General features: G+C 39.1%; 1 protein-coding gene across 2 annotated transcripts; it reads left to right on the top strand.

Annotated features, from left to right (window-relative positions):
- Positions 1–62,128: 62,128 nt before the first annotated feature.
- On the top strand, positions 62,129–143,849 carry STK38L (serine/threonine kinase 38 like). Of its 2 annotated transcripts, none has more exons than XM_032855204.1 (14): positions 62,129–62,242; positions 116,433–116,577; positions 120,541–120,592; positions 126,822–126,944; positions 127,194–127,277; positions 133,856–133,979; positions 135,451–135,605; positions 135,953–136,055; positions 136,235–136,296; positions 138,625–138,742; positions 139,211–139,334; positions 140,304–140,399; positions 142,601–142,692; positions 142,798–143,849. In XM_032855204.1, the coding sequence occupies exons 2-14, from the start codon at positions 116,444–116,446 to the stop codon at positions 142,923–142,925; spliced, it is 1,395 nt and encodes a 464-aa protein (XP_032711095.1). In that variant the 5' UTR covers positions 62,129–62,242; positions 116,433–116,443; the 3' UTR covers positions 142,926–143,849. The 2 variants fall into 2 exon arrangements, with proteins under 2 accessions (XP_032711095.1, XP_032711094.1); XM_032855203.1 differs by lacking the exon at positions 62,129–62,242 and adding an exon at positions 98,210–98,316.
- The last annotated feature ends 330 nt before the right edge of the window (positions 143,850–144,179 follow it).

Raw genomic sequence — 144,179 nt, 5'->3', positions numbered from 1 at the left:
AGAAGAGCGAGTTAGAAAGGTTTAAGGAGCATCAGGAAGGTACAGTGTCACCTAAGCCAAGGGTTGGGAATTTCAGGAAGGAAGAAGTAATCCATGGCATTACATTCAGCAGAAAGATTCACTAAAATAAGGACAAAAAGCCATCCCTAGATTTCTCAATAGAAGTGAACTGATCGCTCTGGTAAGCCATGTTTTAGTGGACTGGCTGGGATGGGAGCTTCGCTGTAACTGTGAACCGAGTGGGAGGTGTGGAAGGGAGGACTTCCGGCAGGTGTAGACGACTTTCAAACGTCTGGATGTGTAGAGGAGGAGAGAGATGGCAGAAGAGATAGGAAGGGGATAGGGCCAATGGAAGTTTTTGGAGTTTTAATGCATTTTTGATAGAAAAATAATGTTTTCCCCTCCATTTTGAGCAAAGAAGCTCAAGCTGCCCTACCTAAGACTGTCTCTCTTTGCTTTTTTTTTTTTTTTCTGTTAAAAATCTCATTTGGTGAACTAAACAAACAACAACAAACACACAAAATAGTCTCTCATTGGATCGCATTGGACACGTGAAAAAGGCAAATGTTCTGATTGTGCTCTATTATATTTTATTTGGAATGATGTGCAGAGATTGGAATACTAATTTAGCAAGACTTTATCTGTAGAACGCTGGAGTTAGATGCCTGTCTTCATGTTTCTAACTGAGAATTTATTTTCCTGTTTATAAATATTGAGGATGCTTATTGGAAACACACACGCACACACACACACACCAGAAAAGAAGTAAGGAGGAAAAAACTGCTTTTTAAGAATTGCCTATATATGTGAAACTCTACCAGAAATTCCTAGGCAGAAATCCCAGCTGTCTATTCAGGAAAGGTGGATTCCTTATGGTCCAGTATGCCTTTATAACTACTGGAGTCTTTCTCTTTGTTCCTGTGTCTTAGTTTTTAATTTAAGAAGATAATACTCAGAATGGGTTTAATTTTGGTGGGAATATAAACTGTTATAAGCTTTCTGTATTAGAACCTTCATTTGTTTATTTAAATAAACTCTACCCTCAACATGGGGCTCGAACTCATGGCCCCAAGATCAAGAGTCACATGCTCTACTGACTGAGCCAACTAAGCACCCCCACATCAGAACCTTTAAAATTGCTATCTTCTAATCCAGTAATTCTAATTCTAAGTATTTAGTGAAATAATTATAAGTTTTCACAGACATTTAAGTATACGACTCTTTACTGAATCTTGAAAAAACAATCTAAATATCCAAAAATGTAAAATCCTTAGTAAGTATGGTAAATCCATATGATACAGCCAATAAACTCAGATTTTTCAAGAATATTTTAATAGTTTGGGAGAATGTAATATAATAAAAATTCAGGCTGTAGTTTTTCAGAATTATCTGAATTTAAAAAAACATGTATTTGTGTGTGTGTGTGTGTGTGTGTGTGTAAATTGTCTGGAAATAAAGTACATTTAAAAAGGCAGTAAGGAGGTGCCTAGGTGGCTCAGTCATTAAACATCTGCTTTCAGCCCAGGTCATAATCCCAGAGTCCTATGGTCCTGGGATCAAGACCCACATCAGGCTCCCTGCTCAGTGGAGAGCCTGCTTCTCCCTCTCCCTCTGCTGCCTGTGTGTTCTCTCTCTCTGTCAAATGGATAAATAAAATCTTTATAAAAAATAAAAAGGTATTAAGATGCTAGTAGTTCTATATCCAGGTAGTTCTCTTATGGGTAATTTATATTTTCTTCTTATTCATTTTTCTACATTATTAAATTTTCTAAGATGACAAGGCAGTATTTTTAACAATCAGAAAAATTTAATAATAAAAATGACATTGTATCTCGTGTTTGATTTGTAAATTCTCTTGACTATGAGCCAAAACCCATTACATTCTGACTCAATGTCACTCAAAGGTTATCGAAACTCTCTAAAAACCCTCAGAGATCTGAAATGATACAATGTTGTTCTGTGAAGACTCTTTTCCTTGGGAAGAAATCAAGCACTATTCCTAGTTTTTGTTTTGTTTTGTTTGTTTGTTTTTTGACCAGCAGCCTTTACAAGGGATGACTCTTGGAATTTAGATTGTCCTGTTAGAAAATGGTAGGGTACTGGGGCGCCTGGGTGACACAGTTGGTTAAGCCAGGGGCTCTTGGTTTCAGTTCAGGTTGTGATCTCAGGGTCACAAGAGCCGGCCCAGTGTTGGGCTCCGCTCGGTGCGGAGTCTGCCTGAGATTTGCCCTCCCTCTCCCTGCCCCTCCCTCTTGTGTTCTCTCTCTCTCTCTCTAAAAGAAAGAAATATATCTTTAAAAAAAAAATGGTAGAGGGGCGCCTGGGTGGCTCAGTGGGTTAAGCCGCTGCCTTCGGCTCAGGTCATGATCTCGGAGTCCTGGGATCGAGCCCCGCATCGGGCTCTCTGCTCAGCAGGGAGCCTGCTTCCTCCTCTCTCTCTGCCTGCCTCTCTGCCTGCTTGTGATCTCTCTATCAAATAAATAAATTAAAAAAAATAAAATCTTTAAAAAAAAATGGTAGAGTACTGGTATTTCAACTAGTTATGCAATGGGTGACTAACACTGAATTATTATGGCATATGTTTGCATTTGCCCCAGAGCTGGTGATAAATCAGGTACAGTGGTAACTTGTTATTGCTAATGCTGGCATTTTTTCCTTTTGCAGGTGGACTGTTCATGAGTGTGGATATCTGCAAAAATGGCGTGACTTTCCTTAGAATCAGAGCCACACCCTATGTCTGATTCCTTTCTTTAATCCTTTAAATTTGGGTAGAAATTTTTTGTGCATGGCTTTATTTTATTTAGAAATCTAAAATGAGAAAGTGTTTGTCTCCATTCTGAGATATGGATGTATGTGGGAGGACAGGTGAATGTTTCTTGTTTCCGAGTCACACCATCTAGGGGGAAATAAGAGATGAACTTTGTTGGAGTGCCATTTTGCACTGGGCACTGTGCTGGCTGCCATTCCTTCGCCTGCAATGTGCCTGGGACCCCGTCTCCTTTGGCAGAAATGTGGCTGTCCTCACCCTTGAAGAATGCCAACTCAGAGCAGCGGAAGTCGCTTTGATTCAACCTGCCTTTTAATAGTGAGGTGTCAGGTCCTGACCTTCGGGAAGCACAGTCTTCTAGGAACTGTGTTAGAAAGTACAGTCAACCTCAGCCTGAGGCCATGTCTTAGCTTTTTCTCACAGATGATCCTACCTCTGAGGATGTCCGGGGTTTTCACCACCTCATCATTTCTAGATGTCCCCAGATCCTTGCCCAGTTGTGGCCACTCCTGCCACACCATCCTGTTTGCAGTCATGTCCTACTGCTGCTGTAACAAATGACCACAAATTTGACAGCTTAAAAATGAGACAGGATGGGGCGCCTGGGTGACTCAGTGGGTTAAAGCCTCTGCCTTCAGCTCAGGTTGTGATCCTAGGGTCCTGGGATCGAGCCCCGCATCGGGCTCTCTGCTCAGCGGGGAGCCTGCTTCCTCCTCTCTCTCTGCCTGCTTCTCTGCCTACTTGTGATCTCTGTCTGTCAAATAAATAAAATCTTTAAAAAAAAAATGAGACCGGACACCTGGGTGGCACAGTCAGTTAGGTGTCCAACTCTTATTTTCTGCTCAGGCTGTGATCTCAAGGTCGTGAGATCAAGTCCCAGGTCAGGCTCCACCCTCAATGTGGAATCTGCTTGTGACTCTTTCTCCCTCTTCGTCTTCTCCCTCTGTCCCTTCCCCTCATGCTGTCTCTCTCTCTCTCTAAAATAAAGAAATAAATATTAAAAGAGAGAGAGACAGATTTTTTTCTCTTACAGTTCTGAAGGTGAGAAATTCCAGAATTGCCTTTATTGGGCTAAGTCATGTTGTTTGCAGGGGGCTGCTTCCTTCTGAAGGCTGTAGGGGAGAATCTGTTTCCTTGCTTTTGCTAGCTTCTAACACTGTATTTCTTGCATTCTTGCTCCATGGACCTTTCTTTCATTTTCAAAGCCAGCAGCATAGCATGTTCAAATCTCACTCTCTACTTCCATCTTTTCATTACTTTCTCTCTTAGAAGAATCTTGGTCATTGCCTTGGGCCCACTTGGATAATCCAGGACCATCTTCCCATCTCAAGATGCCTAACTTAATCACATCAGCAAAATCCCTTTTGCCATCTACTATAATGGTCACAGGTTCCAGACATCAGGTCATGGACATCCTAATGTCCATGGGAGCGGGGAGCGGGGAGTGGGGAGCTGGAAGGCAGGGGCCAGCATCCAGCCTACCGTACCACTAGATGCTGGCCAGCTGCTACTATTATCAGGTGCCCTAAATTCAACACACCGGTGCTTCTCAAGAGGGCTTTGTACTATCTTAACACATACATGAGGTGGCATTTTTCTCTTACAGTCACAGGGCATGAGAGCTGGAAGTAGAACAGTCTAGCAGGATCTAAGTTCACACAGTCTGGATTTTGATCCTGATCTCTGTCCCTCAACCACTCACAAGCTATGTGATCCCAGGATAGTTTCTTGACCTCTCTAAATCTCAGTTACGTCATCTGTAAAATGACATCTATCTGCCAGAGTTGTTGTGAAGGGTAAATGAGACAATCCTTGTCAAGTGATTGGTGTGGTGCCTAGCATACAGAAAAATATTTGATAATTATTAGTTCTTATTGGTATTATTGGTCTATCCACCTTACTATACAGAGAAAAACCAGAGGCTTAGAAATATGAAGTGATTTATCTTTGCCTCACACTCTGGACCTCAGAATCTACAGACAAGGATAAAACAGTGAGATGCAGGAGTTATTTGGACCCCACTGAGAGCTCCCCTTCCTCTACTTGCCACTGTTACCTTGCTGGTGCCATCCTCTACACCATTCCAGAACATTCCACACATTCCACACGTGGTGCCCCCATTTTTCTTTCAATGCTTCCCTTCTGCAGAATGGCTAACATTGGTCTGTCCTCCTCTCCCTTACAGGCCCACAAACCTGTTTCAGAAACACTTGCTGCAGTTTTGATTAAAGTTCTATAAAATCTCATTTGCTACTGCTAACTGAATTGGAGTATCTAATTTGTATTTTTAAATTAACATGTTCAAGACCATGTGCACCCTCACCCCTTATCCTAATGGCTCCTTCCTGAATGATGCTCATCTCAGTGAATGGTGACAACCTATCTTCCAAGTTGCTCAGAACCAATGCTTGAGTGACTCCTCTCTCTCACACCTTGTGTCAACCCTGCCAACAAGACTTAGACCGTGTAACTTCTCCCTTCAAATCTGACTTCTTACCTCTAATGACATCAGCAGTCAGTCCTAGGTGCTGTCCTCTCACATCTGGAGCATTGCCATTGAACAAATCTTCTTGTCCCCTTTCTTACACCACAAACCTACAACATAAGTCAGATAATGTCACTTCATGGGTCAACCCGCTTCAATGGCTTACCACTATTCTTAAACCAAATCCAAAGTCTTTGTCACGCTCTGCAAGGTCTTATGTGATTTGCATACTTTTCTGATCTCATTTCCCTCCATTTCCCCATTACACCTCTTAAGTCACATCAGTCTTCTCACTGTCTTGGAAGCTCTCCAAGCGCATTCCCACCTCAGGACCTTTGTATGTGCTGTTTCTTTTGCCTAGAATACCCTTTCCTTCTAGATAGCCTCATGAGTTGTATCCTCTCTCCATTCAGATCTTTGTCAAATATCATGCCACACAATGTAAAAAAAACACTTTCATAACTTTATTTTCTTTAGAGTACTTGTTATTATATGCCATTGTATTTTACATTGGTTGTTTATTGTTTTATCATCTGCCATACCCACTAGAATAGAAGCTCCAAGTTCACCATTGTGTTTTCAGCACCTAAAACAGGATTTGATTTATAGTTGACACTCGATGCATGCTTTTTAATAAAAATTTTTTTAGAAATTCTTCCTTTGTGTTTAAGAGCATTCTGCATGCTTTATATGTATTGATTATCTTAATCTTCCTAATAGCCTTATGAGATAGGTATTATTATTATTATCCTTCCTTTAGAGATAAGAGACAGCTCCCCTTCCTAGCAACTTGATTTGAAAGCTGTCATCATTACACAGTTACCTTTTCCTGTAAGTATGCACCATATTGTATAGCAGTTCTTCTTGGGAATAGATCTGTTTAGTTTCAACCTAAGTATGCTTTCCTGGGAGGAAATAACTCAGGGCATGGTATGAGCTCTGCTCTCGGCTTCTTCTATGCTTATAAGGTTCCCCCAGTAAACTGTATTTGCATTTATATTGTATAGCACTATGGGGTGTGTGTTCTTATCCCCTTTGCACAGTAGTTAGATGTTTCTGTATTGGGCTACCTTTGTCATTCAAAAAAAAGCATGGTCCCAAACCAATAAAGTATGCCATGAGGACAATTATTGTATTTATGAGGTTCTTAAAATGTATTTCATCCCACTGATACCTTGCCTATCCTGTCTCATGCCCAAGCCTCCAACTAGCATTCTACTTCCTGGAAAAGTAGCCTAGTAACAGATCCTTGGGCTTGACTCCAAGACTACCTGTATCTCTGAGTAGAACTTGCTAGAAGCTCTGCTTTACTTCCCATTTGGGTCTCAGTGAATATTAGCTTAACCAGAAAAAGGCATTATGAGGAAAAATCAAAATCCCTTTCTTTCTTTTTTTAATTTTTAATTTAATTGTAAAAAATTTTGAGTTAGTATATAGTGTAGTATTAGCTTCAGGGGTAGACTTTAGTGATTCATTGCTTATAAATAACACCCCATGTTCATCCCAACAAGTGCCCTCCTTAATGCCCATCACCCCTTTAGCCCATCTGCCCACCCACCTTCCATCCTGCAACCCTTATTTTGTTTTCTGTGTTTAAGAGTGTCTTGTACTTTGCCTCCCTCTCTGTTTTTATCTTATTTTATTTTTCCTTCCCTTCCCCTATGTCAATTTATTTTGTTTCTTACATTCCATATATGAGTGAAATCAAAAGACATTTGTCTTTCTCTAACTGACTTATTTCACGTAGTATAATACTCTCTAGCTCCATCCATGCTGTTGCAAATGGTAGGATTTCATTCTTTTTGATCACCGAGTAATATTCCTTTGTATACTATGTCTTCTTTTTCCATTCATCAGTCGACGGACATTTGGGCTCTTTCCATAATTTGGCTACTGTGGACATCACTGCTATGAACATTGGGGTTCATGTGCCTCTTCAAAGCACTATGTTTAAATCCTTTGGATAAAAAACCTAGAAGTACATTTGCTAGGTTGTAGGGTAGTTCCATCTTTAACTCTGTGAGGAACCTCCAACTCTTTTGCAAAGTGGCTATACTGGTTTGTATTCCCACCAACAGTTAAAAACGGGTTCCCTTTTTTCTGCATCCTCACCAACATCTGTTGTTTTCTGAGTTCGTAATTTTAGCCATTCTGACAGGTGTGAGGTGGCATCTTATTGTGGTTTTGAAAATCCCTCCCTTTCTATGTCTGAATGAGATACTGATTTTTTTTTGGGGGGGAGGGGTAATCTCTATACCCAACGTGGGGCTCAAACTCACAACCCCACGGGAGGAGGGGTTGTGTGAGTTGGGAGTTGCGTGCTCTAACAACTGAGCCAGCCAGGCACCCCGGAATGAAATGCTGATATTCTTGATCCTTCCCGTGTGTTCTAGAGCCTCTCTTTCTGGAACTTACTTTTGCTAGTTCCAAACCATTTGGTTTATTTTTTTGTTTCTCCCCCACTCTTAGAATTATGCCTGAAACCCTTTACTCTTATTTGGTGTACAAATATGGGGCAAAGAATCACACATTCCAGATATGTTCCCATCATCTGTTTGCCTCTTGGGCCAGTTTATTTTTCTTCAGACACCAAGTCCTTGTAGAGGCAATGATATCATCTATTGGCCTTTCTGCAAACAGTTTACATTCCTTGGTATTCCTTAAAACATTTACAATTTCCTATTGGGTAGGATTTTGCCCTGTTGGAATTATATTTACAATACTTTTCTTATTCCTTTAAAAATAAACACATGTACCCAGAGAGTCTGTCTTTGTCTCGCCCCATCTGCCCTTCGTCCAGCTGTTAGTTTGGGCCTCAGAGGTGCTCTCAAGTACAAGACCTTCCAGCTCTGTGCCACTGAGAGAGATGATGGTATTACAAGGACCAAAGCACTAAGAGGTCAGCAACCACCACAGAGCTGAATTTAACATTCTGAAGCCCAGAGTAGCACGAGGGGGCTCCCTCTGTGTTTGGGATGGCTCTCAGGGCACTGTGGTTTGCTGTCATGTTGGGGAGAGTGGAGGGCAGGATGGGGACTGTGACCACGCAGTGGGGGCACTTAGCAGCCCAAATCCAGTCCGTGCAAGTGGTCATGGGATATTCTACGTTTGTTTCTTTCCTCTCCCTCTTTCCTTTCTCTCCTCCTCCCTTTTCTTCTCCTTGAACCTCATACAGTTTTACTAGCTCTCTTCCTTACCAGAGAAGAAAACACTGGCATGAAAATATGCTGTTCAAAGGTTATATGGATAATTTCAACAGAAAACCTGAGACTGCTCCGGGAAAAAGTAACAGTAGTGCAGAGATTTGCCACTGTGAGGTGGGTCATGACTCCGGTCTTTCTTTTCCTTGGTGCCAGTCCCAGCGGATGCAAGGAAATACAAGGCAGATGGGGGGGCGGGGTACTTCTGGGATGTAAGTCAGGTCAGCTCTACCTAGTCCATCTCTGCTTTCCTAAGCCTCTTCCATGGGGAGACCCTGATTCTTTCTTTTATTCATAGTATGTGCCTACTGTGTGCCAATATTGGTGTTGGGGATGAAGTGATAATGAACACGGATAATCCCTAGCTCCAGCAATGAACAAAAGTCTGGAAGCAATTGCGAGTGTGGTAAGTGGTTCCCCAGAAGCGTATTAAGGATGCTGTGGAGCACAAAGTGAGGGAATTAGTCTGAGTCCTTTTCCCTGTAGGCTCAGACTTACCTATTATATGAGCCTTCGCCCATCATTAGTGAACTCTTAGCATTAGATGTGCCAGTGAGGACCTAGAAAGCTGGATGCTTTGGGCCTCAGTGCAGACCCAGCATATCACAACCTTCCCCAGCCATTGAGCACGTTACCCCCATAAGCCTGGGCTGTTGTCCTGTACTCTAGTTCTCTGCTTGTATTTAGATCCTGTCACCCTGCTCAGTTCTTGCCAGGTCCCTCCCCTATAAGACCAAATCTTTCTCTTGAAGATTTAACCACTGACTGGGTTTTGCTCGGGCTGGGCCACGCTCTGTCCACCTGACTTTCAGTCTAGCCTGTCACTCAGACTCCCACCACTGAACCCGACCCTCCAGACTAGACCAACCTCCCCAAACCCACTGCAGGCTGGCCCTGGACCGTGGTCAGTTTCCAGAGCTGGTCTGATTGTCCCCTCTGTCCTTACTCTTCTGACTCCTGGTTTTTTTTTTTTTTAAACTTTTTATTTATTTGACAGACAGAGATCACAAGTAGGCAGAGAGGCAGGCAGAGAGAGAGAAGGGGAAGCAGGCTCCCTGCAGGACCCTGGGATCATGACCCGAGCCGAAGGCAGAGGCTTTAAACCACTGAGCCACCCAGGCGCCTGTCTTCTGACTCCTGGTTTCTCCTCCTCCTCTGTTTCACTTTGCTGTGATCCAGCAGGCTTTTTACCTAAGTCTGAGTTGTAACATTGCTACCCAATGTGCCCAGGGTTTGTTGGCAATTTAATACCTATTGATTTATTGATTTATTCTTTCTCCCTTGTGCACAGTATACATTTTGACTATTCAGGCATCATAAACTCTCTGAGAGCCCACCATGCACCAAGCATTATTCTGAGCTCTGAGGAAATACCCACGAACACAACAAAGATCCCTGTCCTTTTAACCATGACCATTCTGTGTGTGCTCTCTGCGATTCAGATCTTTAATATCAAACACACTCTGATGTGAGATCAAGTGTGTTCTCCAAACAATGTACAAGGCACGCTATGTTTCCAAACCCCCAAATTTCCCCAGTGGGGGGGCCCAGGTATTGCCTTAATTCCACGCCTCTCACTTCCGCCACTGAAAATGAATCCCCAGATGGACCATTTGCAAGCCACCCGGCTAGAAGCATGACATCAGCTCTCAAATTGCTGCACCAAGTTCATAAACTACAACTGATAAATGAGTTTGAAGCTTGGAAATCAAATAATTGCCCCTTGAGACTTTCTGACTAGACAACACAAATTGCTCATTGCTGACACAAAGATTCCAAGCTAGGGTTTTTTATCTCGGAAACTTAAAGCCATGCTATTTAAGGGAACACACATTTTACTTTTGCCCTGATTAAAACCTATTAGGATAAGACGGATCTTTGTTGGATAAACACTCCTTTATCTCTCCTTCTAATAGGAGTAGTAATTTGGTGGTTCACACACATACACACATTCTGTGTGTGGGGGGGGGGGGTGTAGCTATGAGTGTACTTCTAATTGTGCAGATTCTTAACTGTTTTTTTCCTTGCCAGCTTCAGATTTCTCCTTTTAACTATCATATTTACTAAGCAAAGAGAACTATTACCTCTCCGTCAAGATCAATTACAATTCAGCAGAATTTTGAAATCATGTCCTGGGATTGACCAGTTTCCTTGAGCCTTGTGACAAACGTGCCCCACCCACCCACTGAGTAGCAGAGAGGCTGAGGTCAGGACCGGCTCCCTGTTCTTCCAGGAAGAGCAGGGCAAACATCAGATAGGTGGAATGAGGAACTGGCCATGTGGGGTGATGTGAGAGATTCCTAAAAAAGGTGCTGGATTGAGACAGTCCTTCCTCCCTACTACAGATAGGGGCTGTGACGATTGGAACTCCTGGGAGACAAGCCTCACCACTCTGACTCTTCTCAAATCTGCCAACATCTCATTCAACGGGAGGTAAAAATCCAGGAAGGAGGCCTCTGTCCTCAGGTGCCTGGCTGTAGACATGGAGCTAGGCAGAACCAGAGTCTGTCCCAGATACTAGGCTGATGTCTCTTGCCTTCGCGGATGGAATGCCCTTCCTTTTTTCCATCCTTGCTTTCATAAACATTTAGCAGGGACTTCTAAAAGCAAGGCAGTCTGTGAGACTCTGAGAACTCAAAACCAAATAACACACATGTCCCTTCTCTCAAGGATGTGATGAGAATAAAAATTGAAAAAAAGAAATAGTTACAAAGAGACACAGATGACAGAGCTCTTTGTGGTGAGGGAATAGGTCTGTGTCTTGATTGCAGTGCTGGGTCCCAGATCTGCACAGGTGATTAAAGGGTGTGGAACTACCCATATTGTTACAATGTTGGTTTCCTGGTTTTAATATAGTACTATACTTATGTAAAATGCAACCTCCAGGAGAAAGAGGGTAAAGGGTACCAGGGTACTGTCTTTGCAACTTTCTGTGAAGCCATAGTTACTTCAAAATTTAAAATTTTTCTGAGGTGCTGGGTGGCTCAGATGGTTAAGCGTCTGCCTTCGTCTCAGGTTTTGCTCCTAGGATCCTGGGATCAAGCCCGGAGTCAAGCTCCCTATTCTGCTGGGAGCCTGATTCTCGCTCTCCCTCTGCCGCTCCCCCTGCTTGTGCTCTCTTGCTCATTCTCTCTTTCTCTCTCTCAAGTAAAGAAATAAAATCCTTTTTAAAATTTTAAAAATTTTGAAAATTTCATTTCTATTTTATACCCAGGAACAAAGGTTAAGGGAAGTTTAATAATTTGGCCAAAGTGACAGAATTGAGTATGAGCATTAAGCAAATGTATATTTAAATCTGGAGCAGAAAAACCTGGGCTGTTTCTGTGGATCTAGGAGACCTCCACCTAGGTAATTACAGGAGTTGACATGGATGTGACCACTGGTGGAGAATGCTGGATTGCTGAGGACAGCATAACTCAAGAGAGAAATAAGACACTGAGGGGAGGTGGCCAGAGAGAAAGGAGAAAACCAAGACTTAGATGCCATGAAAGCCCAGGAGAGAAAGTATTCTGTGCAATTAAATGTTGCTGAGCAGTCAAGAGAGAGAAGGATGAATTTTGCCACAAGAACGTCATTTATGATGCTGCTGAGAGCAGTTATTGTTGAGTAAGAGAAGTGAAATGAGAAGAGGGGAGCCTCAGTGGCTCAGTTGGTTAAGCATCTGACTCTCAGGTCATGATCTCAGTGTAGGGGGATGGAGCCCTGCGTTGGGTTCTGTGCTGGGCCTGAAGTCTTAAGATTCTCTCTCTCTCTCTCTGCCTCTGTCTCTACTACCCCTTCCCCCCGGTCTGTCTTTCTCTCAAAAAAGAAGAAGAAGAAGAAGAAGAAGAAGAAGAAGAAGAAGAAGAAGAAGAAGAAGAAGAAGAAGGAGGAGGGGGAGGGGGAGGGGGAGGGGGAGAAGTAGTGGTGGTGGTGGTGAATGGAAAGGGAGGTACTGGAAGCCACGTACATAAGATGTTCTTTTAATAAATCTGGTGTGAAGAGGAAGAGAGACAGAACAGTAGATGGAAGGGAAGGTGAACTCCAGGAAGGATTATTCATTTATTTTAGAATGGGAGAGAGAAGGCAAGAGACACAGAGAAGTTGAAGATGCAAGAGAGAGGAAGCAAAGAGAACAGTCACCAAGAGGACAAAAGGGACAAGGTCAAGAACAGGTGGAGATATTTGCCTTAGATGGGGGCTAGAAGCCCTTCTTCTGAAGAGGGGTGAAGGGAGAAATGATGAGTGTAGATATAGATGGGGTGCTAGAATTGTTGGTGGAAGTTGGGTGAGTTCCTTTCTGAGAACTTCACTGTTTTTTGTGAACTAGGAGGCAAGCTCATCTGCTGAGAGTGAAGGCAAAACCAGGAGCATCAGAGGTTTGAAGTGACAGGAGGATTTTTGAAATGGTTGTAGGGAAGAGAGATGAAGGTGACTAGGGTGACATGGAAAGGATGCTGGGCCACACCAAGGCTGCCGCATATGCTGTTGGTGGCTCACCAATATGGCCTGGGGACATGTGGTTCTGGTGTGAACATGCCTGTGGCTTTCTGATGGAAGCCTAAGGGGATTCACAGGCCAGGAGCCTGTAGGACCTGTGCATGGGGCAGCTTGGAATGAGGGGGAGTCAAAGTCCCTGATAGTATTTTTCAACCAACAACAGAGAAGAGTGGGGTGGGATGACTCGAAGGTGGGTTCTATGCAGTCTCTCTGAGGTCCCAGTGGGACTGAGCCCCAGTCACCTGCAGTGACAGTCTGCTCATTAACATGCTCTGTGTTGGTTCCTCTTTACCCCACCCCCTATTTTTCTCTCTCTTCCTTCCTCTTCTCCCCACCCCTTTATTTCTCTATTTGGGATTATCTCCAAATAAACCATTTATATTCCAATCTCCATCTCAGGCTCTGCCTCTGTGGGATCTGAACTCGAGAAAAGGGCCCAGATGAAATTAGGGAGTAGTTGAGATAAGAGAATGTGGTCAGAGAGAGAGCGACACCTGATTTAGTAAATTTAGAGATAGGGTTGTGCCTAATGTAGCCATGAAGATAAGTGACTACAGAGTATTAATTGACTGTATTTTATTGTAGATGAGGAATTTGAGAATTCGTGAGACTGGAAATGGGATGATTTATCTACATGGACATTCAATTCACCTTGGATGATAGTTGTTTGGAAGACTCTAAGCTAGGTGCCAAAGCCCATGGTTCACAGGGGGAGAATTAGAATTATGAAAACTTTGCTGATGAGGACAGGTGGCGGTTGATCCAGGTGAATAGTGGGGTCTCAAAGAATCAATAACCAAAGCCATCTTTCTGTGTCAATACAGATTTATATCATTTTTCAGGACTGTGTAGTGTTCCACGGATACTGTACCATAATTACTTAACCAGCTTTTACTGAGGGATCCTAAAGTTGTTTCCTATTTTTCAAAACTATAAACAAAGTATGACTATGTCTTTTCAGATTTGTGTATTTATCTCCTTGGAGTAAAGTTCTGCAAGTACTACTATTACCAAAGAGTGTATACATTTTATATTTTATTATTTCTTATTTCTCATCAGATTGCTCTCTGAAAACATGTACATTTTGCACGTCCACAGAAAAAGTGGGAAGTCCATGTTTCTCCCAACCTTGTCAATGTGTGAGTTTGAGAAATTTTAAAAAATCTTTGTCAAGTAATAGGTAAAAGACATCTCAATACTGTTTCAATTTGCCTCTGAGAATATTAGTGAAATTGAAGATTTTTTTCTCATGTATTTACTGACCATTTGAATTTTAATTACCTGTTTGTGATTTTTGCCCATTTTTTTTGAGTTTAAATTTTTCTTAATTTGTGCAAATTCTTTTATTGTTATGGATAGCAACCTGTTGTCTCACATTATTATTATTATTCCCACATAATAATTATTATTAGTTCATAATTTGTCTTTCAACCTTATATGTGATTTTTTTTTGCCACACAGAAAGATTTTAGTTGTTGTACTCAATGTTATTTGCCTTAGTTTTTTCTATTTTCTATTAATTTTATGTTAAAAAATGTTTATATTGAAATCTTTGACCTGTCTATAATTTATTAAGATGTAGTAAGGTAACAATCTAATATTTTCCCCCTAATTACAGGTCAATTTTCCCAAAAATTTTTCAATGATCCCTTATTTTCTTTGGTGATTTGAAGGTCGATTCTTATCCCATACTTAGCTAGCACCCGATTCTTGCCTGTGCCCTGCAGTCCAGGACTCCATCATGTTGTTAGACTCTGAGACCCAGCCTAGCTCCCAGTTCATGCACAGCTATGGGGACTGGGGAGCACTGCCTCAATCTGAGTCCCAGAAGGAGGGGAAAGGTGGGGAATGGAGGCCATATTTCAGCAGTTCTTGGGGAACAAGGCTCTGACTCATGCAGTGACTGGAATATTCATGGGCAGCTCCTTCAAAGAACAAAAATAAACAGGGATCTAAGAGCACAGTGGCAGATTGCCTGGACCTTCTTCCCTGGACTGGGGGCACTGGGATGATGCTTCTCTATTCTGACCATTGCTTTAGGTCCTGGCAGACTGTCCACTCACAGTAAGACTGTGATCTGATCCCCCAGGGTTCAGGGTGACGAAGGATAGCTTCCTTAAATCCTTATACAACCATCCCCTTCAAAAGGGAGTTATTTTTAGTGTTTCAGAGGTAAAAAGAAAGAGAACAAAAAAGTTTCATCTCCATCAAGGCATTTTGTTTAACATAAATTCTTGATTTAAAAAAAAAAACCAACAACCCTGTTTTTCATTGGGAGAGACAAGCATGCATGGACCCTCATCATTAGTGTGTCTTGACTCCTTCCAGGACCCTCCAAAGCTTCCTTAGTCATTGCTGGTCTCTCTACTCCCAGAGATGTCCCTTCTGCTCTGGTACCCAGAAGTGGGTTGTCCATCCCGAGATCCCTTTGAATTCAGTTGTTGCCATTCCTGTGATTGCCTTCTATTACCAAGCCCCAGCTACCTGAGCCTACTTTTGCAGATGTTGAAAGTCCTTACTTTGACAAGAGATAGTCTGTCTACCTTACCTTCCTCCGGGCAGGCCAGGGCTGCCATAGACACTTTGGATACTGGGCAAGGATGCCTGGCCAAGGGGTCAGTGGAGGCCGAAATTCAGCACTCAGCACGGGAGTCCTGACATGGTGCCAGGGAGGTGGGTGGGCTGGGTCTGCCTCAAGGAAGATGTGCCTTTCAGATTTGTACAAAACCACTGTCTGGGCTGGCAGCCATCCTGGGGTGGGGCTTGGAGGAACCCTAAGGTAGCCTGGGGTTATTATGGCCTTTTGCATTAAGAAAATTGACCAAACCCCTTAGGGTATTTAATGGGAGGGTCCATTTCAGGCGCTACATACTATAGGTCCTCCTTATCATTTTCTCTCCCTGCCCTTGATGGGAAGCCTATAGTTGCTGACTCTACTTCTATACTTTGAATGAATGTGAACATTTCACCTCTCCTCACCTTTAGCTGTACTGCTACGAGGAAAGTCTGTTCTCTGAGCTAAAGTATCCATGATTGTTCTTTATTAGCCCTCTTTTCTTCTTTAGCTTAAGGATTTATATAATTATATCATTCCATGCCGTGAAAAAGGACCAAGAACATCTCTGGAATTGTCAACCCCATACCCTTCTCCTGGGAACAGTCTCTCCTCCAACGTCCCTCCCTTCCTTCTTATCCTCATCGCTAAGTCGAATGTCATTTCCATGTATAAAACATCTGTTAGGTTTGACCCAACCTGGGCACAAAGGTTTTCCCTCTTAAAATTGAGAGGGACTATTCACTTCTAAGAATAAAACTGTAAGATTTTAAAAAGAAAAAAATAGACTTATGTATGGCCAGCTTTCCTCCTGGTAGAGATAGCTGATTTACATGGAGAATGACGGTAGCCTAGAAAGAGAAGCAGAGACTCCAAATTGAAAAGGATACAGTTCTGGCAGCTCTCAGCTCTGTGGTTCTCATTGTTCCAGAGGCTCCGCTGCCTCCCAATTTTCCCCATCATTTGGTTATTCACCTCCTTCTAGGATTTGGTGAACCAGCAACCCCTGTTCCCCATCCCCTTTGCTTAGGCTAATTCAAGTCATATTTCTGTCCACTTGACTGTGGAGAGTTTTACCTACACAAAGGCAAATAAAGTACCCCAGGGATTCTTTGTTTTTCTAGTTAGACTCCAAGGGGCCTGGACTATAAATACGACTTCACACAGAAGAAAACCAGAGGTTGATTGGGTCGTCTGTCATTTGGATTGCTAAATAAGATTCATTACCAGTGCTGAAGTTCAACAGCAAAGTGAATAGTGAAGGAAGTAAGGACCAGAGGGTTTTCCGGTTCACAATAATGCTGATTTCCTGAGAAAACTGCTGGACCCCAGACAAGGCATGTACTTTTTCAAGAGAATTGTTTTGTCTTGCCTTTTTTTTTTTTTTCTCAAACAACAGAGTGCTATTGTATACCAGGCATTCTTGAGATGATTTTCTTTCCATACACATATATGAGAAAAGTAAACAGGGGTATGAGTGGAATAAACAGGATTGAACATGTGTATGTGTGAAGCTCAGAACGAAGAATCTCTTTGGAAATTTTGCTCATGGTTTCATGAGATCGGTGTTACTATAAACCTATTTTTCATGATTGTATTAATAATACCCATTCAATCACCATTTATCTTGGGAAAACTCTATGGGGCCTACAAGGTTGGACCAAAGAGTTCCTTCCCACAGGGATTTTATAACCATAGTCTGTAAGTATACTCCTGCAAAGAAATGAAGGCAAGGCCAATTGAAATAGACACCATAACAAAGTTCTGGAAACATTGAGGGAAGAGAGAATGGTTCCAGCTGGGTTGGAACACAAATGGCAGATTTATATCACCTGTGCTCAGAGAAAACTACCTACGAATCTAAAATGTCAGTTCATTATTTTTCAATGATAATTATGTCTGACAAGTTTCTTGGTGCTTCTTTGGTTGTATGTGAGCTTATTACAGGGCCCTTAAGAAACCCCTGACACCTCCTTAACTGAGATTCTATTTTATGATAACTATTTCTCAAAATACTTCACAATTTCAATGCTTATAGATTTTATAAAGGGAGAGGGAACACGGTGAGTGGTTTGATGGATGAAGTTCAAAGGGAAATCTCTTTTCTTACTAAAAATGAGCAAGGGTTAGCAAGTTTTGTCTTTGTGTTTTTATTTTTTGGTAAAGGGCCAGATAATAAATATTTTTGGCCTTGCTGGCTGTGAGAATTCTGTCACAACTACTCAACACTGCTGTGTTAGAGCAAAATTAGCCATAGGCAATACATAAATGATGAACATGGTCATGTACCAATAAAACTTTATTTACAAAAACAGGAGGCTGTATTTAGCATGCAGGCTGTCATTTGCCCACACCTGAACAAAGAGAAAAGGGAAAGAAGAAAAGTTATGAGCATTTAATAAAAAGAACTAACTGATACTCTGCCATACATTGTGGGGAGACGTAAGGACACAAAACATGTGGTTCAAAGTCTAGTACAGTGGGGAAAACCTGTAAACAAATAATCAGAATATGATATAAAATGGAATGTCTTAAGAGAGGGCCAAATAGTTTTGGTTTAGAAAAGGCAGAAGACAGGATCTCCTCACCTGAAGAAAGATAAAGGGACTCAGAAGCCGCGTAAGAAAATGAACAAGGACTAAAGAACCCTAGGAGGGAACAAGGGACATTCAGAAGGAAAGTCTAAAGCATAGTTATGTGCCCCCACCTTTTCTGTCCTTGTCCTTCTCAGAGCCTCATGGCTGGATGTCCACTCTAGATTTAGTCTGGCCCTTAATGGGGACCTATCTCAGTAGCCGTAGCCTCACCAAAGTGGCTTGAAATAAAGTCATACTTATGGGGCCCAGAATCTGGTGGCACCCGTGCTGGTCACCTACCGTTGTGTCTCTGAGATTTCTTTGCCACAGCATTTCCCAAGCCTAGTATTTGCTCTTGTTTTTGACAGCCTTTCAGGTTTGCCTTAATTTTTCCTCCAAAGTTAACCTGGATAGGACCCAAATGCCACTTTAGGACTATGACTTTGGTACCTACACTGGCACCTACCAACTCGTCCTTCTTGGAGCTGGATCCGGCTACCCAAACTCTCTACTTGCAGGTGTAAGACTGCTGGATCAGGGCAAATGTCCAGATAATTGAGTCCCACCTGACTTCCAAATGATACTGGCTCAGTTTCTTCCTTCCCAGACTGAAAAAGCCATAGGGTTTACTCTTTTTCCCTGCTGGCTGTCTGTTGCAGGAACTTCACTACCTGTCCCTGAGCCCACCTGCATCAGTGCAGCATCACAAACCTCATGCCTGCTCAGCCTGAGATGGGCCAGGCTGAAATGAGCTTCCAAACCATCCTTTGACTCCTTTGTTGCCAGTTTGCCATCAAGTTTCCCATTTGTCAAGTTAAAACGAAAAGTATAAAGTCAACATTGATGGGATGCAGGCAGCTTTTACCTATAACTATAGGTAGAGGCCATCTGGAGTTGTTTTGAGGAGGGTAGTGGGGCCAAATCCAGGCTTGATGAGAAGTAACATTAATTAGTAATAAGTACAGTTTACCTCCCTGACATCCAGCCCTTGCCTAAAAACAACCTGGCTAGAGGCACCTGAGTGGCTCAGTCAGTTGAGCCTCCATCTCTTAATCTCAGCTCAGGTCTTGATCTCAGGGTCGTGAGTTCAAGCCCCATGTTGGGCTCCTCTGGAGCCCATTTGAAAAAAGAGAGAGAGAGAGAGAGAACAACTTAGTTAGAAACCTCAGAGTTACCAGCCTCTGCTTTGAGACCTTTATCACCAGATCTCATAATGTCAACAGGTATGGACACTTGAGTAGTTGCTCCTAGATGAAAAGGAAAATACCCATCTCTACTCATTTGGATTCTATCCATGGTCATGCTCTTGCCAATTCCAAATATCTGCTATCTATCTACTCTGTTAGATATTTGATAGATGGTGGATGTTTGGAGTACTGTTTTGGAGCATTTGGAGGCCACAGTTGGACTTTTCAGGAAAGGCCACAAGATGGATTAGCAATGTCCACCATGGGTTGGGAGGAAGGATGGGGAGAATAATGGCATGCAAACCACCTATTTTCCATCCATGCCCCAGACTAAGAGGGTGGTATCTTGAGTTATGTGTTTTGGGAGAGGGGCGAGGTACTGCAGCAGGGCCTCAAGGGGTAACAGCAACATCTGTACAGACTCAAGACCTTTGTGTGAATCATGAGTACCTCAACCAGCACCATAAGAACATTTACTTCCCAAGAGCCTACAGGAGGCCACTGGAATGGTCAGTTGAAATCATCTTGCTGTATAGTCTGTCAAGATCTGTTCAATTAACAAGACTGATCTTCCCCTCTCAGCACTTTTATTCCCACTGTTCCTAAATTCCTTTCGTAGCCTAGTATCACCAGACTGAAAAGACTCTGCATTAATGGTCTCCCAATGTCACCTACATCTCATAAGTATCCTTGCCTCAAGTAAGTACCCCGGAATGTCAAAAATATTAAAGCAAAGGGGTGGAATGTGAAATACCTAGTCATCAGTGGGTAAGGCTGTCTCTGAATTCCTTGGGCAAGATTCCCTGTGATGCTGAGAGTTTTTACTTCAATAATCTCGGAAGACATTATGAAGGAAAACTGAGGTTGGCTCTGTCTTATCATATATAATAATGAAATAAACGTAAATTGAAACAAAAGCGAAGTAATTTTTAACCACCAAGATCATCAAAGATAAAAAAATATTTAATGATTAGATCAGATATAGAAAGTATATAGTCTCATTTCCTGTTGTTGGGAACATTAATTAGAATGAACTTTTCCTACATTTTGCATTTGTATAGAATCTTAAATGTTCATACCTCTTAGTCCAGCATTTTTATTTTTAGACATTTATTCTAAGGAGAATAAATATGTATTTATTTGTATTTTTAAATATTTTATTTGTATTTATTAATAAATTTATACTTATTTGTATTTGTATAGACTTGTCTAAGGACGAGTTTATACAAATGAATGTGTAATGATGTTAACTGCAGTGTTTTAAATCAGGAATAACATAAATGTCCAGCAATAGACTTATTTAAATAAATTATGGTACATTCAGAAGATATGTATTATTCTAGCAATAAAGTTAATATTTTATTTATTTTTTATTTTTTATTTTTAAAGATTTTATTTATTTATTTGACAGGCAGAGATTACAAGTAGGCAGAGAGGCAGGCAGAGAGAGAGAGGAGGAAGCAGACTCCCTGCTGAGCAGAGAGCCTGATGCGGGGCTTCATCCCAGGATCCTGGCTTTAACCCACTGAGCCACCCAGGCGCCCCATAAAGTTAATATTTTAAAGAATATCATCAGAAATACAATGTCAAATGTAAAAATTGTTTACAAAGTGATGTGATGGTATGATTATAATTTTGTTATAAAATTGTATTGATGTAAATATTTATTTCAGAAAGACTGGAAATTTATATGTAACCCCGAGGGAGGAGAATACAAATCGTGTGACATCCATATAGTGAAGTATTACGTGTGTATTAAAGGATGAGGTTGACCTATATGCTGATGGGCAAAGATGTCCATGATATATTTTCAAGTTTTTATTTAAACTTGTTAGTTAACATACAGTGTTATATTAGTTTCAGGTGTACAATATAGTGATTCAATACTTCCATACATCAGTCAGTGCTCATCACAAGTGTGTGTCTTAATCCCCATAATATATATAGTATGAGCTCATTTGTACTTTTTAATCTTTAAAATTTATTTGTTTATTATTATTTTTTAAGATTTTATTTATTTATTTGACAAAGAGAAGAGAGAGAGAGAAAGCACACAAGCAGGGGGAGCAGCATAAGGAGAGGGAGAAGCAGGCTCTCCATTGATTAGAGAGCCTGAAAAGGGGTTTTCCCAGGACCCTGGGATCATGACCTGAGTCCAAGGCAGATGTTTAAATGACTGAGCCACACAGGCACCCCTAAAATTTATTTATTTTTTAAAAGATTTATTTATTTATTTGAGAGAGAGTAGAAAGAATGAGGGGGAGGGTCAGAGGGAGACAGAATCCTAAGCAGACTCCTTGATAAGCACGGAGCCAAATGCGGGGCTCAATTCCACAACCCCAAGATCATGATCCAAGCAGAAACCAAGAGTCAATGGCTCAACTGACTGAGCCACCCAGGCGCCCCTCCTTTGTATTTTTTTTTAAAGTTTGTTAGAAATTTCACAAAATAAACTCTAGGGATACACCTTCAACTAATAACTACAGTATTATCTTGGGTGAGAAATGAAGGGGCTGTTCTGTTTATCTTTTTTTTTTAAGATTTTATTTATTTTTTTTGACACACACAGAGAGAGAGGGAGAGAGAACAAGTTGGGGGAGCTGCAAAAGGATAGGGAGAAACAGGCTGCCCACTGAGCAAGGAACCCAACTCGGGACTCGATCCTAGGATCCTGTGATCATGACCTGAGCTAAAGGTAGATGCTTAACTGACTGAGCCACCCAGGTGTCTGGAATGCTACATGACAGCTCACCTTAAAATACGGTGGCTTGAAGCCATATACTCAAATGTTAGTTTTCCCTGTTTGTGTGGATCAGGAATTTGGGATCTACAGCTGGTGGTTCTCTCATATTCAGAATATAGCCAGACTGGGGTTGGGTCATCTTGAATGTTTGTTTATGTTTCTGGTGCTTGGACTGGAAAGGCTTGAACAGGTGGGTCTCCTAGAAACCTCTGGGTTTTCCATGTGGTCTCCCATTGGGGCAGCTTCGAGGTAGCTGGACTTCTTACCTGGCTTCTTGGGGCTCCAGAGGTACATGTCCAGAGAGAGTGAGAGCCAAGCAGAAGCCTGTTGCCTTTTATGACCAATCCTGAAAGTCACTTCTGATACATTCTTCTAGTCAAAGGCAGTTACAAAGGTCTGTTAGGTCCAAGGGGATGAATCCTGAACCCCCATCTCTTTGTTTCTCTTTCCTCCAGTTTTAATGAAATATAACTGGCATGTAACATTTTATTAGTTTAAGGTGTACAATGTAGTGATTTTATATGTGTACATATTACAAAATGATCACCATGATTAAAGTTAATTAACACATTCATTTCCTGACATAATTTGTGTGTGTGTGGTGAGAATTTTTAAAATCTACTCAAATATACAATACAGTGTTGTTAACTACAGTCAGCATACTATATATTACATCCTAAGAACTTACTCATCTTATTACTGGAAGTTTGTACCTTTTTTTTTTTTTCCCCTAAGAAATCTTTTGCCCGAATGAGGCTTGAACTCACAACCCTGAGATCAAGAGTCACATGTTCTGCCAACTAAGCCAGCCAGGTGCCACTGGAACTTTATTCTTTTTAACCACCTTTACCCATTCCCCCGGCCCCCACCTCCTGTCCCATCCTATTACAATGGATGATGAAATAGTTCACTTCCTCTCCTCAATTTCCCCTCAGTCCTCCTTTTGATATAATTACATCACCATCTTTGATACTATACTAGTTATCTTAAATTTAACTATTAAAACACAGCATAAAGTACTATTAAAACAGTTAAGCTAGGAAACATTTTACATAGGGAGGTGGACCCAATTATTTAGGCTATAAAGTTAATGTGACAAATTATATTAGAATTCAGTTATCTTTAACATCCAATTTAAGCTAAATGCCTCTCTTTTAGTTCACCTCTCAAGGGAAACTTCAAATGCACCATGGAGTTTATTGTGCTGCTAAAAATACAAGTATTTTAATACTTTATTAGAAATAGTAGTAGACGAGGAACCCTAGGAAAAACTAAAACTGGCATATTACCCTAGGGAAAGAAGGGAAGCATGGGTTAAAACTGGAAGACCAAGCAACAGAAGAAAACAGAAGGTTCCACATGGCAGAGACTGCTGGTGGACACTCAGCTTCCAATTAGACTGCCCCCCCAACCCATTCTATTGGGTATGGCAAGGTATGTGGTCCAATAAAAGCATTATGGTTGCAGCTTAGCAAATAAAAGCACAGGGCTTTCAGTTAAATTTGCATTAGTAGACGAATGTCCCATGCAATATTTTATCTGGCAACCCTGAAAAGTATATTTATCAACCTTCCTCACAGATGGGGGTGAACAATGAGATGTCAGAAGAATCAACCACAATGGACAGGACGACAGACTGAGGAAGGAGGCTACTGGATGCTGATGACATCACAGAGCCGCTCTAGAGCCTGGATGTATCTCACAGGCTTACTTGTGTAAGTTAGTTATTTCAGTTTTCTATTTTATGTCATTGAACTCAGAGCTAACACAAACACTTTGTGTGCTACTATCAAAAGAGCAGAACTGCGGTCAAAGCAATCATCTCTATCCAAGCAGTGTAGAAGAAGGTATCAGCAGAAAATTCAGTTGCAGTTATTTGGCAAAGACCCTTATGGATAAGTGATTACATCAGAGAGGTCTAGAAACAGGCATCAAAGACCAGGTCAAGAAGTATGGAATTTGGGGTGCCTGGGTAGCTCAGTTAGTTGGGTTCCTGCCTTTGGCTCAGGTCATGACCTCAGGGTCTGGGAATCAAGCCCCGCTTTGGGCTCCTTCCTCAGCAGGAAGCCTGCTTCTCCCTCTCCCTCTCCCCCACCCCCAACCTGTGCTCTCTTTCTCTCTCGAAAAAATTTTTAAAAAATCTTTAGAAATGGGGAGACAGGCAAAAGCTTCCTCCTAGAAGGATATAATTATGATGTAAGATCAATTTCCATTCAAGGAGGATCCTAGTGATAAAGCTACTTTGTTTTGTGCCAGTGGTAGTGAACATGAAATTCTATATGTGTGATAAAATTGCAAAGAACTGGGCACCTGGGTGGCTCAGTGGGTTAAGCCTCTGCCTTCAGCTCAGGTCATGATCTCAGTGTCCTGGGATCGAGCCCACATTGGGCTATCTGCTCAGCAAGAAGCCTGGATCCCCCTTTCTCTCTGCCTGCCTCTCTGCCTACTTGTGATCTCTGTCAAATAAAAAAATAAAAATAATTTAAAAAAATTGGTACCTTTGGGGGAAAACTATATGAAGAATATATATAATGTCTCTGTATTATTTCTTACAATTGCAGGTGAACCTACAGTGACCTCAAAATACAAAGTTTAGTTAACTTGGGCATGGAACATTTAGTATGGTGTTGAAGAAAGGAATCCAGCCCTGAGCAGGAGGTGGGACTAAGTAAATAAATGTCAAGACTTCTTCAAAGTCTTAGGATTCCCTTATTTCTCTTTTCTTTCATTTTTTCCTCTTCATTTTTTTGTTTTGAGAGAGAGAGAGTGAGCATGCACATGTCGGGGGGAGAGGCAGAGGGAGAGAGAATCTTAAGTAGGCTCCATGCCTAGCATGGAGCCCCATGCGGGGCTCGATCTTACCACCCTGAGATCACAATTAAGAGTTGGATACTTAACTGACTGAGCCACCCAGGTGTCCTTGCTCTTCCTTTTTTCTTTCTTCCTTCTTCACATTTCCTTCTATTTTCTACATACAAGATGAGTCTAAGACTTCCCACAGAATCCATTGTTGTTGCTTTATTGATGAAATCTGGACTTTCCATAATCTAGTCTCTGCCTACTTCTCAGCCTGAAAGTCCAACAGTTCTCCTTCATAGCCCAGAAGCACCAAAGAGTGGATGCTCTGCTGCCTTGAACCCACAAATCCCTCCCCACACCACCTGCAGTATTTTCTTTGACTTGTCTTTCTCTGGAAGACTCCATGGTGGTCCTTGATTTCACTCGATCCACTTTCAACCAACCCACTCTCAATGTTCGTCTGCCAGCCACCCAGGCATGAGTCTGTAAGTGGCATAAAACATACCCCTACCCCCCAATCTGAAAATTTGATGCTGGTAAACCTAGATTTTTAGGTGCATCTCCTTACATAAGTGCAGAAATTGAAATTAGTCCATTCTAATTTTAGTGCATAGAAGAAATCCATTGTTTGAATTTGAACATGTTAAGAAGAAAATTTATTATTAATAATCCTTCACTGACTTCTAAATAAAGTGGGTCCCAATTAGCTGGAGGATCAATCTAGGAGCTTTTGGCATGCTGCAGGACTGGAATAAGTAATCACAAACAGTTGTTGTGCAGGTTTGGAACAAGAGCTGGGCAAAGGGCAAGAGTCTGGCATAAGAGAGAGTTTGGGAGGGAGGAGGGGGGAACTCCACGAAGCAGGGATGGTTGTCAGGAAGGCATCCTGCTACAGGGAGGAAGAGGGGTTTGAAAGCCCAATATAGAGATTTGAATGAAGATACAGCTAAAGGACTCCCTTTCTTCCTTTGTTTCCTTTTTTTTTTTTTTTTTGAAAAGCTACGCACTATTCCCCAGTGTAATTAAAAAAAAAAAACAACAAAAAACTACTTGAATCGCTTATCGTATTTTTAAATGGAGTTGTTTTTTTTTTTTTTTTTAATTTTATTTATTTATTTGACAGGCAGAGAGGGAAGCAGAGAGAGAGAGGAGGAAGCAGGCTTCCCACCGAGCAGAGAGCCTGATGCGGGGCTCGATCCCAGATCGCGAGATCATGACCTGAGCCGAAGGCAGAGGTTTAACCCACTGAACCACCCAGGTGCCCCAAATGGAGTTTTGTTTTGAGGGAACTTAAGGATGAGTATTCTGTTGGCATAAGAGTTAGAGACATGAAAAAAAAAATAAATTTCAACTTGCAGAAAATTAGCTTATCCTTCAATCACACACATACATACACGTACACACAGTGCACGCATACACACGGTTAATGAGTTGCCTTAAAGATATTGGTTTGGAAAGATACCAAGTGAAGAGCTTATTGAGAGTTCACAGTGTCCTTAGTACAACATGGACTGCATTTATAACACATTGCTCTCTAATACTTCATCATCTTCCATACACCAGATATGCCCAAGGAGTGAAGGATTTTCATGCTGGTACTGCCTACTTATTATTGGTTGGCTCTCTCATTTCTGTTAAACAGGAGTTGTATAACTTTTAGAATATTTTAATTGCATCTGGTCTTTATTATTTGATAAAAATGAGTCAAAAACAAAAAAAAAATACTAGTGCTAATACTTGCAAAAAATACAAACCCATCAACTTAATACAAATGAGCAATGAGATCTGGAATCTAGAAATAAAGGATGCACCCTAAGAAAATGACAAATTGAGTCCCTGGAAGTCAGCCTGTGACTAAAGACCCATCAAGACTGGAGCAGGGGGATGGGGAACCAGAGTGGAGGGCTTCAGGGTAAGAAGGGATTTGATTAAGTAAATGATGTGTCTGGTATTCAGAAAAACTATTGCTACAAGCATAGTAGATTGACAGAAAAATATATGGATTATAAACATTGGAAATTAAGAAAAAGAAAAGAATGAGGCAGTGGTTAACTCTAAAAAAAAGATTTTAAATTTAGGGGTGCTTAGGTTACTCAGTTGGTTAAGTGTCTGCCTTCGGCTCAGGTCATAATCCCAGGGTCCTAGGATTGAGTCCCCCATCAGGCTCCCTGCTCATCAGGGAGTCTATCTCTCTCTCTGCCCCTCTCCCCTCATTCATTCTTTCTCTCCCTTTCTGTCTCTCTCAAATAAATAAATAAAATCTTTTAAAAATTAAAAAGATGGGGGCGCCTGGGTGGCTCAGTGGGTTAAGGCCTCTGCCTTCGGGTCAGGTCATGATCCTAGGGTCCTGGGATCGAGCCCCACATTGGGCTGTCTGCTCAGCAGGGAGCCTGCTTCCTCCTCTCTCTCTGCCTGCCCCTCCACCTACTTGTGATCTCTGCCTATCAAATAAATAAATAAAATCTTAAAAAAAAATTAAAAAGATGTAAAATTTTAAAAAATTACTTTTCTCAACAGTAAACAAGTACTTTATAATAATATTGTTGATTTGCCCCCAAATCATGACCTAAATCTTAAGTGAATGAGGATAGAGAACGTAGAGTTAGATCTTATCCTCCATAAGAAATCAATAGATTTCTAAAGTTAGTTAAGAATTAGCAGTGTAGGCATATTATTTAGAAATGTGTTTTGGGGGTGCCTGGGTGGCTCAGTTGGTTGAGCGACTGCCTTAGGCTCAGGTCATGATCCCAGACTTTCAGGATAGAGTCCCACATCGGGCTCCCAGCTCCTTGGGGAGTCTGCTTCTCCCTCTGACCTTCTCCTCTCTCATGCTCTCTCTCACTCATTCTCTCTCAAATAAATAAATAAAATCTTAAAAAAAAAAAAAAAAGAAATGTGTTTTGGGGTGCCTGGGTGGCTCAGTTGGTTAAGTGACCAATTTTTTTATATCAACTGAGGTTATGATCTCAGGGTTATGAGATCTACCTCAGGTTCAGAGGTGGGCATGGAACCTGTTTAAGATTCTTTCTCTTCCTCTGCTCCTTCCCTCCCCCCCCTTTCCTCTCTCCTTCTCTAACAAGAGCAACAACAAAATGCCAAAGAAATATCTAAAAAGTAAAGAGTCACCAATTATAACCATTGTTGGGGTTTAATGAACGGTGAAACAAGAAGTGCAAGGTTTTCTATTTTTAATTTTTTTTATTAACAGATAATGTATTATTTGTTTCAGGAGTACAGGTCTGTGATTCATCAGTCTTAACACAATTCACAGCACTCACCATAGCACATACCCTACCTTATGTCCATCACCCAGCCACCCCATCCCTCACACCCCTCTTCCCCTCTAGCAACCCTCAGTTTGTTTCCTGAGATTAAGAGTCCTTTATGGATTGTCTCCTTCTCTGGTTTCGTCTTGTTTCATCTTTCCCTCCCTTCCCTAATGATCCTCTGTCTTGTTTCTCAAATTCTTCCTATCAGTGAGATCATATGATAATTACCTTTCTCTGATTGACTTATTTAGTCTTAGGTTGACTTATTTAGACTTAGCATAATACCTTCTAGTTCCATCCATGTTATTGCAAATGGGAAGATTTCGGGGTTTTTGGTGGCTGCATAATATTCCATTACACACACACACACACACACACACACACACATACACACACATATATATACATATAGACACATACCACATCTATGTATATGTGTATATATGTGTGTGTATATATATATATATATACATATATATATATATACACACACATATATACGTGTGTGTGTGTGTGTGTGTGTATATATACACCACATCAAGAAGATGTGGTATATCCATTCATCTCTTAATGGACATTTAGGCTCTTTCCATAGTTCCATAGTTCGGCTATTGTAGACATTGCTGCTATAAACATTGGGGTTCACATGCCCTTTCAGATCACTACATTTGTATCTTTGGGGTAAATACCCAGTAGTGTGGTAATAGGGTAGCTCTAATTTCAACTTTTTGAGGAACCTCCATGCTGTGTTCCAGAGTGGCCACACCAGCTTGCATTCCCACCAACAGTGCAGGAGGGTTTCCCTTACTCTGCATCCTCACCAACACCTGTCGTTTCCTGACTTGTTAATTTTAGCCATTCTGACTGGTGTGAGGTAGTATCTCACTGTGGTTTTGATTTGTATTTCCCTGATGCCGAGTGATGTTGAGCACTTTTTCATGTGTTTCTTGGTCATTTGTATGTCTTCTTAGGAGAAATGTCTGTTCATGTCTTCTGCCTGTTTTTTTTTTTTTCCTGCCCATTTCTTGATTGGATTATTTGTTCTTTGGGTGTTGAGTCTGATAAGCTCTTTATAGATTTTGGATACAAGCCCTTTATCTGATATATCATTTGCAAATATCTTCTCCCATTCTGTTGGTTGTCTTTTTGGTTTTGTTGGCTGTTTTCCTTTGCTGTGCAACAGCTTTTTATTTAATGAAGTCCCAATAGTTGATTTTTGCCCTTGCTTTCCTTGCCTTTGGTAATGTTTCTAGGAAGGAAGTGTTGGTTTTTATTTCAAGCCTTTTTTCACTATTTGATTGTCTTAGCTACACATGTATTATTTCAATAAACAATTAATGAATTAATTAAACAATATGTATTTTTAAGTGGGAGGATTGCCCATATCATTTCTTTTATGCCTTTCATCTATTGTTTAAGAGGAAGTTTCTCACCTTTGATATGTAAAATACATGATATTGACAAATATCTTCATTGACCTTCTGAAGATGTTTTAACCACTGGGAGTCAGAGAGTGGATATTTCAAGACCTCCCTGTGGGGAGATGTGTCATAGAGCAGCCATCCTATTGACAGCTAATTGTTATCTCTGCTTCTGCCTGAGGGCTTTTATCCTTCTGTTCTGACTCTGGCCCTTTGGTTTGGATAGTTCTGTTAGCTCCAAAGTCAGACGTTTCAGTTCTAGGTAACTTTAGTTTGATTCTATGAAAGTCTATACCCTTCTTTGTTCCAGTCTAAGCCAAGTTTACATTCTCATCTTTCTGGAAACTTCTTCTCCTTTCCAAATTTTCTTTCAAACTCTACTTTTTCTTTCTTAGCACACTTTATTAATGCATCCAACAAGCATTTACTGAGCCACTATTCTGGGTCAAATCCTATGCCACAACCTGGACACATGGAAGAAGACTATATGGTTTCATCTAGCAGAGGAGATAAAGTTTCTTAAATTTCAATTTGGATTTATTTTAGGAGATTAGAATATCACTAACCCTCTTCTCTCTAGGAACATACATGAAAAGATCACTAGGCCAATGAAAAGGGTATGCACCACTTTCTTAATCTAGGCAGTAGCCACAAATCCCCTAAAATGCAAGGTTGAGATAGATGGCAGTGTTAGAGACAGCATTTTGAATCTGGCTGAACTGGGGGTCCCTATTTTGCACACTGATTAATAGACCTCTGTACCTGTGTATTCAGGCACACTATTGTGAGGACATAGGCAGACTTTCAGAATAGACCCTGAGTTCACTAATCCACACAGCAGACAAATGGCAAGGACCACAAGCCCCTTTTTAACACATGGGCTTCAGGCCCTGCCCACATGTACTTGTCACTCCAATAGGAAGTGGAGTCTGTTGGGCCTGGGCTCAGAAGTGAATGAGAGGGTAAGACAGTCATGAGCCCTGAGGTTTAGCTTTCAACACAGGTCTAGCCTGCCAGTGAAAGTGTTTCAATGATTGTGCCCAACTCTGACCAATCACTGCCCTCATTCCCATGAGAAGGAACCAAGAAAGGGTGAATCAAGAGAGGACGGAAATGTACTAGTGGTTCCCTTTTCTTGGGATTAAGACAGACAGGCAAGGAAAGGGTAAATGAAAGTCCCTGCCTCTTTAACAGTTTTCCTTACTCATATGGCTTCTTGCTTCTTTTCTTAAAAATGATTAGAAGTGCAAAAATATAGAAGCAGCTCAGTGTTCAACTAGATCATAACTGAACACGTTTCTTGTGTTAGTTAACATGTAAAAATACTAATAAAGCATATTTGTGAAATATATATATGGCCATACATAAAATGCCTACATCAGGGAGAATTGACTTCAGAATATTTGAGGGCCCAGTGTTCTGGGCCACATAATCACATCCCATGGTATCATTGGATTGTTGCAAGGACTGAATGAGTTAAGATATATAAGGTATTTAGAATAGTGCCTGCATGCAGAGAACATTATTTGTTGTTTTTACTATTATTATTATTACTAATTTATATTTGTGTAGCATCTTACAGTAATTATCTCATTTGATTCTCACAACTTCCTGTCAGGGAATAAGACAAGTCATATCACTGCCCTTACAGATGAAGTTTTTCAGTATACTAGGTCTACAATTCAGATTTTCTGATTCCTAGTTCAAAACTCCATGCATAGGTAGCTACCTGGTTTTCTTCATTCAGAAATTTAAAGGTTGGGTTTCTTGCTTTCTCATTGAGAACTCCCAGATGATGACAAGGTAGAAATCTGAAATGCTTCTACTCTACTAGGAAAAAAATTGGATTGGCTTGCATTACTTGTAGTGTTTGGCTTCCCAGTGTCCTGGGCACATCAATATGTTTAAGACAACTGAGAAACACCTGCTTTCTGTCTTGCACAAAAAAATATTTTATATGTTGACTGTTTTAATCCTCCATAAGTCCAGTTATTACAGAAAAAGAGAGAGGGGTTAACTAGATGTCATTGCCAATCCCCTTCCTGAAGGAGGTTGATTTAGTCCATTTGGCCAGACAGGTGAATATCATCATCCCCCTTTTGTCCTTAAACACATATTATAGCTTTATATAGATTAATTATATATAATATATATAATGCATATATAAAAGATATACATATATATGTATATATACATGCACATGTAAATAAATAATGAGACACATGTTATGCACATTGCTCTGTAACCTGCTGGTTTTGTTCAACAACATCATTAATACCAAGAACATTTTCCTACACGTTAGTTAGATTTGCATTCCACTGTAAAACCTGACATATCAAGGCTTAAACAACTAAGAGGGTTATTTGTTGCACAAAATAAGAAACCTAGAGATATGCAGTTCAAGGCAGGTATGATCTCTTCACAGTGCCTTCCAGGCTCTTTCCAGGTTTGTTTGTTTGTTTGTTTGTTTGTTTGTTTGTTTTAAGATTTTATATATTTATTTGGCAGACAGAGATCACAAGTAGGCAGAGAGGCAGGCAGAGAGAGAGAGAGAGAGGGAGGCAAGCTGCCCACTGAGCAGAGAGCCCAATATAGGCCTTGATCCCAGGACCCTGGGATCATGACCTGAGCCGAAGGCAGAGGCTTTAACCCATTGAGGCACCCAGGTACCCCAGATGATGCAAAATCTTATTCAAAAAAGGAATTATCCAGGGAACACTGAAATAAGGGGAGTAGGCAATTTAGGAGTTAGAGATTTGTTCATTTAGGATTTTTATTGCTCTCCACTATAGTTTCCTCTAATCTAAATATTTTTAATGCTACCAAGAAAAATTTCTTGTCCCTTGCAGCAGGAAATATATTTCCCATTCTTTTTTTTTTCTTTTTTTTGAAGATTTTATTTATTTGACAGAGAGAGATCACAAGGAGGCAGAGAGAGAGAGAGGGAGAAGCAGGATCCCCACTGAGCAGAGAACCTGATGCGGGACTTGATCTTGGCACCCTGAGATCATAACCTGAGCTGAAGGTAGAGGCTTAACCCACTGAGACACCCTGGCGCCCCTGTTTCCCATTCTTGATACACTGAAGAGTAATTATGAAGCTTAGAAAGGATATCCCGACTCTCTGTCTGTGCAGGTATCTGGGCCCCATGCTTAGGCACAAATCTAGCTGTTTGATTAATTCGGAAAGACTTAGCTATGTGCAAATACACAAAGCCTCAAAACAAGGAAATGTGACATACTAGAGGACACTTTCAGGTCTTAGCTAATCTTAGAAAACTGGTGAATAATTTATTCTCCTAAGTAGTTTCCTAAGTCTAACCAAAGTTTGCAATTTACCAGTAGTTAGGATTTCCATTTCAGTGCCTTCTTTCACAGAGAGATTTAGTATGATTAATTTTAAATTGACAGTGAGTAATTAAAAGGTTTTCAATGTTTTTATTTTTAAAAATATATATTTACTGTAGAAAATAGAGAGAAGTACCAGAATGACTAAAATTACTCCTAATTATAGCAAGTAGAAGTAAGAAGCATTATATATTCTTTCAATCTTTCATAATATTTACACATTGTTTTATATAGACAAAATGTATGTATGTATAAAAATGCATATAAATTGGGACCATGCTCTGCATGCTGTTATGCTAAATGTGTCATGACGATTTTTTCATGTTATTAAGTTTTCTTCTACAGCATACTTTTCAAAGGCTGCATGGTGCTCTATTGAACACATGTAACATTTTTTTCAGCTAATCTGTTATTATTGAATATTTCAATCTTTCTGATTTTACAGTATTATAAATAATTCTCTGATGAATAACCTTGTAACTCTTTCATACCCTTGATTATTTCCCAAGGGCAAATTCATAGAAGAGGATGAACATTGAATATAGATAGCTCTTGTTTCTGCCTGCCTAGAATTCCTCCCCCTCTCCCCTACCTCCTCCTCCTTCTTCTTATGAAGAACTGACCTCTTATTTCACTTATCCACTTCCCTTCAGGAATTTCTTCTCCCCTCGTCTGGTGGAACTTTTTGTCACATGGCTTGGATTAATCACAGTGTCCTGTTTCCTATTACCCCCCACACAGTGACTGGTCCAAGAGTGGGCATATGATCTAAGCAGAGCCAGTAAGAGGGAACTATTCTAAGTCTGATAATGATACTGGGATAAAAACATCTCTTTTCTTCTGAAATTATGGGCACCTAGGACAATTTAAGATTGGAACTGATATGGGCCATCTTAGCCATAATGATACCAACAAAGGAAAAAGCAGAGCTGAGAGATGGAGAGAGAAGGGAGATTTTTGATGACATCATTTGAGTTTCTGGTTCCCCTAGACTTATCCAAATACCTGACCTAATACATTCCTCTTTTTACTTAAAATAATTTGAGCTGGCTTTCTGACTTTAGGCAACTTGACTGGTGTAGATATTCTTTTTTTTTATGATTTTTAAAAATTTATTTGACAGACAGAGATCACAAGCAGGCAGAGAGAGAGAGGAAGGGAAGCAGGTTCCCAGCTGAGCAGAGAGCCCGATGAGGGGCTCGATCCCAGGACCCCAGGATCATGACCTGAGCTGAAGGCAGAGGTTTTAACCCACTGAGCCACCCAGATGTCCCTGGTGTAGATATTCTTAAGGTTTTGATACATAGTTCCAAATTACTTCCCAGAGCAACATTGCCCAATATACTTGTGGAATATGGAATTTTATTTTTGTTTTAATTTTTTACTTTTAAAAATATTCTATTATGTAATCTCTACACCCAACATGGTGCTCAAACCCATAACCCTGAGATGAAGAGTTGCATGCTCCACTGACTGAGCCAGCCAGATGCTCCTGAAATATGGAATTTTATTTTTTTTAAGATTTTATTTGATTTTTATTTGACAGACAGAGATCACAAGTAGGCAGAGAGGCAGGCAGAGAGAGGGGGAAGCAGGCTCCCCACTGACCAGAGAACCCGATGTGGTGCTCGATCCCAGGACCCTGGGATCATGACCTGAGCCGAAAGCAGAGGCTTTAACCCACTGAGCCACCCAGGTGCCCCCGAAATATGGAATTTTAAATAGAAGTTGATATTCCTCCAATTGGTCAGTGTAGAATTACAGTATGAATCAAACTTACCTCTTCTTTCCATGTGCCCATCCCTTCCTGACTAAAAAAAAAAAAAAAAGAAAGAAAAAACACCCCAGCCAAATTATCACACTCAAGTGTTAGTAAAGGTGGGAATGTGAGGAATATAGATCAAGCTGGGGTTATATTATGCCCTTACATCAGGCTGAGTGAAAGCCTTTGCTGTTAGGGAGGGTGGGGGTAAAAGATTTATGTATTCCTTAGCCAATTATGTAGTGAGTCTCTAACACCTTTATTTTCCTCCCACTTTTAGAAGTGAAAGTTAAGAGAGGTCTTAAGAAGAGGCAATTCAAGAAAAGAGTTAAATTATTCAGGAGTAAGTTGTCAACTTCAAGTTAGTGAGCCAACGAAGAGTATTTTAGAAAGAAGCTATGTGATTGAACTAGATGGGACCAATGTTTTGGAGCCAATTAAAGAGGCAAGCCAGTGGACAGCTGTGGGAGGAGGTGGATGGGGGAAGGTGATTTTAAAAGGATGCTAAAATAACACTGGTAAAAACAAATCAACTCCAACATTTCCCTGGAATGAACTGGAAAGCAGTGACTAACTCTGGTTTTTCTATCTATTGCTTATGTACTAAGGAAATGAAAATTGGTTCCAGTCTCACTGAGGTAGGCACTGCCCTCAAAAGGAAATGAAACAACACTCTATTAGCAGCAGTCCACCTAATTTGGATACGTTTGAGATGCACGTGTTTACTAGTGATCAGCTGAAATTTCCTGAATCTATTAGTATGTATCCTAGTGCTGTTTCTTGAGAAACAACAAATGGTTTGTTTTACTCACCCATTCATATACCCCCCAAATCCTTTCTGGTTCATAAAATTACAAGTGAACAAAACTGAAGAAAAGAAGAAAACTTCAGAAAAATGGGAACTTATTGTTAAATGCTTTTAGAACATTTCCTGTAGGTCAGTAGTAGAAGTGAGTTAGCAAGTAAACATTTTTAAATATGCTTTTAATTGATTAAAAAATTAGTTTATCCATATCCTTACCAAATCAATGTTGAATACACATTTGTAGAATATTTGCTTGTAAGGGGTACTTGACTTGACCTGGGAGTTCTTGGAAGTTGGGGTGAGGGATAGGATACAGCACCAAAAGTATCTTTTATTTTATTTTTTTAAGTTCCTTGATTGCCCCATTGAGAAGATATCTTTCTGGAGATCAGCTGGGCAGCCATTGTTGCAAAAGGACAAACTCAAAGACTGGCCAGTTACATATTTTAAATTTTATACCAGGTCTGAGAATGAGAAAGCATCTCTAGCCATCCATGGTTGTTTGGGTAAAGAAAACACTTGGGGGAAACAGTAGCCAAAAATCAGCCAAAAGATCTGAAAAATTGGTGAAGTAATTATTATTTACCCACTATCTCATTCCTTCACCATCATTCCAAGTGCTTTGACCTAAACACAAATGAGCTGATTCCAGCTCTGCTCGGTTCAGTATGGGGAATCAGAAGTGAAATTGTGTCTGCCTACCAACTCCTCTCAACTCTGCTGTTCCAATGGAGGTAACTGAAATAAAACACAGGCAGAACAAAACTTAAAAAAAGTATAAGTTGTCTATAGAAAATCTGAAGGAATAGATGAAAGAAACCTCTGGAACTAATAAGCTACTAGAGCAAGGCTGCAGGATACATGGTTGATACACAAAAGCCAGCTGCGTTCCTATATACCAGCAATGAACAAGTAAAATTTGAAATAAAATGCATAATGTCCTTTCCACTGGCACCCACGGAAAGAACTACATAGCTATAAACCCGACAAAATATATACAAGATCTATATGAAAAAAAATTTTAAGATTCTGATGAAATAAATCAAAGAACTAAATAAATGGAAAGATATTCCATGTTCCTGGATAGAAAGACACAGTATTGTCAAGATGTCACTTCTTCCCAACTTGATCTAGAGATTCAATGCAATCTCAATCGAAACCCAATGAGTTACCCTGACAAAGATGCAAAGGCAATACAATGGAGAAAAGATACTTTTTTAGCAAATGGTGCTGAAACAACTAGACATCTGCATATAGAAAAAAAAATCTAGACACAGACCTTACTTACATCCTTCACAAAAATTAACTCAAAATGTATCATAGACTCAATTATAAAATGCAAAACTATTAAACTTCTAGAAGATAACATGGGAGGAAATCTAGATGACCTGGGGTATGATAATGATTTTTTAAATAAAATACCAAAATCATGATCTATGAAAGAAATAATTGAAAAACAAGACTTCATTAAAGTTAAAAACTTCTGCTCTGTGAAAAACACTGTCAAGAGGATGAGAGAACACATGGTGGGAGAAAATATTTGCAAAAGATATATCTGATAAAGGACTGTTATCCAGGGTGCCTGGGTGCCTCAGTCATTAAGCATCTGCCTTTGACTTGGGTCACGACCCCAGGGTCCTGGAATGGAGCCCTGCATCGGGTTCTCTGCTCAGCAGAAAACCTGCTTTCCCTCTCCCACTCCCCCTGTTTGTGCTCCTGCTCCTGCTGTCTCTCTCTTTCATTGTCAAATAAATAAATAAAATCTTTTAAAAAGGGGGGGGACTGTTATCCAAAATATACAAAGAACTCAAGAAAAAATCAACAATAAAATAATAATCTGATTAAAAATGAGTAAAACTTGAACAGATACTTCACCAAAGAATATATGCAGATGGCAATAAGCATATGAAAAGATATTCAACAACCTATGTCATCAGGGAATTGCAAATCAAAACAACAATGTGATACCACTACGCACCTATTAGAATGTCTAAAATCCAAAACAGTGACAACACCAAATGCTGGTGAAGATGTCCAGCAGCAGGAACTCTCATTCATTGTTGGGAGAAATACAGAATGGTACAGTCACTTTGGAAGACAGTCTGACAGTTTCTTAAAACACTAAACATATTCTCACCATATAACCTAGCAATTACATCTCTTGATATTTACCAAAAAAAGCTGAAAAGTTATGTCTACACAGAAACCTACCCACAGATATTTATAGCACCTTTATTCATATTACCAAGATTTAGAAGCAACCAAGATGTCTTTCAGTAGGTGAATGGATAAATAAACTATGGTACATCCAAATGCTAGAATATTATTCAGAGCTTAAAAAAAAAAAAAAGTAACCTATCAAGCTAAAAAAGATGTGGAGAAACCCCAAATGCCTATCACTAAGCAAAGAAGCCCATCTGAGAAGACTATGTATTATATGATTGCTACTAGATGACATTCTGGAAATAAAAGAGATCAGTGGTTGCCAGGGGTTACAGGATAGGGAAGGACAAAGAAGCAAAGCATAAAAGATTTTTAGGGGAGTGAAAATTTTGTACAATACTATAATGGTGGATTGCGTTCATCATGCATTTTTTAAAAAATCTCTTATTATGCATTTTTCAAAACCTAGAGAATGTACAACACCAAGCGTGAAACCCAATGTCAGCTATAGACTGTGGGTGATAATGATGTGTCAATATACATAAACTCATCAGTTGTAACCAATGCATCGCTTTGGAACTGCATGTGGATAGTGGGGCATGCTGTGCTTGTGTGGGGATAGGGAATATATGAGAACTCCGTACTTTTCATTCAACTTTGCTGTGAACCTAAAACTGCTCTACAAAATGAAGTTCATTAAATAAAAGGGATGGGGGACAGAAGCGATAAGTCAGAGAGAGAGGGGGATAAGTGGTGAGCAAATAGGCTACCCTATTTTCACTGATACTACCCTAAGGAAGTTTGCTTTCTACCCTGACATCCAGCATTCCCAATTCTAACCCTGTCTCCACCTTTTTAAGCATACAGTCATTTTAATTTTCTCCATATGCTCATTTTATCAGTCTGATGTCATACTAGTATTCCCATATTTCAGGGTGGACACACTTCATAGCCTAGACCATGGGCACATCTTCCTGAGAGTTCCAGAGTGATTGGCTAGTCCCCAGCTGAACATAATCCTAAGTGTCTGACTTTTAGCTGTTTCCTCCCGAACTTTCTGTCCTCTCCTGTTTCCTTCATGTCTCCAGTTCCCAAGTGCTTTGGATTCAGGACCCGTGGGCCCACAGTACAGTGGACATGTGGAGCTGGACTGACCTGGTCATTGTTACTCCCAAGCTTCTGAGTTTCTTTTGCATTCACAAACAACCAGACATCTAAACCTGGCCATTTGAGTGGGAGTGGAGCTGCAAGGGAGATATCGCCTACTTCTTTCTTTCCAATAATTACATTCTAGGGGCGTCTGGGTGACTCAGTTGGTTAAGCATTTGCTTTTCGCTCAGGTCGTGATCCCAGGATCGAGCCCTGCAATGATCCCAGGGTCCTGGGATGGAGCCCCGCATCAGGCTCGCTGCTCAGTCGGGAGTCTGCTTCTCCCTCTCCCTCTGTTGTTCCCCCTGCTTGTGCTCTCTCTCTGACAAATAAATAACTAATAAAATTTTTTTTTAAAAAGTTATATTCCACTTTGGAGTGCTTTACCAGCTCCTAAGTTGAGTTGATTTGTAACATCACTCAGTGGGCATGCCACAGGTTACAGGCATCTTTAAATTTTTGCGGTCTTACAAAATTTGTAAACCATTTAAGAACTATTAAAAATTTTACAGAATTTGAAATTATTTTTTCATATTTGTAGATAATAGTTCTATCGTACAAGGAAAATAAATGTTTTCACCAAGCCCCATATAGTCTTTCCCCAGTCCTCTCCAGGTTACAAATGGTGTCTGATGAACTGAATTTCTATTCTGTAAGTCAATACACCTGAGTTTAATCCCAGTCACTTGGTTATTTCATCTCTCAGTTTCCTCATATACAAAAAGAAGGCAGGGGATTAGATGACAATAAGTCTCTTCCAGCTTTAAAATGTCATGATTTCTATACTTTAGATGCAAATCCGGATGGTGACTGTTTAAGCCAGCATGGTTTCCTCCTGCATCACGTTTCTCTCAAAGTGAAACCTAAAAGCCAGGAAGGGCTTACTGGAAATGTCACATTTTGGAGTTCATCAACTTCCAAAGCAGACTGCCTATGGATCAGAAATTCTCATCTTGCAAAGGGGCAGGTCCTAACTTGTACAGACGTTCTTTCCACTCAAATGCAGACACTGTTTTTTGTGGAAATAGAAGAGTTGAGCCAGCCAGAGGCCCCAGTCCGAGGGGATTGAAAGGTCTCCCAAGGCAACCACTCCCAAAGGCGGGTGGAGTTTCTGTGAGCTGTTTCCTGCCCGAACAAACAGCCCATCCCAAGGCCTCAAGGCTGACCTCGTTCAGGGACCACCCTTTGGGATCAAGCTCACTGTAGGGGCCACTGAGCCTTGGGCAAAAAGAAATGTGAGGAAAGAGGTCCCTGGGGTTTGGCTCCATGGCACCCCCAGAAATAACATGACTTTTTCCATCTGCTAGTAAATAGCTTGAGCCTGCGGCAAACCTGGCACTCATTCCCTGGTCTGTCCTGGTTTAAACATGTCAACGTGACACAGACAGGACTGGCCACAGGGAAACAGGAGCCAAGACTCTATTGGTTGAAGTCTGGTTCTTGGCCAGCTTGGGAGGTTGTTTGTCTTGGAGTTCTAGTTAGTTCCTTCTTGAACTATCCTCCCCTATCCCTTTTTGAAGCTGTCTACTCAACTCTCCTCCCCTATCCCTTTTTGAAGCTGTCTGCTGTCCTGGAGCATGAGCCGCTCTCCCTATCTCAGTGAACCATCCCGCCGCCTGTGTACTCAGACAAGGATCAAGGTTGGAAAGGACTTGATTAATTCAAATGACTTTGGAGCAAATGAGAATTTAAGATGTCATCCTTCTCAAGAGAACTTTTACTTCACAGGGGCTCTAAAAGATTGTGAAGCCTTCAACAGAATCTCTAATAATGTAATTTCACACCAGAGAGATTTGGGTAGAGCACTTTTCTCTTGCTCTCTCATCATACCATACTTTACAATTCAAAGAAACAATTTAATGCCAACCATGTGCTAAGATGGAACCACTGTTCCATCTACATTACAAATATCAACTCATTTATGCCTTATGGCCATATGAGGTAGATACCTTTTATTATTCCTATTTTATAGGTAAGGAAAATGAAGAACACAGAGTCACTTTCCCAATGTCACCTTGTTAAATGCCAAGGCTGGGATTCAAATTCAGACAGTCTGGTTCTAGAAGCCGTGCTCATAATGATGGTGCTCTTCTACTTACTCTGTTTAATGCTAACTCCAATCCCATCCTAAAAGATGAAAGTCAATAAAATTATTTATATTATTGTGTTGAATTAAATTTTTTGAAGTGGGAATCTCCATAATGTCCTCAAATTATATTTATTTATTGTACCACCCATTTTCCCTAGAGTTGCAAATTACCTTCTATTTTTTCTTTCATTCTTTGCCATGATCCTTAATATTTTTCATTTCAATTACATATTCCAGCCCATGAAATCCTTCTTTCCCTGTATTCCTCTGTGGGGCTGTGCATTTCATCCTCCCTCTCAAAGCCCTCCAATGATTTTATCATCATAGCTGACACTGCAGAAAGGCCTTGTGATCTGGGCCTGTTAATTCTCTGACATCACCTCCTATGACTCCCAATATTCCAACCTCAGAGGCCTCCTTCCCACTCTTCCAACACTCAAAGCTCGTGTCTACCCCTAGGCCCTTGCACTTGCTTTCTTCTCCCTGAAATACTCTTCCCCCAGTGTTGCATATGGCCCCGTTCCTCATTTCATTCAAGCCTCACCTCAAGTGTCACTCCTCAGAGAAGATTTCCTTGTCCACCCTATCTGAGCAGGCACACCTCTCTTTCCCCTGCTTTGTTTTCCTTCATAGCATTTGTCACTTTGTACACTTAGATGACATACACATTTGCTTACTTCTTTCCTACCTCCTTCATTGGGATGTAAGTAGTATGATGATGACTTGTTTGTCCACTGCTGAATCTCCATCCCCTAGGAGAGGGCCTAGCATGTAGTAGGCGCACAGTAAATACTTGCTGGCTAAATGAAGGAGTTTCTCTCTTAAACCTGCTGAATAGATACCATCTGAGTACTTCCCTTCATTGTTCTCCTTGTTTATGAATTTCTATTTCCATTTTGCTGGAGACTGTACTCAAGTAACTTGCTAAGAAAGGATGCATTTTTTAAAGTAAATTTTTAAAAAATATTTATTTAAGAGAGAGAGAGTGTGAGTGCACAGGGGGAGGGCAGAAGGAGAGGGAGACAAGCAGACTCCTCACTGCGCAGGAAGCCTGATGTAGGGTTCGATTCCATGATCCTGAGATCATGACCTGAACAGAACCCAAGAGTCTGACACCCAACCAACTGAGCCACCCACATGCCCCAAATTTCCAAGTTTCTATATACTTGTAAATGTCTGTATTCTGCCTTCAACCTAATCAATACGCTGGATGTAGAGTTCTAGGTTGAAACTTGTTTTTTTTAGAATTTCGACAGCACTACCACTGATAAGTTTTGAGGCATGCCTGCCTTTTATCTCTTTCATGATAATGTGTGTGTGCACACACACATGTGTGTATGTGTGTAAACTTTTTCTAGAAGCTGTTAGTTAGGATTTTATCTTTATATATTTCTGTGACATATCCGGGTTTTTTCTTTCAGTTTTGGTTTTTCCCCCACTTATGCTGTTCTGCAATCAATGGGCTCGTGCAATACAAAGACAGTTTGTTTGTCCATTTAGCTTTTCTATTCTGTTGCTGTTCTTTTTTTTTTTTTTTTTTTTTCTGAAATGCTTTTTAGCCAGTTTGGGTTTTCTGGAATGATCCCTCATTTCTTAACTTTCCTTCCTCTCTTTTATCTTAATGTCTTTTTATCTATGTGTTGCCAAATCTCCTTATTTTATCTTCCAAGCTTTTTAATATTTTGTTTTGGCAGCTGTATTTTCAAATTCCAAGAATGAGGTTTGTTCTCTGAATTTTCCTTCTCCATACCATTTTATTCTTGTTTTAGGAATACAGTATCACCTCAATTTCTCTAGGGATTTTATTTCCATTTTTAAAAAGGTCTGTCCTATTGGGGAGGGTATGTGCTATGGTAGTTGCTGTGAAGTGTGTAAGCCTGATGATTCACAGACCTGTATCTCTGGGGCAAATAATACATTATATGTTAGTTAAAAAAAAAAAAGACTGTAATAATAAAAGGTATTCTCCTAAAAGGAGAAGAAGAAGAAGAAGAAGAAGAAGAAGGAGAAGGAGAAGGAGAAGGAGAAGGAGAAGAAGAAGAAGAAGAAGAAGAAGAAGAAGAAGAAGAAGAAGAAGAAGAAGAAGAAAAAGAAGAAGTAGTAGTAGTAGTAGTTCTGTCCTATTCCCTGTATTAGTTGTTTTGGTCTAGGACCACTTTTTCTATTTATCTCTCCTGATCTTTCTTTTTAACATTGTAGGCTTCATGGACTAGCTGGCTGCCTATTTATATGTAAGAATGAAATGCTAGAAAGTTTAACTGTGTATCTGAGTGGGATTTGTGGACTGGCTGAACTCACTTCAGGAACCAGCCATTACACTATTGGGCCTCCAAACTTCTGAATGCAGTGGGAAACACTGGAAGCCCAGACCCACAGTGGCTGTTCTTGTTCTCCTTTTAGGAAAGAACTCTCCATTCTGTGGCAGATGATAAGATTGCCAGATTTAGCAAAAACAGAAACCAGGGTACCTAGTTAAATTTGGATTTCAGACAGATGATGAATTGTTTTCTAGTATAAGTATGTTCCATGCAATCCTTGGGGGCACAATTATACTAAAAATAATTCATTGTTATCTGAAATTCAAATTAAATGGACCTCCTGTATTGTACCTGCAATCCTACTACAGGGTTGATGTGATGGGAAGTCAATGCCTGGCTACCCGACACTCTGCCTAATGCATGGGAGACGAGAATAAGGAGAGATTGATGGTTAAATTTACGGGCCTTCAAAATAATTGTGGATTTCCATCTTCTTAGGACCATGGCAAAGAATGATGAATTCTGGCCAGCTGGTCTACTCTTTCTCAGGCCACAGCCCCTCTGCATGTGCCCCAGTCTTGCAACTTAGCTTTATCTTCTGCTGCTATACTTTTTAACTTGAATATACTGTAATTATATTAGAAGCAACCATTGTAATCAGCCATTGCTGCCGAACACACCATCGCAAGTTAGTGGCTTAAAATGTCCACCATTTTTATTATAAGTCATGATTCCATGGGTTGACTTGGATAGCTCAGCTGGGTAGTTCTGTAAGTCTCACTTGGAGTCTCTCAGGCAGTTGCGGTCAGATAGCAGTTGGGCCTAGACATCTGGTATCTTGATGATTCTCCATGCGTCATCTTATTCCCGTGACCTATCTCTCTTCAGCAGGGTATCCTAGACCTCTTCCCTGAGGGCTCCAAGCTCCAAGAGGGAGGAAGTGGAAGCTGCCAGTCCTTCCTGATGCCTGAGTTCAGAAGTACCAGAAGAGTACTCCCTCTGTATTCTATTGGTGAAAACAGTCTAGGTCCAGCCAGATTCAGGAAGAGAGGTCATAAGTTCTAACTCTTGATGGGAGAAGCAGCTTGAACATACAGGGAGTGATGGAATTATTTGGATCCTCTTCAAGCTGAGCTATCATAGCAACATTTCAAAACCAAATTAGTTTCCCTACTTTTTTCTTTCTTTCTTTCTTCTCTCCTTCTTTCTTTCTTTCTTTCTTTCTTTCTTTCTTTCTTTCTTTCTTTCTTTCTTTCTGTTATGTAGTTATAATTTTTATTCAGTCATTTATCCAGGTTCAAAATGTAATTCTTTATTTCTTTCTTGCCCTTGCCCAAAGCCAATCTACTATAGAGATCATTTCTTCAAAGTCTCTCCTGAATGTATCTGTTTTATGATGGGATCACTAGCAAAATATCTCTGTCATCTGTCTTTTCTTTTCTCTTTTCAAGGCCACCCTCAAAGTTCTTGTCTTTTTAACTTGAGCCCTTCCCTGGCCTTTCAGCTACAGTCTGTGTCTTCTTGTCCCTCATTCAATAGTGCATCCGTTCCTATGCAACCAGACTAAAGGATTCCTTTGATTTTATCATCTCCCAATTCAAATTTTTTATTGCCTTACTTATGCCTAGAACATAAAGTTAAAATTCTTATTCCTAGGTATTTACTCAAGGAATTCAAAAATATGTGAAGAGATACATGTACCCCGATGTTTATAGCAGCATTATCTACAATAGCCAAATTATGTACACTGACTGATGAATGGATAAAGAAGATATATATTGCACTACTAGGTATTTATCCAAAGGATACAAACATAGTGATTCGAAGGGGCACATGCAACCCAATGTTTATAGTGGCAATGTCCACAACAGCAAAACTATGGAAAGAGCCCACGTGCCCACCAACAGATGAATGCATAAAGAAGACATGGTATATATTTGTACACACACACACACACACACACACAATGGATTATTAATTAGCCATCAAAAAAGAATGAAATCTTGCCTCTTTTAATAACATAGATGGAACTAGAGGGTATTTTGCTAGGCCAAGTAAGTCAATCAGAGAAAGACAAATACCCTATCATTTTATTCATATGTGGAATTTAAGGAAGAAAACAAAAGAACATAGGGGAAGGAAAGGAAAAATAATATTAGATAAAAACAGAGATGGAGCAAATGAAAACCAGGCAAAGACCCATCAAAAAGGAGAATTAGAGACCAATATCCCTGATGAATATGGATGCCAAAACAAGATCCTAGCTAATAGGATCCAACAATAATTAAAAGGATTACCACCACAACCAGGTGGAATTTATTCCGGGCTGCAAGGATCCTTCAACATCACAAATCAATCAATGTAATAGAATGCATTAATTAGAGAAGAGACAACAACCATATGATCCTCTCAAGTGATTCAGAAATAGCATTTACAAAATACATTCTTCCCTGATTAAAACTCTTCAGACTGTAGGGATAGAAGGAACCTTACTCAATTTCATAAAAACCATCTATGAAAAACCTACAGCAAATACCATTCTCAGTGTGGAAAAGCTGAGAGTCTTTCCCTCAAACCCAGGAACAGGACAAGGATGCCCAATCTCGCCACTCTTGTTCAACATAGTACTAGAAGTCCTAGCATCAGCAATCAGACAACAAAAAGAAATAAAGGTATTCATATTGGCAAAGAACAGGTCAAACTCTCTCTCCACAGATGACATGATACTTTATGGGAAAAACCCCAAAGACTCCACCCCCAAATTCCTAGAACTCATATAGCAATTCAGTAATGTGGCAGGATACAAAATCAATGTACAGAAATCAGTTGCTTTCCTATACACTAACAATGTAACAATAGAAAGAGAAATTAGGGAATAAATTTCATTTACAATAGTGCCAAAACCCATAAGATACCTTAGAATAAACTTAACGAAAGAGGTAAAGGATCTATACTCTAGAAACTACAAAACACTTATGAAAGAAATCAAAGAAGACACAAAGAGATGGAAAAATATTCCATGCTCACGGATTGGAAGAATAAACATTCTTAAAATGTCTATGCTGCCCAGAGCAATCTATACTTTCAAAGCTATCTTTTTTTTTTTTTTAAAGATTTTATTTATTTATTTGACAGAGAGAGATCACAAGTAGGCAGAGAGGCAGGCAGAGAGAGAGGAAGGGAAGCAGGTTCTCTGCTGAGCAGAGAGCCCGATGTGGGACTCGATCCCAGGACCCTGAGATCATGACCTGAGCCGAAGGCAGTGGCTTAACCCACTGAGCCACCCAGGCGCCCCTTTTCAAAGCTATCTTGACCAAAACACCAATGGCATTTTTTAAACTACTGGAACAAACAATTCTAAAATTTGTATGGAACCAGAAAAGACCCCAGATAACCAAGGAAATGTTGACAAAGAAAAACAAAGCTGAGGGCATCACATTGCTTGATTTCAAGCTGTATTACAAAGCTGTGATCACCAAAACAGCATGGTACTATCACAAAAACAGACACATAGATCAACGGAACAGCATAGAGAATCCAGATATGTTTCCTCAACTCTATGGTCAACTAATCTTCAACAAAGCAGGAAAAAATATCCAATGGAAAAATGACATTCTCTTTAATAAATTGTGCTGGGAAAATTGGACACCTATATGCAGAAAAAATGAAACACAACCATTCTCTTAGACCATACACAAAGACAAACTCTAAATGGATGAAAGACCTCAATGTGAGACAGGAATCCATTAAAATCCTAGAGGAGAACATAGGCAGCAACCTCTTTAACACTGGCCACAGCAACTTCTTTCAAGACACATCTACTAAGGCAAGGGAAACAAAAGCGAAAATGAACTTTTGGGACTTCATCAAGATAAAAAGCTCCTGCACAGCAAAGGAAACAGTCAACAAAACAAGGAGGTAACCCACAGAATGGAAGGAGATATTTGCAAATGACACTACAGATAAAGGGCTTATATCCACCATTTATAAAGAATTTCTCAAATTCAACACCCAAAAAACAAATAATCAAGTAAAAAAAACCGCAGAGACATGAACAGACACTTCTACAAAGAAGACATCCAAACAGCTAACAGACACATGAAAAAATGTTCAATATCATTGGCAATCGGGGAAATTCAAATCAAAACCATGTTGAGATACCGCCTTACACCAGTTAGAATGGCCAAAATTGACAAAGCAGGAAACAACAAGTATTGGAGAGGATGTGGAGAAAGAGGAACCCCCTTACACTGTTGGTGGGAATGCAAGTTGGTACAGCCACTTTGGAAAAAGGCAGAATTATGTTAATGAACGGCTTCACACAGGAACACTGGATCTTGACCCTAGCAGCAACAGCAGCAGCCCTGTAAGGATCAGCAATGATCCTCATCATCAGCAATCATACACTATAAATTAGGACTGTAGAGATTTTCAAACTATTCATATTTCATACCATATTTCATTAATATTTCATACCATATTCATATTTCTTATATAAAGAAAGATGAGGTTAAACGGTGAATAAAACAGCTTTTATGTATAGCTATGTGCATGGCTATTATGTACAGCAATTAAACTACCTTTTCTTAAGTTCTATAATAGTTCCTTAAAAATGAAAACTGGAACAGAAAGAAAACAAGAATAAATCATTCCTCCCTTTATTCTGTTTGTATCCTGTACACATTTTCTCATAGCACTTGAACATTCTGTGTACCTAGAGTGATTATTGATATATCACAGGTATTCAATAAATACTTTTTGAAGGAAAAATTGAGAGAATAAAAAAGATTCAAGCAGGTGCACTGAAGAGTCTACTGGAAATGAGTTCTTCTAGGCACCTGGGTGCTAATTATAAAATACACAAGACATTGTTCTAAGTTGGGAGGAGGGGTAGGACAACAAAGAAAGAAAAGATCACGCCCTCTGTCACTAAGAGTAGTTTTAAAGCTGCATCAGGGAGCTATGACTATAAGTTTAAAAATGCCTGTGTTGTCGAGCTCCACATAATTAAAAGTGGAGTGAACGATAAGAACAGTGACCTCAGAGGAGACAGCAGGATCCCTGTGACGTATGTTAGACTAGGCGAGGTCCTAGCTTAGATTCAGCTTCCTGGTCACCCCAAACTGAGTTAAATGTTCCTCTTACAGCTTCCCACTCACAGAATGGAGATCCTGAAAATCCTATGTGCTTCTTTGTTTCCACCACTAGGGAAAAATCTTGAAGAACTCTAATTCACTCACCACTGCTTCTCCAGAAGCTGCCACCATGCCTGGCAGATAGAAGAGAAATAAATAAATAAATAAATAAATAAATAAATAAATAAATAAATGGTTTTAGAAAGACTAACTGAATAGATGAGTGAATAAGAAAATATTTGGGATGAATCTTAAAGGATCTGAGAAATTAAAGGATTTGACATTCAGGGACAGGGAGAACAACATGGACAAAAGTGCAGAAGCAGGACAGTGTGTTCACTGAACACTGACTAGACTACAAGTTCCAGGAAAGTGAATTTAGCGTATAAAGCTAGAAAAGTAGGTTGGGTTTGAACACTGGGTTAAGAATTTTTTGGTGTGTGTGTGTGTGTGTTCTAGGAATTACAATATGCATATTTTAAGTTTTTATTTAAAGTTCAGTTAGTTAAGAGTGTAATATTAGTTTCAACAATTTAGTGATTCAACACTTACTTACAATGCCCAGTGCTCATCACAGCAAATGCCCTCCTTACTCCCCATCACCTATTTCACCCATCCCCCCACCTACCTCCCCTCTGGTAACCGTCAGTTCGTTCTCTATAGTTAAGAGTCTGCTTCTTGGTTTGCCTCTCTTTTTTTTCCCCCCTACAATCATTTGTTTTGTTTCTTAAATTCCATATGAAGTAAAATCATAGAGTATTTGCTTTTTCTGACTCATTTTGCTTAGCAAAATACCCTCTAGTTCCATCCATGTCATTGTAAAGGACAAGAGTTCATCCTTTTTTGATGGCTGAGTAATATTCCATTGTGTGTATGTATATGTGTACTTTATCCATTCATCTGTCAATGGGCATCTGGACTCTTTCCATAGTTTGGCTATTGTGAACATTGCTGCTATGAACATTGGGGTGCATGTGCCCCTTTGAATCACTATGTTTGTATCCTTTGAATAAATACCTAGTAGTGCAGTTGCTGGGCCATAGGGTAGCTCTACATAGTCACTTCTTAAAAAAAAAGACAAAACACTCAGTGGAGAGTGCAAAAACCTGTGTAAGTTGACCCAAGTTTCACTTTTATTATGGAACAGAGTGAGCATTTAAGATCAGAGGTCCACAAGACCAGTCCATAATTTATTAACTAGTGGAGTCTCTGACATTTATAATCAATTTTAATTCATTTACCTTGAAAGACAAACAGAAGGTATAGTTAGAATCACTAACTGTTCTGTTTTGCCTGATACTGCAAGAGTTCCCAGGACGCAGGATTTTTAGTGCTAAACCAAGACAGTCCTGGGCAAACTGAGATGGCTTGGTCACCCCATAAATTCACGTTAGAGGCATAAAGATAAGTAAATAAAGGGGATTAGGCTTATCTTACAGATATTGTTTTCTGTTGATTTTATATTACATATAATAACTTTAATACATAATGTGTGTATGTATACATGTAACTATCTCCTTTTAATGTTTCCTTAGTGGAATCATTTTTTCAGAAGATTTTATTTATTTATTTGACAGAGAGAGAGAAAGCACAGCAGGGGAGCAGCAGAGGGAGAGAAAGAAGCAGGCTCCCCGCTAAGCAGGGAGCCCGTTGCAGGGCTTGATCCCAAGTCCTCAGAATCATAACCTGAGCTGAAGGCAGATGCTTAACCAACTGAGCCACCCAGGTGCCCTGAATCACCTTTAAAAGGAGAATAATATGCAGTGTGCTCACAGGAGTATTCATTCCTTAATTAAATGCCTGTAAATTACTTTGGGATCCTTTACAGAAAGCATTAAGTAACTATAAAAGTTTATAACAATGTTATTCTTTCTTTATTCAGACTCAGCAGCATTCAAAGCTCCTGACTGTTCGAACAAACCAGATGACTTCAGCATTTTTAAAGGGACTGTAATTCCCATGGAGGTTCAACAATAATATTTATGTAAAATGGAACTAATTCACAACAAATTGTTACTTATTTTTATTTATTTATTTGTTTTTACAAATCATTGTTTAAAAAATATCAAAGAAGGTAAATCATACAGGACCTTTGGACCTAAAGATCAAAATACATAGGCAGGAAGGATTTAGTTGCACAAGTCTGAAATAAATGAAGCCACCTGGCTTTTGTAAAGAACCATAAGAAAGGGATCTTTGTTTTATTTACTTATTTATTGTAAAGATTTATTTATTTATTTGAGAGACAGTGCACACACGAGTTGGGGATTAGGCAGAGGAAGAGCAGAGAGGATCTTAGGCAGACTTCCTGCTGACCGCAGAGCCTGATGTGGGGCTTGATTTCACGACCCTGAGTCATGACCTGAGCTGAAATCAAGAGTTAGATGCTCAACTGACTGACTCACCCAGGTGCCCCAGAAAGAGCCCTTTCAGAAAACAGAATCTATTCTTCTTGCATGCATTTTAGATAAACACATTTGTATGAGATGCAATTAGTCCTAGGTACTGAAAATGTCATGTTCTCCATTGACAGATACTGTGGTTTTTCTGAGGGAAGAATTGGGAATATTTGAGATAAAAATAAATGGTACTGTTCAAATGGAACATTTACCCTCTTATGCTTAAGTATTGCTATGTGTATTTCTTAGGAAAAAGGATATTCTGTTATGTAACCATGGAACAATGATCAGAATCAAAAAATCTAATTTATTTTTGCCAATTGTCCCAATAATGTCTTTAATAGCAAATAATAACAAAATTCTAGTCAAGAAGCAATTGGGGAGTAAGTCTTTCATTTAGCTGTCTTATTTCTCTAGTCTTTTAAAATCTGGAACAAATTCTGAGCCTCTCTGTTTTAAATGACATTTACTTTTGTTTTCTTTTTTTAAGGGAGAGAGTGTGCATGCATGATGTATGCGGTGGGGCAGAAGGAGAGAGAGAGAGAGAGAGAGAGAATCTTAAGTGGACTCCATGCTTGGTGCAGAGCCCAACCTGGGGCTTGATCTTATGACCTTGAGACCACTACCTGAGCCGAAACCAAGAGTCAGATGCTTAACTGACTGAGCCACCCAGGCACCCTGACACATATTTTGAAGAGGATAGGCCAGTTATTTTGTGTAATATCTCTCACTTTTTGTTTGTCTGATGTTCTTTATGATTAGATTGAGAGTAAGCAGAATAATACAGAAGTGCTCTGACCCCAGTATATCATATCAGGAGGCAAAATGGGGCATTTTTGAAGAGCAGTATTTTATTGGTGTATGTAATACACAAGCCTGGGCCTGAGGACAAAGCCTTCAGTGGGCTCGTAGTGGATGCTGCCAGCATCACTCAAACTCGCAGCTGCTGGGGGCATTGGCTTCTGAGCACCCACAGCCGAGTCCCCCCCGCCCCCCCAGCTATTCCCTCAGCTTACTGAGCTGCCATTCAACGGCTGGTTGAGGTTGGGGTATAAAGGACCTGGCCCTTTGCCTCAACTGGGACAACTCTGAAGGGTCATCCCAACTCCAGAGCTCCCTGTGGGATAGGCTGAGGCCTCTGCTGGACCTGCATCTGACTTCAAGGTCTCCCTCTGCCTACCCCTGGGGCTTTTTCTCTCTCACCTGAGTAGTTCTGGAGATCACTCCCTAATAAATCTCCCACACAGTTTAACCTGAGAGTTTCAGAGTTTTCTTCCCAGGAAACCCAACCTAAAACTGGGCCATTATATATGTGAGATGTAATGTAATGTAATGTAATGTAATGTAATGTAATGTAATGTAATGTAATGTAATGTAATATATAATGTAATATTTCAAGCATTACAACTGGCCTATTTTAAGTATTAAAATGATTAAAGTTAATATGTGTACTAATCCTCCTATAAGAATTTTACTCCAGCATGATTCTATCATAGGAAATACTGTAACCAGAGAACCACACAAAGATGTTAATGAGAAACTTTGTCTAGATTGCTTAGGACAGAGCTTGATCCTTAGCTTTGCATGTCTAGAAATTTAACCCTGTCAGAGAAAATCAAATTCAGAGAAATTAATAGAGTAAAGTTAATGTAAGTCAGAAAAAAATGTTAGCAATTCATAATGAAAAATGTAATTGCACAGCAAACCATTTCTGTTGGCTAATTAGCACACCCTTAATCCATAAGAAAATTTTAAATGGAAGTGAAATAAAAAATTAGCTTGAGTAAGATAATTGATCTGATTTTAATTGATCTGGTTTTTAATATCTGACCATCTTTGCACCATTCAGCCATGGTGGAAATTATGCAGAGGTAGACCACATACTCATTTCTGCTTACCATGGTATTATTCCCCCAGGGCATTTATGATATACAACTTAGTGCTTATAAATATAAAACTCAGCTTCCTGGGGTGCCTGGATGGCTCAGTGGGTTAAAGCCTCTGCCTTCGGCTCAGGTCATGATCTCAGGGTCCTGGGATCGAGCCCCACATCGGGCTCTCTGCTCAGCAGGGAGCCTGCTTCCTCCTCTCTCTCTGCCTGCCTCTCTGTCTACTTATGATCTCTGTCTGTCAAGTGAATAAATAAAATCTTTAAAAAAAAAAAAAACTCAGCCTCCTAATGGTCCACTACTATCCGTTCTGGTTCCCCTCAAATTAATTCTTCATACTATTGTCAGACTGTTTTTAAAATTAAAATGTGACACGTCATTCCTCTGCCTAAAACCCTTCAAGAGCTTCCTATTGCTATTCCACAAAGATAATCTCCTTAACTTTGTCCACAAGGCCCTGACTGTGTGGCCTAGTCAGAAAAAAAAAAAAAAATCATTTTTTTGAAAGCCCTATTTGGGTTACTTCCTCCAGGAAACCAAATCAGCATAAAATGTGTGCGGTAACCTTCTGAAAGCAACAACCTGACTCACAGGGTGGTTGGAGAGTGTAGCAGAATGAGAGGCGGATCCAGTAATTTCTCCTCCACAATCCCTATCTCTAGATTTATAGAACTACTCAGCAAAAAGAAAATGATCAGCAGAGCTTCAACCAACACTAGTTATGATCTTGTCTGCTCCAGACCGTATGTGAATTCTCTATGTTAAACAAGCCACAGGATCTGTGACTTACTTCCCTACCCTCTTGACCTCATTCATAGCCTCAGCGATGAAGGAAGAAGAGGAGCTCAGATGGTGCCCGTATGTAGTAGCTGTCATTTTAGGTACCTTTACCTACTTCAGCTTTCACAACTCTCTCAGATGGAGAAAGAGGGCCTTTCTCATCCGGGTACTCATTCCCTGAATCCCCGTAGTTGTAAGATTGTCCAAAGATGCAGAAATCATTAAAACATGAAAATATTTACAAGCCAGTTGACCTATCACAAAATGAGCCTCCACACAAAGCTTTTTTCTGTTTAACACCAGGGTCTCTCTCTAATAGTGTGCCAAGGTCTTTGTCTTTCTTGGGCAAGATTAAAAATATGGATAAAGTCTAGCATGAAAAAGCATGTGGGGAAGTGGGAATTTGCTTGTGTTGTGTGCTGGTTATAGTGGAAATTAGTATACTTTCTGGAGAGTGGTTTGACAATAAGTGTAGAAGTATAAAATGTGCATTCCCTTTCACCCAGTTGACATCCTCTAGTGGGAAGAGATAACTGAGAAGGAAGTTCAATTATTTTAATTGTTTCAACGTAGTGGAAACTGTTGAAAACAAAGGTTTAAAATAGAAGAATGTGGACATCAAAAGATCTCAGCAAACAGGTATTTTTTTTCAAGAGTGACCCCCTCTGTATGATTGTGATGTAATGTCTAATGTCAGCTGAAGGGATGTCAATCCATTAAATCATATAATTGTGTCAGAAAAATTATGCTAAAAAATTCCTAACGTGATTCAGACTTTGCCCAGTCTAAGTACTACATAGTTGTAATTGTACTCTAAATAACAAAAATTTTTATTGTAAAATACATGTAACATAATTTTTTCTATATTTACTCAAAAATACTGTCTCTTCTTCAAATATCTTAATTTTTGTTTCCTAGTAACAATTTTCCTCTGATAATGAAGACCTCCTAAATTATCCCTATTATGGATGAGTTAAGTGAGGTTTAGAAAGTTTAAGAAATGTGCCCAAGACCACAAGGCTAAGGAATCAGCCCTTGGTCCAGATGTGGACCCCAATGTGGTCCTCTTTCCAACATTCAGTGTGACCAGGTAGAGACCCTCTGTCCTGCTTGCCCACTTGGTCTGTCCCATTCTCTGCCTCTGAGCATGGACAATTGGCTTCCAACCATGGAAAACAGATCTGCTAGTTGCCCCATGTCTGACTCTCCCTGCAGGCTCAGAATACAATAGAAACACCTACTTGAACCCACACCACTAGGAGGGTTTGATTTAGAGACAGTCTCTATCTGGACTATTGGTTCACTCCCAGGAGAGTCAACATTAAAAAAAAAAAACAAATTGAGGGGCGCCTGGGTGGCTCAGTGGGTTAAAGCCTCTGCCTTCGGCTCGGATCATGGTCCCAGTGTCCTGGGATCGAGCCCCACATCGGGCTCTCTGCTCGGCAGGGAGCCTGCCTCCTCCTCTCTCTCTCTGCCTGCCTCTCTGCCTACTTGTGATCTCTATCTGTCAGATAAATAAATAAAATCTTAAAAAAATTTTTTTGAAAAAAAATACATAAATAAATATATAAATAAAAATTTAAAAATAAAGCAGATAACTGAAGGAATAGGTGGCTAGAAGAAAAGGAAAGAAATCCTCACCCCAAAAGATGGAAAGTATAAAAAAGAAAGCCCAACTAAAACCTCTTGGTTTACGATTTTCGGAGACCTCACATCATCTCCAAAGAGCTAATTCTAACAATTCAGACTTTGAAGTAGAGTCATTATTACTTTTAAGGAAATCAACTTTGTTTTATATATTCCATATTAATTGGCTAATATAGAGGAAAAGCCAAATAAAGGATAGGAATTCTAGAGCAAATCCAAAACCAAGCTATACACACATGACTGACTGTTAAAAATAGGAGTGCTAGCGTTAAAATTCCTTTTAAAACTGGAAAGTATTTGATTTTTAAAGTATAATAATTTTAAGTGCTAGAATCACAGAGTATGAATACGTACTCTACAACAACGTGACTTTAATAATTTTCTAGAATGGATTCAAATTATTTCAGCTTTTCTTGGGCTGCCTACATTAAACATCAATGGGTTTTTTATAAGTCAAATTCAACTATTGGGATGAAAAACAGTCTTTGGTGGAGGCTTCTTTCTCTTACTTGAGAAAATGAAATTCTTGTACTCAACCCCAAAATTAGGAATGGAGAAGATAGCAAAATTTAAGTTAAAACTGCATCTCAGCTTTAAGAAGAAAAGGTCTTTTAAAAATTTTTAATTGTAATGTTAGTGAATTTCTAAGGTTAATGAAGATCATTTTTAGGCAACCAAAGACACCAAACAAATTTCTTTTTCCTTTTTTAACTTGATGTTAAAAATTTTAAACTATAATATAGCACGTATCATCACAAAATATCATAGTATCTTGCAGTTTTCCTTCTAAGAAACTAAAACTGTCAGCTTTTCTTTAGGATGTGGAGGTAAGGGAATAATAACAGTTAGCATTTGGACAGTGGTTTTCACATATCCAGGACCATTTCACATGCCCAATGTGCAATGTGTGGTAGTCATTGGTACAAGTGCCAAATATTTCTGGTTTTCTCTCCTTCCTGGAGAATCAGATGATTCTATCTCCTGGCTCCCTTTTATTTGTATAGGGTCATGCAACTACTTCTGGCCAATGTATTGTAAGCAGAAATCTCTAACTGAGACCTTCTAATCTTCTTTTCCTTCTGGTATGAGGTCTAGCAATGTCCAAGGTGATGGTTGCTGCACTGGCCTTGAAGCCTGAGTGCCTCTGATGAGCAAGGCCTTACTGATGACCTACAAAGGGCATAAAGCATCAACAATGAATAAATCCTCATCATTTGAAGCCACTAAAATTCCGTGACAGTCTGTGACTACAGCATCACTTAGCCTCGTCTTACTTATGCAGTAGATTTCCTATTTCACAGACAGAATATCCACTATATCTGTATCTCTGTTAGTATCAGGAATTTCTAAGCATCAATGAAAAGCAGACAAGAATCAAAGCCGGAAAGGTCTGACAGGGACTTTTTTCTCTTCATGGATGTTAACATCATCAAAAATGTTCCTTAAATGCAGAGAATCCATTTGACTTGTAGTTGACAGGAGACAGGGGGTTCCATTCTGAAACGTGTGTTTTTGTTGTATCGCTCAATATTATTATTAGCAGACATGATAATTAACTTGAACTGAATGTGAATACGTTCTGGGCCCTACACTAGGTGCTTAATTTATCTCAGTTAATTTTATTTAATTCTCACAGTGATCCTAGGAGGTAGCTATTGATGCTGAGGTCTTTCTCTCTTCAATCTAATATTATTTCCATTATGGCAATGGGGTCTTATAGGTCTCAAAGTGCTTTTACCATACATAATCATATTTCATCTTTGCAGCAACTGTTGTGTTGATATTCTTCATTTTACAGAAGTAGAAATAAGACCTCAGATAACTCTTCTTGATCTGTCCTAGGTCATAGAGCTAGTAATGGAATCAAGTCCTTGGAATTAAAATCCCATTTGGTTCTTTATTACCCTTTGCAGAGCAATAAACATAACACAAAGAGATAGTTCGACATAATGTATTTTTCACTTTTCCTTAATGCTTCTCTTCAGGCATCTGATTTACGTAGGTGCTTTTCACTTTGGGGGAGAAAGAGCCCAAATCTGTGAATGCTTCAGACCTTCAGTGATAAATAGTTTGCCATTTAGTCAAGCAAGTTAAAAATTAAAGCAGAGATCAATTAAAAGTCATTGTTTCCAGGTTTATAAAGTGCTTTGCAGAAAGCAGTCTGGTGAGAGTTCTGAATGGACTGTCATGTGTTTGATCAAATGGTCCAGTGAAAGGCCCCGGAAGCTTACAGAACAGAGCCCTTATTTTAAAAGAAGCTCAATTGCACTTAGCCTGTCTGATCTAGAGCCCCCTTGAAAGTCAGAACTATGAGGAGAGGAGCCAGGAATCAAACACGCTCAGGGGCAAACTGGAAAGACATTATTCCATAACTTTTCATTTTTTTTCCATAGTAAGAAAATTAATTAATTCCATTAATTTCCATCAGGACAGCCTTTATGGAAAACTGAAAAGCACCTATTCTTTCTCTCTCGCGTTTAAAAAAAATTTAAAAATCTACTGGCATAACATCGTACATCATGATTTCTTTTCATAATCACATTGAGAGAAAACTTTTATTTTAGTGACTTTCTTTTCGGTCTTGAAATATGCATATGAACATGCATATTATGAATGTCTGCATATATACACATGTGATTTTTTAAATAATTTTCATACAAAGGATATTACACTCTTGGCAACCTGCTTTAAAAGAATTCTCAAACCTAACACTATATTCTGAACATCTTCCCATGTCAATAATTGGTCTACTTATGATTTCTAATACATATTTTCTATTATACTATGTGGATCCACCATAATTTATTGCACTGACCCCTACCTTTAGGCATCTGGGTTGATTCCAACTTTTCACAGTTGTGAATAAATAATGCTGGGATAAACATCCTTGAAAGTGAATTTCTGCCCTTCTCTCTTGCATGTTTGAGGTGGTATCGTAAACCCATTTAAAGTAGGGGGATTGTCGTAACAGTAATAACTAACATTTACTGTGCATGCTGTAAGTGGGTAAAACAAGATTTCTTGTTCTTGCTTTTGCTCTGTTGTGCTTCTTTTGTCTACTGTTGGGAATCTGAGTGGTTGCCTTGGTCATTTGCTATCTGGCGTGACCTGAGGTAAGTCACCATAGCTCCCTGAGCCTCAGTTCCATTATCTGAAAACCGGGGATAATAATACCTATCTCACAGGTGTATTGTAAAGATTAAATGAGATAGTACAAGTAAAGAACACAATGCTTGACACACAGACGCCATAAATACTAGTTGCTCTTTAGTCTAAACATGGAGTGAATCAGGAATTAACATTACTCCTTCATTCACACAGAGGGGAGTGGTCAACCAGCCTGTCTTAATAGTCTCTCTTTTTAAATCATAATTTCTTATCCTTTAAAAAAAATTCTCCATACAATTTATATCTCCATTATTGTTCTTACTATTTGTATCTTTTCTTTTTGGTTCTAAATTAGTCTTGCCAAATTTTTTCCTACATCCTTGATTTTTCAAAGAATCACCTTTCTGTTGTTATAGGTCGATTTCACTCTTTAAAAAAAATTTCCTCTTGCATTAGTTTCTGCCTTTATATTTTAGAACTGTATTTGAATTTGTTAATCATAATAGAATTTACAACCATTTGAAAAACAGAGTTATAGCTAGGATGGATTATTATTTTTTTAAGACTTTATTTATTTATATGATGGAGAGATCAGAGTAGGCAGAGGCAGGAGGAGAGAGAGGAGGAAGCAGCCTCCCTGCTGAGCAGAGAGCCCTACATGGGGGTCGATCCCAAGATCCTGAGATCATGACCTGAGCCAAAGGCAGAGGCTTACCCCACTGAGCCACCCAGGCGCCCCTAGGATGGATTATGTTTTGATCTGTAATACATGGTGCACATAAGGGCTGTGAACCCCTGGAAGAGGTTTTGCACTAATCTTTACATCCCACTTTCTTTAGATCTCTTTTCTTTTTCAAGTTTCCTGAGTTAAGAACTTGGTTTATCTGTTTTTACATTTTGTGTATTCTGTTAAATGCATTTAAAGCCTGCTTTGGCCATATCCCACAACTGCAAAGCTACATATATAGAAAAGCAGCTCTACTCACCCAGTGGAAAGATTTTATTAATAGTTTCCTTTTATTATTATTTACTGCCATCATTTGGCATTCATTGGCTACTTACTATGAGGCACGCCTAGAAGAGTAAGAGTAATAGTAAAGAGTCACTTTGAGGGTGCCTGGGTGGCTCAGATGGTTAAGCATCTGCCTTCAGCTCAGGTCATGATCCCAGGGTCCCGGGATTGATCCCCCCATCAGACTCCCTGCTCAGTGGGGATTCTACTTCTGCCTCTCCCCCTGCTCATGCTCTCTTTCTTTATCTCTCTGTCTCAAATGAATAAATAAATCTTTAAAAAAAAAAGAGTCACTTTGGTCAGGGAGCTTAAGATTTCAGCTTACATGCTGAAAACAAAAACCAGGTGAATTCTGAGAGCTGTAGAGGTTTTCATCCACAATTTTTCTCACATTCCAGCCCAAGATTTTAGCCTATCTATGTTTAACATAGATCTGGAGAAGAGGGAATAAGCGAAAGCTAAGGGATAAAAATTCATGTTTAAATGTAGTTAGCAGTGGCCATGGTCTATATCTGTTAACTGAGTTTATTACCTGAACGTTGATCTAATGTCTGAGTGAGTTGATAGTAAGAGTTTTGGAAGAAACTACAAATAATTTGTTATTTAGGCCATGGGTTCTTACTCTGGGTCTATGAAATTTGATGAAGTAAACCTATCCATAATATACATACTTATATTTAACATATATGTATATTTACATATTTTTTCCACTAAAGCCCAACTGTAAGTGAGTATTTCTTCCATTATGCATGTACTCAGCAAACCACAGTAATACTAGCAACTTGTGACTTCATACCCAAGAGAAATCATACATATTTTCTATCACATTAGAGTTGTTGCAGACATCCAAAATACGGTTTATGTTCTTTGCTACTGCAAAATTACTGTAGGTCTTGATCTTGTTATTTAATGCATTAATAAAGACACAAATGTGTAACTGTTATCTTTGACTGTGTAATAAATTAACCCCCAACTTAGGGGCTTAAATAACAATTACTTATTATTTCACGGTCTCTGTGGGCCAGGAAACTGACATGGTTTAGCTGGGTCTGTGGCTCAGGGTCCCTTCCTAAGCTGCAATCAAGGTGTCTGCTAGGGCTGCGTCACCTTGAGGCTCACCTGGGAAAGAATCTGCTTTCAAGCTCACTCGGGTTGTTGGCAGTTCTTCATGGGTTGCTGGACTGAGTGCCTCAATTCTTTGGTGGCTTCTGACCAGAGGCCTCTCTCAGTTTCCTGCCAAGTGAGCCTTTCCATAAGATAGGTCACAGCGTGGCAAGCTGGTTTCTACCAGAGTGAACAAGGGAGAGATCAAGAGAGGATAGCAAAGAAGGAAGCCAGATTCTTTTTGTAACTTACTTATGAGATGTGACATCCCATGTATTTTTTCCTCAGAACAAAGTCACTAGACCCACACTCAAGTGGAGGGCATTGCACACGACAGGAATACCAGAATTGAGGATTATTGGGAATCATCTTAGAAACTGCCTATCACATAACTATATGACAAATTCGCTTTTTAGTATTTTGATAACTATATGCCAATAAAATCAATTTCCTTTGTAGCTCTAGAAAATTTATCTTATGCATTTAAGAAGAATATTCTGAGAAAGGTCCCCAGATTTCACCATGTTTCCTGAAGGGCATATGACTTTAATTTATATCAGTTTAGGCACTTCAACAACTTCCTGTGGGAATTTGTTTAGAATAGCCTCAGTTTAGAAACTGAAGGTCAAAGCTTTAGCCTCCATATTATCCTACTCTGATACCCTAGACTAGCCCATATTACTCCACTGCTATGAAAAATGTATAGCATAGTTGAAAGTGTAAATTTGGTATAGAACACTCCATAAACTGTTCTCCATTCTACTCATTTGAATTAATATACGTATGTGTATAGTGAAAAGAGAGAGGTGTACAGGCCTTTGTCAAGCATGTTTGATCACAATTAAACCTCCTTATACTCATATATGGCATTTGTTACTTGAGTCTCAAAAGGACCATACGATATCGGTGGAACTGATATCCTCAAGAATGCACTAATTACAAAAGTAGTGCTTTTTCTGTTACCAAGTTATATGTGAGAAAGCACAGGGCATAAAAAAAGAGAGAGAGAAGAGAGAAGTGATGTCATGATGCTTCCCTATGTCCTTTGCATCTATCACTTCCTCTTGGTGAAACTAAAGATAATTATGCTTTTTGCAAGTATAACACCAGTTTCACATACTGTCTTAGTAGTCTCTAAAGTCAAGGGTATTTTGTAACACTTCCAATATTCAGATCAAAGATAAATTTGTTGACAATAACTGAGAATGATTCTCTTATTTGGTTTGCCCAGTAAGTGTTTTCTCCAAAGTAAAGTGCATCATCTTCACAAAGCCATCCTTTTTGAGTTATACTGCAGGGACTTTTCCCTCCTAGTTCTCAGATCCTAAAGCAGCCCAGTACTGTCAGTTATTTTAGATATCCCAAGACAATCTAAGCAAGTTTTTCGTGAATGCCTCCAAGTTTTTTGTGGCTTTTCCAAATTTGAATCCCTTTCAAGCCCTTGCAGTGGAGTCATGGTGAGATGGAAAAGAGTCAAGGAACTTGGGAGGCTTTTAGATCCCAGAGCTACTGATTAAGCAAATTGGTCAGCCAAGCCATCTTTGTTAACCACCCTTTCCTAATTTGCAAAATGTGTGGATTCGTGGGGATTATCTCCAGACCTCTCTCCATTTCTTTGCTTTACATTGTGACTTACTCTTTGCATTACATTGGTAAGTATTAAGAAAAACTCTGTCACTTAGGACTAATATGGCACCACACTGGGCACTCTCTCAAGGCCCAGCTTTTGAACCAGCTTTGAACACAGAAAAGGTAAGTGAGGTGAGGTTGATGAATGAAGGAAGTAGTGACTGCCTAGTTCACGGCTCCAGGGCCATCAGGAATTCACAAGGAATAGGTGGGCGGGGCAAACGAGCCAGCGTTGACGACAGAAGGCTACTTCCGGCTGTGGTGCGTATGACGTCAGGGCCGAGCCTGACCGGCCCAGCCACCGAGAATCCGAGGAGGGAGGGCTCGCGAGAGTTCAGGAAGGCCGCCCCGAGATTCCGGCGCGGCCGCGGGTGCCACCTCCCGGGGGCGGGGCGAGGGCGGAGCGGGCAAAAGGGAGCGGACGGGCCGCGGACCGGCTGCGGTCCGTGCGGAGGCTGAGCCGGCCGCGGGCGCGACCCGAGGCAGGTGAGTACGCGGATGCGGCGCGCGGCGGCCGCGGCTGTGGGGCCCCGCTCGCCGCGCGGGCCCCAACTCTGCGAGCAGGAGCCGGAGGAGATCTTCTGTGTCTTTGGGGGTCCAGCGACAGCCGGGCTAATGTCGGGGCTGGCAGTGTCTCTCCAGAGAAGCTCCAGCGACGGCCTTGGCCCTCTGGTTCCCCGAGGTGATACTAGTCCCGCGTCCCCGGAGAGGTAGCCGCGAGCCCCGGGAGGAATCTTTGTGCTTCCCTGCCCCTCTCCCCTTGCACTCCTCGGCCCCGAAGCACCCCGATCCCGGTCCCTGCCTGGGCTTCATAAACAATAACAAATGTCGCGGAACCTCTGCTGGTACCCCCCGCTCGCCCGTCCCGTGCCCTCCAGCCGATGTCACCGAGAAGGAGGATTCCAGGCTGGCTCAAATTGTGGGGGCTGCTTGTGTACCGTTCCTAAAAACTGATGCGTCAGATTGCTAAACATTTCTCAGATCGACACAACACGGTAAAGCCTGCTAGCTCCCAGAAACACGGAGTGTTCAACACCGGTCTCAAAATCGGTCCCTGCCCCTGGCACCGTAGACCCTCCTTTCAACATCATTTTCTCCCACTCCCCTTTTTTTCTCTTTACTGTCGGGGGCAGACGAGGGCTTGTTTGATAAGAGAATAGGAAAGGTTGTACCCGGTCCAGTAGGAGACGTTTCATCTTTAAAAAGTTATCAGGTCGACGGCAAGGGAACAAACTTTATTTTCAAAACCGGTGGCCTCCCGTTTACTGATGCTGCTTTTGTTTTGTGGGATCACTTTTCGGATTTCAAGTTTGGAGGAAGGATATAAAAAGAAATTGGGGGGTGGGGGGAAGAGCTGGAGGTGCTGGAAGTGGTGGCTTGTCCAAAAGCTGTGAAGCTGTTCTCACTTGGTAAAATGCAGAAGCAACGCTCGTCTGTTTCACATAACTTGTGTTAAGTTTTGACAGAAGTCAGTTGCTCAGAAAAGGCCTCAATATTAGTTTTCTTACGGCTAAAGTCTGAGGAGACAACTCCTAGTGTTTTAATTTGTGCCTCCTGGTTGTAAGATGGGAGTTAGACCTTGTCTTTAAGGGGGTCGGGGTGGGGATGGGGTGGGAGCTTAATTTGTCAGGTCTCCCTACTTCAAGGCAGGATCCATTGTTGCTTAAGCCCAATTTTACTTACCCTGTGCAGACTTTTTTGTCTCAGTCATATATGTATATAGGATACTGGGAACCTCTTTGTCTTTGATCAACCTTTCTTTTTTTGCCTCAGGATATATAAAACAATTAAGTTTATTATACTCTACCCAGTAGCTGAGAGGTATTATAGGTGAATTAGCCACCATTGTGACTGTTTGAGGAAGAGAAATTAGTTCAACATACGATGTTAAATTGTGATTACCTTTGTTGATCACATGGGTTCATTAAAGTACTTTTGTGTGAAAAATCCTGATCTCAAAAGTAAAAAAAAAAAGGTTTGATGTGGCTTAGCTTTGTGTTTTTCTCCTGGTTAAGATGGCTGATAATGTTTTCCATTTGGCTGGGATGTGTTTAGGATGAGAAATAAATTGGGTGTAGTTTTTGTACTCCTTTGAAAGGCCCTGCCAGTGAGGAATGAAAAAAATGAGAAAAGCCACATTAAATGGGTGCAATTCTTTTTCAGCTTTCTGTTTTTTAGTTTGTTTTAAAATGGGTCAAAGAATAGAGACTAGGAAAATTTGTGCAAATGAATAGGTGTCCTTGGCAGTTTTTATGCTGAAAAATTAATTTCAAAAAGTAGAACACTATAAAACCGGAAGAGAATTTGTAGAAAATGCACTCAATTCATCCACTTGTTTTCAGAAAAGTTCTGTTCTCTCAAAGTGAGGGCAACATCATTGTGTGAGTGAAGTTGGATAATACTTTAGAAAGTGTTTTCTCAGTGATCCGGAATAAGTTGGAGGCTTGTTGTGGGGGGGGGGGGGGGGGCGGGGGGGGGGGGGGGGGGGGGTTTTTTTTTTTTAAAGAGGGCACAAATCAAAGCCAGAATGATTTGCATCTCAATGTGATGTTAAAATGATTTTATTTTACATAAATAGTGTTGGGTGAAAGAAGCAAGCATATTGTCTTCTAGCATCCCCAGGATTACATTAAAATCAGCAGATGGGCAAGTTATGATTAGGTTAGACTTGACATATGCAGAAATTATGCTACTGTATTTTTATATTAAAAGTACCATGGGCTTTTTTGAATGAAATAATGCAAATAAGCTTTAAGGTATAAGAATTTTTAAAAAAATAAATTAGTTAAAAAAAATCCTTAACTGTTTAAACATATTAATTTAATCCTTCTTTCCTCCCTCTCTCTCCACACCCACAAAATTTTGTTTAAGTCTTAAGAGCTCTTATTTAGCAAGGTAAGACCAGTATTTAAGTGTACTGGTTACATAAAGCTCCGGTCTCCAGGTAAAGTTTTGTTAATTGACAGGGTATGATTTTTCAGAACCTTTAGAGAGAGGGAAAAGAAGGACAGCAGTGAACAATATTTGCTGTTGGTGTACTCAGATGAGCTGTCATCTCTGTCTTTAGAGAGACACAATCTAATGTGAGGGAAATGCACCCAAATAACTGTAATACACATGCATTTTGTGGAGAAGCCTAAGAGGGAGGGATTAAATTCTACTAGATCAATTAAGGAAGGTTTTGAATAGGAAAAGGCGTTTGTGTAGATGATTTGATGATCTAGTCATGATAATCATAATAAGTAAACCCTTTATATAATGCTGATTGCTGCTAGAACCTTACATGTACTAATTTACCTGGGTTTAATTCCTATAACAACTGTACAGAGTGGGTATTTTTTATTATTTCCATTTTGTAGCCAGGGTTACTGAGGTATCAAGACCAAATAACTGGAAAATGATAGAACAAGGGTTCCAGCTCAAACATTCTGGCTTATACCTGTATATCTCTGCTTAATCTCTATTCTTATTTTCTCTTCCATTGTTGATGGTCTTTCTCAGGTCTTTTTCAAAAAAATTAATTCAGGAAAATACATTTCTCTGGCACGTGTAGATTTAGTGGTCAATTTTGTAGAAAGAGCTTCAAAATAAACAACACCCAGGTAGGTAAGTTATTTTTGGAATGTGAAATAATCAATTGCAAGAAGTTGCTCTTGGTGCAAAGTAAATGTAACCATTGAGTGGGACTTTTGATAAATTTGACTTATTACCTAGTACCATACCCATAAGGATTTAGAAATGAGGAATTGTAACTATACTAACTCATTTGCTTAATGGAATGTTTGAATCATTGTATATTTTGGCTTATAACTTAAAAAAAAATCACTTGGCTATTTTTTGGATTGAATTGTGAAGTTGGAATTTAGTTAATGATTGATAGTCTTAGCCCTTCTAGTTTTTATTTCCACAAGCAGCTAAATATATTATGCCTGAATCAGGGTGGGGTTTTTTTTCCTTTTTTTTTTTTTTTTTTTAAAGATTTTACTTGTAAGCAGTCGCTACTCCTGATATAGGGCTCAAACTCACAACCCCTAGATTGAGTTGTATGCTCTATTGACTAAGCCAGCCAGATGCCCCATGAATCGGGGTTTTGAATAGAGTGTGGTACATGTATAAGATAAGAGAAGTTCAGTCACTGATACTTTCTGTTAGGGCACCTTTGAAAGCTCTTTGGGATTGTAAAATAAAAGGTGCCATAGAAATGCACTGTGCCTCCTATAGACCTACTCAGTAAATGCTTCTTTGTTGAATGAATGGTCCAAATGATTTTATTAATGAAGTTCCAAGAATAGTTCACGTTGTAATTGGTTATCAAGGTACTGGGATCACAGTAAACTCAACTGGATTTAAAGTTTAGGAGAGAAAGTATATCTCGGCAGTGGTAGCGGTACCGTCTACTAAGATGCAGACACTTCAGCTCCTTTGTCCGTGTGTGATTGACCAAACTCATCATAGAGTTCCAGAGGCACATTTTCTGAGATTGAATATAGTAAGTGTCCTCTCCTTGTCTGAGTGGGGTAAGATGGTAGAAAATGCCCACAGTAGGATAATTTATGGTTGATGAGCTTAAAATCTAATAGGAAGAGTAGAAGAACTAAAGGCAGGATTTAAGCTCATATATTATTACAATTAGACAAAAATGGCAAAACAAATTTAAATATATATGTATATGGGTATACATATATATGTATTTTTACGCAGCTTAAATTAATAACGATGGTGTGTTATTTCCATTTACCACCATCTGACTGACAAAATTTTTAGGATCTTCAGCCCATAATTTCATGCAGGTACTTAAATTTTTTTTTTTTAAATTTTTAAGATTTTATTGATTTATTTATTTAAAAGAGAGAGAGAGCACACATCTGAGGCAGTTGCCGGGAGGGCAGAGGGAGTGGGAGAGAAAGAATCTTAAGCAGACTCCACGCCCAGGGCAGAGCCTGATTCAGGGCTCCATCTATAACCCTGAGATCCTGACCTGAGCTGAAATCAAGAGTTGGATGCTTAACTGACTGAGCCACCCAGGAGCCCCTCATGCAGATACTAAGACAATTATGCTTTGTTATTAAAAAAAAAAAAAAAGAAAGAAAGTTAATATTTTTCTAAGTACAGGTTTGGTTTTGAAATATTATTCTTAATAAAGAGGAGTGTGAGCTGATGCCTCAGAGGGAAATCAGATATACTCTCACCTCCTTGCTGGTAGAAATTTGGGGGCATCTTTTCCCCTAATAGACTAGTCTTGTCTATGTTGAACATCCACTGAGACAGGTAGCTTACCTCTTAGATGATCTCTGCACAGGTCTTAACAGAAGACCTTAGCAGTGCCGGTTCATACGGTGAGCTGACCATTCACACTGATGTTGGGTAAATTCAAAAAGGCCTCGAACTTTGGCAGTTTTGCAATAGTAGCACTTCTGTTATGCTTAGTTTTTAAACTGTTAAACAAGCTCCTTGCCTTCTTCAGACCAGTTGACAACTGATGTTGATTCTCTGGCCACACATGCCGCTTTCTTGTTTGCCTTGTCTTTTGCTGATTCTTCCTGATTCCACAGGCATAGACGTTATTACAACTTGTAAGTCTGATCCCCCATACATAGGCAGCATCCAGTGTTAGCCCCTACCTCTTGTTTCTCATACCTTTCCCCTTGTTTTCTTACCTTTTACAATTATTCGCTTTGTCTATCCGATTCCTAATTTCGGAACACTTTCCTTACTTTTGCAATTACTGAAGACGATGGAGTTAAAAATTACTTAACACCGAAAATCGACCACAAATACAACAACTTCCCCAGGATAAAGAACAAGATAACAGAAACCTAAATGACTATGCATGGTTGTTAATGCCATCTATTTTTGGCAAGCCGAGTTGGTGTGCCTTTGCTATGGAGCCTAGCTTTCCTTCTGTCTAGGAAAAGTTAAAAAATCTAAAGTTTGGAAACAGGAGAGTCTTAGTACACATCACTAAGTGCTTTTTGTCGTTGGTGGTGGGGATCTTGCTCTGTCTACATGTAGTCATTGCTATTCTGCTTTTATGACTTTGAGAATTTGGCTACAAAATCTGTAGATTTCTGTAGAGTTCTGTAGATTCTTCAGCAATCCTGGAGACACGGTACGACATTTGTTACATTGAATATGAAAAATGCTTTGTGTAATCTATGTTTCTAAAACTTGGTTTCCCAACAGGAATTTATAGACTTAGCTCTCTGTCACCTTCCCTTCTGACATGTTCTTGGCTCTTTTTTCTTCTTGAATGTCACCAGTCAGTGTACAGGTCTAATAATAATTTTATCAACAACAGTAATCACTCGCTTATCGCTTACTATGTATAAGACATAATGCTAAGGACTCTATATAAATATCATCTCATTTAATCCCTGAGGCAACTGTATGAGTTATTATTTCTGCTTACCCATGAGGAAACTCGAGTCTTTGGAGAAGTAACCAGGGTCATGCGGGTAGATAGTAAATGATGGAGTTAGAACTTGATCCCTGAGATCCAGTTTGCTTTCTCTTGCATTGCTTTATTTTATTTAAAAAATATCTCCTCTGCTGTTGCCTTCTTCTAGTCCCACCCGAATTTTCTTTCTTTCCTTCCCTTCCTCCCATTTTTAGGAATTACTTACAGTTTTGCATGTCAAACACATCTTTTTAGAAGTACATAGAAATAATTCGGCTCTACTCCTATTTCCTGTAGAGGGGGACTTGTCCTTAAAGAGAGCTTATTGGAAGAATTCTAGTTGTAACACCTTATATTTGTATTGTGCTTTCGAGTTGCCTAAAGCATTTTTTGTCACATATCCTCCTAGCAATCCTCCCTTTAACTCAAGTCCTTAGATTAAAAGATGCTACACACACTTTCCTAAAGACTGTGCAAAGTTAGTTGATGAGACACAGTTCTTGCTCTCAGCAATTCTAATGCTGAAGTAAATGATATAATCAAATGTTCTGACTTCATTCAAGCCAATTAAGAGCAGATAAATATCGTTACAGCACAGCAGTTTCTTTCTTTTTTTTTTTTTTTAAGATTTTATTTATTTATTTGACAGAGAAAGAGATCACAAGTAGGCAGAGAAGCAGGCAGAGAGAGAGAGGGAAGCAGGCTCCCCACTGAGCAGAGAGCCCCATGCCCTCTCTATCCCAGAACCTTGAGATCATGACCTGAGCCGAGGCAGAGGCTTCATGCCCTGAGCCACCCAGGTGCCCCAGCACAGCAGTTTCTTAAAGGGCATTATAGTTTTGAGATTTGAGCTTCCTTTTTGGTCAAAATTGAGAAGTTGGACTTTTAGTTCTGCATTTTAAATCATGAAATTTCAAAGTGCTCCATCCCTGTGATTCAGGTGAATGGTGGTTAAGTTGCTGCCTACCTCATCCTGCGTAAAAGTGTGGCATTTAACTAAAGGATTACGGTGAAGGAATAGGGCAGAGGGAGGACAGATTATCATTTCAAAAGTGAAATTGGAGAGATGGAGATCCTAACAGGGCTTGATGAGGCATCTTAGAGTGTCACTATTGTAGGAAATTGGATGTCAGCTTTAGAGAATGGACAAGCTTCATGTATTGAACTCGGGCAAGTTGTATTATTTGAGAGATCAGAGAGCTTATTCAATGATCTATCTTTGGAATTTTATCTTGTGCCAGTATCCTGTTTGACTAAATTTAATTTTTACTAAATTGAGTATTTTTTTCTTAGTTAAGCATTTGCCTATTAAGTTGGCCCCAGGGTGGAAACACCACACCATGTTTGCACTTTATAGTTTTTTGGTATTTGTCAGCAGAGGCTGGTTGCCTGGTTTATAGCACTAGGGAGTTGCCTTTTGTTGTGTTTTTACAATAGAGATCCATTTCATTTGGACACATCTTTTAAATCTGGTTGAGGATATTCTCCATATGTCCACTATTATCTAGCCAAACTGAAAAGACTTTTTCTATTTTTGTGGCTAGAGTGGAAAAATTTCCATCCAAATTGCATATATTTGGCCTATCAATGTTCTTAATACTGGCAAATCCTAAAGGAGCTGCAGACTCATAATATTTTAGTGAGGTTAATCATCATAATTCAACATTTATCGTCTATTTGCAGTGCACCGTATGAGGTACTGTGCAAAATAGAGATGAGTAAAATATATTGCACTTCTACTTAGAAAGGTTCTATCCAGTAGGAGACATAATGTATGGGTACAAATAAACTGTAATTCAAACAGAAAGTGATAAGTGAGTGGCAGGGCACTATGGGAGCAGAGGAAAGGGGGATTGCTTCTGGCTGGAGAGATTAGGAAGACTTCCCATATAAAGTGAAATATGAATTGGCTATTTAAGAGTGAAGGCCAGGCCAGGAGGAGGCATTAGCATGAATTGGATCTATCTCTATAACACCTGATAAATTATATGTTAATTATTTACTTTTCTCTCTGCCCTATTGGATTTCAGCCCACAGAGCTTTGAGAACAGGTGTTTTTCAGAAAGCTTTTCATTCTTTGCATCATCAACTGTTCAATGTGGTACATTTAATTAAAGTCATACTTTAGTAATAATACAGTGGCAGTAGTGTATTTGGACTTCATTCAAGGAAGAGGGACCAGAAATGAGAAGACCAATGAAGAGACTATTTATATTTATTTAAAAAATTTTTTATTTGAGTATAGTTGACACATGATGGTACATTAGTTTCAGGTGTACAACATAGTGATTCAACTTCCCTATATGTTATGCTCAAGACCCGTGTAGCTACCATCTGTCACCAACACAATGCCATTACAATATCAATGTCCCCTATGCTGTGTGTTTCATCCCTATGACTTATTCATTCCATAACTGGAAGCCTGTGCCTCCCACTATCCTTCACCCCTTTTGCCCAGCCCCACCCCTCGCCTCTGGCAACCATCAGTTCTCTGTATTTATAGGCTTGATTCTGCTTTTTGTTTATTTTTTGTTTTTTTTTTTTAGATTCCACAAATTATTGACATCCTGTGGTGTTTGTCTGACTTATTTCACTAGGCATAATGCTCTCTAGGTCCATTCATGTTGCAAATGACATAATCTCATACTTTTTTATGACTGAGTAATATTCCACTGTATGGATATATGACATCTTCATTCATCTATTTATGGGCACTTGGGTTTCTTCCATATCTTGGCTATTGTAAATAATGCTGAAATAAACATAGGCATGCATGTATCTTTCTAAATTTGTATTTTTGCTTTGAAGGGACTAACTGACCTAGAAGATAGATAATAAAGTTCTAAACTGGGTAGGATTGGAAAAGAGAGACTTGGATGGATGGTTGTTGCTCTTCCATCTTGAGACTGAGGGATTTCTTTCACTGTTTGAATTACCTGTGAAGTACATGTCATGTACCAGGAGATACAGAGATGGAAGGACCTGGTGGTCCCTCAGACAGCAGGCAGGGAACTAGAGATCCACACTTGCAGGGATAGAAATAATTGCAATAGCACATGGCCGCTATAATAAAGGAGCAGTAAGAGGAGCAGCTAAGGAAAAGGAGCACCTGTTTGGGAAAATCAAAGAAGCCTTCCAGGGAGGTGGTAGTGTGTGAGCTTAAACTTGAAGGGTGAGTAGGAGTTTTTCAGGCCAAAAGACAGCAGGAGGCCATGATGGCATAGAGATCTAAGAGACTGTTTAGAGAGCCACAAGAACCTGGGTTATTTTAGTGTTGGGACGTGAGGCTAGATAGGATAAATGGACTTGTCTTAATAGAATAGCATTTTATTTGCCATTTTTTAAAGTCTTCCTTTTCGAAGATTTTATTTATTTCAGAGAGTGAGAGAGAGAGTGTGCATGGGCATGAGCAAGGGGGAGTGGTAGAGGGAGAGGGAGAAGCAGACTCCCTGCTGAGCAGGGAACCCTTCCTGGGGCCTGATCCCAGGACCCTGAGATCCTGACCTGAGCCGAAGGCAGATGCTTAACCAACTGAGCCACCCAGGCGCTCCTGCCGTGTTTTTTCTTTGTTTGTTTATTTAAATATATTTATTTTATCCAGCTCTAGCACTCTGAACTTTTGTGAGGAAGTATTTCTAGTGCCTCTTATAACCTAGTGGAGGTAACTCTGCTGTGCTTCCCACTCCCAGCCCGCAAGTATATTGCCAGTAATAAATTGTCTCTTGCTTCCACTTAGTGAAATTAAGCAGAAAAGGTGATGAATGATACCAGTAGCCAGAGAGATGAAGAGAGAAAGCAATGCACTGAAAACCTTTCCTCTTATGAATGCCCAGAGCCACTAGGGTTGTCCTCTAAAGAGAATAGAGCATAGAGCATAGCTTCAAAGCACTTGACTCAGGGGAGGGGACTGTGGTAGGAACACAATTATTTACCTTTCCCATAAAGTTTTATGGAACCCGTGAAAATTTCCCAGAACTGTAATATCTAGTGCTAAAGTCCTTTTGTTCTGGTTCCAGCCTTGATTTTTTTTTTTTTAATCTTCTTTACTCTGACCCTTACTATACTTTATAAATTAGCATGACTTAAACTTTAAATGGTCTCAAATGTGGGCCCTAGTTTGTTCCCCTCCCACTTTTCTGGGCTTCCAAAATCTGCATTGAAGGCTCCCTGCTAAGCAGAGAGTCTGCTTCTCCCTCTCCCTCTGCTCTCATTCGAGCTCTTCCTCTCTCCCTGTATCCCTTTCCCTCTTTCTTTCTCCGAAAATAAATAAATAAAACCCTCTTAAAAAAAAAAACTGCATTGGCAAATTATGATTCTGAGCTATGTGTACATAATCTATATTAGACCGCCAGAACTAGGAAGCTAGTTTTCTTTTTTCACATAGATTTCTTTTCTACAGCCATTTATCCTTTCTGTCTCGTGCGCCGCTGAAACAGATTATAGCTGTTTTCTAAGGACAATCAAAAAGTTCATTAGAATTACATCCATTGTATTCTAGGCTGGGGCTTGGTAGCTATGTTAGGTTTATTGCCATTAGTGGGAATAATCAACGTTTCTGGGCACTACCCAGAGGAAAGTGAAAGACAACAGGGACAAGAAAAAGAAGGCTTGCAGAGTGTCAGGGGAGGCATAGGGTAGGAGCTGGAGAAACGGTTAAAAGGGGTCAAATACCTCTGACACTTGTTCCAGGCGCCACTTAGTGGGACATGTGCCATATTTTAAGATTAAGTTGAACCACCAGTAATCATGTCTGGAAATACGCTGGGTGTATTGTTATGCCAAAAACGACAGTTTGTTTTAATCAAATATATCTGGATTTAATAAAAACAAAATTTGTATATATACCTGTGCCTCTGTCTTTAGTATTGAGTAGAAAGGGAAACAGAAATCAGCAATTTTTAAATATTAGTGAAAGTTACAGGTACATTTCTGAAAGGTAGTAAAACATTTAAGATTTAAAACCACAGATTACATATCTAGCCCCCATCAGGCAGAGGTGGCCAAAAGGGAAGGGAAGCATAAGTAGGAAAATGTGTTTGGATAAAACTGAGTATTCATCCTACTCATATAAAAGGACCCACAGAAGGAAAAACAGGGTGAGAAATTAGATCTAGAGGCTGTGGTCTCCCGTCTATTAACCCAAGTACATTTCACTTTCAGGAAACAAGAAGCTTTAATTCTTCAAAACGTTTTTCCATGACCAGCTAACAAAGCCAAATAAAAAAAATAGGCACAATTTTAGTGTTTTTGTAATGATGATAAAAAGTTATTTCTCAGATTGTGAGAAATACTGGATTGAATGAAAGCCTTTGGCTCATGTTCAAAGCTGACAGCTGCTATAGAGGTCAGAGAGTCAGATTCTCTACTGTGTGTTCCCTCTAATCCTTGACAAGTGGACGGCTCGTCTTTGTCTACATATTTTAGTACCTTGCTGAGACAAGGAATTCAGCAGTTTACAGGATACCTAACTTTCATTTCTTTCGGGGGCCAGTGTTCTCCAGCCTTCTGGCCCGATCCTCTTTTCTTCTCCCTCCACATGATCTGGTTGCCGGATAATCTCACGTGCCCTGATGTCATGAGGGACCACTCTCTCATAATCACTTGGAAATCTGTGTATCTTGCTCAGACCTCTTCTGAGCTTGGGACTCTGTTGTCCATCTCCTTCCTAGAATATTTAATATTTAAGGTGTTGACCTCACTTTTCCAGCTCTGTAAATGTGAATTGTTTGTGTGTGTCCAGAAATAATCAGGATTATGGAAATTTACTTATGATTAGCAAGTGACCAAGAGACCACTAGATAAACACAAGAATGCCAGTTAATGAACTTATTAATATAACGGTGAATAGAATGGAAGCATGCATCATTTGGCCAACACACTGTCACCCAGTAGGACAGTCTTCATGGGAAGTGTCACTAAGCCATGATAGCTTGATGGAGCGTCTTTTTTTTATAAGGATGCCTCTGCCCACTGCTGCTTTGGATATGGGCAGCCCATTTTAATTTGGGGCAGTGTTAGAGGAACACAGGCAAAATCTTGCATGTTAAACTCTTGCTTTCTTCCCCCCAGATTAATATAACTGCTATTAATGTAACTGTTAACACAGTTTATTTAGCCAGAAGTAAACAAAACTGATAGGGTTTCAGTTTTCTTTCTTTTTTTTTTTTTTTAGGATTTATTTATTTACTTATTATATATATATAGAGAGAGAGAGAGAGAGAGGGAGATCACATGAGTGGGAGGGGCAGAGGGGGAGAGAATCTCAAGCAGACTCTGTGCTGAGCATGGAACCCAGTGTGGGGCTCGATCCCATGACCCTGAGATCATGACCTGAGCTGAAACCAAGAGTCACCCAGGTGCCCCACAAGGTCTCAGCTTTTATTTATTTATTTGTTTGTTTGTTTGTTTGTTTGACAGAAATCACAAGTAGGCAGAAAGGCAGGCAGAGAGAGAGGAAGGGAAGCAGGCTCCCTGCTGAGCAGAGAGCCCGATGTGGGGCTCGATCCCAGGACCCTGGGATCATGACCTGGGCCGAAGGCAGAGGCTTTAACCCACTGAGCCACCCAGGTGCCCCAGGTTTCAGCTTTCTTAATTCACATTATAATCCTACCTCCCGGAAACTACATCCTGTTCAGTTTTGATCGGAATTGGGTATTCCAGATATTTTCAGTCACACATTCTTTTGGAATTACTTATGTTGATAGCTAATTTCTACCACTCTATTTGATTCATGCTTATATTACTCCCAGAGAGTGATTTAATTTTCAAATTATGTGGGCATTTCGCCTTGGCCTTTTGTACTGACTATAATGCATTGCCAAGTATTGCAAACTTCTCCAGGTATGAGCTGACCAGTACAGTGTACAATATGACATTCACCTTCCTTTGTCTTGACCTTTTATGTCCATTAGCCTAATAGTAAGATTACATAGATGGCCATTTCACATTTTTAATTTATGTCAAGCTTTGTTCAACAGAAATCTTTATTTGTTCTTTATCTATATAGTGGTTTGTCACCATTTGTGCCAGCATTTCATTTTTTTGAATCCAAGCATAATTCTTTACCTTTTCTCTATAAATTTCATTGGTTAAAATTAATCTTCCGTTAAAATTGCTTTGGATTTTGACTCCACTGTGCCCTGTCTGATTATTCTCTCCTGATTCCAGTTTGGGATAAGGACTTTGAAAAGAATATCTCTGAAAAGGATCAAACTTTATCCAGTTCATTGATAATGTAACTGCCCAAGCCCAATGTGCCTTGCAGAATTTACTTAAGATGACTCTGAGTTTTGTTGCTTAATCAGTTATAAACTTATCCAATACTCAGCCCATTTTTCTTCATCTTTCTCCCTTCCTCACCCTAAAAAAAATTGGAGAATGGGTCTTGATCAGTACCTTTCAGAGTCGTAGAGATTATTTGTCCTTAAGATTTGCCATCAAAAGGGACGCCTGGGTGGCTCAGTTGGTTGGGCGGCTGCCTTCGGCTCAGGTCATGATCCCCGCGTCCTGGGATCGAGTCCCACATTGGGCTCCCTGCTCAGCAGGGAGCCTGCTTCTCCCTCTGCCTCTGGCTGCCACTCTGTCTGCCTGTGCTCACTCTCTCTGACAAATAAATAAATAAAATCTTAAAAAAAAAAAAAAAAGATTTGCCATCAAAGGAAATAAGTTACTTGGCAAGATGTTTTCCTCCTGAATCCATGCAGATTTTTAGTGAATGCCCATCTTTGTCTGTTCAAAAGCCATCTGCTTTATTATCTATTCTAGAATTTTCCTCAGGCTGGATGATAAGCACAGCAATGAGTGTTTTGTAACGTTTTGTAACGTCCATGTTCTTTTGTAATGCTCATGTTCTTTCCTCATTTTGAAAGATTGGGCAGTTTGTCTCCTGTCTTTCAGCGCAGCTCTCTGGTCCTCATGGTTCATCCAAGTACATAGAGCATGTGGGCCTGGGATAGCAAACCAATCAGCTGGCCAGGTGTGAAGATTTGCAGGGCACTGGGGGCAGTTGTCTGATGGCCTCCCGTGTCCTGGGCTTCAGCTCCCTGTTTTCACATCCACTTTTGGCCTTTGTTTCCCACCCTCCACTGTAGAAGAGAGGCGGAGCTCCACGCGTGGCAGGTGGGCACCCCACTGGGAGTCCTCCTCTATAATACAGGGCTTGTATCTCCCCAGCAAAGATGTCAGAAGATAGAAATATGTAAACTGTAAAGGGGTATGCAAGTGCAATATTTTAAAAAAGCAAAACAGAAGTGGTTTTTCTTCCTTTTTTTCCCCTGTCCTATGTTAACTACACTGTTTCCCTACACCAACTTACCCAGGCCGATTGCAAATTTTCCCTTCCAAATAAAAATTCAGAAGCTGCTTTTGTAGCCCTTAATGGTTTTCCTAAGTTCAGCTCACTGTGGGCATCTGGCTTCCTGATACCATCCTCTGTTTCTTTTACAGGCATCCATGTTATGTGTGCCTCCTCTCAGTTTCTCTTATCTGTGTCTTTAAAATCTAAGTTCATTGGAGAGCTCTCTGTGCAGCCAGTCTTTTCCGAATCTTCCCCTTTTCTCTGTCATTAATATCCTTTGCGTTTATAACAAGAGTTCTATTATTTTTATACCAAATCATTTTAAGTTTTACTTTTTTTCCACATGACTAGGGTGAGTGGGGGTTATACTGTTTGGTTATACTTTTCTCCCCCATGTTTTTCTAACTCATTCTCTTTCTTTAATTCTCTCTCTCTTGCCCTTCTTTCCTTGATACTTCTGGTGATGTAATTTTAGAAATTATTTACTTTAAATAATTTAAATTAATTACTTTAAATAATAGTTATTGAAGATTTTATTTATTTACTTTTGAGAGGGAGAGATAGAGAAAGAGAGAGATCATGGGTGTTTAGAGGGGCAGAAGGAGAAGCAGATTCCCTGCTAAGCAGGGAGCCTTAGGCAGGGCTCCATCCCAGGACTCTGGGATCATGACCTGAGCTGAAGGCAGTCTCTTAACCGACTGAGCCACTCAGGTGCCCTAAAACCTAGAGGTTTAAACCTGGTACTTGATCAAGTCCTGAATAGATATAGAACATTTCCTTATTATTCTTTTTTTTTTTTTAAGATTTTATTTATTTATTTGACAGAGAGAGATCACAAAGCAGGCAGAGAGGCAGGCAGAGAGAGAGGAGGAAGCAGGCTCCCTGCTGAGCAGAGAGCCCGACGCGGGGCTCGATCCCAGGACCCTGAGATCATGACTTGAGCCGAAGGCAGCAGCTTAACCCACTGAGCCACCCAGGCGCCCCTCCTTATTATTCTTTTAAATTCATTTTCAATTTATAATTTACTTTCAACAGAGTTTAAAATGGACACTGTCTCCAGGGAAATAATCATGATTTCTACCTCCTTTGTATTTTCCTCACAATGCCTAGTCAAATACAGGTATTTCATGTAGACATTGAGTGTAACAGGACCTAAGAAGTGTGGGTTCTTAATGGTTATAATTCGGGAGTAATCCAAAAATCCTTACAGTGTCTACAAGTGCTTCACATTCTGGTACCACTTACATCTCTGAACTCTTTTTCTTACCATGCCCATGCACTCACTCTCTTCTTACCATGCTAATCTCCTTGCTGTTTCTTACAGACACACTGCTGCCTCAGGGCCTTTGCAGTTACTCCTCTGTGCCCCCAGGTTTTGAAACCACTTTTTCTTATCTGCTTCAAACTTCCTTCTCAAGGGAACCTCTCCTGATGACCTTACTTAAAATGTTAATTCCTCCCTCAGCCCCTGCACTTTCTAGTCTCTCCCCAACTCCAATGTAAGCTCCATAAGGGCAGGTGTTTTATGTTACCTGTGTCCTTCCTGCCAAGAACAGTACCTGGCCCATTGTGGATGCTCAGTAAATATTACTCAATCAAAGCTAGTTTAACCAGAGTTGTATTCTTGAGAGCTTCCTGAAACATATCATGCAACTTCCCTTTTAGAGTCTCAGGCAAGATTTGCTTTTATATTCTGTGAATGTTCTATAACTTGTGTTCTCTAATGTCCCACATTCCCAGCTATTGAAACAAAACTTAACAATTGCTGTCCGGTTTACCAATACTTCAATTTAATCAGCTAATTTCTTCCTGTGGTCACATTCATATCCAGAATATTTCTTTCCCTGTTTGAGAGATGGAAGGTTTAGCAAAACATTTATCAGATGCCTTGAGTTTTAGCTGTGGAAGAATTCTAACAGATATTCCAAAAGTTCCATTTATTTCTGCCCTACCTTTCCACCATTGCTCTATTCCAGTTCAGAGTCCTATCCCATCAAATCCCAGTAATGCTTTTTTTTTTTTTAAGATTTTATTTATTTATTTGACAGACAGCGATCACAAGTAGGCAGAGAGGCAGGCAGAGAGAGAAGGGGAAGCAGGCTCCCTGCTGAGCAGAGAGCCCAATGCGGGGCTGGATCCCAGGATCCTGGGATCATGACCTGAGCCGAAGGCAGAGGCTTTAACCCACTGAGCCACCCAGGCACCCCAAATCCCAGTAATGCTTAATAGTATCATATTTACTTATTTGTAAAATGGCAGTTTTCTTTCTTTAATACTTGTATTCTGGGTTTGTGTTCACAGGAACCTAACACCGCATTGTTGCTAACACCTTCCTGTTTGTTTTTCTGCAGCAAATAATTTGCTAGACCTTTCTCATTGTCATTTTTTTTTTTTCAGAGCATGACCAGCTTCTTTCATAGTAGCAATAATATCTAAACTTTTTCTACCTGTTCTTTGATTTTAAGCTTAAAGTCCACTTGATCAATGAATTGAATGACATAGTGACTTATTACTTACATGCATAGTGGCTTCTGGGACTATATCCAAAGGAAACAAAAACACTAACTCAAAGTTGTCTGCACCCCCATGTCCACTGCAGCATATTTACAGTAGACAAGACATGGAAACAACCTAAGCATCCATTGATAGACAAATGGATAGAGAAAGTCTGTGTGGGGCACCTGGGTGGCACAGATAATTAATCACCCAGCTCTTGGTTTGGGCTCAGGTTGTGATCTCAGGATTGTGGGATCAATCCTGGTGTGGGAGTCTGCACTCAGTGTGGAGTCTGCTTGGGTTTCTCTCTCCCTCTCCCTCTGCTCCTTATCCCTGGGTGCTCGTTCTCTCTCAAATAAATAAATATTTTTAAAAATAGAAGGAAAGAAGAAATTTGTGCATGCACTCACGTACACACACACACACACACACAACGGAATATTATGCAGCCATTAATAAAATGAGGAAATCCTACAATTTACAACAATGTGGATGGACCTGAACAGTATTATGCTAAGTGAAATAAGCCAAACAGAGAAAGGCAAGTACATACGATCTCACTTCTACGTGGAATCTAAACCAAAATAAAACAAACTCATGGAAAAAATGATCAGATTTGTGGTTACCAGAGTTGGGGGGAGGGAGAAGGATTGGAGAAAGGTGATCAAAAGGTATGAACTTCCAGTTACAAGTCAGCAAGTCTTAGGAAGGGAAAGTACAACATGACAACTGTGGCTAGCACTGCTGTATGGTATATCGGAAAGTTATTGAGAGAGTAAACCTAAGAGTTCTCCTAACATCACAAGGAGAAAAAAGTTTTATTTTTTTCCTTTCTCTATTTATTGTATGTGTGTGAGGTGATGGATGCCAACTAAACTTATAAGAGTGATCATGTCACGGTATATGTAAGTCACATCATTATGTTGCATATCTGAAACTTACAGAGTGCTGTATGTCAACGATATCTCAGTAAAACAGGAATAAGATTACCTAGCAGTTAGCAAAGGCTTTGAATCTACCATTTTAACTGTGTGGTCTGGAACAAATGAAATTGCTTATGTCTTCTAAACTTATTTCTGTAAATGGGGGAGGGGATGGGAGCTACAGTAAAATGATGCCTGCTTCATAATATATTCAAATATATTCATCCTCTTCTCAGAATTAAGTGACATGAAGATAATGATGATAAACTTTCATGTTTGGTTTACTGTTTGCCAGACATGGTTTTAAGAGCACAATATATCGACACAGCGTGTATCAGACGTTCAGTGTGTTTAGCATGTGCTCGGCCAGTGGAAGCAGTCAGGAAGTGCCAGCTTTCATTAGCAAGAGCAGCAGTCCTCTGTGTAAAAGTACTCATTCTTAGTTTTTGCCAGGTATACTTCCTCACCAGCCAAGAGTGTGTTACAGATGCCTGTATGCTGCGGTATGAACCAGGCATCCATATGCCATCACATCATCCTTTAACACTGTCCACTTGCTAAAAGGAACCACGAGAAGCATCAGAGTAATCCCTTCAAAAAACTTGTATTTTGGGGTTAATGTCCAGACAATAATAATGCCTTTATTGACAACCCAGGCATTACACTTTGAAATTGAATACAAATTATTCAAGTTTAAAGAAAAATGTCAACTTTTATAAATAGAGATGTTGTTGAAAACTGGTTTTTATCATTTGTATTTAGGGAATTCTGTATATGTTTTAATTGACTCAGCACAAAATGGGTAAGTTAAAATAGCTCTTCTAAAAGGGAGAAAGCTTTATAGAGATTATGCTAAGTGTTGATAGGTTAAGCATTCTAAAACATTACCATTTCCATGGGAGAAAACTCCTTAAGTCATTGAGTAGTCAGGTTCTGAAGTAGCTCTTACTTTTAGAATGATATGGATATGTATACTTAAAGTAGACTCAAACAAAATAGTTGTTATATATAAACTCTTTTTTTAAACAGGCACAGTAATTATTTTTCATAATGAGTAAACTAGTATCCATTATTATAAACTCTATTTTAATGTGACCCTTTATATCCATTTCACCCTGTATTTAGGAGAGGTCAGATAATAAAAGATGGTTTAGAAAGCCCTTTGAAGACTCTAACGAACTTCATAAATATGGACACTACTACTCTGCACATGAAAATATAAGAAACATTTAATATGAGTTAATATAATATTTAATATAAGAGTTATCATCTCTTAACCAATAGCAGCATGGCACCTGAGATTTGCTGATTCATGTAATAGCATTTTATGAATAGGTAGGACTCTGCTCAGGTCTTTTGTTTGAATAGGCATTTCTTTTTGTTGTTCACCCCAGTCAAAGCACTCCTTCAGAAGACCTAGTTAGTGTTGCCATGGATGTTAGAAGGTGTTTGAGATCCTCATTACTACCCCCTTGAAAGAGACTTCGAGAATGCCAGTTATCATTCCCTAGAACTCTGTCTCTGTTGTTCCATCTTTGGGTCATGGGGACCCCTTGTCATCACTACAGTGTTATATCTAATGGACTTCCATAGTACTGTGCTGAAATTGTCTCCTGCTATATTCCTTAGGACTGTGCTTGACCTGCCCAAATTGCTGCAATGTGTGTAGCAGTATATATAACATAGTGAAAGAGAAGCTGGGGCTGAAGTTGATTACTTCAGTCAACAAATATTAGTCCTTTCTTTGTGTTTTTATCATGCTAAATGGTGTGGGGGACAGAATAAGGAATGGCTCTTGTCCTCAAGAACTGTGGAATTTAATAGAAGACTAATATACATGACAGCAAATCCACTTGCACAGGAGTATGGAATCAAATGCCCAATTGGGAGAGTCATAGTAAGTGCTAGACAAGTTCTGAAGTGAAGCATAATGAGGCAGGAGAAATCAAGAACAGCTTTTAGAAGAGGTAATAATTCATAGGTTCTTTAAACACAAATAGAGGGGGAAAGGAAGGACTACTTTTAAGTATTCCAGGGCTTGGTGGTAGGGTTGATTATGGTATGTCTGTTGGTTGATGAGGGAGGAGACGGGCAGATAATGGAAAATAAAGTAGTTAGGGTGGAACCAAATTATGGGGGTTAATAAAAGCCAGGCAAAGAAGTTTAGATTGGAGTGGCAGAAAGGAGAAGGCTTTAAATGTTTTTGAGCCAAGGAATGACATCATCCAAGCTCTATAGAAGGAGCAGCGATGTACAGATGACAGAGAATGGCATCAGGAAGACCCCCTTTGAATGCTGCTGCAGTTATGTCACTGACATTGTGAGCAGGCCCAGGACTGATATGATGATGGAAATGAGAATGAAGAATAAGGTGGGATGGGAGAGAGATTTGGACAGCATTTGTTAATGAACTTGAAACAGGAGAGGGAGAGTTGAATTGCTTTCCAAGCTTTCTGATTGGAAGAAAGGTGGGTGCCATGGACAGAAATGGGGTTGGCTCTAGAGGAAAAGTATGCATTTACTTTTGGATGTAATTATGTATGAGTTGTCTGTAAGATGTTTAGGTGGAACTGTTCAGCAGAGAAATGTGAGACTGCTGGTTGGATGAAAAGGTAGGATGATTTACTCATCTGTGGAGAGTCTTGCGTAAAGGTGGTGGGGGGGTAGGAGGAGCTCTCTTCAAGAGTTCAAAGATGGGGATTCAAGGACTGGCTTTCATGGATAGCTTCTAGTAGATAAATCTGAAGGGATCCTCATATTCATGTTGATTGAAATTACTTTAACAAGTAATTTTTTCCTTGGTGATAAAAGGCGTGTCAAGCTATTTTAGGAAATTAGAAAATTCAAAGAGATGTAAAGAAAAACATAACCATTAACAGTACTTGGTTGGTTTTCTTTCTGGTCTTTTTCTTTTGCATATAAAGGGATAGGAAATATATACATATATGTATGTATACATGTGACACATATATGTAAATATGATTGTGTACTATTATATGTTTTGTCGCTTGCTTTTTCATTTAACATTGCATCATGATAGTTATCTCATGTCACGAATGGCTGCTTAAATACGCTATTCTTAAAGAACTGCATTTTCTTTTATCATTCGGATTTGCCATTTTTTAATCACAGTTCTATTGTTAAACATTTAAATTGCTTGCAAAATTTTTTGGTTTTATTAATAATCATATAGTAGACCTCTGAAATATATGCCTGTCAGCTGTTATTTACACATGAGCTCTCTGAAAGCTGAGATCTGTGTATCCCTAGCATCTGAGAGAGTGCCTGGATGCAGTAACTGCTTAATTAAAAAAAAAAAAAGTTTTCTATAGGATGAAAGAAGACCATTCAATACTCAATTCCTTTGACTTCCTTAATTCTAATTCCATGAGTACTCAGGAACTGTCTGTAGAAGTCTGGCTATAAGGAGAGTTTGGGCCATGTATGGCCATAAACAGACATTCTTGCTTCTGTCACAGTTATACTTGTCATTCTCTGTTAGTAAATTTGTATTCTGATTTCTCTTGAGGCTTATATTAATTTTTGTTGCCTCTATCTTATTGATGCTGATAAAAATCAGATTTCTGAGACTAAGATTGTGGATTGGGCCTAGGTTGCAGTAAATCACCAAGAGCCCTTTGAAGAAGTCTGAGAGCCTTCACCTTGTAAAGACCCATAGCAGTACCACATTTCCACATTTGAATCCCAATGGTATCCTGAAAAGACAGATGTTTGACTCTTGTCAAATAATATTTCAACATTTTTGATATACAAAGACATGTTCAACAACTTTTTCCTTTAAAATATATTTCATTGCCACCTAAAAGTTAGTTTTCATGAGGACTGGTGTATGTGAAAGTTTATGATAATCATCTAATTATAAAGAAGTTTTAAAAATAAATGTGCAGTGTTTATATTATCTTTCAGAGAGCACTATCATGTAATTTTCCTGTGGTAATAAAAGCATATTATGAAGAATTTTCAGATTCAGTTAATAGATTCATTGTACCTAGGGAAAACTTTAGTAGCAAATTAGAGAATTTTTTTTTCTTCCTTTCTTTCTTTCTTTCTTTCTTTCTTTCTTTCTTTCTTTCTTTCTTTCTTTCTTTCTTTCTTTCTTTTTAATTTCACAGAGAGAGAGAGATCACAAGTAGGCAGAGAGGCAGGCAGAGAGAGAAAGGGAAGCAGGCTCCCCGCCGAGCAGAGAGCCTGGTGCAGTGCTCAATCCCAGGACCCTGGGATCATGACCTGAGCTGAAGGCAGAGGCTTTAACCCATTGAACCACCCAGGCACCCCGAAATTAGAGAATTTCTAATTTTATTAGAAGATTAATAGAAAAACCTTTAACCAAGAGATCTGATTTGAAACCTAGATTTTTGTGCTGGACTCTACCTAAATAAAATAAAACCTTCTGCCTATTAGTCTATCATGACCCTAAAGCTGTAGAAATACTTCTTGATATTCCATCTAGATCTTTTCTGTCATTTTGCCTCCCTCATATTTTGCCTTTTATCACAATAAAGGTGTGTTCATGTTCATATAACACAGAATGATGGTTCACTTAGTTCTTAAGGGTGCTATTTGGTTATGGGTTCTGCTTCCCACCATCCAGGGTTTAGCTTGGTCAGGTCAGTTACCAAAGACTTAGACCTCTAAGTATCTTTTTACTAGAATATTTTTCTCCTGCTTTAGTCTTAGGGATAATATTGTATCTAGTATGACCTCTGTGTTACCAAATGTTTCCCAGTTTGTATTACATGAAACACAAGTCCTAAAAGAGCCACTATGTAATTCACCATGTTAAAAGTTTCCAGGGTCAAAGAATTTGGGAAATTCTGTTTGTTCTTTAGGAGATTTACTTGTTGAACTCATTATTCCCCAAATTTATTTCACTACTGGAACCCATTTTCCTTCAGACATCTAAGAAGAAATGTTTTGTAGAACATACTTGGACAAAAAGATGCTTTATATCATTACTTTGTTGATTTTCTACCTGTGAATGAGTTTGACTCAATTGTAAATTTTCAGTATTTTTGTTTCTGTTGCAGGTTTTATTTCTCGCATTCTTTACCCTAAATAGTTACTTTCCTAGTCTGAAATGTCTACATTGTTTCAATGATGAGTTCATTATGTAGTCTTAACCATATGTTCTGTGACCATCGTTGAGTCCAGTGCAGGGTTTGAACTCATGACCCTAACTAAGATCAAGACTTGAGCTGAGATTGAGAGCCAGATGCTCAACCTATGAACCACATAGGCACCCCCACAACTCTTGTAAAAGGAATATGTTAAATTGTTTTTTTTTTTTTTTAAGATTTTATTTATTTATTTGACAGAGAGATTGCAAGTAGGCAGAGAGGCAGGCAGGGGAAGCAGGCTCCCCGCTAAGCAGAGAGCCCGACGTGGGGCTCAATCCCAGGACCCTGAGACCATGACCCGAGCCGAAGGCAGAGGCTTAACCCACTGAGCCACTCAGGCGCCCCATATGTTAAATTGTTTTTGTTTAAAGTGTGTTACATACAAGAACATAACATGTATCTGTGCAGTAATTTCCATGGAGGTTAACAAATAGAACTTTCCCATTATCCCAGAAGCTTCCCATATGCCTTTTGTCTCTCAGTTTTAAACTAGTTGTCTTTCATTTTTTAAAGCATCCCTTTGCTTTACTTACAGTTTCATTACCTAGGAATATATCCCATTGAGTGAATATGATTTTTTAGTTTGTTTATTTCTGAATTTATATGAATGAGAACAGTTAATATTCTATCACTTGCCTCTTTTTTTTTTTTTTTCTTTTCCCAACTTTATGTTTGTTTCTGAGATTCATCCAAGTAGTGGTACTTAGATCATTTTCACTGCTGTGTAGTTTTCAGTTATAGGACCATACCACACTATTTTTGTTGTTGTTGTTCCTCTTCTGTTGATGATCATTGCATTTTGTTGTTGTTGTTGTTTTTTGTCTGTGGGAACAGTGCCCCAGGGACCATCATTAAGTAGTGCCCCCTGTACTCCACGTGTGTCTTTTTGGCAGATGTCTTGGGAGTGCAGTTGCTTGGTTATTGGGCATGTGTCTGTTCATTGGGCATGTGTCTGTTGAGCTTCACTGAGGAGTATCAGACTGTTCCCCAAAGCAGTTGTACCTTCATCAGCAGTGAATAAGAGTTTCTATTGTTCTCCTTCCTCAGCAAAACTAGATATTGACAGCCTTTTAAGTTTTTGCTGATCTAGGGGTGTGAAATGATACCTCATTGGGGTTTTCATTTTCATTTCCTTGATTAGAATTGTAGTTGAGCATCTTACATTATATTTATGGACCATTTGTGTTTTCCCTTTTGTGAAATTCCTATTTGGGGTTTTTGCTCTTTTTATTTTATTTAATTTTTTTTATTGATTCATAGAAATTCTTCATGTATTTAAGATACACTGTTTAGAACAGTGCCTAATACCATAAGACTTATATAAGAGTAGCATCTGTCTCGCCAAGTGTATTGTGATTATTTCAAATACAAGATATTTTTGGCTTCCTAATTTTGATAGTTTAATACTTGCAACTTAGGGACTACTTGAAATCTGTAACAGCTGCCCATAAGAGATCCACATGAATCCTAAACTGTTCTTACAGTTGAGTCCTTATGATGTCAAATCACGGACTTAAGTTCTTTGAAATATATAACTTTCTGACCAAACTGTCACTGTATTATTTTCTTTAGCCGAGTGGTAGTTCAGAGATCTAATTATCTTCAGTAGATTTTCCACGTGCTTTAAAGATGGCAAAGGGAATATGATTGTCAAGTTAACAACAGTGGTGAGAGAAATGATAACAGTTTCTTCAAACTGCCCACTTATCATGTGTCAGGTACTGTTCCAAATGTATTACTTGCATTAACTCACAAGGATGCCTTCGGTGGATGAAGAAACTAAGGCCCACACAGATGAATTCACTTCTCTGAGATCAAACAAGCTGACAAGAGTGCAATCAGGGATTCAAACTCAGGCAGTCTAGTTGCAGAGTCTTAGAAGTAGATTCATAAGGTTTATCAGCTGGTATCTGAAGAAGAATTAATTACTTTTTTAAAATTAATTTTTAGTTTAAGAGAAGAATTCACCTAAAACTGTTTTGTTTTTTAATGTGATGTTGAAAGTGGGAAACACATTTTTCGTGTGGTAGATGGGATCAAGTACTTTTAGGTTAAGAGAATTTTCCTCCTCATAATCTTTATTTTGGATTCAAAACATTCTCATTGGCTCCTGAAACAGTTTTCTTTAGGTTGCTATTATTGCTTTGGCTATTGGTTGTTTCAGATATAATTTTCACTCAGTTGTGGTTTCTTTATTCATTTAACTATAGGTTGAGTGCTTAGATGAATTAAGATCAGTGCATTTCCTCTAAAAATTATGGGGTTAAATGACTAAGTGAAAAGAATGAAACAAGTTAGAGCTTCTTACCCATTCTCTTTTGAGTAGAATTAGCAGAGTTGGAACAACCATGTATAGGAAAGGTAGTTAGTACCAAGATGATTGGCTGCAGTGTATTATGCTGATGACTCAGCTAGGGTGTGTATCTTAATGGAAAAGTTTTAAAACTTTGCTATGGGATTTAAATATTATGCTTTTTCCTCTATTGCTTCCCCCTCAAGGAAGGACTAGGAAGGTAGCTCTTTTCCCTCCCTTGTATGGTCATACTAAAGGATTGCAAATTAATTAGCGACATTCAAGGCATCACACAGATTGAATTCCATATTTGTCTTGGAGGGAAGTCCAGATTTCTGTTTGGGGTGATTGCATCTGCTTTGTGAGACTGGGTGCAACTTCCTTGTATTCAAGGGCGGGATCATCTTGTCAACAGCCAGATGCCGTATTAGCCGTAAGTCACTTAGAAGAAATGAGCCCCCTGAATGTGGTTTGTTTTAATGTTTCTCCCCTCCCCCCCCTTTTTTTAACCACCTCCACCCCACATACATACAGTACATCAGAGAAATATTGCACCTGCTTGTTATTTGGCAGTAGATTCTGTGAGGATTAATCGTAGACCTTGTTTTCTCTGTGGGTTGGGGACAGAAAATTGCTCTTTAACCTTTTCCCAAGTTTCTGATAAGTACTGAAAACTTTGGCAGTTCAATGTGGCCTTTAGAAGGAACACATAAGTAAATACTGGGAAAACAAAGTAAATACACACCTTCGAAATTTGGGAAATCCTGTTTTCTAAATTAGCTCCTTTTATGATTTGAGTTAAAGGCAGTCTAGATGTGTCAAAAAGAAATTTACTGCCTTTTTTGTTTTTTTGTTTTTTTTAAGAACCTCATGACCTTTGTGCTATGCTGACAGACATTTTGTGTTTGATTTGATTTGATTGTTTTTAAACAACAGTGGGGATTCTCTATTTTGCTGATTCCCATGAAGTGGTTATGATTTCTTTCATGGAACAGGCGCAATATTAGAGGTGGAGTGGTAGAGCACCTGAACCAGGAGCCTAAGTTGCCGGTTCCATTTCTAGATGTGTTACCTTAGGCAAGTCTTGTCAACTTTCTGAACCTCTAGTTTTTTATCTTTAAAATGCGGTTAGTAACACCTGCCCACCTACCTCACACAGTTTGGGAGAGGCAGTCCGTCCTGCATAGTGGCAGAGTCTGGGCTACTGACAAGCTTGTTTTGGTTGTATAACGTTGGAAAAGATACGAATCTTCTCTGAGCCCATTTATTTTTTCTACTGCAAAATGGCAGTAACTTTAGGTACCACTTCTTAGGGTTAATGCGAGGGTCAGGGTCGAATGGGTTCTGTAGCTTAAATATTAAGCCTGTTACCTGGCACACATATCTTATTTTATTTTATTTTTTTAAAGATTTTATTTATTTATTTGAGAGAGAGAGAGTGAGAGAGAGCATGAGAGGGGAGAAGGTCAGAGGGAGAAGCAGACTCCCTGTGGAACTGGGAGCCTGACAAGGGACTCGATCCCAGGACTCCAGGATTACAACCTGAGCCGAAGGTAGTGGCTTACCCACCTGAGCCACCCAGGTGCCCCACAAATCTTTTTTTAAAGATTTTATTTTATTTATTTATTTGAGAGAGCATGAGCTGGGGTTGGAGTGGGGAGGAAGCAAGCAGAGGAGGAAGGGAGAGGGTGAAGCAAGACTCCCTGCTGAGTGCAGAGCAGGGAGGCAGGGCCTGATCCCAGGACCCTGAGATCATGACCTGAGCCGGTTAGTTGTTTAACAGACACCCAGGCACTCCATACCTGGCACATAATTAATGTTCAGTTACTTACTATAAATTATACATTTGTTATTATTTTCAGTGACATTTGGGGTGATACTAACATTTTGTAAGGTTCTGTGTTTGGAATAGAATAAAATTTACAAGTTTTGATGTTTAGGACCACAGGTTTACTGCTGAGAGAATCTGAAATTATAAGAAGGTAATAATTAAAGGGCATAATTTTCCAGTTTCAGAGTAATAGTCATGACAGCAGGACATTGTTCAGACGATCTACTCTTCTGTGCTTTACTTTTTATTTTTATTTAAACAAAGATAATGGTTTTTGAGGGAAAAATATTGCTTTTGTTTTATAAAAATCAAAACAAAAGTTTATATGGTTTGTGGCACATAATACTGAGTACTTCTAATACTTTTCTTAGAAGAGCCCGTTTTCGTACTTAAAAAGTACTTTGTAGTTTGTAAGGGAAAAAACTATCTTCTATTATAGTCTGTATGTGAGAGAAGTCTAACTCTTAACAACAAATTAACTATCCACTCTATTGTTTTAAGAAGTAGCAGTAAGGATTATTGGTGATGTTGCCTAAAAGTTTGGGGAGATGGGAGGAGGGCTATAGAGGGGCACAAAAGTCACCTGAAAAAGAATTTTTGTCTTCCCTTACTTGTGCTTTTTATCATGACATTGTTAATATGACACATGGTACTGTCTGTTTCATTAGTTATCAAAACTCATCACATTCTACACATAACCCGCATTTATTAAGCATCTGCACATGGCACTGTGCTTGAAGCTGGTACCCCACCGATGATGAATAGACATTGTTATTTCATGCTCTAGCTTGTTTTTAATTTAATTTAATTTAATTTAATTTAATTTAATTTTATTATGTTATGTTAGTCACCTTACAGTACATCTTTAGTTTTTGATGTAGAGTTCCATGATTTGTTTGCATGTAATTCCATGCAGTACATGTTTGTTATCTTGAAAGATGGGGAGAGAAATAGAGTACCTAAAATCTGCATTTCTGAAGCTGTAACAGTATCTCAGTAATCTCCACTAATATTGCCTTGGTTCAAGCCCTCATCATATCCTGCTGTGCCATTGGAGTATCTTCTAACTACCAGGTAAACCTCCCTTCCCTTCTTTTACTCCATCCTCTGATTCCCCAAACACCATGAACCATCACCAATTCTAGGTTCCTGCTCCAAAAGCTCATCTAAAATGTAAATTGGACCGCATCATTTCCAGGCTTACAATCTTTAAAATAGCTTCCTTATCACTTTTCAAGATATCATCTAGATTCCTTGGTATGGCATTCATGGCTCTTTTCAGTTTGGTCCCTACTTTCTTATCGAGTGTCATCTCCAGCCACTTAACTTTCTCCTTCTGCTTATGAGATGATCTACAATTCCCTGTTCTCTGTCACTGTGAAGGCCTCTGGCATTTTCAACTCCCTGTCATCGCTATCATCTCACTTACATTGTATTGTCATTTGTTTATACATCTGTCTGCCACGATTAGATTGGATCTCAAAAGCAGAGATTCTGTGCCATTTTACTTTGTATTCTACCCACATGTTGCGCTGCCTGGCACATCGTACCATTCCCCGAGCGTTTCTCAAATAAGTAAATAAATGAGGGATCAAAGAAACCCCCGCTTGGCCATAGTAGATCGCTAATAACATTTGCACTTCTTAATTGTGTTGTACTGTAAGTCAGTTTTAGAAATCCAATAATCATGTTATAGTTAAAGGAAACTTAATATTAGCTTGTCCAAACATTTTTTGTTGTTGTTGTTCGGTTGGATAAACTCAAAAGCAAAATGAGGGTACCCGCTGACTAAGATGAGGGTACCTGGCTGACTAGTGGTCGTGTCAGGATGAGCCTGGCCTGGCTGCCTGATCCCCTTGCCATGAACAGGCCTAACATTGAAATGGGGTGGGCCTTTTAATGTGGTAATCATTCAGTCATTTATTTTAGTTTTGGGTTTTCTTCCTAAAAGACTTTATTGTGGAGAAATTTAAATATACACAACAGGAGAGGATAATGTATTTCCACGGACCCTCACCAGCCTGAACCGCTATCAAAGCATGACCAGCAAGTCCTTGATGTTATATTGTTTCATCTGGAAATATTTTAGTATGTATGGGATATGTTTTTAATCCTTTAAATATAGATCTCTCTGGTATTTTGGGAAATCATGATACTTCAAACAAAATAATGAAGCCTCCCGGAAGATCTGGGTCTGGAAAACTGGCGGCCTCTTCTGCTGAGTAGTGGTCTTCTGCCCCCGGGCTCTCTCCTCCCCCTGCCCAGCTATTCCCACGCCCATCACCTTCACTGCACCCTACTCCCTGAGACTCCTTTGTCCCTGGAGAGTTGTGCTTTTTTACTGAAATTGTCTGGTGATGATGTTAATAAAGAAAACAGTAGAAAATAAGATATTCTATGTATGTATGAAGTTAAGTAGCTTTAAAAAAATTCATCCACAAGAAGCCTTGAAAGTTCCTTGGCATCTTTGTCATTTTTCTTTCCTTAAGAATGCATTACAAACAAATAGTTGAATTTTTTATTATGAATTACTATAAACGTGTACAGTTACAGAGAAAAGTATAAGGGAAATCCATGTGTCTGCTGCACAAATATTAATATTTTGCCAGATTTGCCTTGGACTTTATTAAGTAACAAAATATTAATAGAGTTTGAGATGCCTCCTATACTCTTTCCCTCCTTCCACAGAAATAACCATTATCCTGGATATAGAATTTTTATTGTTCCAGTGCACATACATTGAGTAGTGACTTTTAAAAAACAATTTTGCCTCTTCCTTTTGACCTTCACAACTCTTAAAGTTTGTGGGGAACTATGTAGAGTATTTCATTTCTAAAAATGTACAACCCAACAACCTTCCCAATTTCACTTAGTAAAAGCTATAGAATATGGCATGATGTTTTATGATTTACAGCGTATCTTATTAGAAGCAAAGTTCTGAGGCTTTTATGTGAGAACTGTTCACACCTGCTGTGTTCTCTGCTTAATTTGAAGTACTAATAATTACCTTTTAAAAGTATAAACAACATGGAGGACTGAAGGGAAAGAACCTCAGAGGGTTAAATAGTCTAAACTTCCTAATGTTAGTGAAACTGCCTTAATAGCAATCACAGGTAAGTTTTATACTCATTTTCAAAGAAAATACCCTTCCTAACGTAATGCTCACTGGCATGTCAGTCTTGTAAAGAAATCAGTGAGATGCTTACTTTGCATTATCTAATAATGATTTTTAAATTAAATAACTGTAGAGTTTGCATATGATTTAAATTAAAAAAAAAAAAAAAGGTTCCACCCTAATTCCTCCCAACCAATATTCCCAGCTATGTTTAGCAGTTGTTTTTTTTCTCCTTGGAAGGAGATACAGTGTTCATCCTGTTTATTCAACTAAAAAAAAAATTTTTTTTCCTTTTTTTTCTTTTTTTTTTTTTAACAAATCTAGTGCTGGTAAAATTTTCTGACTCAATAATTTTGGAAAGAACTACCTCTTTCCACAAATAGATGAGCCCACATACTAGGTCTTCTGAGTGAACTAGTAAATTTCCATGATGTTGGGAAACTGGGTGGAGGTTTTTGTGGATGCAAGTCCTATGGAATAGGGACTTTTCTAGTTGCATAGAGGGGAGTAGGATAAGGTAGTCCCTCGACTAGTCCCTCGAGCCACAAAGCATTGGAGGCATTTCCCTTTGGATCATCTCGTGCAGGCCACAGTTTGTGCACATCATGGGGAGTAGTTTCAGCAAGAACAAAGGGTGATGCTTTCCCAAAGAATCTCAGCCCTTCTATTCGGGTGTTGTAGACTTGGCTTAGTCTTGCTTTATCAAGCAAATTGAGATCATCCCATTTTTCTTCACGTGGACTTTTGAATAGGTGTCATTAAATTTTGATTACTGTGAAGCATTCATTGAAGCTAGAGCTGAGCTACCCGACCTACTAGTTCTTATTGGGAACTGCAGCCTGCACCCATTTTTTCCCTGTTCTGAAGCCCTGCTTGTATCTCAAAGGCCCATCCAGACTTTGTCGCATGTACTAATTATTTCTATGAGTTAGTCTTGCTGTGTTCAAAAATATTATGGGATTTTCGACTGCTCATATAATCTCTTACTGTTTGGATCTCTTCCTTCTAGCAAAGAGTCTAGTGTATATCAGGTGATAACGATGGCCAGTCTTTGATCAGCCTTACCTGAAACCTGTGGAAGTATTGGCTTAGCTGGTTTCTTCTTTCTATCTTTGGTGATCCCAAGGCCTTAACTGTCTTGCAAATACCACTTCATAGGCTTATTGAATTCTTATTTTGTTTTCTGCAATCAATAACAGACACTGTAAGTTTGGATGCAGATTTTTTTTTAAAAGACTATAAAAAACCATAACCTTCAATCTGGAAACTTGTCCCCAGGTGGCAGAAATACCTTGGCAAAGAACCAAAATAAAAATGGTAATTTGAAGCCCAAGGCTGATGCTAGCTTAGTTTAAACCATGTTTTTTCCTCTTTTCAAAAAGACAATATGTGGGGCTCCTAGTGGCTCAGTCGGTTAGGCATCCGACTTGATTTTGGCTCGCGTCATGACCTCAGAGTCATGAGATGGATCCGTGCATCAGGCTCTGTGCTCAGCAGGGAGTCTGCTTCTTTCCCCTCTCTCTCTCCTTCTGCCCCGCCTCCCACTTGCATGCATTTTCTCTCTCCCCCTCTAAAATAAATAAATCTTAAAAAAAAAAAGATAATACCCAATCAAAATTCCAAGTTTTTTAATTAAACTTTACAAGCAGATTCTAAAATTCATATGAAAGAGTATGTAAAAAATTGAGGAAGGAGAAACAAGGAAAAAGGGGAGAGGTTTGCCCAACCAGGTGCCAAAAATATTTTACAGCTCTGAAAATAAAATAGTTTAGGTGTGAGAATGCATGGGTGGATGGTTGGATGGATGGATGGATAGATTAATGGAACAAAGAAGAGTCTCAGAATGGACTGTGACAAGATGATTATCTAGTGCAAAAGTTCTGTAGATGGTCATACTCACTCCTAAGTCTTAGTGCACATTTTTTTTTCTTTTTTTTAGTTTTTAAAAAATGTCCACTAGGGGTGCCTGGCTGGTTCAGTACATAGATCATGTGACTCTTGATCTCAGGGTTGTGTGTTTGAGCCCCATATTGGGTGTAGAGATTACTTAAAAATAAAATCTTTAAAAAGAAGAGGGTGTACAAGGTGATGTTTTTTAAAAAATAAATAATGTCTGCTGTATTCTTAAGTATGACTCTTTAGTTTTGTGAAAGCTTGGGGTGTTATTTTTCCACACATTTTATAATGGAAAGAGGTGAGGAAGATCAAATTTGTAATAATGAGTGTGGTACTTTCAGGAAAAAAGTACTCTGTAAAGTGGGGCTTACTCATTTGAAAATAAAAGTCACATGAGAGACAGTGTAGTTAAATGGGTTGTGAGCTGGGTCCCTGATACAAAGCAGACCAGGTTCCATTTACTAGTTGTATATCTTTGGGGTGGTGACTTAAAAGTCTCTGTTCTCTCATCTATAAGTCTAGAAACATCTACTTCATAGAATTGTGAAGATGAAAGATTGTCATGCCTGTAAAACGTGTCACACTCTCCCCAACCTAGGGGTAGTTGATAAAAGAGTTATCTATGATTTTATTTTTTATTAATTAAAGATCTTTAAAAGTTTGTGAAGGGTTTCTGTTTTCTAAATTCTTAAATAAATACAAATCACGAGGATTTCAGAAGGACAACTTTATTCTCAAATCAGTTTCACAGTTTTTTTGAGGAAGACAAGCAGTTTTTCCCTTAGCAAAATGGACTAAAAATTTAAGAGACTGGGATTACGGAATGATGAGGCTCAAAGGAAACCAGTGCTGCTTCTAGCTACTCTTTTCTTATTTGCTGAGAGAATTTGGGCAAATTAATTTTTGCAGTTGAAGTTCATTTTTTATGGAGACTCTGAGAAAAATAAATGGGTTTGAATTTCAGTAGGAGATATTTAGGTTAGATGCAAGAACTTTCTGATTGTAAGGCTGCCAAACAGATCAAAGAGACTCCTTTGTCGCCACTCTGGAGACCTCTCCGGCTTTCTGAGGTTATTTCAGGGCTCTTGGTAACCCATCTAGAAGCAGCTTAAACGTGGACTTCAACCCTAATATGGCAACTTTGCTGGGTTTCTGACTGCCACTCAGTGTTGGTTAATCCTCCTGCTCACAGAGTAAAGCATTCTGATACTTTCCCCCTATTTAGACAAGTAAGTGATGACAGCATAGGATAGACTACATATTTTAAATAATCTATGAAATAATTGCAAAGGTTCCCAAAAGATTCTAAAACTCTTTAAACAGTTTGTACAGCTGTTTGGGCAAGAGGGTGTGTTGAGTGGGAGGAAGGTTAACACAGCCTTGTTCCTGGGAGGATGGGCTTCTTGATTCTTTTCAGTTTCTATAAACCAGGAACTATAACAGTGCTTTCAGATTTATTAAGAATAAATAAGGTGATTGTGTAAGAAGAGACCAGTAATTCTTTTGAGTGGTCTTTAGGAGGTTAGCAGATTTATTTTTGGCTTTAGCTTTGTTGAACTAGTTGAGTCTGATTGTAAAATGTAGGAGTGATGTTAGAACAATAGAACAGTAGTAGCCCTGAGGTCAGACAGGGTTCAGATCCCAGCTCTGCCACTTTTAGCTGAGAGCCTCTGGCAAGTAACTTAATGGCTTGAAGCCTCAGTTTCTCATTTGTTAAATGGGGAAATAGTACCTACCTCAGACAGTTGTGAAGATTAAGTGGGGTCATGCATATAGTACTGTCTGGTGCAGAGAAGGTAAGGTGCTTAGTGATAGTAGCCATAAGCCGCTGTGATGACAGTGATAATAACGACAATGACATTGGTTAGTTGCTTCCCAGAGGGTCATTATCTATGCTGGGAAGTCATCTCTTGAAGAGTAAATTGACATTATTTTATTTTATCCATCCATCCATCTATCTATTTATTTTTAAGATTTTATTTATTTGACAGAGAGATAGAGAAAGTACAGGTAGGCAGGGCAGAAGGTGGAGGGAGAGGGTGAAGCAGGCTCTCCACTGAGCAGGGAGCCCCACATGGGGCTCGATCCCAGAACCCTGAGATCATGACCTGAGCTGAAGGCAGACGCCTAACCTACTGAGCCACCCAGGCACCCAATTGGCATCATTTAAAAAAAGAAATTATATATGCTGGCCTAAATAAATAGGGTCCAAACAATAGGGTCTTTTTGTTTTCACTATTTTTAGATTTTATTTATATTCAAGTTAACATATTACTTTCAGGGGTAGAATTTAGTGATTCATCAGTTGCATATTATACCCAGTGCTCATGACATCATATGCCCTCCTTAATGCCCATCACCCAGTTACCCCACTCCCCCACTGACCTCCCCTCAAACAACCCTCCGTTTGTTCTCTATATTTAAGAGTCTCTTATGGTTTGTTCATCAGTTTTGTTTCTTAAATTCCACAAATAAGTGAAATCATATGGTATTTGTCTTTGGATAATAGCATCTTAGTGTCATATCACAATAACAGAAAATCTTACTTAGTCTGGAAAACTCTTTCTACTTACATCCTCAACCTATGAGTTGTGTGATAATAGTTTGGACTTGATCTTACTGATTTGTAGGAAAGTGCCCTGCTTCTAATGTAATGACTATAATTCCTACATGAACTAAAGCATTCTTTGACTTTTTTTGTAAGTTGTATAAACCAAAATTATTTAAATATTGGCATTAAGGTATGATTTAAGCTATTTAAAATAACTAAAACTGGGCTATGAAATTATATTGTTAAAATATAGTCTCACTTTATTAAAGAATGAATCTTCCAATACAAAAGTGGGCAAGGAACTTAAATCAGGCAGCTTAGAAAAGAAATATTTAAAATATATGAAAATACACTTAACTCATTTTAGTCAAAGGAATACATAAACAACAGTAGGATTTTTTTTTTTTAACCCATCAGGCTGGCAAAGATTAAAAAGATGGACGGTACCCAGTGTTGCCGCTTTCATGTATCTGTAGATTTTTCAGTTGGCACTATCTCTCTGGAAGGGAATATTGCCTTGTGTGTCAAAATTTAAAATGTGAATATTCTTTGATTCAGCAGTTGCACACCAGAAGAATACAATAAGGAAATAAGAGAAAGAGTGTGCGGTCTGTGATCTGAGTATGTTCACTGCAGCGTTGCTAAAAATACCTACCCAAAATGGAAGCCATCTAAGTGTCTGTTAGTGGACATTAGTTTAAAAGTAGGGCCCTACAGGGGCGCCTGGGTGGCTCAGTGGGTTAAAGCCTCTGCCTTCAGCTCAGGTCATGATCTCAGGGTCCTGGGATCGAGCCCCACATCGGGCTTTCTGCTCAGTGGGGAGCCTGCTTCTTCCTCTCTCTCTGCCTGCCTCTCTGCCTACTTGTGATCTCTGTCTGTCAAATAAATAAATAAAATCTTTAAAAAAAAAAAAAAAAAAAAGTAGGGCCCTACAGAGAATGGAGAGCACTGTGGTCACTAAGTTCAGATCCCGGTTCCACCACAGTTAGCTATATGATCTTGGGCAAGTTACTTGACCCAGTTGAATCTTCCTTTCCTCCTGTCTATGTAGGAATAGTAATAAATAGCACATGCTTTTTAGGGTTCATGTGAGGATTATATGAGATGATACACAAAGCACAAAGCAACTCACTGTATGTTGGAAAATGTTATTATGGTATGCTCCCTAAAGAAGATAAAGTGGGTCTGTTTATGTTAAAATAGGGAAAAACCGAGTTATAGAGCAGTTTGTAGGAGCCCATTTGTATTAAAACCATCTGTGTGTGTGTGTGTGTGTGTGTGTGTACATGTTAAGGTTTGGGAAGGTCATCAGAACAACCATTGACATTTAGGGAGCATGTGACTAAGGCTCAGACATTGTTCAGTGCTCTAATGTCTATCTGTCAGCCACTTTATTAAAACTTGTTAATATGGTTTAAGTGCTCAGAATAATACCTACACTTCATAAAGTACTTAATAAACACTAGTTATTAATTCTTGCACACTATCATTGTCTCTGTTTTGTAGATAAGGGCACTGACACCCTGAGAGCTCTCAGAGTTCGCCAGTGACAGAGCCAGAATTTAAATCCAGGCAGTGGAACACCAGTCTGGCAGCCAACAGTTAAAACTGGCTGGTATGGGAGGTAGGAGTGTGAGGTCACTTTCATGTTGCAATTTATATACTTCCGGATATTTTCACGTTTTTACAGGAAACATTTTGCTTTCATAAATAGAAAAAGATATGTCCAGTTTGGAAAGAAAAAAGGACATTTTTATATTTTAGAGATCTTATTTCATGTTATAGAATACCCAGGGCAGAATCCAGACAACTGGATGTATGTACACTTAGCTTTGCCCTCATGCTCAGCTGCCATGGACAAGGAGTGCCCGTGATTCCATGTGGTATCTAAGATTTTGAAAACCTCACTTTGGGGAATATTTTCATGAAGAAATCATCATAGATAGAGGTGGGTCCCAGGCTGAATTTTGTTCACTTCATGGCAGTTAACTTCTGTAATCGAAAATCCTAATCACTTTCAAGAAGGCTTTAGTCATAATATTTTGGGTTTACTAGAAAGTTTGGAGTAAAAATGTCATTCTTCCATCATCTGAAAAGCAGGCCGAAACCAGTTATTTGATCCACAGATCTGTAATCCTAAGACAGTAAACAGTGATTTAGCGTTGGACTTGGACATTAGTGTTAGATCTCATGGACACCATGTAGTACAGAACTTGGCCCGGGCTGTCAGTGTCCTGAGAGCCAGCTTCTCCACAGGGTAATACAGAGTCCCAGAGGTGCCACCACACCATGGACTATCCCGCTAGGTTGGGAGCTCCAGTGGAAGGTCGAGTGACTGGTTCTAGTCCAGGTTTGTCCACCAGGTAGCCAAATGACTGTGGGCCTCACTTCTGTAAAATGAGGGAGATATTATAGCTTCTGTTGTTGGGTGCTGTGATTCTAACAGTCTTGCGTGTTGCTGAACTAAATTTGCCACCTTAGACCTTTAGTGAAATCCAGAAAAATACTGAACAGAATTGAACTCATAAACTGATTTATGGGAGGATTTGCCAGTCTACCCACTTGAATTACAGGATATCCTTGATGACAACAAACTATACAGTTTACTTTTTATTCCATCTTAGGCATTTTTTACCTCGCCTATATTTGTTTTCCAAATAGACTGGAATTGTGTTCTAAAGATCACAAGTCAATCAAATGGTATGACCCTGTTTGGTACTTAGCTGATCAGCTGTTCAGGTATTAATTATAAAGGTCATAGCACTAAAAACATTTTTTTCTGCCTTAAAGATTTAAGTGCCTTAAATGAGGTGAAGTAGCTTCTGGATTTTCTCACGGTTGCAGAAGGCAAGTAATCTGAGTGTTTAACACAATATCTGAATCTTATGAGTCACATGGTATGTCTGCTTTTAGCTGGGAGCAGTTTTTGTTGGTCACTTGTGATGGTCAAAAAGCCTCTTGGGAGAGTTTAGATGACTCAAAATAGCTAAAAGTAACTCAGAGCTACTTACATCTTAAAATTGTAAACTTGGTGATACCATGTTTTATTTTTAGTCTAATCTAATTCTTGCCCTCAAAAAGAATTGCTGCTTCTCTTAGGATGTTAGATTAGTCTGATCTCTTTCAGTGAGTGGTTGTTTGAAAAGGAACAGTGAACAAGAGAATGCAGTAATAATTTTAAAACTAAAATTAGGGAATATAACAGGAATTGGTACAATAAAGGAACCTACATCTCTCTTGAACCTCTTCAGTGACATAGAAGCTTTGAATATTTTTGAGTGAATGGGAAAATTCAACCACGAGCTTATATTTTTAATCAAAGTCATTTCTGGAAAATTCATATTTTACATCCTCACTTAAACTGAAGCCTGTTTTCAGGTTTCCTTTTGGGTGTGAAGGTCATTCTGTTTCTTTCTCTCTCTCTCTCCCCGATTCCCATTCCCATTCCACTTACTTTTAAGAAAGTGAAAGGCAGGAGTTCAAAGATGAGAGCTTCTTCCAGTTGGAACACTGAGTGATGAAAGTGTGTGAGCTGCTCCCCTTTCCTTTACAGTGCATCACACCACCTCTCACCATTCCATTGGTTTTTCTCTGGTCACACCAAACCTTCACCTTTTAGCACAAAATAGGCATTTTTTGTTATACTGGTGCTTTATATCAGGCTGTATCTCCTTTAAAGAAGGAGTAAAGAGGAGTGTGGAGATCTTTGAAGCTAGAGCCCTCATTTTGTCTCTTATGATTTTGGGGTAGTTCCCTTACCCTAAATAAGACATGAAGTTAATTGAGGTAAGACTTGTGCTGCCTTGTGTTTTGATTTTGAGATGGGCCTTTGGAGTCCCCAGTAGACAAGCTAGTTAAGAGAGTGACAAACAGTTTGAGCCCTTGTAAACATGCATGAGTATAAACCACTAAAAATCTGTTTTCCTAAAAAGAAATGTAAGATATGACTGGAAAACTTTTCAGAATTCTCATTAGTCTTGTGGTTTGTATTTAACTTTATTCCGTGACTCAGACTCTTTTTGCTGTTCCTCATTATCCTCCACTAAACCAGAACTAAAAATTTGGTTCATAGGAAAAAACTCCCAAGTACAGAGTACCTGGAAAACCACCTTTGTGGGCTGAAAAATTCAGTTTAATTTCCTTTTACTGCTCCCATGTCTGTCCTCACACAATTACTCTGAAGTACTTCTTTTTTCTTATTATAAAAATCATTGTTTTCCCATTATGGAAAAATTAGAATCTTTAAAAAATGATAAAGGACAAAATCTAAACTATCCATAATTTTATGCCATAATTTACCCCCCCCCTTTTTTTCCATATCACTGAGTTCATATTTTACCTATAGATAGAGCTTTGTATCCTGTTTACTTCGTATTATTTCTCATGTTAAATTTTTTGGGGGAAATTTTCTTCAGTATTTCTGTGGTATTTCATGCTATCATCATTCCATCAATCATTTCACCTAGTTTTAATCATTTGTTTTATTTGCTATTTTAAATAATGCTTTGATTTAAAAACAACTCTATAAATCTTTGCTGCAATTTTTATTATTTTCTTATGATAGATTCCTAAAGGTAAAATTATTATGTCAAAAAACCCTACAAAACCTTAAGTTTCTTCATAACAATTGCTATACTCCCTACCAAAAGGATTATATTCCTATCAATTAACATAAGCACAGGGAGTGATATCATCAAGGTGGTAACATAGATTGTTTCCAACTTCAGCCTCCTTCATAAGAAGACCAACTAGCAACTACCTATAGACAACACCATTGTAATAATCCCAGAACCTAGGTATGAGGCTGAAGCAACCCCCTGTATCACAGAAACTGAGAAGGACCACATACTCTGAACTCATTGCCCCCCACCTCCTGCTGTCCTGGCCGGCACAGTCGTACTGAGAAGGGCCCCCTGGGCCTATGGCTTTTCCAGTGGAAAGGAGAGCCCAAGGTGGACATCCAGCTCCTCTGGCCTTGTGGGATACATCCAGGGATGTCTACTTTGGTCTTAGCTCACAAGGCTTACTGGGAAAATCTGCAAGGCTCTACTATTGGGGATCAGATAGAGGAGGAGGCTGGGGATATACCACCCAGTGCTCAGATCTTGGTGGACCAAATTTCTCTTCACAGTGGTACCTGAGCAGAGACTCCAGCCAGCTGCTCTGCCCATCTGCAGTGCCAAATCAGTGGCAGTGGCCTTGTCTATTAGGGAGCTTGATTGATAGGTCTGCCTTATTTGGGCCCAGCCAACAAGCCATACTGACTATGGAGTGTGTTCTGTGGCCCCACATGGGCAGGACATTCACAACTCTGTCCAAGTGCTGAGTATAGCCTCCATTCCCATCTGGCCAAAGAAACTGTGCAGCCACAGGGCCTATCCTACAGCCCCGCTTGGGCAGGGAGCCAAGCCAGCAGCCCTGGCGAGTACACTATTTAGTATAGCCTCTGACATCGCATAACCTGGGAACCTGAACAGTGAGCCTGGACAGATCCAGAGCCCAATCTGTGATACTGCCAGGTTGCCGAGCCCACCCTACAGTCCTGCCTTGCAACAGAGTGCAGACTATGGCTCTGCCTGATTGTTGAACACCGCCTCCTGCCTCCCCGAGGCAGGGAGCCCAGCCAGCCAGTGACCTGTCCAAGTGGGAGCATAGCCTGCAGCCTCACCTGGTGAGGAAGCTTGGACAGCAACCCTGTCCATTTGCAGAGCACAATCTCTAGCCCAACTAACTATAGAACACAAACAGAGCCCCTCCCAACCAGAGAACTCAGCCAGCGATCTTCTCCAGCAGTGGATGGAGCACAGCCAACAGCTTACCTGGTTGTGAAGTGCAACCCGAGACCTTGCCCAACCTTGGGGCACAGCCTATAGTCTGTTTGATTCCAGAGCATAGTCAGAAGCACAAAACCTGTCTGCAGCCTTCCTCAGCATGGAGACCAGCCAGAGCCACCATCCAATCGGGAAGCACAGTCTGAGACCCCACCCAAACAGGAGTGATTACAAAGCCCAGGCCATAGCCCTGCCCAATCTGGGAGTCCAAACAGTGGTACCACCATCCCAGGGAACATAGCCTGTGACCTCACTTGACCAGAGGTAATTGTAGAATCCAGCTAGTGGCCCCACCTGACAGCAGGCACAGTCAGCAGCTCCACCTGATCAGGGAGTCCTCCTACTGCCCTTGCTCGAATGTGGAACCCAGCCAGCAGACTCACCCAACTACAGACCAGGTAGTTGCACCCACCCTAACTTCAGAGCATGGGTAGTGGCCTCACCCAACTAGAGACCCTGATAGGAAGCCCTGCCTGCCTATAGATACTACCAGCTGCTATTCCAAGCTGAGCTGACTTGTGAAGGTCTTTCCCTGCTAAACCTATAAAATCTGGGGGAAGAGACCAGTTACTTAAATGGCAGATACCAACACAAGGAATCAAGGAACACGAAGAATCAGGTAAACATGACACTACTAAAGGAAACTAATAGAACTCCAATAATTGACCCTAAAGACATAGGGTCTGTGAACTATCTGACAAAGAATTCAGAATAATCCTCTTAAAGAAGCTCAGTGAACTACAAGAACACACAGACACACAACTAAATGAAAGTCAGAAAACAGTACATGTACAAAATGAAAAGTTCAACAAAGCTTTTTGATGGAAACTATTAAAAAAAAAAACAAAACACCAGAAATTCTAGAGCTGAAGAATATAATGAACTCAAGAATTCAATGGAGAGCTTCAGTAACAGACTTAACAAAGTAGAAAAAAGAATTAGTGAATTGAAATATAGGAAAAAAGAAGAGTGAAGCAAGTCCACAGACTTATAAGACACAATTAGGAGATGCAAATACATATTATGAATACGTATATTATTATGCATACCCAGAAGAGAAAGGGACAGAAATCTCTTTAAAGCAAGAATGAGAGGGGTGTCTGGGTGTCTCAGTCGGTTAAGCCTGCAACTCTTGGTTTCAGCTCAGGTCTTGATCTCGGTGTTCTGAGATCAAGCCTCAAGCCCTGTATTGGGCAGCACTCTCAGCACAGAGTCTGCTTGTCCCTCCCCCTCTGCTCTTCCCCCTGCCCCCAAATAAATAAAATAAAATCTTAAACAATAATAAAGTAAGAATGGCAGCAAACTCTCTAGACTTGGGGACAGAAATGGACATCCAGATTCAGGAGGTATAGTGAATCTCAAATAGATTGAACCCAAAAGGGCTATACCAGGATACATTATAAATTGTCAGAGGTCAAAGAAAAAAGAGAATTTTGAAAGCAGCAAAAGAAAACCAATTTGTTTATACAAGGGTGCCCTCATAAGACTATAGGTGGTTTCTCAAAAGAAACCTTGCAGTCCAGGAGTGAATGGATGTTATATTCAAAATATTGAAAGAAAAATACCTGTCAACCAAGAATACTATGCCCTAAAGCTGTCCTTTACAAATGAAAGAGAGATAAAGACTTTCCGAATCAATAAAAGCATTACCCCAGACCTAATTTATAGGAAATATTTAAGTTGTGTTCTTCAAGCAGAAATAAAAGGATTCTAATTAACATCATAAAAACATACGAATGTGGGGGTGCCTGGGTGGCTCAGTGGGTTGGGCCTCTGCCTTCGGCTCAGGTCAGGATCTCAGAGTCCTGGGATCGAACTCCACATCAGGCTCTCTGCTTGGCAGGGAGCCTGCTTCCCCTCTCTCTCTGCCTGCCTCTCTGCCTACTTGTGATCTCTTTCTCTCTCTGTCAAATGAATAAAATCTTAAAAAAAAAAAAAACCAAAAACATACGAATGTATAAAAACTCACTGGTCACATTCTTTTTTTTTTTTTCTTCTTTTAAGATTATTTATGTTTTTTAACAGAGAGAGAGAGAAAACAAGCAGGGAGAGCAGCAGGCAGAGGGAGAAGCTGGCTTCCCACTGAGCAGGGAGTCTGATGCAGTGCTTGATCACAGGACCCTGGGATCGTGACCTGAGCTGAAGGCATACACTTAACCAACTGAACCACCCAGGTGCCCCCATTGGTCACATTCTTAAATATTGTAATGGTGGCACATAATTCACAACCCTAGCTTAAAAATAAGCATCTTATAAAAATAAGCATAACTATAAAAACATTATCAAATATATAATATCAAAGTGATATAAATTAAAACACCAATAACCTAAAATATGAGGGGTAGAGAAATCAAAGTGTGAAGTGTCTGCCAGCTACTAAAGTTAAGTTGTTCCTAGTTTAAAACAGGATGTAAACTATTGATACACTATACGTTAGCTAGTTGAACGTAATAATAAAAAAATAGGATGTTATCAGTGTAAATCTCATGATAACCACAAAAAACTTATAGTAGAAACACAAAAGATTATCATAAAGGAGTCAAAGCATACTGCCAAAAAAAGAAAAAGTCATTATTCATAAAACAAGTAGCAAAATAGGAGGCAAAGAAGAAAGGATATACAAAACAGAAAACAACACAATGACAGTATTAAGTCCTTATCTGTCATTTCTCTAATCAAAAGATACAGAATAACTGAATGAATTAAAAAACAAGATCCAATGGTGTCCTCATTTAAGCTTTAAGGACATACATAGACCAAGAGTGAAGGGTTGGAAAAAGTTATTTCGAGCAAATGGAAATCAAAAGAAAGCAAGGGATAGCTAAACTTAAATCAAACAAAATAGACTAAGGTAAACATGGTCAGAAGAGACAGAGAAGGTCATTATGTAATGATAAAGGGGTTAATTAAGAATATATAACAACCGGGGCACCTGAGTGGCTCAGGGTTAAAGCCTCTGCCTTCAGCTCAGGTCATGATCTCAGGGTCCTGGGATCGAGCCCCACATCGGGCTCTCTGCTCAGCGAGGAGCTTGCTTCCCTCTCTCCCTCTGCCTGCCTCTCTGCCTACTTGTGATCTCTCTCTCTGTCAAATAAATAAATAAAATATTTTTTTTAAAAAAGCATATATAACAACCATAAATAATTATGCACCTGATGTCAGAGTGCCTAACCTATAACACAAATACTAACAGAACTAAAGGGAAATAAATAGTTATGCAATAATTGTTGGGGACTTTAATACCCCCTCTCAATAGTGGATAGATCGTTCAGACAGAGAATCAATAAGCGGACAGCAGATATGAATAACACTAGGCCAAATGGACCTAACAGATTAAAACAGAACATGCCATCCAACAGGCCACAAGACAAGTCTTAACAAATTCAAGAAGACAGGAATTATATCAAGTATCTTTCTCACCACAATGGTGTGAAACTAGAAATCAGTAAGTAATAGAAGGAAAGCTAGAAAATTCACAAATACATGAAAATTAAACAACACACCCCCCAGACAACCAGTGGGTCAAAGTAGAAATCAAAAGAAAAAAAAAATTTAAATATGAAACAAGTGAAAATGGAAACCCAACATACCAAAACTTATGGGATGCAACAAAGGTGATTCTAAGAGTTATAGTAAGTTTATAGTGATAAATGCCTACATTAAGAAAAAAAGTAAGATCTCCAATATCCTAGCTTTACTCCTCAAGTAACTACAGAAAGAAGAATAAACCAAGCCCAAAGTTATCTGAAGGAAAGAATTAATAATGACCTGAGCAGAAATAAGTAGATATGAGGAAAACAATAGAAAAGTTTAACAAAACTTTTGGTTGTTTTTTTGAAAAGGTAAACAAAAGTAAGAAACCTTTAGCTAGACTAACCAAGAAAAAAAGAGGATTCAAATAAAATAGAAATGAAAGAGACGATATTATAGCTGATCCTATAGAAATACAAAGAATCCTAAGAGACTACAGTGAACAACTTGGCGCGAGCAAATTGGATAGCCTTAGAAGAAATAGATGAATTTCTGCAAACATACAATCTTCCAAGACCGAATCCTGAAGAAATAGAAAATCTGACCAGATCAGTAATAAGTAAGGAGATTGAATCAGTAATCAAAAATCTCCCAGCAAAGAAAAAACTCAGGACATAGGTTAATATATATAAGGAACTCATGTAACTCAATAGCAAGAAGAGCAAATAATCTGATTAAAAATGGACAAAGACTTGAATAAACATTTTTTTTTTCCCAAAGAAGATATTCGGATGGCCAACACATAAATTAAAAGGTGGCTAATATTACTAACCTCCAGAAAAATGCAAATGAAAACCAGCATGTGATATTATTTCACACCTATTAGGATAGGTATTATCAAGAGATAGCAAGTGTTGGTGAGGATATTGTAAAATAGGAAATCTCATACACTGTTGGTTGAAATATAAATTGGTATGGAGGTTTCCCCAAAAAACTAAAAATAGAAGTATTCTATGTTCTAGTAATTTCATCTCTTGATATCTGTGCAAATGAAATGAAATCATTGTCCCAAAGAGAGAGCTGCATCCCTGTGTTCATTGCAGCATATTCACAATAGCCAAGACATGGAAGCAACCTAAGTGTCTACTCATGGGTGAATGAATAAAGAAAATATGGTATTTCAATATAATAGAATATCATTCAGCCATAAAAGAGGACAGCCTGCCACTTGTGACAACATAGATAGACCTTGAGGGTATTAGGCTAAGTGAAATAAATCAGACAGAAAAAGACAAATACTGTATGATCTCACTTATATGTGGAATCTAAAAAAAATAGCTATTTTTTTTTTAGCTAATAGCTAAAAAAATTGAACTTATAAAAATAGCAGTTTGATTGGTGGTTGCCGTGGGCCCAGGGGTAAGAGCAGTTGGAGGAGGAATGGGTAGAGGTGGCAAAAGTGTACAAAATTTCAGTTCCAAATTCTGGTGATGTGCTGTCCAGCATGGTGACTATAGTTAACAATACTGTACTGTATATTAAAAAGTTGCTAAGAGAGTAAATCTTAAAAATTCTTACCACACACACAAAAATTTTAACTATACAATGTGATAGATAACTAACCTTACTGTGGTAAATGATGTGGGTATACATGTATCTATGTATCAAATCATTACTTGGTATGTGTTAACATTGCAAAACATTATATGTCATTTACATCTCAGTAAAGCTGGGAGAAAACCACACACCAACACACATGGTGTATGAGAAAGTCATCTCATGATAGCCTGGACCAAGAGGGTCTCCCCCTAAATTATGGCTATTTTCACATAGGGAACATATGTATTATTTTGAAGTTTCCATATCCTTGATTTACTTGGGAAAATTGAACATTTTCTAGATGTTAGCTATTTTTATTTGTATATTGTCAATCAGTATTATTTCTTTATTATTAGGGTCCTTATTTTCCCTTTACAATTTTAATGTTTAAAAAGCCATTTTACAAGCTTTTCATATATTTTAAGAAATGAACTTGTTATTTTAAAGATATACCTTTATACTTCAATATATACTTTTTTTTTTTTTAAGATTTTATTTATTTATTTGACAGAGAGAGACAATACCGAGAGGGAACACAAGCAGGGGGAGTGGGGGAGGGAGAAGCAAGCTTCCTACCAAGCCAGGAGCTGATGAGGGGCTCAATCCCAGGACCCTGGGATCATGACCTGAGCCCAAGGCAGATGCTTAATGACTGAGCCACCCAGGTGCCCCTCAATATATACTTTAAATACATGCTGTTATTTTGCAGTTTTTTCCCCAAATACTGTCTTTTACTCTTGTTTGACATCTATATATGTAGATTCCAAATTTTTATGTAATAATATGTAGCATTATTTTTTAAAAAAAGATTTTATTTATTTGACACACAGAGGGAGAAGTCACAAGCAGGCAGAGAGGCAGGCAGAGAGAGGGGGGAAGCAGGCTCTCCGCGGAGCAGAGAGCCCAATACGGGACTCAATCCCAGGACCCTGAGATCATGACCTGAGCCAAAGGCAGAGGCTTAACCCACTGAGCCACCCAGGTGCCCTATAGCATTATTTTTATTGTGATTTTAAAAATAGAGTTCTGCCAATTTAAAGATCAGATAATTACTCATCAATATTTCTTGTAATTTTTTTGAAGTTAGACTTTTTACTTCCTCTTTTCTTTCCTTTTTCTTTCCTCTTTAGTTTTTATGGTCACATTTTTGAACCATTTGAATTTATTTTGCCCATTGGAGTGGAATGAACATCTGGCTTGCTTAAATAGATAACCAGTTGTTCCAACCCATTAATTGAATAATTCTTCCCTTCCTTCCACAATGATTAGATTTCCTCGTAAAAAGGCTAACTTTTTTTTTTCTTGATCAAGGTTTTCTTAGGTATTTTATGAATGTTGTTCTTCATCCCCTTCTCTTTGCTACTTTCAGGAACATTTCCATTTCTAAATGTACATCTTTAGAGTTCACATTTTAAAGCCTAAATTTTAAACTGAGTCTGGTGACATAGCTCAGACAGAATCAGACTTAAACTTATTTTCTTTCCTACCACATTAGCTCTTATAATTCCTATTCTTGTTAGTGCTATCACCATTTACCCACTCATCCAATCTGAAACCCAGAGGTAATTATAGATTTCATCTTTCCCTCTGAAGATCTGAACCCATCTTTTAATCTTTTCTGCTACTATCTTAAATTAGGCCCTCATTCTTTCATACTAAACCAAAGACTGTGACTTCAGCTGCTTACCAGAAGCAGTCAGGTAATAAAATGTGTGGAGGATGCTGGGCAAAAAGGAGTAGAAAGTTGGTGGCCTTGTGCAGGATGTCCTGTATTGCAAGGGGGCAGCTGCCTCTCTATTCCAGGCAGTAATGTGGGCTCATATCTGACTGAGCTGATCAAGAGGACCAAAAATCTGAATTCTTATGTGAAGTCTTCTAATTTCTTTTTCTTCTTTTTTTTTTTTTAAGATTTTATTTACTTATTTGGCAGAGAGAGAGAGATCACAAGTAGGCAGAGCAGAAGACGGGGGGGGGGGCAGGCTCTCCGATGAGCAGGGAGCCTGATGTGGGGCTCGATCCCAGGACCTGGAGATCATGATCTGAGCCGAAGGCAGAGGCTTAACCCACTGAGCCACCCAGGCGCCCCAAAGTCTTCTAATTTCTAAGTCACAGTACAGGCTAAGCATGATATGACTGCAGGCCACAAGTTTGTAATCCATGACTATGTATTACTGCATCCCCCTAACCTGATTTACATCCCTTCAATCTAATCTACTCCCAGGCTTTTTGCCATCCTCCCTGTACTAGCATCCTCCATCTGAAGTGCCAAACGGATAGGATTTGAGAGGTATAACCGAACTAACATGAGTTATGTAACAACTAACATGTAACCGAACAACATGAGTTAGCTCTTTGGTGACTTATACATAGAAACTACATCAGGTGGAGTTGTCATACAAAGTCAAATTTATTTGCACCTAATAAGGAGGTCACAGGGAATAACTTCCAAAGCTGTGATTCCCCAAGCAAGAATGAACGGGTTCCTTTTATTTAGGGTTAGGATGAGTATTTAGAAAGGGGATCCTTGTCATTGTATGTAGAGGCAGCCATATGGTCATACATGTGCCTCAAGGAAACATGCCTAGACATACATTGTACATTGTGTTAATGAGGCTTGTGCTCCTCCTTGGGTGGAGAATTTAGCATGCTAATGAGGTAGAGGTCACTGGGGTCACTCCTGGGTCCGTCTGCGCATGTGTGAGTTAGTGGATAAGTTCAAACTGGGCCTCTGGAGCTCTTCCCCATGGCAGCTGTTACAGCTTGAGGGGTAGTGTTGGTTTCTGTCATGGGATGCTGTGCCCATTAGGTCTTTGCCTGAGTTGAAAGATAACCTGGAAAGAAGAACTTAAGGAAAATGTGGGACAAAGGTAGGTAGGTACATGCAGGTGGGTGGTAAAGTTCAGGTCTTATGGTCTTGTTGGTGACAGGAGAATTGGCTGCATTAAAACATACACCATTCTTAGCAGAGTTCTTGATACTTGAGTAATAAGCCCTCAGGAAATGTTATTTATTGGCCACTACTTTTTACTTATTAAAAGCCCTGAATGGCTCCCATTTGTGCTTAGTATATTTTAACATGACAGAAAGGTATTTTATCATGACTCCTACCTGCCCTTCCACCTTCATCTTCTGCTGTTTCACTGAATATACTCAAGCCATGTCTACACTGTATGTCAGTCTGTTTCACACCCTTACACTTCTTCCTCCTCTGACCTGTCCATCTGACTTGTGAACCCTTACTCCTCCCCACCCACCCCAAGATTCAGTTCAAGTATTTCCTCTTCTATAAAACCTTTGACTATTCTTAAACCCTTGGAGAGCTAATTTCTCCCTTTTTTGCATGCCCATAAGATGGTGAACTCCCTAAGGCAGAGACTATATTTTATCCTTCTTAGTATTCTCAGTAATGTGTGCAGTGCTGGCACATGGTATAAATCTGCAGTATATATGAGCTGGAAATAATACAACCAGGAAGAATGAGTGCTGGAACTTGAGCCTTCACCTGACTGAATTTCTTGCTCTTCTGAATATACTGCCCAGAGGAAAGAAACTGTGGCTGCTATATCCTTAGGGACCCAGCATATACAGTATCCAATCTGAGGACCTGTTGTAGCTTGGGGCGTTATGGTTGTGACTAAATGCATTTAGAAGAGTTTTTATACTCCAAGGCAATACAGTAGCATTAAGGATACTCATTCCTCTGATACATAGTAGTGGAAACTAAGGTGAAATCCCCAGTTAAGTAGTGTGTTTGGCCAGTCAGGTAAAACAGTTCTGTTTTCCTACTTTAGAAATTTGATGGTAAATGGTTGGAGACACATCTATTTATAGGTAGCTTAAGTGCCAGATTTGTTATCTCCTTTCCCCAGGCTTGATAAACGAAAGAATGTTGGACTTAACTATTGGTAGTGTCTACATTAATGAATAGGGGAGTCTGGCAAAAACACGTGAACAGGAAATTCAAGGGCACCTAGTGTTGTTTTTATCAGTCCAGGAATTCTAGACTTGCAAATTGTATCCTGTTCTTTTTCTGACTAAAGAAAGGGCTTCAGTAAAAGACAAAGGACAGTGTTAAATCCATTAGAGGAATAAATTTGCAATATAATAAGTGCCAGTCATCTAGATCATTCTTTGTAATAATTTGTTCACTTCTGTTGTTGGTTTTGTTCAATTTGAAATTTTTAAAGCCAATTTGTATCTAGTTAGAAGGAAATTATTTTTTCTTGTTTTTAAAGCTAATTTCTAAAGGGCATTATTTAATCAAGACTAAGGGTGGGATTTTGGCTTTTTCTGCAATTGTCTCTCCCAAGGAGGATTTTTTTTCTGAAGTTAACCTAACACTAAATGATTCTGTAGTTTTTAACCCAAAGAAAACTATTATGTATGAAACATGTAATTTCAGCTCTATTAAATTTGAGTTCTGTTACCATCATTTACTGAATGCCTACTGTGTGCTCAGCACTTCACCCGGTGTTGTAATACTTTCATTACAAAGACGAATACCAACCAAAACCAAAGATGGATAGGTTTTGCTCTGATTTGTTTTTTAAACACGGTACACGTACTTGCAGGTATGTGTATATAAGTAGAGTAGAAGGACTTAATCATGATTAGATGATACGGTGTCTGGAAATTGTTTTTCATTACTCAACATCCACCTTTGGATTTTGGAGTTAAACTCATTGCGTCATCTTATGATGGGAGAAACCTGACCCTGTGTTTATTCCTCTTTTATAAAGACCTCAGGTTCTTACATTTTTATCTAAAACAACTTCATATTGCTCTGTACTGTTGATGCACACAATTACTGATGTTTAGAAGTGTTTTGAATTCCCTAGCAATTTTTTTTATGTTTCACAAAAATGTCCCCCAAAGTTTTGCTCAGTAATAGTTCTGCCCATATCTAGCCCCTCAATTTTGCTTCATTCTGGGAAAGCCCAGTCAGCAGGAGAGCTTAATGCTGGCCATCTCCAGCTACTTTAAAGTACCTTGGGCAAGATCGTGATCCATCTCTTATTTATTTGTTTTTTTAGAATCTGCCTTAGTCCGATGCCATTAAACATTTAAATTGAATAACGGTTCTCTTTGTTTTGATGCCGTGCTCACCAAGCATTCTTCTGATCCTAATTAAGGCTTTACATCTAGCTTGCCTGCAAGGTTGGAATACATTTGCCAGAAGATACACATCTCTGTTCCTTGTTGCTCAATTTCTTATTGTGTAAATCAGTAAATTGCTATTATGTCATGCATATCAGTCCTTTGTGAACTCTTTTAGGCTAACGTAGCTTCCAGAATTTGATTGCTCTGGATCTCTGGAAGCTGAAGGGCAGAGCTTTCTTCACGAGGTCCCTGGACAGCCAGTAATCTGTCTTCCAAGGCCAGACCCTGAGTTCATCACACATCTTTCTTTCTGACTTGCGCAAGCATTACTTAGGTGTGATTTCTTTGTGCTTTTTTTAGGAGGCACCACAGAAGATTTTGGTTGGTTGGGTTTTTTTCACCATTTGCTTTTTGAAAGGAACATGGACAGCCATAGTTGGGTCTTGGCCTTTTTTCCTCCTAGGAACTGGCAAACCAATTTGAAAATTCCTTATCAGATACAGATCTTTTGGACAAATGAGAAAACCCTCTTAAGTCCCTGGATATTTCTCTGTGTTGGAGCTTCTAAGTTTTCCCACCTCCAAATGTTTAAAAAAAAAAAAAGTTCTTTATTTGTGTTTGATGAGCATTATCTACGAACTTACATGAATAAGGAAGCTCCTTGGAATTCTAATGCCAATTTTATATCTCTCCCCCTTTTGAGCATTTAAGATGCATGTTAGCATATTAAAAATTCTGAGAAGTCTTGAAATATGACAGGTGATTAATTTCATTTACTTTGGATTTCCTGAATTTATTTGAATTCCTCAACTTCTAGTCCATTTTCCTTGGCCTTCCCTCCATCCTCAAATCCCAATTAAGTGGGACTCAGGATGTCTGCTGTATACCCTGCCTATTCTGCTTTTCCTTGTTTGACTTTTCTACATCTGATCCTGAAGGACAGACCACGAATCCAGTGACTCTGAGGTTTCTAAAGATGGTGTGGCAGCATTGCTTTAGATAACATTCCAAGAAGAGTGAGAACTCAGTACTCAAAAATCATTTGGCCATGATAATTCTTGAGTTCCATTTGTTTTTATTTTTTATTGTTCTTAAAAATAATATTCATTATGTTAAACCATTTAGCACATTTAAAAAATTTAACTAGGTGCCTCAAATAATGTCTTACATTTGTCTAAGCCACTGTGGCTTTGCTGTGTATCAGCTCAGATGGCCTTAGACGATGCCGGTGAACCAGCAAAGCAAATATTATAAAACCCCTCTTGAGTTCGTAGTGTTCTAGTGATTGGAATAAGACCTTACTATCGTTAACAGCAGTGCCTGGATTAGATCTCAAAATTTCTGACTCCTAAGTTCAGTAATTTCTTATACTTGCATATTAGCTAACCTTATTTTTTGCCAATTCGTTCAATTCTTCCTCCACCCCCCCATTTGACAGGTTCACCCATTCATTCATTAAAGCCTACTATGTGTCAGACACAATGCTATTGTGGTGAATACTCAAAAATGAATGGGGAAGATTCTTGCCCAGACATGCCCCTAGTTCAGTGGGAGAGACGGATGAGTGAGTGCTAAATACCAGTATCCGAGACCTACTGGTACAGGTGCTAGGCAACACACATGGAAGAATACCAAATATTATGCCTCTTCTGGTGGGGAATGTTAGAGAGGTGATCGCAGGAAGACTTGAGCTAAACTGGGTCTTAAAGGTCAGAAGTGGTTGGGGATAGATCATGCAAGGGTTTGGAGGCAGGAAAGAGCTGGTATGTTGGGAGAAGAGGGGTGGGGGCGGGGCAGTAGAGAGGCTAAACAGACAAGTTGGAGACAGCTCCTGGAGTTGGATCCTGACTCCACGACACACTAGCCTTGGGATTTTTCTGAGCCTCAGTTCCTTACTTTGCAGGGCTGTTGTGAGGAGGAGACGCACTCATGCTTAGGAAGGGCCACTCTCTTAAATCCTCTGGAGAAAAAAGGAGAAATCAGTGAATAAGATATCATACAATTGCTGATAGGCACAACCATTCAGTGTCCCCGAGTTGCCTTTGTTTATCATGCCAAGCTAATTTGATTTGCTATAGGCAATGAGGACACGTGAATGATTTTAAACGAGTGACATAATCAACTTCTAGTTCTAAAAACCTTTGGAGTACTCAGCAGAGGAACAAGTTTGTAAGGCTAAAAGAATAGATTCATGTTTAGACATACTGATGTTGAGGCTTATGCAGTACATTGAGGTATAAAGCCAGTAAAAGGGAAGTAGAACCGGGAATTTGTCAGTTAAATTGTATACTTTCAACCTATACTTGACTCGCTTGACATTGAGGAACAAGAAAGGTCTTTTGTTCATTCCATTAACCCTGGAGTCTACTGCAGTTCAGGTCCATACTCAGGGGTCTGTATCTTCACATAGTTAGGGAGTAGATGTCAGGTTTGGGGGAATGCTTTCCAGCTAATAGTGCAATATTGGATGCTCACTGTTGGCAATCTGGATCTTCTCTAGGTCTGTTATGATCTCCATCTAGATAAGCAAAAACCTCTTTACTGTATGAAACCATTCTAGTCTTTTTTGGTCCTGATGTAGACTGTAGACTGTAGGAGACAAGTCTCTTAGGGTCACTGCCCACCAGCAGCAGCCACCACAGTTCAGTCTGCCTCCCCACCCCCACAAAGCAGCCATTTTGCTACAGTCCTTGTCTTATTGTCCAGATTATCTTCTTCAAACCAGTACTTCATTTGGCTGGCCCGTGGTTTTTTGAAGTTGGCACTTGAGCTTTAAGTAGACACACATTGCCCACTTAAGGTCCTAAAACATCCCTGGTGTTACCTGGCTTGATTCATTTGTGTTTTCTGCTTGACTCCTATGGGCATTTAAGTGTCATTTGGAAATGAAATGGACCTCACAGTCTGGAGAAGTACACCAGACCTTGTTACACAACATTCTGAAATGAAATAGGATTGACTGAAATAGGGCCTCCATCCAAAGGAGCTTCTTTTTAGAAGTAGTTTACCTGCAAGGGTGCCTGGGTGACTCAGTGGATTAAAGCCTCTGCCTTGGGCTCTGGTCATGGTCCCAGGGTCATGGGATCGAGCCCCGCATCGGGCTCTCTGCTCGGCAGGGAGCCTGCTTCCCTTCCTCTCATTCTGCCTGCCTCTCTGCCTACTTGTGATCTCTGTCTGTCAAATAAATAAATAAAATCTTTAAAAAAAAAAAAGGTAGTTTACCTGCAAAGCCTATATATGTGAGAATTGCTTCAGATTGACATTTGTGTGCAGATTTGATAAACTGCTTCATGTTTCCTAGAATTTATATGGTGGACACTACTTCTTACTATTTAACTGGACTACATTAATTCTGCAGAGACTTATGTTTAGTGCAGGCATATGCAGTAACAAAATCTTGTAGATTTTACTTAGTGATCAATAAAACAACAACAAAATAGATCGAACCTCTTGTTTTGAATGCTCATTGAGTACAACTTTTTGTATAAAATGTGTCCATGTTGTGTGTGGACTGGTGCTTCTTGACTCTTATTCACCCCTGGTGGTGCCAACACGAAAATAATTGCTGCTGCTTCCTCTTTCTTTACTGGTATTGTGTTATTTATAATGTGAAAGAATTGGATAGCATAACTGTTAGGGTAGAATTTTGCTTAGCAGAAATTAAACCATCTCCAGAGTTTATTATGAGGGTTAGAAAGTGTTTTTCTACTGAACAATTTGTGTTTATATGTTGTTTCAGTTTCGGTTACTATGGCAATGACGGCAGGGACTACAAGCACCTTTCCTATGAGCAACCATACCCGGGAGAGGGTGACCGTGGCCAAGCTCACGTTGGAGAATTTTTACAGCAACCTAATTCTACAGCATGAAGAGAGAGAAACCAGGTATAGTAAAGGCTGGTCAGAATTTTCTGTTTGGTTTAATAAGCCGTTAGGTTGTAAGTAGGGTGTAAATGTTTATTAATATTATAATTAATATAATAATAATAATATAATTAACACTAATAATATAAATATTATAGATCCATGTATGCTGTTTTTAGGTTTCCTGTACTGACAGTTTCTCTAGTTATTTTTGCAGAATTTTTCTTGTCCTGTGCCTCCATATACTTAAATCATGTCAACTAATACCTTCAGTAAAACATTTCTAACCATGAAATTATGATTTATCTTCATACTTTATGAATAATTAATGTTATTAATTATCCAAAACATGTATAGAGTATAAGCGGAGGTGGAGGAATAAAAACATGAACAATGTGTTATTTTGCCTTCAGAAAACTCTCAAGAGGGAGATAAGGCCCATAAATATTACATGAAAGAGTGGAAAGCATCACTAAGAGAAGGGCAAAGAAGGGAGAGATTGCTTTTGACTAAAGTAACTGGGAGGATGTCATAAATGGTGGTGGCATTTATCAGGGCTCTCAAGGAAGAGTATTAATTACACATGCATTAATGGGAGAAGAGGGAGATAAAAGAGCAGGAGGAAGGATAATACCGACAGAGGAAATGGCCTTTGGTGCTGGGTCAAGCAAGAACCAGTCTAGCTCAAGCTGGATTTCAGCTTTCCTTGTGAGCCTAAGATGCTTTGCTAATGTAGCTGTTCTCATGGGAGTAAAGAGGCCTGAAGATTTTTGAGCAGAATCCGTGATCACGGTATTTCTCCAGAAAAGTGCTTTAGTTGTCATGTACAGACTGGATTGTGTGTGGAGAGATAAGAAACAGGAAAGGCTAGTGATGTGTAGTGCAGGCACTTAGAAAGGGCTTGAATTAAGGATCGTGACAACAATAGAATAGAAATTAGGAGCAAGAAAGATTGACAAAAGCGGTGCCTAGCTAGGTATGAAATGTTGGACAGGTCTAACTACCGATCAGCCAAGCTGAGCAGAGAATTGAACTAGAAAATAAAACTTAAGTAATTATTCAGAAGTTAACCTAGAGACACAGAGGCAGAAAGAGAGGAAGGAGAGTTGAGAAATATGGAGAATAGCAAGGAGAGCTAACATCTTTAACCTAAGTTCCTAAAGGAAGAGAGGAAAGAGGCTGGAGTAGAAGCAGGTTAAACTAAATTCACCATCAGCAAAACTTCCAGAAGATTCAATTTAGGCTGAAAGAAAGTGATCACAAGCAGATCTAAATATAAGTGTGGCGATAAATCTCAACACAAATGGTGTAAAAACAGTAGCAATAATGATAATGTTTTATACATTTTTTAAAATAGAATTAAGATATTTTCCAGCAGTGGACTATCAGTCAGGAGGGCAGTAAGTATCATTAAAGTGTTCCTAGAGATCTTTGTGTCACCGCAGTAGAGGCACAACATACAGAGAGGTAAAGATTGATTCATTTCAGACTAATAGAGTTTATAACTTCCAAACTAGTAGAAGGGAAATAATGGAATGAGGAAAAAATCCTGGTTCAAAATAAGGCAAGGGAAAAAGAAAGTGTAAAACGCCAAAAAGTTGACACAAATAGAAACCACACAATCAGTTAGAAATGAATCCAAACATATGAGTAATTATACTAATTGTAAATACAGTGAAAGTCTCTGGAATTCATCCAGTCACCAAGGGAGAGCGAACAAAGTAGAAGAGAATCAGGGAGAGAAAGACTGCTGTTTCAGGAGGCAGACACTGAAGTTACGCATCAGAATTTTGAAGGCTCATTGTCTTTTCTTTTTTTTTTTTTTTTAAGATTTTATTTATTTATTTGACAGAGAGAGATCACAAGTAGACAGGGAGGCAGGCAGAGAGAGAGAGAGAGGGAAGTAGGCTCCCTGCCGAGCAGAGACCCCGATGCGGGAATCGATCCCAGGACCCTGAGATCATGACCTGAGCCGAAGGCAGCAGCTTAACCCACTGAGCCACTCAGGCGCCCCTCATTGTCTTTTCTTGATGAAATCTTTCAGTAATTCAGTTTTGCCCTCTTTCCAAACAAAGGGAAGTAAGACTGAAAGTATCTGCTGTTATTTCAAGAAGAGAGGGGGGAAAAAAAAGCAGTCTCAGCTTGGTGCCATGGAAGTCATATTAAACAGCTTGTATTTTCTAAAAGCTTATACTTTAGGACTACATGTGATGAATTTTTAAGGCTTAACTCATTGAGTAAATACATAGCCCAAATAAAGTACCAATCAGAACAAAGTATCAGGACATTTAGGAGGAAGACTATTTTCTTTTTAGGTACCAGAGAAGCCACAGGTCTTCTTGTTTAGAATGGTAGAAACAGACGAAGGTTACTGCCTCTCTCTCCAGAGTAAGGGATGATTCCCTGAAGTGTTAGTCTTGGCAAGCAGTGAGGAAAGGGGGCAGTGGAGTTTTGGGAGAATCAAGTTGCCTGTATGCAAACGGGCCCTCCCAGATTAGAAGTTCTCCTCCACTGTGCATTCTCTCTGCCGAGGAGAAAACTCAGAATCATTCAACAAGTGGCTCTGTGGGGCCCAGAGGAACATGATGGTGGGCACAGAGCTTACTCCGTTCTGAGGGTTAGGCTTCAGAGAATAGTGTGTAAATGAAAGATAAAAATCAGTGTGATAACGCACCAAGGTGTCTATTACAAATGTTGGAGAAGTAGCCAGAGAACATGCCATTAGGTATCATTCATTGCCTTTGGGGTACTGATTGATGAACAGCCATTAGATATTTTTATGAATTTTCTGTAAGAATAAGGGATTAGGAAAGAGCTTACCTTTAGACATATTGTAAATGACAAATGCTAAAAAATGTATATGATGATTTCAATCCACAACCCTTGTATTCCCATGTAGGTAAATCCTGGAAAGTTAGTCTTACTCTAACGTACTACAGAACTAATCAGAAAGAGCTCTCTCAGGTTTATCTTTAGGCAAAACCAATATGATAGAAGTAAAATGATGAATATTCAGTTGGAAATAAGTTGCAAAATTTGTATCACAACCACCTCTGTAGTTACTGGTTCCTTCATCCGCTGGCCCTTTCCCTTCTCCTCCCCATCTCCCCGCAGTGCTTAGCTTGGCTAACTTCGGTGATATCATCTAAAAACGAGGAATAACTGGACTTGGCTGTACCTAGAAAAGCAAACGCTCTGGTGGTTAGTGGGGGTTTTTTAATGTACAGTTTGCAAAGAATTAGAATAAAATACACTCATTGCATTGAACATTTTTTCTTGACTGATTATGAAATCAAGCTTAGACTTTATTTATTTTTTTTTAAAGATTTTATTTATTTATTTGACAGAGAGAGATCACAAGTAGACAGGGAGGCAGGCAGAGAGAGAGAGAGAGAGAGAGAGAGAGGGAAGCAGGCTCCCTGCCGAGCAGAGACCCCGATACGGGACTCGATCCCAGGACCCTGAGATCATGACCTGAGCCGAAGGCAGTGGCTTAACCCACTGAGCCACCCAGGCGCCCCAAGCTTAGACTTTAAATGAAGGCCTTCCACAAGCTCATTTAGCTACTAAGTATTAGAATCAGGGTTCAAACAGGGATATCCACCTAACATATTTGTACTTTTAGTCACTATAGTTACTTTTATATACTTCTAATGTAAACACTGATAAATGTTAATGATTTTGGTGGTTTGCATATTAGAGAACAGATTTTCCTTACTAGAATATTGGTCACCTTTGTTAATCATTGATTTAAGCAGCATTAGAAGCAAATTTTTCATTTGGCCAATATGAGAAAGTGAAATCTGGGTTGGATTTATATTTTGAGAAAGGAAAGTATTCTTAATGATTATTTTGATTCAACTTGAGATATCTTTTTTTAGCATAGCAAACTGAAGTGGTAAACTCGAATAAATAAATGAACATTTCTTAAATGGGAATAGTTAGGAATGTATTTAAAATTTAAATTATTTTTTCTTTGAAAAGGCAGAAGAAATTAGAAGTGGCCATGGAAGAGGAAGGATTAGCAGATGAAGAGGTAATGTTAGCTGTAATTATTGTGACTATAGTTAATGATACTGTGTACTTAAAAGTTACTAAGAGTGGATCTTATCTGTTCTCACTATTAAAAAAAAGTACTTATATGAGGTGATGGGTATTTTAACTAGCCTTATTGTGGTAATCATTCCATGATATGTATGTGCATCAGAACATCACACTGTAGACCTTAAACTTGCAGTGTTATATGTATGTCAGTTGTATCCCAAGCAAGTTATTGGGGAAGGGACTAATTACTGGATAATGACAACCCCAGTGACTTTTTTCATGTATTGATATTAGATGATTTTATAACTTAGGTAATGTGGATTTCATCATTTGAATATGGGCTTCTTACTTTCTTGCTATGATGAAAATCTTTAAAAGGAGGCAGCTTTTTATCGTTTCAATTCTGAGAACATAGATTTAGTGAACAGGGTCTACAGTAACCTAAGTGCACGGAACAGGAAAAGTAGGCTCCAAGAAGAATCAGTGAATTGCCAAATCTTCTCACAGTTTTTCCTGAACATTTCTTAAGACCATCAAGTTCTCTAGTCCAGTGCCTCTCCCCATCTTTAAATTACTATGTGTTTCACTTGAAGAAAAACTGCCCCCAGCTGGGCTCTCTTCCTGCAGTCTGGGCCCCACTCCCACCCCCAGCTTTTCTGCACACTCCACCCAGAGTTCTGTATCTAAAAACAGGTTTGATCCCATCATTCTTTTGCTTATTACCCGTTATTGGGTCCCAAGTACTCTCAGATGAGTGCAGGAGCCTTCACACTTAGGTCTCTGCGGTTTCAGCCTAGCCTCATTGCTTGTGCCCCAGCCCAATGCCCCATGTCACTACTGGGTTACTCTGACTTCCACGTTCTTGCCTGTGGACCTTTCACAGGCTATTTCTGCCACTTAGAACTTCTTTACCCTTATGCAATTCTCATTCTTCTTCAGTTAGCTCTGGGCCTCACTTCAAGCCTCAGTTCCACGGGGAAATCTTCCCTACGTTCTGCACGACCACTGTTCCTGTCCCTGCGGCAGCGCTAAAATATCCCCTCCCACAGTAGACACTTCATGATGTCTTATTCAGCTTTACACCTCCAGACACGGCAGAGGGCTACAGATAGAATAAATATTTGGTGAATAAAGGAACAATGGCCTTTCCCTCCAGGAGTTTACCAGTTAGAAGGAGTGATGATGATTGTGTGTGCATAAAAATACGTATACACGATAGAATGTGGCAAACTTCGAAAATACAGGGATTTTTTAATACAGGGATCAGAAAAGGTTTCATGGAAGAGGCAACAACTGATTTGAATCTTAGAAAAATAGGGAGACTTACATTAAATTAAGAGATAAATAGAAAATAATTGCCGAACAATGAACTATAAAGAATGCAGTAAAGGACACAGCAAGGTAAATTGACAGAACATATGGAAAGGCTAGGCTGGTAGTAGTTTACTAAGAAATGTACAGGCAATAGGGAGATACAACTGCGAGTAATCAGTTTAGCAGTTTTCAGTGATCAGAAAAGAATTTCTGTACTTTAAGAGTGATCTTCCAAATGATGACTTGAAATCAAACCATTATTTAATCTTTCCTGTACCTTTCCTAAGACTGTTCCTTTATTTTTCTGCTGGCACTGTTTAAATAAAATAAAACATTTTATGATTTGTACCAAATGTGGTTACTTTGTTAATCAAGTTGACTCAGCATAGAAAACCTAAATTATTTGCATAAAATTACTATGATAAATGTCTTAAAACTCATTTTATTATATTCTTTAAACTTTAAGGAGAAAGGTAGTGATTTAGATCTATATTACAGTCAATAAAGAAAAAATAAAGCGAAGCACACACCTTTTCTCATTTATTCATTAGTATTAATAACTTCCTTATTATTAACAATCTTATAATTGTATTAATGCATATTATACATCTTTATATTTGAAGAAACATTATATATATAAATGAATCTTAAGCAAAAGATCTTAATTTGAATTCTTAAGGGAGAAATTATAAAAATAGATGCTCGGGGGTCAAGCAGATAACATGAGTGAGGGAAGCTGGCTGGATTGTTTTCATGATATCTTAGGTTATATATTCTTTTGATCCAACACACTTTGTTTGCACGTTCAACTCCCAAGAATATATTTTGATTTCTACAAAGAAATAGACTCTATTTTTTTTCTTTTTTTAAAATATCGGATCCTCACAGTTTATCTTTTGATAAAGACATATCCCTTTTCACTTTACTGAAAAGAGACAGGAGCACCAGCCCAGTTCTACATGTCACCTGATGACTGGCATCAATTAGAGAACTGATGTCCATCAAAAGAGGACTGACTGCCTCTTTGGCCCAGTGTGGCCAAGTTCCTGTTTTTCAAGAGAGGCTGGAAATCTGGACTTTTATGTGACATCATTTGCTTTTTTAAAATATTGGCGAATAATTCAAGTGTTTTAAGAGCAACTTGTAGGCAAAATCAAATACATCTGTAGGTTGAATACAATAAGTAGCTTTCAGTTTGCAATCTCTGTTCTCCACCAGGAAGGAGAAAATACATTTAGAGCTATTTTCTTTAATTCTTCTAATTAACTTGGAGAAAATGTGATATGATTTATACCTAAAAACAGTTAGTGGCCCATAATAACTATAAAACTTCTAAATTTTTTAAATTTTAATTCCACAAGTGCTTATTATTAGGCCCCATGCTAGGTCTTAGATCATGGCAAATTCTACAAAATAGACATCCTCTCTTAACCTTGATATAAAATATGTTGCAACTATCATTTTGTGGGGTGGATTTTTCTCTTTAAATATTTTATTTTTTTATTTGAAAGAGAGAGAGAGAAAAAAAAAAACGAGTTGGCGGAGGGGCAGAGGAAGAAGAAGAAGCAGGCTCCCCTCTGATACAGGAGCCCAGTCTGGGACCCTGAGACCATGAACGGAGCTGAAGGCAGACACTTAACTGACTTAGCCACCCAGATGCCCTGCGGTGGATTTTTTAAAAATAAAATTGTTTTATAAAAATCTAGTTTTAAATTGAAAGCTAGTATTTATCCTTAATTCATTCATAATAGAAAATCTTTGTAAAATAATTTGTGAAAGTTACTTGTGAAAATTAAACCATGTACTATGGTCATGTAGAGGATATATGGAGATGAAGTTGCCAGCTGAACTCTTTCCTATCTCAGAACTTCTGTGTACACTGTCTGTCTGGTATAAAAACTGAGCATCCCACAGATGGAGAATCTGAGGATTACCCATTTAAAAACGAATGGAGAAAGGAAGAAAACGATGCATGTCTGGTTTCATCTCACTTAAGAAAATCCCATCAGACATGGAATATTATACACTCTAATAGGAAAACAAAATAAACAAATTTAAGCTGCAAAAGGGAGCCATGAAATGTTAAGCCTGCCCACAGATTTTTCTCATTGGCAAAAGAGAATATGATTACTACAAAAATGTTATTTGTTTTTCAGGGCTACTTAATCTACACAAGTCATGAGCAGATACATCAACATGCTTTTTTTATCAATATATTTTTTGAGTTTATTCTTTAATTCCTAGTATAGTCAACATACAGTGTTAGATTTGTTGCAGGTGTACAGTATAGTGATTTAACAATTCTATATACTCAGTGCTCATCATGTCATCAATATATTTTTTAAGATTTACTTATTTATTTGAGAAAGAGAGAGAGCGCATGTGCAGGAGGGACAGAGGGAGAAGAGAGAGAGAGTCTCCAAGCTGAGCCCAGAGCCCTACACGGGGTTCACGACCTGAATGGAAACAGAGAGTCCTATGCTTAACCGACTGTGCCACCCAGGTGCTTCATCAATATATTTTTTAAATGCTAGCTTGCTTCGCCTCCCTCTGAACTGCAACACCGATTTTAAGACTAATATCATGGTCGGGGGGCCCACCTGGGTGGCTCAGTCAGTTAAGCGCTGGGCTCTTGGTCTTGGCTCAGGTCATGATCTCAGGGTTTTGGGGCCTTGGGCTCCACTCAGTGGGGAGTTTGCTTCTCCTCTCTCCCTGCCTCTCCCACTGCTATACCCCCTCTTTCTCTATCTAAAATAAAAATAGATAAATCTTTAAAAAATGTGAATTTTTAAAAAAATAATGTAACAATGTTATAGTGTGGTCCCATTTTTATAGAATTATGTGATCCCTATACTTGTGATTCTCCCTTTTTGCCATTAAATAGCTGTGCCCCAGACTGCATAAACATTGTTTACTTGCTGCATTACACAAGCTATTAAATATTAGTGAACATTATTTTCTTTAGTGGCCTCTCTCCTGTTGATTTTGAGCATGATTATGGATGTAATGAGATCATCTTTTCCATTCAGATTAAACAAGTTTCTGAAACGACACCCAACTGTACTCCATTTTATACTCCACAAATCAGAAACCCAGAGTTTCAAAATTCTTACATTTATTCATTTATGTAATAACCCCCCCAACCTCTTTGCTGCTTGAAAGACATGATACTATAGTGCCACCATGTGGCCTTTTTAATTAGTCTTAAAATAAGCTGCTATTTGGGGCTCTTTTGTTTTACTATAGTAATTCAGTTATTTAAAAAAAAAAACAACTATTCAATGGGCTTTTAAAAAAATTTTTTTATTTTATTTTTTCAGTGTCTCAAGATTCGTTGTTTATGTACCACACCCAGTGCTCCATGCAATATGTGCCCTCCTTAGTACCCACCACCAGGCTCACCTAACCCCCCACCCCCCTCCCCTCCAAAACCCTGTTTGTTTCTCAGAGTCCAGTGTCTCACTTCTCCTCTCCATCTCCCCATGTCCTCTGTGTTATTTCTTATGCTCCACAAGTTAGTGGGCATTTTTTTTTTTTTAGAGATTTTATTTATTTGACAGACAGAGATCACAAGTAGGCAGAGAGGCAGACAGAGAGAGAGGAGGAAGCAGGCTCCCCGCGGAGCAGAGAGCCCGGTGTGGGGCTCGATCCCAGGACCCTGGGATCATGACCTGAGCCGAAGGCAGAGGCTTTAATCCACTGAGCCACCCAGGCGCCCCGTTAGTGGGCATTTTTGAACCAAAAAATAGTCATCACTGTTTCCACCATTGATGTGCCTGTGTGCGTAACTTCATTCATCTGTTTAAAGATGTTTAAATTGAGGATATAATTTCTTGATCGCATCTTCTTAGATTAATTTTATTGGAAGTATCAGACTTCCATTGCACTGGTGATGCACATTTACCCATTTCCAGTTAATTGATAGTTTGCCATACCTTTTTGAAAATAGATATATACAGGAATAGTAAGACACCATTCAGTGGTTATACCTTGTACAAAGCAGTGTTTCTGAGCTAAGATGGTCACTTCAACTTGACTTTCCCTCAGAATGGAACTCTTGAAAGCCTGGTGGTGTTCAGTTAACAGTGAACAGGTGCTTAACTTTTTTATTTTTGTTTAATTCCTAATATATGAGACCTCTACTGGGAACTAACAGAATGTCAACAGAGTTTTTTTTGGTCAGGGGAAAAATGACATTTAGAACAATAAAGTGAATGTCCCTTCCAAATGTAACCTTCAGGTATTTCATAATGTTTTTTATCAGCGTTAGTTATTTTTTGGCGATCTTTGGAAAGCGCATTATGAAATTCCTGACTTGATTATCTTAATGAATTCTTCATGTAATTATTATTATTTTGTAATCTCATATTTTTAGGAAGTTGTGTGCCAAATCTCAAAGCAATTTATTAAAATTTATCTGAGAAAAAATTCTATCATAAGTAAATCTCCATGGAAACACTGCTGTGGTGTTCTCTTGGTGTCCTAAGTTTCAGTAGTTGTGACAGAACAACCTGGAAATTAGAGAATTGAAGCAAAGTAGATTGCCTGATGGTAAAATTCATGATCAGAATACAATTAGCATTTCCTGAAGCTTAACTTTTCTTTATGAATTAAGTTAGCATATACATGACATATAAGATGAACTTCATTAAGATGAAATATTTAGTGGAGTCCACCTCAAGAATAAAGATTTATCAATTGGTGAAAATAAAAAATGTTTTCTTTAGATTGTTTTATTCTTTCCAAGCTTAACAAATACTCAACTTTGGTAAATAAGTTCTAACACTAGTATATAATATTTAAGATACTTCATCCCCATTTTACATGTCTTTTCTTTTAATACTACAGGCTTCCTTTATAGCAATCTAAATTTAGAATCATCCTTTTAAATTGTCTTTTTTTGATAGAAAAAATTACGCCGATCACAACATGCCCGAAAGGAAACAGAGTTCTTACGGCTCAAGAGGACCAGACTTGGCCTGGATGACTTTGAGTCCCTGAAAGTTATAGGAAGAGGAGCATTTGGAGAGGTTACTTCTTTTTTAAAGGCACTGCTGTTGAAAATATATAGCTTTAGATAGTTTAACATATGTATTCCAATAGGCTAATATGTATTAAAATAGCTTAATGTATCAGAATAGTTTAATATTAAGAATTCCTAAAAATATAAGCAGTGGTGAATTGCAACACTGATCTCTTTAAAAGAACTTACCTTTTGTTCCTAAATCAATAATAGGGAATGCATAACATTGATAGCATGGTCAATTTTTACATTCTAGGTGCGGCTGGTCCAGAAGAAAGATACAGGCCATATCTATGCAATGAAGATATTGAGAAAAGCTGATATGCTTGAAAAAGAGCAGGTATGAGTTCTTTTAACATACAACCAAAAGGAATACCACTGACTAGGTGTTAGAGTAAATGTTAATATTGGAATTTGTAAAAAGAAGCCTACACATCTTACTGTATAGAGTCTATTAATTTTTTGATAGCCTGTTTTATTGTTTCTCAATTCTTATCGCTAAAATTTCTTCCAAATTTATAATCTGAAACTGTATTAGCTTGTTCAGACTGCCATAACAAAATACCACAGACTGGGTGGCTTAAACAACAGAAATTTATTTTCTCACAGTTCTGGGGGCTGAAAGCCCAAGATGAAGGTTCTGGCAGGGTTTGAGTCCAGTGAATCAGTCTTCCTGACTTGCAGATGGCTGCCTTCCCACCAGGTCCTCACATAGCCTGTCCTTGGTGTGTGCACAGAGAGAGAACAAGAGTGCTTGGGTGCCTCTTCCTACAAGGATGCTATCCTCCTCTCCCTCTCTGGCCTCACCTAACCTAATCACTTCCTTAGAGACCCCACTTCCACATTCAGTCACCTGGGGGTTCATCATCACGGGAATTTGGGCCAGGGGACACAAACGTTTACTCCATAACAAAATACCTTCTTTTCTGACTTCAGTGAAAATAAGGGACAGTTCTGTTTCCTTAATCCCTATCACATATAAGCAAGAGCAGTCTCCTGAGAAGTTGCTGATTTAACACATTTCCAAAATCTGTAAACCACCCCCTCCCCCAATGTCATACTCCTGGACTCTCTATGTTTCCTATGACTTAATGTAACTTAAGGGTGGGCCATAAATCCGAGAACATCAATAGTATTATTTATGTGTTCCCCCTCTGTTTCTAGTCTGGATAGAGGCTCTATAGAACCCTAAATGGATTACATATGTTAGGGCAGGTCTCAACAACCGGATATAGAGGGAGGATGGCCCCTCTCTCTACCTAATGTTCTCCTTCAGTCTTTCAGTCCCTGTCTAAAGCTTACTTCAGAGTTCAGCTTTTGACTGAACAAGTTACAGAAGAAGTTTAGGCAAAAAGACCAAACTGCAGGTCCTCATCAAACTCCTCGGATTCTCCTTTCTTTGCTTCCAATTCCTTTTCCTCAGCCAGGGCAGCCTCGGTGGAGGGAGCAGGACTTCCTTCTGCGGTGGGTCCACAGCCCTTTGTTTGCAGATGAGGCTCCGGATATTGATATTGACATTGGCCAGGGGCCTTTGCAGACAAACCTGGCCAGAAAGGTTCAGCTTCTACACCCACTGCTCTGATGAGGGCATTGATCTTATCCTCTGTGACTGGAGGATGAGGGCTGAGTAGATAGATGCTGGTAGCAAGCCAAAGACAGAGGCAGAGTGCTGTACCCACACAGTGCTAGTCACCAGAGGAAGTGAGGGTCTCACCCAGCTCTGTCCTGGCTTCCTCAGAAGGAGTCAGCACCTTAGCAGCAGCTGAGGAAAGTCCCGCCTAAAGCTTCTATAGTTACTATGGCAGTATAATATTTATTTTTATTCAAATATGACCCACCTTGAATTTTCACTACATTCTTTCACTTTATTTCTATTTTCTGTGTTCAGCAAGTATTTACTGGGGGCCAATGATGTGCCAGATGGGCCTGTAGTATTGTAGATTAACACATAGCTGGGATTAACAGGACAAACCTGATCCTTATTTTTTTCTAGTACTGGGGACACAGACAACTATCTCAAATAGTCATGATTGAGAAAGACTACAAAGAAAGTTTGTACAAAAGGATAAACTGATGCAGATGATCTAAGCTTTAGGAGGAAGAATTAGATGAGGGAGTGTTTCTCTGAAGAGAGAATATTTGATGAAAGATGGAATAATGAGAAAGAATGACAGAAAAGATCATGTAGAACAAATATCCAGACACAAATGCAGAGGTCCTGAGGCTAGAAGCCATTGTGGCTAGAATTCAGTGCACAAAGAATGGTAGGAGAGGTAGAAAGGGAGCAGATCGGAGAGAAGGCCAAGATAGAGTGTTTTGGTTTTATTCTAAATGCAGTGGGAAGACGCTTTTGTTTGAACAGGGGAATGGTATGTCTGATTGAGGTTTTACAAAGATGAATCAATCCCTTTGCTTGCTGATGGGGAAAACAAGAAGTGAAGCAGAGAAGGTGATTTAGAAACTGGTGAACCACTTTCAGCCAGGATAGGATTGTAGCTCACAGTAGAGAAGCTGAAGAAGAGTCTGACAGATTAAGTATATGTTTTAGTGGAAGAGCCAGCAGGATTTCCTGTGGTGTCCTGTACATTGGGGGATGAGAGGATGGGTGAGGATAGTGAGGAAAAAATGGAAGAATCAGGATAATACCTAGAGTTTCATTTAAGAATGGGATACATGATAGTGGTGTTTTCTGATTTAGAAAAGACTGAAGAAAGAACATTTGGAGATAGCGGGAATGAGGAGTTCTCCTTGTGGCATATTGAGTTTGAGCTGCCTGTTAGATCCAAGAGATATTGAGTTCACAGTTGCTGGAATCTGGAGAGAAGTTTCTCTAGATATATAATTTGGAAGCCATCAATATATTGACCATCTATTGGGGACAAGATGAAATTGCCTAGAAAACTAGATAGAGAAGGAAAGAGGGCCTATATACAAGCCCTAGGAAACAAAAGGCAGAAGAGAAGCCAGCAAAAGGGACCAAGAGGGAACATCTAATTAGGTGGGGGAAACTGAGAGAACATGGTGTCATGGAAGCCAAGAGAAGAAAGTGTTCCACATAGCTGAATGCTGCTAAGAGAGTACAAGAGGAAGACAAGCCAGTGGATGTCACAATATAGAGATTTTTAATAACTTGGCAAGGGCATTTCTAGTGGTTTGCAGTGCAAAAGCCTAACTGAAATGGTGAGATAGAAAAATGGAAAGCAAAGAGTGGGGAATGTGAGTGCAAATAAATCTTTCATGTGAGGCAGAACAAAGAACAGATTTATAAAGGGAGACTTAAGGTAAAAAGGATTTTCTTTTTATTTTTAAAGACAGGAAATGTTTTGATTCTGATGAGAAGAATGCATTAGAAAAAAAAAAATTGAAGGTCCAGGAGAAGGGAGGATAACTATAGGAATACACTGGAAGACAGAAGAGTTGGGGTGCCTAGATGAATCAGTGGGTTAAGCTTCTGCCTTCAGCTCAGGGTCCTGGGATCGAGCCCTGTGTCAGGCTCCTTACTCAGCAGGGAGCCTGCTTCTCCCTCTCCCCCCCTGCCTGCTTCTCCCCCTGCTTTTGCTCACTCTCTCTCTCTCTCTGTCAAATAAATAAATACAATTAAAAAAAAAAAAAAGAAAAAGAAGAGTTGATCTTTGATAGGAGTGTACGTGTACCTATCCATTAAAACAGGAAGAAGAGGCAGAGAAAATGGGAACAAATGCAGGTGGTTGACCTAGCAGCCTCAGGTACCATATTTCTGCCTGAGTGCAAATAAGTGAGGTCATCATCTCAGAGTAGAGGAGGGACGGATAGCTTGCTGGAGGCATGAAGAGGGAGAATTTGTGAAATAGTCACAACTATTGACTTAAAGGGTGGGAAAGCAGACTTGCCAGGGAAATACAGTTGAATGCCTGTTGAGATTTGCAGTCATAAATGTACCACGAAACCAGTTGGCATAGTTGGGTGACCTTTCTGTAGAATACTTAGTTGCTCTGGGGTAGGTAGAGAATAGACAGAAATTTGAGTCTAATTAGGGTTGGTGTTTTGCCAGGCAAATACAAGGGAGGAAGGGGATGAGGGAGTTCAGAGTGTTTGCAAAAAGAGTGATTATAATGATGAAATCTAGGCTGGGTAGAAAAAGATACGAGATTATGAGGAGAGTAATAGAGAAAAAGTTGTAGAATCCATGGAAGGGAGATTGAAATATAAGAATAAGAGATCTGGAAGATGAAAGGTGGAAATAGAGTTCCTCAAAATGGAGATTTTAGAGGGGGTACAGTTTTAGCTAATGAGAAGGCTAGGACAACTACCATGGGTGGCTGAGGTGCAGAGGCAGAAGAGATCATTGTAGACAAGGAAGAAGTCAGTAGATAGGGCATTTGATGGTTCACCCTTATGGAGGTTGAAATCTATCCATGAATGGAGAAACTGGAAAGGAAGTTGATAGCCAGGAGCTGAAGTTATGAGTGAGTGAGAGGAATTGCCCAGGAGCTCTGTAAACGATAGCCATGAGGATAGATGATGGCTGATGGAGTTTCACAGTGTGCACTTCAAGGAACTGTGGAGAAGAAGAGTGTCACAGTGGTATGGAAGCAGCATGAGAATGAGCAGAAAACCTACCCCCACGCCACATAAGGCATGAGAGGAGAACAGATCATTCTTGAGAGCTCACTGTGCAGGGAGACAGAACTGTCAACAGCCTGATGAGAAGAATCATCAATTAGGATGACAAGGTGAAGGAACTGTCCAGAGGTGAGATGATAGAGGACTTTTTTGAAGACATGCCAATTCCATAGGGAAGAGGCTGGTTTGGAACTCAAGGAAGGTCGAAGTATTACAGTGTATTAGAGAATTACAGATAATGGTAAGAATAAAGGTCTGGGTCAAGATGTAGAACCTCAGAGACAAAGAGATAAACAGGATCTAACCAAGCCATATGGGATTAGTCCTGGATAGGGTTTTGGAAAAGGGACAAAAGGAGCAGTTTGTTCCAGCTATAGTCTTCAGCTTATTAGCCACATGTGGCTATTGGGTGTAGCTAGTCTGAATTGAGATATGCTGTAAATGGCAAATATATATCAAATTTTGAAGACTTCCTACCAAAGAAAACTCAATAATTTTTATATTGATTATGTACTGAAATGATAACATTTTGGGTACATGGAGTTACATAAACTATATATAATTAAAAATATTTCACCTGTTTCTTTTTATATTTTAAGTGGTTACTAGAGAATTTTAAACTAAGTCTGTGGCTTGCATTGTATTTCTTTTGGACGGCACTAATCTAGAATATTTTGCCAGAAGTTGAAGAGCTTCTGATCACTGTTCATTCCTGAATGCAGGGAAAAATCTCACTGGAGCCCAAACATCAAGTCTGTTTTGGCCCCTTTAATCTGCATTTGCAACCCCTGAATTTCATTTTAGGAAACCTTTTCCCATTCAATTCTAATATGTTATTATGTGAAGTTTTTAATTACATTTACTTTAATACTAACCAGTCCACAAAGTAGCAACTTATTTCCCTGATATTGTGGTACTATGTGTGATAACTTCCTATTCTTTGAAAACATAGACCCATTTTAAAAACATCCTGTCATCTAACTTCAAGATATTTAAAAACAATCAGGCCAAGTTGATGACATAACTTTTCCTGACAGCAGCAGATTCAGCATCAAAGGTTTAAGGTTTTTCCTTTACTAATCTTACAATGCTTTGTAAAAAACCATCGGTAGGAATTTTGATACCATTGTTCACTCTATGAAGCAGATCCAGAGAGATTGTAAAGTTTTATTCATGCCAGAAAACAAGTTCTTAGTTTTCAACTGTTTTTCCTGTGCTTTGATCTCAGAGCATTTATTGTACTAGGTAATAAATACAGTAATCCCAACTATGACATTTTAAGCAGATCATATTTCATTACTGTGAAAAGGCTTAGGAAATCTGGGTTCTCATGTGCTTTGGGCCAGAGTTCATAATAATGCACAATAAGAACAGCAAAAGGATAAAATCAAATATTATTGTTAATCTTTGAAGAGAAAATGTATAAATATATTAATGCAAAACATCTGAAAATTGATTATACCAACCCAATAAATTACTCAGTTTATAAAATTTTTCAGTCTATAAAATGTTCATATAAAAGTATCCATAGTAATTGTATGTCTGACAAGTCAGCAGCAAAACCCCCAAAGTTACACTAATTTGCTGTGGATCATTTTAATAGATATTATAGAGGTTTTTATATTTCAGAAAATAATATAGTTATATTTGTCAAGATAATACAAAGTTATTATAAATGTTTCTACTTGTTAAAAAAAAAAACCCAAATGTTTAAAAATCACATAAGGCCCTTTTTTTGACTAATAGCAGTTAAAAACAGTCTGCTAAAGATCCTGACTTTGTTATACCAACCTGTTAAGGCATTGCTTACTAGTCTTAACTTTCAAAAGTCAGACCAGGGGCACCTGGTGGCTTGGTTGGTTAAGTGTCTGACTCTTGGTTTTGGCTCAGGTTTTGATCTCAGGGTCATGAGATCTGACCCCAAATCATGCCCTGCACTTAGCACAGAGTCTGCTTGAGATTCAAAAAAAAAAAAAAAAAAAAAAAGGCCAGGGGCTGAAATTTGTATAACAAAGCCAGGATCCTTGGTGAAGAAGGATTCTGGTTGGAAAGTTTTGGACTAATCATTTTCCTACCTCAGAGGCGTCAGCTTTCTGTAACATACCTGTGGATCCCACCTTTCCAGGCCTAAAGATAAAAGATTTCCTGAGACTCTGTATATATAATGAGGATATGAACATGTGTATGTATTTCACATCTTTTGTAAAACTCCCTCTTTCCTTCATGATTGTTAAGGAACTGGATGGGTCTCTTAAGAGGTCAACTTGAAAGATGTGTAATGTGTTGCAATCATTTTTTCCAACTACATTCATCTAGGTGGCCCATATCCGAGCAGAAAGAGATATTTTGGTAGAAGCAGATGGTGCCTGGGTAGTGAAGATGTTTTATAGTTTTCAAGATAAGAGGAACCTTTATCTGATCATGGAATTTCTCCCTGGAGGTAAAAACAAACATAATAGCAATGACAGACTGATACAAGCTCATCTTTACATGTAATTATTATCCTGTTGCTTAGGTTTTTTCTTCTATTCCTAGCAGTCATGGTTTTCCTGTAGTTCCTCCCATAATAGTGCTAATTTTTACCACAAATCAGATTATTTTGAAGGAGCAATACATTTGGCACATTTTAAATAGTATCAGTCTAGTCAACAGGGTATAGTTAGTTAGATTGTTGCAAGTCTAGAGTTAAGAACAGTAAGTCACTAAAGAGAAAGACAACCCAATGGGCAAATAACATATAGAAGAAAAACTCTGGCTGGCCTGTAAATACATAGGAAAATGTTCAACTCTGCTTATACTCAGGGAAACGCAAATTAAAACAAAAATGAGCTACCATTTCACCTGTTTCTGATGAGACTGTGGGAGAAACTGGCCTCTCTTTTATCTATATTAATCTCTGACTCTTACGGAGAGCAGTTCATAGATACCAGTGGAGCTGAAAGGGCATGTGGCCTACAATCCCGCAGTTTTAGAACTAGCGTAGCCCCTAGAGATTCTCTTGGACACAAGCACAGAGACCTGTGAGACCACAGAAGCATTGTTCGGATCATGAAAAACCATAAGCACGATAAATGTCCGTCAGCAGAATGGATAAATAAAATGTGGCATAATTCCGTGCTGAAATATTTTACAGCAGCTAAAAGTCAGGAGCTCTATCCATTTCAATAAGATCTCAGAAACAGTGGGGTAAGAAAGCAAGCTGGGGAATTATATGTACAGTTGATACCATTTATGTAATTTTTAAAAAATATGAAAGAACATAATTTCATAGATTAAGATATATGTATATGAAAACATATTTTAAAAATAAGCTAGAAGGATACCCACCAAACCAAGTCCACACTAATGGTTACTCAGCAAAAAGGGAAAGCAGAATAAAATGGGATGGAGGACAGAGAACACTTCTACATTTTTTTTAAAAGACTCAAAGTATCATAAAAAATATTAACAGTTGTCATTTCTGAGTTTTAAATTCACCATTTTTTATTCTTTGCCCCTTTTTAAAGAAAAAATTCCTTGAAAATAAAAGAATGTCTTTTGATGGGATAATTTTCTATTTTTGATGGACTGAAGAGCTCTGAACATTTTTGAAACTTGAATTTGAAAGACTCTATCCCATTTCCAGGTGTGCTTACTCTGATTCATTTCCTCAGTTCAGCATATTTTCCTCAGCAATTTATTATGGATGTTGAGTGGTAGATATTACTTCATTATCACCTGCTTTCTACCTTAAAAATCATCAGATGTCGTGAAACTTTTGCTAATGCAGTGACTCTTTTTTTACTTGGCCCTAGAGATGGTTGGCGGTCTACTGGGTGGGTCGTACAATGCAGAAATTAGGCAGAGGTTGTACAGATACAGAGGAAGCCTGACGTGTTTCTAATACATGATATTTGGTTTCCCTTATGGAGGTGACATGATGACATTGCTAATGAAGAAAGATACCTTGACAGAAGAGGAGACACAGTTCTACATTTCAGAGACTGTTCTAGCAATTGATGCAATCCACCAGTTGGGTTTCATCCATCGGGATATTAAACCAGACAACCTTTTATTGGACGCCAAGGTATGTGAAGAAACTGGTGAATTATTGGGTTGCTGATTATTTTAATGGAATAATAGAGCTGATTTTGTGATTGAATGGGCAACTACCATTTATATTATTGCTCAACTATGTGATGTCATAGAATGATGTGACGGGAAAGACTTGGCAGTGAAAATGACATCAAGGGAGGATGGCTGTCTTTGTCTTCTTCCATTTTCTACTTTTAACATTCGTCATCATCAAATATTTATAATTTTACTTACCACCTGTAGGAGTTTTTATAATGCTAAGAATTTTTATAATGACCGCCTTAAGGCTTTTGTTTCAAAGTTAATATAATCTCTTGATTTTACTGGATTTTTTTATAGGGTCATGTAAAATTATCTGATTTTGGTTTATGCACGGGATTGAAGAAAGCTCATAGGACTGAATTCTATAGAAACCTTACACATAACCCGCCAAGTGACTTCTGTAAGTTTGATTCTTTTTTTCTGTGTGACATAGTGTAGCTAGTTTAATTCAGCATTGTTGAGCACTGAAAGTTCTCTTCCTCTCCTCATTCCTTAAACCAGTATATTTACATGTATGTGAATTTGTTTTTTGGTGGAGTTTTTCCCCTCATAATTACAATTCTCTCTTGTTGAAATTAGCATTTCAGAACATGAACTCAAAGAGGAAAGCAGAAACATGGAAGAAGAACAGGAGACAGCTGGTAAGTCAGCCAGTGGTCCTAAAATTTCGGGTTTTGCTTGATCATGTTGTATCTTCACAATGATTAGTACTTACTTTGTAGCAAGGATAGAACTGCTTCTGGGGTCACATAGTTCTCTTAGTTTCTCTGTAACATTTCCTTGCCTGAAAAGTGAATGCTGATATTTACGTTACGATTTAACTTTATAGCATTTTATGGCTCATACCTATAATTAAGCAGCCTGTTTACTAGTAATTAGCACAATATAAAACTCACTGAGATGAATGTGATTGTAGTGAATGCCTTGTGTGTTCCATTTTTCATACTTGTTCTGAAACAACCGCCAATCAGCATAAGTAAGGTGGTTGTGTGTTTCTAAGGACTTTATAGACAAGGTAAACAAGAAGTTTGGCATATTAACAGATAAAACAGATAAAATAAAATTAGAAAGCAGACTTTACCACAGATAAACTTACTCTTTAAATGGAAGTAGAATAAAACTGCTTTTGCCCCACACTGTCTCTCCTTTATTACTTAGCAATTATAAGAATTGTTTGCCCCTTTTCCTCTTTCCTTTATTCTATTAATTAGGTCCATGCACATTCTCAGGGTTAGGAATGTGCCTTTTGACTTTGTTTTCTTGATCTCTTGTACGCCCGGCACATACAGACACTCTATAAATATCTGTTAAACTCAACCAAGTGATGAAAGGGAAATTAATTTAGCATTCCCTCTGAGTATTGGGTGAGGTTAACAGACTGGACGATAATAATCCAATACCCTCTCCAACCAAATAATAAGACTTTGCTTGGTCAAACTCATTCTGTCAGTGGCCCAAGTAATTAACTATAAGCTTCCTGTGCTCATAAAACATTTCAGTGTTTTTGAAAGTTAGAGGAAAAGAATTTTAAAACTATGGAGCTATGAATTCATGACAAAAAACTTCCTTCTACTTTTAAATGTGCCACTTTCAGATTAGATTTTACCACTGAGAGAAGCATTGCAGTATTTCCTGCTTTTAAGGGGAAAAGTGAATACTGCTTAAAAGTATGGTGGGAATTCGACTTAACAGAGTATTCACGGGTGATTCCTGTTGTCATGTTTTATATTCTTGTGACCATTATCATGACTTCTATCAATGTTTATTTACCAAGGGAGAAGTAGAGGGGACTCTTAGTGTTTTGGGCAGGAAAATCCTTTGGATCTTATATCCCCCCTGCCAACTAAATGCCCATCAGCAACCACCCCCACCCCCACCTCCTGCCACCCTCAGGTCCTTGAAATGACAAAATCTGCTGGCACACATTTTCAAATGGTCCCTGGCATAACTGCCCTTAATTGAAACAACTACCGTAAAGAAATCGTTTTTGTAAGATTTTATATGAATTAAGAATGAAACACTTCATTGCTTTCTGATCGATAAGCAGTGCCCTGGAATTAGGTTTATCATAAAAATACCTGATGTTTATATATACAGCAGGTTGTAGTTTCCAAAGCACATTCCTTTTGTTTCATCCTCCTGTCAACTGTGTATGATTACTACAGTTTCCTGTAAGCAGAAGCCGAGGTTCAGAGTGCTTGAGTCGCCTGTCCAAGAACTCACATTAGTAGTGAGTGGTGGACTCCGGCCCACTGGGTTCAGCCTCTTTATTCTTTTTGAAATGGATGGCTAACCCTAAAAATGAAACAATTATTGTGCCAGCAAAAGTGGGTTTATTCGGGAATAACAGAGAATCACAATTTGGGACAGGCAAGCTGTGGCAAAACCATTGGCAACTCCAACAAACAAAGAAGAGAACTTGTATTTTAAGAGAAGAAGGAGGATTTGAAAGGGGCTGTTTTGAACAAGAGTTCACTGGAGCAAAGCAGGAGTTGAGGGTGGTGAAGGTCTCTCCTTGGCTGAGTTGCAGGGGTAGCTGCTTTTGCACAGGAGACGCAGTGTACATCTTTCCCTGTTGGGGCCCACTAGGTGATTCTTTGCCTGTTCATGATTCCTCCGATGGGGTCTGTAATTGACAGTGAGGAGTACAGCAGCATAGCTCCCCCTTCTAGCACCCCGAGGCCACTTTTGTGAGCTGTCCTTCTATTAATTTTCACAGGATTTAGGGCTAAATATATAAATAATTTAGTTGAGCTTCTTGGAGAAGGGGTGGTGGGCAGCCAGAAATCATATCTTAAATAACATATTATCTGATTCGGTACCTGTCACTAAGCTTTCTACATGATAAACATGTGAAACAAGTATTAATGCAAAATTAACTGCTGTATTGCTTTTTCCAATAATGAGCCATACTCAGATCTTTTAACAAATATTTAAGAATGCTGGTTTGATAAGCTTTTCCTTGGCAGGCATATTCCACAGTTGGGACACCAGATTACATTGCTCCAGAAGTATTCATGCAGACTGGTTACAACAAGCTGTGTGACTGGTGGTCTTTGGGAGTGATTATGTATGAAATGCTAATAGGTATGTCTTATCATTTGTTTACGTATATACTATAGAAATTTCCATGAGTGCCACGGATGGAACGTATTACAGATATCATGGGCTAAAATGTCTGAACTCCTTGACATCTCCCAATGTCAATAATGATAAATACCAGTGAGCTCTGTAGCAGTTCAGGAACAGGGTATTTAACCAGAACTCCCATGTGTCAAAATTGCATCTACGTGGCCTTTTGGATAAAGGGGGTAATGCTTTGAATCCTTTATTTTATTGCCTTTATTAGCAATTTTATTATATTTTTTTATATTATTATATATTGCTAATATATTATATATTAGCAATTTTATTATAAATTGATGAATGGTGACATTTTTTTATTGCTGAATAGAGCACTTCTGGCTATTTTTTTCCCTATGACACATACACAGTATGTGTAGAGCATATTTGATTATTAAAGATGATAAAACTTGTATTTTCTCTCATATGCAGGATATCCACCTTTCTGTTCTGAAACTCCTCAAGAAACATATAGAAAAGTGATGAACTGGAAAGAAACTTTGGTATTTCCTCCAGAGGTACCTATATCTGAGAAAGCCAAGGACTTAATTCTTAGGTTAGTGCTTAAATCCCTAGGGGAGTTTATGGTATTTTGAAACTTCACAGGTACCTAAAAAAGATTGAATTGCCCATTTTATTCTTGTGGGAGGAAAAGGACCACTACTGATCTATACAGTCAAAGAGATCAATAAAGAAAATGTGTTTTTTAAAAACTGCAAACAATTAAAAGGAAGCATGCAGTAAAAGTAAGAGTTAAGAAGAGGGACGGTGTCTTGTATCATTTCAAAGGCCACTCCTGTTGGTACGCAATGACCTATTTCGTTAAAGAGAAAAGAGAAAATAAATCGCTAGTAGCAGTGCCTATCACAAGTCTATATATGAAATTATTTCTAAGCAAAGGATTCCATTCTGTTTCTCCACTAAGATGAAGTTTGGTATTATTGTGAACGGCTGCAAGGAATATAAATTGGGACAACCTATGAGAACAGCTAATTGACAGCATATTATCAAAAATCTTTAAACTGTATATGACCATTGACCCAGTAATTCTAGGAATTTTGCTTATGCAGACAATTTGATGTGTGTAAAGATGTAGGGAGACTGTTTATCATGATGTTTTTAGTAATGAAAAATTGAAAACTAAGTGTTCAACAAGAGTGGACTGGCTAAATAAACTAATATTTCCACAAGCAAATTTTAGAATATGAAGTTAAAGAAAAATATATCATGATTTTGGGAAGTTTTCTCAGTATATTAAATGAAAAGAATCACCGTAAAACTACTGTACTAACACATATTTTTAAAAATTGTAATAAAAGACTAGAAGGAAATGGCTTCAAACTGTTTATAGTGGTTCTCTCTGTACAGTGCAATTACAGAGGATTTCTGTTCTTTCCCATATTTCCCACAAAAAACAGAGCTGACTTCGGTAAACAGAGGAAAAAAATGAAATGTTTGGAAAAAAATGCAGATAGGATACTGTATATGTAATTTGCATATGATCATTTCTGTTTCCATTTTCTAGATTTTGTATTGATTCTGAAAACAGAATTGGAAATAGTGGAGTAGAAGAAATAAAAAGTCATCCTTTCTTTGAAGGTGTAGACTGGGGGCACATCAGGTACGCTCATAGGCTTCCAACGGGAGAGATCTAAGTAAAACGTTTGTTGTTACTAGGTTTAGCGATCAGTTTGTCTCTGGTTCTGCTAAATACTCAGTGCGGTTACAGTGTTATTAAACCAGTGTTCTCTGGACTACAGAAGTGAGAATATAGCTAAATGACTGGTTTTAGCAAATGCCCAATGTAAAGGGGAAACCACCTACTGTGCACCTGTTTCGATTTTTATATTCAGAGTTACGGGATGCAAGCTGATGTCCGCACGACAGGGATGTAGTTTTATTTCACACGATAACCCCTCATTTTTGTCCTGTTCTGTCATGCTGTATACTGCTCCTTTCTCTAATATACCATCTTCTTTATGAAGTTATAAGAAGACACAGTCGCTTTTTTTAAACACTGTGAGAAAAGTGAAATGATGCAAGTAACTTTTAAGAATTTGCTTGCAGTCGTTAATTGTAAGCATCGGCCTTTAATTCAGTTTGTGGCCAAAGTACCTTCAGTAGTTCTGGGAGGCTCTCCACACAGTGAGACTTCTAAAACATAACACTGATCATACCCTTTTCTTCCTTCCCTTTGCACTTAGAATAAAATTAAGGCCAAGGCACTGCTTTTAGGCCTGGGGGGTGTGGCTCTACCCTCATCGGTCCCAGTGGCATCTCCGAGGGTCGTTCTGCTCCTCTCATCTCAGGGCTTTGCCCTTTGCTCTTCATTCTGCCTGAAATGCTCTTCTCTCTCTGCTCATTCCTGTCCCCACTCCTGCCCTGCCTGGCCAGCATCTGCCCCTCCTTTGAGACAGCTAATGTGTCACTGGCTCCAGGCACATCTTCACGGGAACTCCCACAGTGTGCCAGGCACTCGACCTGCTGTAATAACAACTCATTTGTTTGGACCACTTATTGTTATGTCCAGCACTGTTCTGAGGACTTTATGTGCATTTTTTATCTTATCCTCATAATAAACCTTATAAAATAGGTACCATCATGATGTTTCTTTTACAAATGAGGAAACTAAAGCACAGAGAAGTAATTTGCCTGCAGTGCCACAGCCAGTAAATAATCCAGCTAGAATTTCTTTTTTCTTTTTTCTTTTTTTTTCCAGCTAGAATTTCTAACTAGAATTGGACCCCTGGGTGTCCTGGTTCTTAACTGATACGCTGCATTACACTGTATACCTCATCTCACTGAACAGAATGAGGATTCCCCGCTTCACAGTTGGAAGGACGCTTAGAGCCCATTAGTGCAATCTCTTGCTTTGATAGTAAGGAAATAGTCACAGAGCAAGGAGTTGCCTGCCTAAGGTCACGCTGCTAGTTAACGACACCAGAGTCTCCGGTTCTTGTCACTAAAGTAATATACATTTATTAAGTTATTACATTAAGTATAAAGAATTGGAATGATTCTGCGAAGAATACTCGGGACTTTAGGTAACTGGCTTTGTTCACTTGTCCCCTAATACATCCAGTTAAGTATTTGTTGAAAAAAATAGAAGCAATAAAAATGGATAGCTTCTTTTAACTATTCCTATTTTTAAACATTGTTAGCATGGTAAGATAGTTTCATGACTGATTTTTTTAACTTAATCTCCCTGATTCCCTTAACATTTATATGGCAGAAAGTTTTAAGATTTCATTGCAAATGTGTAGTCCCTTTGCCCCCCTTAATTTCCCAAAGCGCTTTTTGTTTTTCAAGTATCTTTATTTTTTAAAGTAACCTCTATACCCAGTGTGAGGCTTGAACTCATGAACCTGAAACCAAGAGTCACACACTCTACTGAGCCAGCCAGACGTTCCCAAATGACTTTTAATCTATGGATCCTTTAGTAGAAGAATTCTTTCCTGAATCGTTTAGCTAGAATCCAGTACACACAATAGCCAGCATGCATTATGTAATTATTAAATTGTTTGAACAAAATCTCTTCTGTTCTACATTCCCTTTCATTAGCTGTTATTTTTCCACTTTAAACAAAACAGCATGAGAAAGTCTGGGTACAAAGAAATAAAAATTCCAAGTAAATGGTCATGTTTTCAGAAAATATTACACTCAACTATGACATCCACTTCACAGTTTTCAAGTCCACAATAAATTCTCTCGACTCTTCTATTATCTATAGATCAGGAAGCAGAATTTGCAACTAGAACTGTTTTTGGAAAACAAAGAGTTAAAGAAAATTTGCCATGCTACTACTTGATCCTTTTTTTATAGGGAAAGGCCAGCAGCGATCCCTATAGAAATCAAAAGCATTGATGATACTTCAAATTTCGATGACTTTCCTGAATCTGATATTTTACAACCAGGTAAGATAATCTATGACAAAACTAACACTTCACAGTCTGTAAAGATGCCTACAGGGTCACTAATGAAATTCCTTTGTTCTTGGTTAATTTTCCCATCTTTCCTAGTGCCAAACACCACAGAACCGGACTACAAATCCAAAGACTGGGTTTTTCTCAATTATACCTATAAAAGGTTTGAAGGGTTGACTCAGCGTGGCTCTATCCCCACCTACATGAAACCTGGAAAATTATGAATAAAGATCACGTTCGCCCACAACCAAGAGAACTCAGGTAGCTGCATCACCAGGCTTGCTTGGCGTAGATAACAATACACTGAAATACTCCCGAAGACGGTGGTGCTTATGACTACAAGAGGAAATTCTACAGGATTAGGATTTCTAAGACTACTACAGGAATTGGTTGGCAGTGCCAGCTGGCTTTTGTTTTTTTTTTAATATTTTATTATTTTTGTTAACTTTATTATACGAAGGTACTGGAATAAAAGAAATGTACGTCCCTTTTTAACTGCACTGCCTACACGCGTATTAAGGTCCATTCTGCCTGTGTGTGCTGTGGCTTTGTACTGTAACACCTCTGATCAATTCAGGAGAAACATATCATTTAAAGCAACATAGGCTAACCTGTAGGTAACACTGCAGTATTGCTGTTTTACTGCAAATCTTATGGGTCTAGATAATCAAAAAAAGCCATCTTCCATAGTCGGTGTTAGAATACTTGCCCTATTGGTTTGGACGTCTATAGAATGAACAGACATGAAGACAATTTCTGTAATGGTTTTAAGAAATTTTAAAAAGGAAATACACTGGTTATTTAAAAAATAGAATTTATCATCATGTTATTTCACAAACTGCACAGTCGGGAGTGACAAGTTTATACTAAAGAGGAACTTTAACACCTTCACTCAAGCACTCCACTAATATATTTACTTTGCATTCAGAAATACTGATGACCTTTATATACGTAGTCTGTATACTCATAGGGAGATGTATTATATAAAATGTAAAGTTGCTTTTCTTGTGACAAAAAGGACTTCTTTTTTAACAAGAGGACATGGCATTATTTTGATTTGATTATGGTGAGTTGAATTTAAGAAATGACCATGAAGGCTGCTTGTAGAACTGGTGTATTTTTATTAAACTATTTTTTTAAATGTCAAACTTCTGATCATGGAAATGGACTTGTAGAGAACAAAGAGCTATCTACTTTGGTTTTCTAGAAAGTTGTTACATATCATGGCCGGTTAACTTTTCTTTTGTTTGGTGAAAATCTTTCCTTTGATAGTACTTGTATTATTGTGCCATTATTTTCTTACACTCCAAATGTACCAAAGATCCTGAACAGAGTGGATGTTCACAACTGAGGAGAATTTTCCTTTCCTGTGGGAATGCCATATTCAGATATGACAGATCTTTGATAGTGCTCAGCTTATTCAAGGGCAATATTGTTCATGTTCAGCTACATCACTATGGTTAACCTACATGGAATTA

Source organism: Lontra canadensis, unplaced genomic scaffold, assembly GCF_010015895.1.
Source record: "Lontra canadensis isolate GAN:19392208 unplaced genomic scaffold, GSC_riverotter_1.0 scaffold9, whole genome shotgun sequence".
Classification (NCBI taxonomy): domain Eukaryota; kingdom Metazoa; phylum Chordata; class Mammalia; order Carnivora; family Mustelidae; genus Lontra; species Lontra canadensis.
This window is presented reverse-complemented; position numbering and strand designations above follow the sequence as displayed.

Bases quoted from the DNA above. Each gene is read 5' to 3' on its own strand.
- STK38L (XM_032855203.1), top strand. The intron at 136,297-138,624 runs GTAAGTCAGCCA...TTTCCTTGGCAG, and splicing joins AGAAGAACAGGAGACAGCTG to GCATATTCCACAGTTGGGAC. The intron at 140,400-142,600 runs GTACGCTCATAG...CTTTTTTTATAG, and splicing joins GTAGACTGGGGGCACATCAG to GGAAAGGCCAGCAGCGATCC.